The 128,947-nt window shown below is 38.1% G+C and overlaps 9 protein-coding genes across 9 annotated transcripts; 2 read left to right on the top strand and 7 right to left on the bottom strand.

Moving 5' to 3' along the window:
- Positions 1-3,859: 3,859 nt before the first annotated feature.
- On the bottom strand, positions 3,860-46,578 carry stx1b (syntaxin 1B). The gene is made up of 10 exons (XM_084422736.1): positions 46,292-46,578; positions 26,372-26,446; positions 22,825-22,924; positions 14,579-14,653; positions 12,076-12,149; positions 11,238-11,346; positions 10,897-10,970; positions 8,502-8,639; positions 6,120-6,230; positions 3,860-4,565 (listed from the first exon to the last, which is right to left on the bottom strand). Exons 1-10 carry the CDS (start codon positions 46,319-46,321, stop codon positions 4,485-4,487), a joined length of 867 nt encoding a protein of 288 aa, XP_084278862.1. The 5' UTR covers positions 46,322-46,578; the 3' UTR covers positions 3,860-4,484.
- A 3,065-nt stretch (positions 46,579-49,643) lies between these two features.
- On the bottom strand, positions 49,644-54,626 carry prf1.3 (perforin 1.3). Its single transcript, XM_084422668.1, has 4 exons — positions 54,563-54,626; positions 51,758-52,272; positions 50,430-51,299; positions 49,644-50,246 (listed from the first exon to the last, which is right to left on the bottom strand). The coding sequence occupies exons 2-4, from the start codon at positions 52,258-52,260 to the stop codon at positions 49,958-49,960; spliced, it is 1,662 nt and encodes a 553-aa protein (XP_084278794.1). The 5' UTR covers positions 52,261-52,272; positions 54,563-54,626; the 3' UTR covers positions 49,644-49,957.
- Positions 54,627-64,480: 9,854 nt separating this feature from the next.
- On the top strand, positions 64,481-78,506 carry LOC311300099 (uncharacterized protein). The gene is made up of 4 exons (XM_084424216.1): positions 64,481-64,993; positions 68,957-69,268; positions 71,338-71,655; positions 71,740-78,506. Exons 1-4 carry the CDS (start codon positions 64,660-64,662, stop codon positions 72,177-72,179), a joined length of 1,404 nt encoding a protein of 467 aa, XP_084280342.1. The 5' UTR covers positions 64,481-64,659; the 3' UTR covers positions 72,180-78,506.
- Positions 78,507-79,259: 753 nt separating this feature from the next.
- LOC311300098 (uncharacterized protein) lies at positions 79,260-83,761 on the top strand. The gene is made up of 2 exons (XM_084424215.1): positions 79,260-79,560; positions 81,696-83,761. The coding sequence occupies exon 2, from the start codon at positions 81,853-81,855 to the stop codon at positions 83,341-83,343; it is 1,491 nt and encodes a 496-aa protein (XP_084280341.1). The 5' UTR covers positions 79,260-79,560; positions 81,696-81,852; the 3' UTR covers positions 83,344-83,761.
- Positions 83,762-87,540: 3,779 nt separating this feature from the next.
- Positions 87,541-96,824, bottom strand: LOC311299344 (uncharacterized protein). The gene is made up of 16 exons (XM_084422861.1): positions 95,848-96,824; positions 95,629-95,711; positions 95,139-95,295; positions 94,729-94,890; positions 94,285-94,410; positions 92,648-92,722; positions 92,360-92,508; positions 91,951-92,077; positions 89,789-90,205; positions 89,619-89,701; positions 88,983-89,139; positions 88,595-88,756; positions 88,366-88,491; positions 88,205-88,279; positions 87,896-88,038; positions 87,541-87,739 (listed from the first exon to the last, which is right to left on the bottom strand). Exons 1-16 carry the CDS (start codon positions 96,388-96,390, stop codon positions 87,613-87,615), a joined length of 2,712 nt encoding a protein of 903 aa, XP_084278987.1. The 5' UTR covers positions 96,391-96,824; the 3' UTR covers positions 87,541-87,612.
- A 3,684-nt stretch (positions 96,825-100,508) lies between these two features.
- On the bottom strand, positions 100,509-102,732 carry LOC311300102 (keratin, type I cytoskeletal 50 kDa-like). Its single transcript, XM_084424219.1, has 7 exons — positions 102,176-102,732; positions 101,888-101,970; positions 101,653-101,809; positions 101,402-101,563; positions 101,185-101,310; positions 100,883-101,103; positions 100,509-100,717 (listed from the first exon to the last, which is right to left on the bottom strand). Exons 1-7 carry the CDS (start codon positions 102,638-102,640, stop codon positions 100,570-100,572), a joined length of 1,362 nt encoding a protein of 453 aa, XP_084280345.1. The 5' UTR covers positions 102,641-102,732; the 3' UTR covers positions 100,509-100,569.
- A 2,417-nt stretch (positions 102,733-105,149) lies between these two features.
- Positions 105,150-107,367, bottom strand: LOC311300101 (keratin, type I cytoskeletal 50 kDa-like). The gene is made up of 7 exons (XM_084424218.1): positions 106,798-107,367; positions 106,511-106,593; positions 106,277-106,433; positions 106,026-106,187; positions 105,808-105,933; positions 105,504-105,724; positions 105,150-105,332 (listed from the first exon to the last, which is right to left on the bottom strand). The coding sequence occupies exons 1-7, from the start codon at positions 107,278-107,280 to the stop codon at positions 105,185-105,187; spliced, it is 1,380 nt and encodes a 459-aa protein (XP_084280344.1). The 5' UTR covers positions 107,281-107,367; the 3' UTR covers positions 105,150-105,184.
- Positions 107,368-110,336: 2,969 nt separating this feature from the next.
- On the bottom strand, positions 110,337-112,476 carry LOC311300104 (keratin, type I cytoskeletal 50 kDa-like). Its single transcript, XM_084424221.1, has 7 exons — positions 111,964-112,476; positions 111,678-111,760; positions 111,431-111,587; positions 111,180-111,341; positions 110,955-111,080; positions 110,653-110,873; positions 110,337-110,512 (listed from the first exon to the last, which is right to left on the bottom strand). The coding sequence occupies exons 1-7, from the start codon at positions 112,369-112,371 to the stop codon at positions 110,398-110,400; spliced, it is 1,272 nt and encodes a 423-aa protein (XP_084280347.1). The 5' UTR covers positions 112,372-112,476; the 3' UTR covers positions 110,337-110,397.
- A 7,802-nt stretch (positions 112,477-120,278) lies between these two features.
- Positions 120,279-122,591, bottom strand: LOC311300100 (keratin, type I cytoskeletal 50 kDa-like). Its single transcript, XM_084424217.1, has 7 exons — positions 121,974-122,591; positions 121,636-121,718; positions 121,396-121,552; positions 121,145-121,306; positions 120,920-121,045; positions 120,614-120,834; positions 120,279-120,498 (listed from the first exon to the last, which is right to left on the bottom strand). Exons 1-7 carry the CDS (start codon positions 122,490-122,492, stop codon positions 120,369-120,371), a joined length of 1,398 nt encoding a protein of 465 aa, XP_084280343.1. The 5' UTR covers positions 122,493-122,591; the 3' UTR covers positions 120,279-120,368.
- Positions 122,592-128,947: the final 6,356 nt, after the last annotated feature.

Genomic DNA, 128,947 nt, shown 5'->3' with positions numbered 1-128,947 from the left:
TTGAACCGCTAACGGCTCTCTGAGGTTACACAACAACATATTGTATTGATTCTGATGTTAAAGCGTTGCTCAACGTTTCTCCGTTATAGAGCACCCTTGACATCACGGCTTTAAGACAAGCGAGCAGTCAGTGGCAAAGCACTGCGACCAGGGCAAAGAACAAGAAAATCAATCAACCTCACAACTTTGACAGGAACTATTTTAGTAGTTTTATACATGGACATGCAAATCATTTTTTCTCTCTTTGAAATATTTACAATAATTACAAGACAAAGATTCAGTTCAGATTGACAAAATCGCGAGCATTCAATATTACTACTAATATAACACAACTTCTCGGGATTTTTAAATCATTGTAGTTATATAATTCATCACATTTGATAATGGTATAATTCAATTATGTCATCCTTATCCAGTCATCTTCCCGTTCTAATTAGAATAGTGTTTTCATCACATCATTACAGGCCATCCTCTGTAATTGATGATCATTTTGCTGAAATCACAGTTTAAGCACCATCTCCACAAACTGTTTCCTCATTCTAAATCTAACACTGAAGCAAGAATACTGGTATAAAGTTTAATGGGAATATACATCAAAGGAATGACACAAAAGAGGATGAAATTAAGGAGGATCATGGCTGGGGCTGTTGAGAAAAATCACAATCGCAGGTCTTGGGTGCCGAGAAGTCATATCCGTTAACGTCAAAGTCTTTGAGAGCTGTCAGTCAGGTGCTTTGCATCTCATAGACAGCTAAAGCACATGTGGAAACTAAGCAGCGAGCATTACAATACACAAAGCAGTCTACGTAGCTGAGACGGCTTCGTTGATCATGGCGGGAGCGTTCTAGCTTTGTTGCATCACCGCTCGCTCGCCGTGCAGATTGGGCGTAAGGGTTTTTTCTTCCCCTGCAGTGATGAGGCACTCAACAACCCCAACCAAAAAAGACTATTATGCAGTTAAACTCTAAAAGGTACATCTTTTTTTTTTTTATATATAAGTAGTTTGTAATTTTCACTCATTTACAAAATGCCTTCTCAATGTGCTGTGTTATGCCAGTGCTGTCTGGTCATATCAGTGTCTGTGTGACGAACATCCAAAAACAGTGTTAAAAAATGAAAATAAGACAACTGAGAAAACGTTCATCCAGATCTGTGCCCATGTTAGTATACAGTTTTTTTTTTATTTCATTTTCTTTTAACCAGAGCTGATCTAATGTCTACGTCTAATGTATTGCCAGCACAGAGGAAGCAATGCAAGTGAGCTGAACAAGGGGCAAATGGCAACATAAACAGCATCATTGAGGGGAGAAATAAAAAACAACATACAGTACACACAACATACTTGTTTTGTACGTAGCTGTTTTTGGAGAAAGTGCTTTAAAAGGAACAAGCTTGTGTAGTATACATTATACATATTGTTCAGAATGAATATAAATAAATAAATCAATAAACCTTTATATCGAGAACCTTGTCGCTGAAAGAAGTGGAATTGAAAACGTAGTAAATGTATTTACGCAAGATAGTTCACAAGATTTATGGGTTGGGAGGACTACACAATACAGTTGACTGTAACATTGTGCTCTGTACTCGCATAACGCTTTGGCTTTTTAGTCTTATTACTTTTCTTAACATTTGAATGAAGTCGGCACAAAACTGGAGCGCTAGAGCTGCATACCATAGACCGGCAGACCAGAGAAAGACCCTTGCGCCCGACGCCAGTTAGCGTTGCGGTGCGACCGAGGGCTCCAACAGCAAACGAGCACACACACACACACATCCACACACACAAATGCTCATGCTCACTTATACAGCAACGTGTACGTAAAAAAGGAAAAATGCCGAAGGGACAGGGCACGCATACATGGCCTTTTGAGTTGCACAATTCGACACCGCAGCACACGACTCACAATAAAGAATAGTCTTACGAAAGAATTCACATATCATCACCAGTTAAGCACAACAATCAAGTTTGGGAACACATCAGGGGAAGGGGAAATGAACAAGATGCGCAAAAATGATTCGTACCCAGAGTGTTTCCAGAGGGCGAGGAGGGCAATACGTCGTTTTACACTATGAATGTGGTTTAAGAACATAATACCTGACAACAAACAGATTTTGTACTCATGTGCACATCCACAGGGAACACATTCATGGGGACCACGGTAAAACTCCAGCATCGTCAGGGTCATGATGAAATAGGCAGGAGAAATCTTAAATGAAGTCAATTCCCCCCCCCACCCCACCCCCACCCCCAATCCAACCCTTAGAGATTCATAATAAATAATCATAAATTAAAAAAACAAATAAACATATTAACAAAACGGAAAACGGTACAACCCAAAAATGTGGCGGCATAAGACAGTTTTCTTTGATTGTAAAGTGCACACATGATCGAGAGCCATGCAAACTAACAAAGCGAAAGTTGCATGCGTTAACAAATAAGGGCCTTCCAGCTATATCGTCTACTAAAAAACAACACCGACATACATATTTACCTCATTTTACCATACATGTAAGTGATTCGACACTAAATACACAGAAGTTTGAAAGAAAACATGCTGGACGTTACTGGAATGATTAAAGCAAAATAGTCCCGGCCCTCTGCCTCAGGCTTTCTAAAAGGTGTACAGTGTATATCCCCAAAAACTTTCCTGTTCCCTACTACTTCGCATTAGGTAGGTAAAGGGGTGGCGGGACGGGGTGGGGGGGCTCCTGTTATATATTCTATGATAAGCAGTACATGGAAAATAAAGTCCGTATTGAGAAAATGAGTGAGTGTACTTTGAGAGTTGATGCATGTTCGGTAACGTCATGAACATGAGGGTGAGGGCGTTCTAAGAGTGCGACGAATCTGAATCAAGCCAAGAGGGATTCTGTATCAACAAAAGCAAAAAAACAGAGCTAAAGTTTGGTTTTAAATTTTAGCCCTTGAATTTAAAACGAGCAGTACATAATCAACCAAGCTGGCACTTTCTGTCCGCAAAGAAAAGGATGCAAAGAATTAATGATACAGCCGTTTGATAAAAAATAAATAAATAAATCTTTGGACAAAATCAAAGAGTCTTAGTCTAAGCTAGCATTATCTTGACAAGATGCTGTCTCTCTGGCGTTCAGAGCTGGATTTGAGTTGTTTCATATAAAGTTTAAATATAAATTAGTCGCTGCATAATAAGTGTCCTACAAGTTTCTTCATCCGAACTGCGTCTACATGTAAATATTTAGTCAGATAGCTCATCAAGAGCTCATCTCATTGTTTCAGATATGTAGAATTTTATACGATCCAACTATCATGTCCTAGTAGTTAATTGTATTAGTCTCTCTTCATTAACTAGCACCAGGTGAAGCTCCCAAATCGATCCTTCAAAACCAAAATGGTCCCGTTCAAGCCTATCCTTTATATCATAACATAAAATCTATATGCAATTCATTAAACAAGGCAAATAAAAAATGCAAAACTAACGATTAACCGGAAAATAAGGAATATTAATTTCAGCAGACCTAACCACCCTCCGAAAGATAATATTTAGGTTAGGTTGTTGTTTCAAGTATTGACATTTTCTTTTCTCAAAATGTTCCCTCTAAGAAATCTTTCAGAATCATTCCATAAGGTTGCCATGAATTAATTCAAAAAGTGGGGGGAAATTACTATCAAAACTGCATAGTTCAACAGTTTGCCACCCTATCGATCCCAGCGTTCTATATGTTAAAATGAAACGTCTGTTACTTCACTGCCTACCATCTACAGTACAGCAAATTAAGTCAAAAGAAAATCATCTTTATGTACAAACTTGCCGATATCACTTCCTCTCACAATTCACAATGATGTGTGCTTCTTAGTTCTTTTTTTCTTTGTTTGTTTACAGTTTCCCACAGTAAAACTATTAAGACTGAAATTCAGCTATGAGGTTGACGGTGCTCTTAATCTATAGCACTCCATCAGTAATGAGCTAATATGGTAAAAAATGAGATTTCATCTGAATGCAAGCAACCACTCGGAACGTTAGGCCATTGAAATCGGAGTAGTACTACTGTCTATAACATCTATGCAGTCAGTTGGTTAGTATTCGTAATGCTAGTATGGTTTGCCAAACACTGTGTTCTGCCGGAACGTAAAACAATTTAGCAGTGGCTGGCACTGTCCTGGAGGCCCCCCCAAAAATAAAGGACACTAAAAAAAAAAAAAGTAAAAAAAAAAAAAAAGTTGAGTTTTATTCCTTTACAGGTAGTAACCCATGTGCTGCTTTTATGTTCAATACATTTACATGTACAGTTTGTAAATATTATGTGTATTTGAACCCACTTTTATATATTTTAAATCAGCTAGTACGTAACATCTCCTTTTATTTATTTATTTTTTGATTGTTTGATTTTTGAATATTCAATTTGTAACCCTACCCAACCCCCGTTTTATGACAGTTTCCTTATCTCGTGTTTAAGTGGATAAAACACTCAGCTTTCCAAGTGTTTGTCTTTCTTCATGTCGTTTAGAAGCCCAGGGTTCCTCCGATAGTGGACGCTAAAACCACTCCCAAAATTACACAGCAGATGATGATCATGATCTTCTTCTGCAGAGGGCGAAAAAGGAGAAAGAAAGAAAGAAAGAAAGAAAGAAAGAAAGATGTGTAATTAAACAACCAACAGATCAACAATCATTTGGTTTGTTCATCTAGCTAGTCTATTACTCGATTGTGCAGTAACACGCAGTCAGCTAATCTAAGTAGCATCACCTCATCTTAACCACACTTTAAATCATTAAATGAAACCATGACCAATTAAACCATTACCAAAGTAAATCATTAAATTAATTAAAAGTTAATTCAATTATTGATGAAAGGACCCACTCTGGGACATTGACCCTTTGAATACTGAATGTATTAAGCATTGACTGCATTTGAGAAGGTGGTGATTAGATATCGCGTAACTGTAAAGGCTAAATACAGTCCTAACATCATTCTAAACTTTGGAATCTCCAAAGGAAACGCACTGAATGTGATGATGCCGTGGAGGGAAGCTGTAAATATATTGTGCCAAGGGACTAATGACAAACAGAGTTAACAAAATGGAAATGCTGTTGCTTGGTTGGACATGAAAACCACATGAAAGTTTGAAGCAAATAAACATTCACTTTGCAGCTTTTTCTGGTGATCAACTGACTGACATGTAAAGGGACCAATCAATGCTTTTCTTTTTTGTTTATTTTATAGACCAATTTGGGGTGTATAAATCTATACCAAGACACAAAAGTCCACAAAAGTTCCCTCAAAATATATGATGTGAAAATAATTATTTTCCAAATAAATAAGCAACAACTACTCGCTTGACAAACACAAAACAAGTTTCCATTTTTAAAGCTTAGAACCTGGACTTTACAGTACATACAGACAATTTGACCTACTCTTAACATGCTTTTAGTGTTACTGTATACCATACTGTAATCGGTCAAAACAGTATTTCTAATGAGGTGTGCTACCCTGGCTTGATGAAATTCATTGGCTTTCAAAAACCAAAAATATTTATCAAAATGTATTTATTGCCAATCAAATTGCTGGGGATTTGCGACCCCTTGTCTTAGAAGTTGCACTTATGTTATCATTGAAAGCTGCAATGTGCATGGTTTAATCTGAATGATTTTAGCATTTGTTTATTTAATTAGTATCCTTAATTGATTTGATTATTAGCTGCAAATAACGGTAGATCAATCAATCATTGACAATTCTAATCCAGGCATTTCTGAAGCTCTGGTACGTGAATAAATGTAAAGATTATGTTTCACCAGATCTGCAGAATTTGACTCATCAGAAAGCATAGAAGTAGGTGGCATACCACCAATAGTCTGCGGCCTTTAAACCACTGCAATGGACGTTAGCCAGCAAAACTGCAGCAAAAAAGCTGGGAGAAGACATTATCTGCTGAAGACCCAATGAGTGGCATAGGAGCATTATAGTTTTTCTTTGGATGGTTTAAGTGGTTTAGGAATAATTTCAAAATGCTCTTCTATTACTCATTTTTTGTACATGACATCTTAGGACTGAGCCTATGTTCTCTAGAAAGCATGAATCATTGTACACAAAGGGCATAATATTGAATGACGTCAGGTGTAACTGTTGATAGTGTTTTACCTTGCGTGCCTGACTCTGGTATTTGACAGCCTTCTTGGTGTCAGAAACTGCTCTCTCTACATAGTCCACTGAGTGTTCCACGTTATACTCAATTCTGTCAATCATCTCTCCCTGTGAATGACAAAAATAGGCACTTCAAAAAAAACAACTTCTTCACAATATCCACATACACACACGACAATCACTGTATCCAATGCAAAAATCAGAAGACTTGAAAGTTAAGATTCGCCTGAACGCTTTATTCAGCCTGATTTCGAACCCCACAAGTGGTGATGACTGAGTGCACCTCTTTGCCCTTGAGAAAAGGCCCTTGACCCCAGGGTGATCCACGGGGACTGCTATAGAATGCCATCATGTTAAAGTACAAGGATAATGTTGCATAAACAATTTCCACTGTCCTTGGTTGCGTGGGAATATATAAATTGCTATCTAAGAATTACATTTGAAATTAAGCATCACTTTGGAGCTCAATGAAGTCTAGTTTTCGTCCAGTCCGTGTTTATATCCAGAATTAAAAAATGGTGTATCATTGGCCAAGCCCGACAGTGGCCATTATGAATTGTACTATTAAAAATTGTTTTTGTTAATTGAAATAAAGCTGATAAAATATAAATATTAGATGGAATTTTTTATTGAAAATTTTAAATTATGCCTTGGCAAATAACTAAAATAAATGCAATATAAATAAAATAGCATATAAATAAAACTTAAAGGTGCATTAAGCAAGTCTCTGAGTTTTTGCAGAACTATGCCCCCTTCTGGCGACACGCGAAACTGCAACCAGAGTTGTGCACGCGGTTATGTGGAGTTTGCGTTGGGGTTTGGGATGAACTAGAAGCCGGTCTCTTTGAATCCATCTTCTACTTTTGCAAAAGTCGCTTGAGTTGTCTTCGCTGATGCGGATAATGGCGGCGAATACACAAACCTGCCAGACATAGCCAGGTGAGCGTGAACGCGCATGACGTCACGCCCAGTCGATTCCGTCCCGAATCCCTCTTATTTATTTTACTGTACAGGATTATAGAGGCAATCGCAGTGATCATAGAAGGGCTCATTCAGCCCATCAGGCAATTGTTTAAGCATGTATGGGTTAGAAAAACGAGTATTTTTAACATGAAAAGTTGCTTAATGCACCTTTAAATGACACTGCATACAGGTTTGGAATGATGCAAGGGTTAACAAAGATAGAGTTTTCATTTTGCCAGCACTATAGCTTTAAGTAAATTACTTCAGGACATAAATGGCAAAATTTCTCAAATCGACAATCTGTTATATCAGGGGTATTCAATTAAAGTTCCAAGAGGTCCGGTCTCTATACTTCCTTCCCAGTGGAGGTCTGGACAAAACTTTTTGAAACAGTTATACATTTCCATCGAGGCAGCCATAGTACTTCGTACAAGAAAAAAAAAAAAAACACCTCAAAATAGTCATCAAAGATGAGACTTCTGGGCCCAGAGAGACAAAACAGTGATGTCTAAGACTTTTTACAAAAAAATCACCAAAAAGGTTAGATTAGATATTTTAACAGGCTATTTAAAAAAATAAAAAAATAATAATAATTACATTTAGACACCTTTGTGTATGGCACATAGAAGGCATTGGGACTGAGATAACATACTGGGGCTGAAGGGTTTACCTCTTAAGAAAAGTATGGGACATTTTTATATTTTGCTCAAAGCAATAAACAACTAAAAACAAACAATGTACATAATCTAATAATCAAAACTCTCATCACGAGGACAAAACAAAGTTAACTAGTAATTTTAAAGTTTTTAAAGCCATCTCTAAATAATTTTCCAAATTCTAACATTGTTTATTATGAATGCTCTTAATAATGCTAAATGCATTAAAAAAGTCATAAAAAGAGTCATCTTTATGACAGATGAAAATAATTGTATTAGCTGCATTCTCGTTTTCTGCAGTGTTTTAACGAAAGTATCTATTTTTCTGCTCACCGTGTTTCTGCTACTGTTAGTAAAATAACCTTGTCATCTGCAGCTCTTAATGTGGTGGTTTAGCGAGGGAGAGAGAGAAGCAACACGCACGGAGCGGAAATGGCTTGAATGAAACAGTTTTGGCTCTAGATAAAAATATTATAGATATAGCTCCGAAAGATCATTACCATAAACAACCCTGAGTGCTTGTGGTGTGAACCGCGCTTTTCACTTTAATCTGTAGAAACGGTAAAATGCCGCAATTATGTCCCGCGGTCCGGATGGAACCAAACCGCAGTCCGCCATTTGAATAGCACTGCTTTATATACAGTACTTCACTAACAGCCTTGTGGAAGGGACTTTTGTGACACGATTACATTGGCAGCATTTGATCAAATAGTATTTGGAGCGTTTTTGCTCCGATGAAATGCTGGACTCTTGGTTGTACCTGACTCTCCACCAGCATGGCCATGTCCACAAACATGTCGTGCAGCTCACGGATGCTGTTCTCCAACTTAATGATCTCAGTGTGTCGGGTCTCAATCTCATTTAGTGCCTGCTTGGTCATCTGGGAGTCCATTTTGATCTGTTAAACAGAGAATATTAGAAAAAGTTCATGGGCAGCAGGTTAAGTTACTATTATTCAACATACATTTGCACATAGCTTTTTTGCACATACAGATTGGGTGAAACTAATGATGAAATATGTGAATATGCTTCTATGGAAACCAAATTCATCGTTTCTGTCTCAAATAGCACACTTGATGTTGACTCCCTTGCACGTCTGGGAAGTGTGTGAGTAGGGCAGTGGCGAGGCCAGAAATGTGCTGCCCATAACTGCTGGACTAGGATCAGTTTTCTATGTAATAGGATATTGGCGTGTTGGCAAACGATTCAGTGCATATCTGTGTTTGAGTGTCAAAGGTTTCTATTCACAACGTGTTTGTGCAGCGTTAAGCAATGTTAATGCCAGCCAGTCGTAGACATATCTGTTGATTTCTTGAATGCAACGGCCAATCAGAGGTGTTTAAGTCAGAAAACACTCACTGCTCAAAGCCGGAATTTTTGTCCAGTGCTGAATTCTGCACGTTCGCAAATCCGTCATTATAAAAAAACTAAAGTGTGGTAGTAGACATTATGTAAATAAGATATTTATTATTGTGCAGTATAGATTGCTTCATTGATTATAACGCAACTTTGTGAGATTGCATCTTCGCGATGAACTAAGAGTGACAGCTTTAAGGGACCACTCTTTGCACGCTTACTAGGTGATATATAAAGAATGTGATTTTTGAATTTATTCAGAATGTGAATAAAAATTTTGTTTTTCATGCTTGACCAGCGGCCACGCACACGCTGCAGGGGTTCGGGAGTGACATCCCAGAGTCCTGCACGGGTCCGATTTTGTAAATCCGCATCCGACCCGTTTTCCGACAGCAGCACTAATTAAAATCCGCACCCGACCCGACCCGCTTAAAATAGAACCGACACCCGACCCGCACCCGAAATAAAATCAGTTTAGCCAATCACATTATAGACACAATTACAAAAATGTTTATTGCCAGGTCATACAGAAGTTATTACACGACAATTAACACAAGGACAACTTCAGCCGAAGCTGTCAAAAGGCCAGTACATGAAGAACATGGCTAACGCTACCACAAAACTGAATAGCCTTGTAACATTTTACCAATCGAACAGACGCGGCTACAACACTATATCTGCCACGCAATTTCGTCTAGCCTGCATCTGACAATTTTGGGTTCAAACTCGCCCTGCACACCACACATACTTAACAGTGTTAAATTTGAAAAAAACTGTTCGATAGAAGTAGAACTGCTTGGTTTGTTACCACAGTTATCTGCATGCTTCCTCGGCGATGAAGTTCCACATTTGCGGCTATCCAACACGAAAATGTTTGCAGCAAATAAGGCTTTCACAATATTTTCTTCAGATAACTCCAAATTTCTCCCACACACTGGACTTGATTTTTGATGACGTATTGTCGACAACTTTACAATCTCCACTAGCTATTCTTTTCTTCAACTCCTCAGCATCCATCTCGATGACTGCAAGCAGATCGCGCGCACGCGGTTATGATGAATTTTTAAAAGTGAAAGTAGCCTAGGTAACATTATAGATCCTGGGAGGGCGTGGCGCGTGGGCACAAATAAACTGATGTGGATTTTAAATTATTTTATCAACTTGAAATACAGGCATATTTTTGTAGATGTGTTCCTAAAAATATGCATATATTTTTACGTTTGCATGTGATTGTTTTAAACCCGTGTTTAGACCCGTGTTTCCCCCGTGTCCGACCCGACCCGACCCGCACCCGTATCCGACACAGTTGGATATTTTTCACTCGTTTACCCGAACCCGTGCAGGACTCTATGACATCCACTAAATGCATGTATTTGAGTGATTATTATTGTCATGTATGCATACATTTTTTTCTATTTCCCCACAATTTTTTTTTTTGTGTGTGTCTCACTTGATTGGGTGGACCAAACATCAATCTGAGTGTGTCAGTGCCACCCTGGCCCTTATATAGCCTCGCCACTGCTGTAGGGTGTCTCATTTACCGTTTTAATTTTCAGAAGTTAGTTTTCCTTTAGGGCTGCTTTGCACTTTACAGTGGACCTATTACCCAACAGATAATATGGCAAAAGTGTGCATTCAGAGTAGTATCGTAAGGGCTCAGGCTGCTATTTGTGACTGGACCTTAGTAAAATTACATTTTTAAGCGCAAGTGTTTAAATTTGACCTGAAATTATGACTTTCATGGAATCGAAAGTCATAGGAAAATTCGTTTGTCATTGATTTCCGGCTATTAAACTTACATCATCAGTGAAGATAGCAAGTTTCCCGCTCTCCAACATGTCTTCCAGCTCCTCATTGGTAGTTGTTCTGCCAGCTAATTAAAAATATTAGAAGTACATGGTGTCATTATGGTGCATACTGGGTATTTTGATCAGATTTGTGTTCCTGTATTAGATCAACGGGTAGAATATGGCGCACAGGTCATGCTTTTGATCCAGTAACATGCTGTATAGCTTTTTGTTGCTTAAGTTAGTAAGATTTGTAGTGAAAATGTAACTGTGCGTTCCAGTAATGTGGAGGATGTTTCTCAACTTTTGCATGGTGGTATATGTGTGTCTTTGTGCGTACTAGCAGAACTCACTAATTTCCAGTTGTCTCTGAATGCGGTCCTTGCAGCGGTCCCTGTATTTGGACTGCGTGGTGTTGTACTCCGTCATCACCTCCACAAACTTGCGTGACAGCGTGGAATGCTGTGGGATAAAGGTAGAGATGTTGAGGCTGCACATCAGGATGTGAATGCGCTCGCTGACAGTAAGCTGCTCAGGATAATAATATTGAGGGCCAAGTGTGATCATTGTGAAATCGGCCCCTGCTTTTGCTGCAGTTTGAGAGATTACTGCACACATTCTGTGTCTGAACAGCAGATGGTGCCAAGGAGGGTGTTTGACAGAGCTGCTCAGAGGGAGGGCAGAGTTCACAGGAAGTATGTCAGTCTCTGAGCTCACTGGACACCCTGAAGGTCAGATTCGTTACTGTTTTGCTGAATATTGCTTCCCTTTTAGAAAAACGATTTTACATAACAAAAAAGCTTTGAAAGTCTTGAATATCCCCTGAACACTTCCTATGACATTATTCCCAAGTGAAAGACACAATGCATGTATTTTTAGATACATGCATATGTGGAACTTGATGGACATTATTCACAACGAATGATGATATCAGTGCATTTAACATTTAAAAAATATAGTAATATTCTAATTTATTAATTGAATATAAGAAGAAGTTGTGACGTTGCTTGACAATAGACAACTAAACTAACAATAATAAATTCTTAAGTTCTTCCTTGTCAGTTATTTTACACATTACGTTGATTTGACTGAATAGATTGACAATGATTATCGTTAGGAGAATAAAGATTGTAAATAATGTTTTGACAAGCATTTAGAATATTACAATGGTGTTTGTCATTATTTTTATACCTGTGTCTTGCGGATCCGCAAATCTGCAGATGATCTGTTCAACCCCTCCTCTTGCTCTATACTTTGTTCGATTGCTGTGGAATAGAGAAATAAACTGAATATAATAAATTGTGCTAAAACCAAGTCTATGCACATGCAGTGACCATGATAAATATCGCCCCTTCAACATATTTTAATGATTGACATTTCATTTAGCATCTGTCTCACACTGGTTACCTGGTTACAACAGTTACTGAGGTGGCACAGAAACTACTACACGAAAAAGTAATTGGCGGACTGAACTGTTACAATGAAAGTGCATACACTAGCTGTCAGACAAAGTGGTCCCAGAGTAATAACAAGTCCCTTAATCTCAGAAGAACAATAGATCTCACTGTCCACTTCAGGAGACGATGGGATTCACACTCCATTCATTTCTAATGGAGCTGTGTGCACCGTGTGTCACTGGCTATATCAATGAAAGTGTAGATGAAGTTGCTATCAGAATGACCGTCACTGCTGGCTATACTTGCATGGAGAAGATTTAAAAGTTTCCAAAGTGATTATTCACATGGCATTTAGGGCTGGATTTCCAGATAACGTTGTCTCTTAGTAACTACGAAGACTCTAAAGGTATAACTTAACTAAAGGTATACTATTTCTAGGCGTGTTCGCCGAACTATACCTTAGGAGGTTGCTTAAAATATTCCTTCTTACGTGCGACGTTACCAAGTGCTGTCCGCGGCGGTGGTGCTAAATTGGTTAATATCAATGGCTCGAGAATCAATTATTCACTCATGCAGGGGCTGCTTCACTGCATTATGTGTGAGAAAGCGTTGTTCTTTATAAAAGAAGCACTTCAGAAATAGTTGAAATTGCATTTATCAGTACTCATGGGATCTAATCAATGAAAATAAATAATCCAAATTGCAAACTAAATCCAACCCTGGATATTTTATCTAATTTCGAAACGAGTGCGCAAACCCGCAGCCTCATGCCCAAACGTATCATGCCTCAACCCGCTGAATTTCGGGGCTCCGTCGAGTTTGTGTCGACAAAGTCGGACCAACAAGATCTAAAAGATCTAAATTTGCTGTCGTGATCAGGCGAAATTTCTTTTGAATTGCAATTGCATCTTCTGACATGGTAAAGTTTTCACAGATATAATAGTGCACATTATCCTCAATAAACAAGCTACAGTTAGTCCAAAATGCAGCCACTAGAGTTCTTACTAGATCAAGAAAATATGATCATATAACACCGATTTTAACATCACTACATTGGTTACCTATAAAGTCCCGTATTAATTACAAGGTATTGCTACTGACTTATAAAGCCCTAAACGGCCTAGCTCCAGTCTATTAAACGGATCTTCTATCGCCCTATAATCCATCGCGCTCTTTAAGATCACTAAATTCGAGGCTTTTGGTCATACCTAGGATATCCAGATCCACCAAAGGAGGGAGAGCATTTTCACATTTAGCTCCAAAACTCTGGAATAGCCTTCCTGATACTGTTCGTTGCTCAGACTTGCTCTCCCAGTTTAAAACTAGATTAAAGACGCATCTCTTCAGCCAGGCATTCATATAATATTTTTAATCTTACAGTTAAATCCGGCCTCTAGTTCATAAACGCCAGAGGAGAACTGGCCCCCGACTGAGCCTGGGTTCTCCCAAGGTTTTTTTTTCTCCATTAGGTCACCTGATGGAGTTTTTCGGTTCCTTGCCACTGTTGCCTTTGGCTTGCTCATTTGGGGATATTTTGGGGATATTTAATTTTATCAATCAATAAATTCCACTAGAAACAAACCTTGTTGTATTATTTTAATTTAATACTGTGAAGCTGCTTTGATACAATATGTATTGTGAAAAGCGCTATACAAATATACTTGACTTGACTTGACATACACAAAGCTGGCAGGATGCAGGTCATGTACCTCTGGTTGATCGACTGCCATTGAGAAGAATGAGAATGCTTACTGATACCCCTCTCCATGTATTAGGTAGTGGTGTAATAAAATAATTTTTTTTAATTTTTAATTACACACTCATATTGTCATTGAATAAGTTGCTGAAAAATATTATCTTGTTCTTGGCGTGGAGTGTAACTTTTTGTCTTTTCCTGCACGACTTCAGAAGGAGAACACTTCAAAAGAGATTAGTCCAAACTCCTACTTAAGAATTTTCTATTGCTTTAACTCCCTTTCCCTCAGGTGGCTGCCTTTTGAATCAAAGTTTGACTCCAAATTAGATTTGCCTACGTGAGCATGAAGATTTTAGGAGCTAAACTTTTAGGAGAAACTTCATGTATACTTGCAAATAGCTAAATAGCTGAAAACTCTTCTAATTTTCTCACGCTAAATTCGAAGAAGTCGAAGACCAGTGCAAGAATGTTCACCATCTCAAACTGATCTCAGATCTGTTTAATTGGTTTCAGTATTTTATATAATTGTGTGTTTTTTTCTAAAACAATCATACAGAAATATAAAAGTGCTAATAAAGTAAAAAAGTCTTTTTTTTTATACCTTTTAATTTAGAGCGCACTTTATTGGCTGTCTTCTTAATGTCAGCTGTGAGGTCCTCCAACTCCTGCTTGGTCTCTGCAGAATAAAAACACAAGGAAATACAAAAGAGAAGTTGTTTAAATGCATATAATGTTGAGTTAATAAGTTAATGAGCACTGGTTGCATTATGTGACAACATACTGCATTTAGATAGATAGACAGACAGATAGACTTTTTAATAGAATATATTTTAACAAAAAAGGTTTGTGCTTAATAAATGCACAAATAATTTTAGTTCAAGATGTATTCTATGAAAAGTTTTCTTATCTTACATAATTTATCCATTGGTTTTACTGGAGAACATGACCAAAATACAGATTAACAATCCTGATTTTTGTAGTGCAATGTCTATTAGTTTTTATGACTTTAACCTTTGAAAATATCTCAGGCCATATAAAGTTCTTGTTCTTTAAAGAGAAAAATGAGTGCTCTCTTGTTAAACGGTGGATGTGTGTACAGACTGCAGGCTGCAGTCATATGTTGATTGATAGTTACTGCAGTGCCATTCACTCCCTGGACACCACCTCAGCCTTTTCAACTCCCACCTACACACTCTCCTTTCCTCTGACTAATCCAATCCCTCGCTGCTTTCTCTCTTTTCTCCAGCCATGAGTTTGATGACCATGACATTTCTTCCTCTACGAGTATTAATGCCAATATCAATTTATCATCAGGGATTATTTGTGCATTTTATTAAGAGGGATAAAGCACTTGCAAATTCATACTGAAATATTTATCATAATTAACACATTTATTAGACCACGTCATAATAAAGAGAAAACACAACTATTGTAGGAATCTGTCAAAAACCTGTTTAAAAACGTAACATTTTATTGTCATTTATTATGCAAATAACAACAGGGTTTCCGCGGATCCTTAAAAAGTCTTAAATTAGATTTTTTTTATTTAAGGCCATAAAAAGTCTTATTTTTTACTTATGAAAGGTCTTACATTTTCGATGGCAATTTGACTTAGACATATCTAAATGTTTTATTTAATTAGTGTACTTTTTTATTTATTCTTTCTTTGTGGATTTGCTTGTTCACGTGACATTTCGCGTCACATTCGCGGCAGCATTACGTCTGTCTCCTGCACGCGAAACAGGAGGAGAGGAGAAGCAAGCTGATAAATATCAGTTCAATTGTAAGTTCATTCTTTATGTGCCTAGTGGAGTGCGATGTGTATTGTCTATTATGATATTGTAATCATTGTTTTAACGATGTACGAGGCACTGTGAGCTGACACCGCATTTGTCTCTGCTTTCACTGCGTGATGTGTCATTGCAGTTATAGGTATGTCCCCAAATGAGTTTTGTCTTATATTTATATCATATTATGTTGTTATCATACAATACCACATCAGCAAGAGTGCCATTTTCCCATGCACAATTGCAAATGTGATATTTATGTTGTATAACAGTTAAATGAACAATAAATTAACATTGTGAGTCACATTTCATAAATAATATTGTCAATATTGTTTGTTTTCCCTTTATTTCGCAGACGAGAATTTCAGAATGAAACCGTATCAGAGTCTCAGTGCAACAGACAGCGATGGTTTTTTGACTGAAATCCCCGTTTTGAACGAATCAATATAATGATTCAATGAACAATCACTTGCTTCTTTCCCGAATGAAGTTTGAATAAATCGGCTGAAATGAATGACTCCCTTTTTAGTTAGCGGTTTTATTTTCACATTTAAAGTACCCTTTAATTAAAATGTTAAAATTAGAAATCAGTTCATATTTAAATATTGAATTAAAAAAACAAACAATCTAATAGCTTTATTTATGCAATTGTAAATGCAGTGTAAATATATTGATGCCGCTTCTGTGTCACTTCTGCACTGCAAAGATGGATTTTGATTTAATGAATTAGTTTGACTGGTAACAGTGGTATTGTGTTATTATTCTAATAGAATTTAATTTGAATGTTAGAATTTGACATAAAAGGTGATGCATACATCTACAAATGTCCATATATGCCCCGGAAATCAATTTAATGTGGCAAATATTACCCCTTAATAAAAAATGTTAATTTCTGTCACTGCTGTGAACTGACCACTGCATAGAATATGAAAAATATGAATATCTTCATGAATCAGCTGTCAACAACAGGCCTAAACCAGCCATGGCACCAAGCACAAAAACACAATCAGTAAAATATTATCTAATTATTATCAAAAGTTTGAAAATATCGAGACACATTTTTTTAGATTTCTTCATTTAGATTTCTTCGGGTCTTAAAAGGTTTTTGATTTTATGTCTTGACTTAAACTTGACTTTAAAAAGTCTGCAGAGACCCTGAACAAACTGAAACAACTAAATAGCCTTTATTCACACATAATAACCAAAAAACTTAATATTTTGTATGGCGTCCTTTGGCCTTGGTAACAGCTTGCATTCTTGCTGGCATTGTTTTTATGTACAGTACTTTTCCACAGTCTCTGTTGTTATTAACTTCCAAATAGTTTCTAGTTGTTCCCAAATACTTGATTTTGAAGAAACTTTTGTGCGATCTATCGTTGAATCCACTAAATCCCAAATTTGTTCAATAGGATTCAAGTCCGGACTTTGACTTGGCCAACTGTGACTAAAGAGACAACACATACTGGTGGATTAACCACCAATAAATCTAATTGGTCTAATAAATTTGCTAATGTGCAAGTCTCAAATCTTTGTATTTAAATATGTACTTCTGTGTTTTGCATAACATATATACATAGTTCAGTCGTGACTCTAACCAAGCGCTGATTTGTTCCTATAACACTGTGGCATTAGCCAACCAGACGTACTTCCTAATCCACATGATGCTGTGTGATTATGAAAACTTCTGTTTACCCCTCCTCCTCCCAAGTGCCACCTGTAGAGATCTGCTATGGGGGTTTTAATGTATTCTTGCAGCAGCATGTCCTTACGTACTTACGTTTCTTAGCAGCAGCGTAGCAGATTTCGTCTGCCAAAATTAAGAATATGTACATTTCATGCCCCATGCCAATAAATGCTGGTTAAATAATTCACTCCATGTGTTGTCAAGATTGAAATACACTTACACAACTTATTACTAAATAGGGTTTTAATAAGCTGGGTCGAGAATTTATAGAAGCCTCACACTTCAAATCCCTCAGCGTTTCCTCCTGGCCATCAATATTGTGGCTCCTGCTGATCACTTTCAGGGGATCGACGGTGGGCGGCGGGTGGAAGAAGGGTGATAAATTATACGTCTATACGTTGTGAACAGTAACTCATTGATTGGTGTTTCATAGTAAATACGGGTGATTCTTCAATTAGGGGAACTTTTCTGTTCCCAAGGATGATTGCTTTTTTAGCTTTTAAAGGAGAGATCATAATGTCTTTAAACTTTTTAATTGTGTGTCCTTAATTACTTTTCCCTCATTTTTAGGAGTGTTGAAAGGTTAAATTTGCCAGAACTGATCTATTTGACTCAATTTATTATCTCTTTAGTTAAGTTAATTGATGGTTAGCTTTCAGCAATTGGGTATTATTTTGATTGGCATGTTGGATTGACAAAATTCAGTATGCCGGAACTTATTTGAAAAAAATATATGAAATATATATATGTTCATAAACACTTATAATAAGGTGTACCGTAGTGATTCAGGATAAGACAAAAACACGGTTTGGAAAATGGATTCATGATGTACTCGCTCATTATATAAATTTTGAACACAAAAAAGTTACATAGTGCAGCTAAGCTTAAAAAAAAAAAAAACATGACAAACAAAACAGTGTAAAAAAGCGCTTAAAAAGCAATGCTGTGCTGTAAAACAAATGATCTGTTTAGTCACTCGTGTCCGTTAAAGTGCTGTAGTCAGGGTGTGGCCAGTTCCCCTGTTCATCGATTTAACAAAAGTGTAATGTATCTCCTGTCACTGAGTTCGCATCACAATATTTGCACACCGCTACACCATTGTTGTCCTTACAGACAGCTAAATGCAGTCCTGCTCTTTCCTGTTCTAAACAAGCCATTGTCTCATGTCAGCTTTTTTTTCTTTTTCTTTTTTTTTTTTCTCATGTGGTCAAGAGATCGATTTGACCGACGAGAATGTTTCTTGTCACACCTACTGTTTAACATGACATCTAACCAGCACTTTAATAGATCTTGAATGTGATTTTATTTATATCGGTAAGCAGTCGCCACAAAATTGCTAAATCAGGCCTGATGCAGAAGCATGAGATTTAGGATATCTGCAAAATTTTTATTCATACAGTTCTACAAAATCTACCCCTGCATGTGTGTTTATTAAATATTTTTCACAAATTCTCAGAATTCTGCAGATTTTTTTTCTTCTCAAAATCTCTACAGGTCTATTAATGACTGACTTTAATGATCTTTTATCAGCTAATGTTTATCTAATATGAATTTACTAGTCATTTATGATAGATAGATAAACTACATGAACCTGAATTCTTTGTAGCATATGGTGTTTGTTGATGTCTACTTTAAAGAAAAAAAGATTATGTAATTTCAGCAGGGTTTTTTTATTTTATTATTATTTTTAGCCACATATTACCGCCTACTGCAAAATGCATTTAGCAAAACATTCCAACAAATAAGTGAGCACTTATAGCAATGCTTTTATGTTTGTTTCAGAATACTGATCATCCAACAAAATCCATCCTGAACACAAAAAGTTCTCAACCCACAAGGATTGGCAGTATAGAAAAGCTAACCGTCCAATTTATCATCACCCCTCAGCTAAGTAAACTACGCACAACTCATTTTTACTTGCTAACGTCACTCACCTGCAGGGCAACATGGAGAACTTTTAGGGGCAGGAGTTCATTATGTGCTATTATTCTGATGGCTAACTTAGTCATTTAAGCTGATTGGGTGAATTGATGAGCTAGGGCAAAGAGGTAACCATTAGTCACCCGTAGAGCCAACAGAGGTTAACATTTTTGCTCAAGGTCACAATTGCTGAATTTAAAAGAGAGGGATTCGCTCATCTTTTAGCAAGCTGGCTTTTTTTTTTTTTTGCACATTTAGCTTTGTACAGTAGCACATACACAAAAATGTAATGTAAAAGTAGGTGACCTCAGTAAAAGGATAATAAAAAATCCATGAAATGCTTTGGTTTTGTGGTGGGGGGTGTATTAATGGAGAACTTGGGCTGCTAACATAGAAGTTGTGGATTAGCTTCTGGAAGCACTGACCCAAAAAAAAATTCTGAGATCACAATAACCCTGTATTACTGAGGGTGAGGGGGATGGTATTACAGTCTTGGTTAAAGATCTAAGTACACAAACGTTAGCTTGATCCCAATGAACTTGCCAGTGACTGAGATCATATTCCTGCCATTATATTCTGAGTAGGATATTTAGTTAAATGAAAAATAACAGTGTCTGTTTTTTCATTTTTTGTATGTCTTCTTGTGACTGAATTCAAAGGCTTCTGCTGCCCAAAGAGAAATGGGCATTAGGCCTTGAATTCTTCTATACTGCACATGTTATGCAGTATGTATAACATTACAAGCTCAACAGCTTACAAAAACACACACAACACTACTGAAACTGAAGGAGAATAATGCAAGGAAAACAACTTAAGTTTGACATTTAAAGCCATAAATGGCAATCTTATCATGTCATATACTCATTCTCAAGTCATTTTCCCTGTATAATTTACCGAACAACTCAAAAGTCGTTCTTAAGCAGAATGTCTGAACATCCTTTTCCATAAATAACAGGAGATGGTGATTTACACAGCCAAAAAGGAGAAAAAACAGTATAATACGACTACTTAAATTATTCCTTTTGGTCATTTTTGGAACATGGCAGTATAAATCGCCATCTACTTATGTATGAAAAAGTCTTCCTAACATCTTGGAACGACGTGAGCGTGAGTAAATAATGACAACATTTTCATTTTGGGTGCACTATTCCTTTAAGAATTAGTTTATTAAATATGTTCTCCACCTCTCCTCAGGTTTCCGGTTCACACTGACACAGATATCGAGACAGACACTCAACTTCCACAGGTTCTCTTCATCCTTCATGCAGCATGGTGAAAACAGACAAGGGGGGAAAGCAAAAGAAAAGAGAACAGGAAAAAAAGAAAGAAAATAATATTCTTATACATGCATGCAACAACTTAACAGAAACAAAGAAAACATGCATTGAAATCAAAGCGAATCACATGCAGTTAAATGTAAGAAACTGAACCAAAACGGTCAGACACAGTGAGACGTCATCTATTAAAGATTCATCTATAGCAGCTGAGTCATTCATAGGCTGTGGATTTTCTTGGATCTAAGCCAGGCAGCTTCAGAGGGCACTCTGGGTTTTGGGTTCAGTGCGTTCAATAAGATGTATCAATGGCATTTGTGGCATAAAGTCAGATACAACAAAATAGTTTAGAAAAATGTGTAGTTACAGTAAAGCACTAACAATGGAAGTAAACAGAGGCAGGTAATACATGCTAAAATATAGCCATAAGCATAGTATAGCCACAATACTTCCATATTAAAACAGGTTAACATGAGACTAATATAATAGAATTCTTATAACATGTTTTGTGTGGTTATTTACAATATTAAACAGTTCTGGTCCTTGAATTTGATTGGCTGAGCAGCGTTCCAAGAGTCACTGAATCATTCACTCAAATGATTTGTTTAAAAACACTTAATTCAATCAGAAATGTTTTTGGGTGATTCATTAAATCATTTACTCCAATGATTTGTTTAAAAAACTAAAGCTAAAATTTACTTCCATTTTAAATGGTACATGTCCAAAAAATTTTTAAATGTGGAATGACTATGGCCCTTTTTTGTAAGCGAATAAACTTAAATTTTAATAAATTTAACTTGCCCTGAAACTGATGTTTGATTACTATTTTAAGGTGAAGTATGTATTTTCGGCAGCACTAGCGCCACCAATAGGAATTGCAAAAAATAATGACTTTCACTCGCTTTTCAGAAAAAATAGCCTATGAATAAGGATACTTATGGTTGTCTCTGCTTATTAAATGGGGTAAAAGTACACACAAAAATACATAGTTCACCTTTAAAAACTGTCTATTTGCTATTTAATGTTAATTTAGAAGCAATATTTGAGTACCTGTAAAATAACAGATTCCACAAAAGCATTTCTTCATTAAATAACGTTGTAACCGCACTGACTTTGGAAACAGTTGGCTTACTGCACATTTACTAAAGAGCTGCTCTGTCAGAATGACCTCACACATTAGTCACAGACAGTACTGGAACGACTCAAACACTCATAGACATTTGCCGTAATTGAAGATTGTTGCTGGGGAAAGATGAGGTGAGCAGGATTTTTTAGAAACATTTGTGGACTCGGAGCTGAAGAAACAGCCTCTATAGATGCAGTGTGGGCTGGTGCACTATGAGGTGTGTGGGTTGGGTCTAACAAACACTTGGAGCGATGTGGCGACTCTTTTGTAGAGTGGGTGGCGCAAATGCAAGGTATTGGAGAAAGGCTTGAATAGGCTCACCAATGAGCTCATATATCTTACCACACAACTGCAGTCAAGTCATGGAGCTGGTGCTTTCCAAAAAGTGATAAATACTTTATCGAATTTGCACCCCTCAAACCTTCCTGCATTGTGACCGAATATGCATGTTTGATCATTTTTTAGAGGTTGTACATATGTTAAAGGGACAGTTCCCCAATTTTTTTTTATTATGTCATCATTTACTCACCTTCTGTACATAAAAGTTTAAATGTGACTTTAAATTCCCAGGTAAAATTTTTGAATATAACATATTTTATGCAATGAACATGAGTAAATGATTCATTTTTGGGCGAACGATCCTTTTAAGGGCGAGCAGTATAGTAGACAATGCAAATAATATATACAGTTCATCACTTTTAATGTTGAAAACGTGGGTGGAGTTAAAAGCTAATGTAAAAATGTGTCATGTTGCCCTGAGATGTAGATATGCATTTACAAACATGTGTCAGTGTGTTAGGTTTATGTTTGTATGCGCGAATGGATAGATCCTAGAGGGAGATATGGGGGAGGTAATACAATAAATGTGCACTTTTTTTTTTTTTTGTATGCCTGAACGTCTCACTGATGAAGTGTCACATACATGTTCATGTTAGTGATCTGAAAAACAACCATATTCTAGATCATAAAAAAAAAAAATCATTTTTAAACCACATTGAAATGAATGTGAAAGCGTTTACGCTGCGTCAAAACTGTGCGCTGATGGGTGGAACTCACTTTCATCAGGGTTGGGTGCTGCTAGGATGGCACTGTGCTGCTTCTTGACCTGTTCTACATCCTCTGACAGCTTTTCAATACAGCCACGGATCTCCTCAACCTGTCAAGAGAACATGCGTTAAATAATGCTCATAATCCATATAGTGACATTTGCAAATTATATGAAAGAGGACTAAATCTGAATGACTACTTGCATATTGTGAAACTCTGTGTAAAAAAAAAGATTAAAAAAAAAGAGAAAGTAATTGGCTAATTAGCTTGAATAACATGGAGCAAATTAATATTTGTATTTATTCATAATAAAAATAATAATGTATATTTATAATATAATTATATATTTAGATTATATATTTATAAAAAATGAAACATTTTTACATTTTCATCATATTTCTATATCCCATATTACAGATACCATATTATTTCATGTCACATTAAATGTTAGCTTAGCTGTAGAAATTTATTTGCGATCAATGTTCATAATTTGGAAGAAAGCATGCAGGAACTAAACTGATTTAAGGTGTGAACTGCATAAAAATGAATTACTATGCTTCCTTATGTTCAAGTAGCCTAATAAAGAACAGTATGGGAAAAAATGCCAAGAGACTTTTTTGTTTTGTTTTATTTCTTAGATTTAATCATTTTGAATCTACTAGCAGTATTGGCCAAAAGTGATGTCCGGCCAAGGAAAATTGACATCCTCACCCTTTATTCTTTTTTTTTTCTTCAAATATTATTCATACTGGCATGACGAATCCGATTCTGACTTGTGATGCAGCCTGAATCATAATCACACCGTGTTCGTTCGTTGGCCAGAGGAGAACTGGCCCCTCGACTGAGGCTGGTTTCTCCCAAGGCTTTTTTCTCCATTCTGTCACATGATGGAGTTTGGGTTCCTTGCCACTGTCGCCTCTGGCTTGCTTAGTTGGGGACACTTAATATTCAACAATATAGATAAAATGAACTAATTTAATAATTGATGATCTTTACAACGGAACTGAATCAACACTGAACTGACTTCAACAACAGCGAAATGCATAATTTTCCTGTTATCACTGTAAAGCTGCTTTAAAACAATCTGTATCATATAAAGTGCTATAGAAATGAAAGTGACTTGCCTTGACTTGATCATTAAATAAATAAAAGATTTTGTAAGCGTAGTTGTGCTTGTATTAAACTTTTGTTTGTGATAACGCAATAAAATAAGCCAAATTGTTCGGACATAATTTTTGACCTGGCTGTCATACAAAGAAATGATGAACACATGCAAAAACAAGAGAGAACCAACTCAATATTAGTAACTGAGTCTGTTGTAGTCAATGTATGCTTTATCTGGTGAGCTTTTTGTTTTTCTATGCATTTTCTTCTATGCATAGTAAAATAAAACCTGTAGCTGTAGTGTGCTTCTTCTTTTCTTTTTTTTTGCCAAATAATTTTGTCAGATAAATAACTTAACCAAGTTTAGTGTTTTGTTATTCCAGCATATTTAAAATCTAAAAATATTTTCCTTATATTTAAATAGTTCAATCAAACTTGTAGTGTCAGAAACAAATATCCCCTCCGTACATCACTTTTGGCCACTACTGTAGATTGTTTTCATTACAAATTATATTACCAAAATTACAGTTTAAGAAGTTAAAGGCTGAAATACACTACACAACTTTTTTTTGCCCTGATTTACAGTCTGGACGAGTCAACGCTAGTTGCTGAAAGACAGGGCAAATCTGCAGATTTTGTGCAGTCGGATCACGAAGTGTATGATGGGCATTTGGGCACAGACAACTTTTTTTTTTTTTTTTTGGCTTCAGACTATGATGCCATCCAGTCAGAGGATAGGATATCAAACATTTAATATTTTGAGCCGATTTTAAAACACATTGTTTTCATCTTCTGTCAATGAGATGCGTGTTTCTGTGTGAGTTTGTTGTGTTTGGAATGACTTGAAAGTCCGGTAGTATTTGACATGTATTTACTTTAATGATGCCCAGGTTTTCTCTGTAACCATTTATAAAGTCAGCAAATGTATGATGCGTAGTGTTTTAAAATCTGCTCAGATTTTTTAAATCAAGTAGTGTGTTCTGGGCCGGATTTACCTCATATCGTGACATAGGCCCAAGGTCTGAAATCTTGTATGCTGCTTTTAAGGAATTGAAAAAAAAACTTACTTTTTAAATAATTAAACACTATTGTCGAAGTTGATATTGTGGATTTATATGATCATATACTTGTGCATGTGCCATTATATTTACATTTTACCAAAATCAAGCTCAAATAAAATTGACTAGTGAATGTGGTGTTTTTGTCCTTTATTAGAACGGCCTTCTGAGACAGTAAGGTCATCGCATTACGTTTTCATCAACTTACAGGTTATAGCGTTTACTGTAGCTATGTGGGCGCTCAGCTTTTTTTCTATTTGGCCAAAATCTCGTTTTAAAAGATGAAGTGCTACGCACAGGCTATTTAAGGCAGTATTGGCTATGACTCGATGACAAAAAAACAAACACTAAGACACTCTTCTCTGCTCCTCAAATACATAAAACTAGCCTTTATATATAGGGCCAGATTTACTAACAGCTCGCACCAGCACAAATCCTCTTTTGGCGTTTAAAAACTACTGTCAGGACAGGGTTATTTTTGCGGCTGACCTTATTGCATATGCATTTGTACGAGTTTCCCTTTCAGACACAAGATTTATGGGAGGAGAGTATTTAAATGAATCACGCAAGGTGATTTACTATGGTTTGCGCTGGTCAATTTACTGGTATTTGGGGCATTATTTACCGCCCAAAAAAGCATGTTAAACCAGACGCTAATTTGCGCTGCTCTTGGTAGATTGCGTTGGTCATTATGGAAATGATCCGGCTGCGTCTTTGTGCTTTCATTTGCACGTCGTCAGTAGATCACGCACAGAACTTTCCTCTCCCATCTGCACTTTTATGGAATTGTGCTCTCATGCTAATTTGCCCTGTTTAGTAAATCTGGCCCATAGTGTTTGTTGAGAAAATGCTGTACTTGTTCAAACAACTTCCACTGCAAACGACCTGAGGCGGGGTGTAGTTACGTGGTTTTACCAACAGTTTGAAGAGCCAATGAAGTTACGACGTTTAGTCACAAGCTCTTTTTAATCCTTTTCATTGGTTAAAAATTTGCAAAACCCACAGACAGATGTAAAGGGTGACCAATAGTAATACATTTATGAAAAAAAGAATAATAAAATGTCGAAATATGGAGACACGAGGTTTCTGGCCAATAGTGACGATAAAGATTTATTCATTTATGAAGTAATTGTATTACAGAATTTTAGCATTAGAGGGAAATGATGATATTAATTATTTAAAAATATACATATTGTTTCTCCTGTAATCAGCTTTAAGTTGAAATCGAATATTTACATGAATCTCAGAATGTTTTAGTAATTGGTTTGTCTCTCTTTTGCATTAATGACAGCAGCACTCAGATTGATATGAACAAAACCTGATGAGCAAATCAAATCAGCTACATCTGCATAAATCATAACTGGATATGATATTTGCCTAAAGATGAAGTTTACCTGTTCAAAAAATTCATCCATAAAGTGGTCTCGGTCGACATGAACGACTTCCTCATCGTCGTCACTGTCCTTAGCCTGCGAGGAAAACAAAAACAGCACTTAGAATATTTTAATAATCTCAATCCAAGAAAAATCATTTCTTTAGTAGTTTTTATAATGTTGGGCAATAACTTGGACAAGCACGGAGTGAAAATAAAATGAAATGTTGGGCAACATACCTCTACAGTAAATGGTATGTAAATAGGAAAAGTGTATTACTATAAAATTATTTAACATTTACTTGGATTAGTTTAGCTGATGCTTTTACCCAAAGCGACTTACAAAGGAGGAATACAACAATAGCGATTCATCTTAAAGAGACAGTTGCTCAAAAAAGAGCGATCACCAGTATTAATCAGCACTTCTTCCATCAATGCAGAATAATCATTTGCTGCTGGTTTTGGTGACTTCACTCAATATCTCATTCTCAACCAAGAACACAGTGATGAGTTAATGGCCCATATACACAAAAGAGCAACCGTATTCAACACATCCAGCGGCTTCTCCGTTTCTCATATAGAATAAAGTAGGGCAGCCTAATAAACCAATGCAAATCACATGTTTCCAGATGAGCACACGGTGTCACATTTAAAAGATTGTTTGATTGTGTTCACATATTGGTTTGAGAATTGGGGATAGCTGGAGGGTGATCTCAGATTAGCTGTACGACCAATCCACACTGAGTGGAATAGGACGTGTTCTCCTGTGTGTGTGTGTGTGTAGCCATAAAGACCATCCCCCGTCCCAACCGCTGCACCTTTACTGGGAACTAATAGCTCTTCATTTCAAGCACGCCGCTTCGCACCCGATGAAACGGCTATGTCCAAAGAGAAAACATAGATTATAATGACAGTCAGGAGGGTGAGCTGGAATATTGTTTACTGGAACACGATTTGGAATTTCATGGGCACTCGTTAATATTTAGCGGTTAATCATTAATATTTACAAAGCAGTTCTTGGACAAATGTGTGACATTGTTGCCAATGAAACTAATACAGCGTTTATGAGGATTTTGAGCAATTGTCATCACCACAGGCAGGCTCTTAATATATTTTTTAACTGTAATAAACTTGAACGGAGAGCAGATATTATATTCATGCAGATGAAAGAGACAGGGCATGTTTATATTAAAATTGAATAATTAATTCTAAATAACTAAGTAATGCAGTTATTGAAAACAACATATTGAAACAGGTTTCCCAAAAACTTGCTATTCTTAGAAGAAATTATTAATTTCCATTGGAGAGTTTTATGAGGGCTGCATGGAGCTCTAACTCTCTGCCGAAGTGACATTTTCTGATCATATTTGTTTTAAGCTTCGGAGACTTTCAAATGTTTCAACTTGTGCGGTTAAAACTGTACGTGACAATCCAACTTGATATGATGTATTCCAATCAAAACTATAAACGCGAAGTAAAAAAACGACTGTCTTTGTCTAATGTCATCTTAAGCACCTATTATGTCTATAAAAGTTACCGCAGTTATAAATAAAGTAGTCAAACATTTTTATTTATTTATTCTGTTTAACACTGTAGCTTTGGGCAGACCATAAAGTGTTCCTTTTAAAAGTAATAGATATGTAGTATATGGATAAATGGCATTATTCCTCCATTACACTATGGGCAAAAAATGGAGGGTGAATGTTTGTGCTCTGGCGCGATATAATAATATATAATATATTATATTTGAATAGAAAAAATAAAATAGCTGCTATAAAAGCCAATGAGGTGGGTGGGCAAAAAGGTTCAATTTGTATTCTGGTGCTGAATTGGTTGACATAAATTTACAAGAATACATTTAGGTGATTGATAACTGGCTATTTCTTGAGCTGAATGTTTTTAATCTTAGATTTGTCTACAGTATATAGAGCTATGCAAGACATAACTGTCTGCCTGTCGGGTGATTGATGCATCAGCCTGTCTATCTCCAGCTAGCATCATTTAATTCATGCAGAGGCTATTTTCGCTCTCCCGTCATCAGATAATGGCAATAAAGTCCCTTCCCCCATGAGCAAAGGTGAAATGTCTGATGCTTTTAGCTTACTGACAATTGCATAGTCAACATTTTAGCTAGCCGTTTCTGGTTTAGCTACCAGATTCTATGCATTTCCCTGTGACGAGGATTGCATGTCAAAGCACAATGAAATAGTAACAGAAAGCGACCTGTGTGTTGTCTCATCAGCCGTGCTAATGTTTACTCGCCTGCTTCTCCCCTTATCTGGCCGCTCCCTTCCCGAGCCCTGCCCTCCCTGCCCCCTCAGCATCTGCTTTCACGGGGAGTGGCTTTGTGGTCCCCTGCGCTGTATGTCTACGGTACCGCAATATCAGTCGCTAATGACCTTCACAAAAAAATTCTATAGCAACAGATTTCAGGAGGAGAAGGAGGAGAGGTGGATTTCTGAATTTAAGTGCTGAGTTGTGCCACCGAAGCCTCCTACCAGTGTGGTTAGTGTGTGGGTGATGATGGAAGATTCTGCACATGTTGTTGCCTTTTTTTGGGGAAGACACATTCTGTGTCTACAAAGCTGGAGAGCACAGATAAGGTCAGGGGGAAGAGTTTGGAGACAATAAATCTCCTACGATGTTAGACAAGGGTCACAGTTGGACAGCAATAAACAATTCATATCTGCTTTCATCCCTTTTGTTGTTGAGGGACAAGAAGGGATTCTCTGCTAAAACAAGGTTAGACATTTTAGAGAATTGTTTTAGAGATTTATTTGGTACTACCTCAAAATATATTAGCCTGGAAATGGAGATTTATACTGGCTTGAAATTAAGTAGCACAAGATGTCATTATTAGTCATCAAACAACAGAATACAAAATTTTTTGAGGTTTATCTAGATTTTATAAGAAATATATATTTATCTTACTTATCTATATATTTAAAATGTATTTTATTCTCGGGATGGCAAAGCGGAATCAGCTGCCATTACTCTGATCTTCAGTGTCACATGATCCTCCAGAAATCATCCTAATATGCTGATTGGCTGCTCAAGAAACATTTCTGATTATTGTCAATGTTAATAAACAGTTGTGCTGCTTAATATTTTTGTGGAAAACTTTTCAGGATTCTTTGGCTGAAATGAAATGTTTTCTCTGCACTTTTGACAAATTTAATGCATTCTTGCTTAATAAAAGTACAGATTTCTTTCAAAAAAAGCATACTGACCCTTTTGAACGATAGTGTATATATTAATGTAAATTTATATTTTGATATTTTTAGCGGTGAGCTACAGTGCAATGCATAAGTTAATACACCCATGCTAAAGTTGACTAAAAAGAGGAATAGAAAATCATATTTTGAGAGCAATGCAAATCAAACTAGCTTTTAGGCTAACTGAAATAAAACCATGCCAATCTCTAGGTATGGTGAAGGCTATATGATGATGTGGGGCTATTTTAATTCCAAAGGCCAAGGGAACTTTATCAGGATGCATAGTATCCTGGATCCATGAAGTAACTGGCCTTTAAAAATAAAAATCTGCCTGCCTCTATGGGAATTTAACATAGGGGTGTACTAACTTATGCACCATGTATTTTAAGGAAGAACATTTATTTATTTACGATACATTATTCATTCACAAAGAAAATTGGTGTCCTTAAAGGTTGGATTTTTCCTAATTTTTTTAATTAAGGCATTAAGTTCAATTTCCAAAATATGATTTTTTATTCCTCTTTTTAGTCAACTTTAGCATGGGTGTATTAACTTATGCATTGCACTGTATATAGTTAGCGTGCTGACAGCAGGCTGTTGCATTTGGCCATTTTATTGCATCTCATGCTGTTTGTGGGGCGTTTCACAACTTAAAATAGTCCAGCTTTTAAAAACACATCTGTAGATGAAATGCATTCTGCTAGTTGTCTAGCTGTTTTTGCACAGAAGACAGAGAGTCATATCGGGGTCATGTGAACACAAAACCTACCTTCCTTAAGGCAGATTATCTGTACATTTCTGAATTTTATCCAAAGCGACTTGCAATGCATTCAGGGTATTCATTTGACCATTTCTTACAAAAAAATAAATAAAAATCCTTTATGGTTCAATGTAGGTATAGGAAATTTTTACATTTCCTTCTCTGCAATCCAAATATATATTAAATATAGATATATATAACCCTGATAGTGTTTTTTTTTTCACATATATTGGCTTTTCTTTTTAAAAAGAGCACCACTGTATGCTTGGGGATATGTCACATCTACTCATTGCCAGCCTTATGACAGATCCTCTGCAAAACTACAGCATAAGCAACCCAAGGTCATTATAGTCTATTTGGGTACACAGCAAATGTCTGAGATTTGTTTTAAGCAAGGGATATTATACAATCAGAGGGCCATTATCGCAAAATAAACCCAGACAGGGTGTTCAGGATCTGGTCTTGTACCACCCTGAGAGCGTCTGTTTTGCCAATGACCGTCCATGACTGTACATTACCCTGCTTGTTACACGGCTACTTAAAAAAATAAATACATGGACATTATTAAATTATTTTAATCTTATACTTGTACAGGCCACAGGGAGACAAAACCTAAGCACAGCTGTGAGGGGAAACTGTATTTTATGACCATTTTATTTGGATTATCTTGATATTTTCAATGAAAGACGTCATAACTTTAACAAACACAATAAATTAAGACTATGTCTGACCTGAAGTTTATTATTTATAAACCAATCAGAACAGATCTGCAGCCCACCAGTTAAGAACCACCTTAATACAGTGTACACGCTAAATAAGGGCAAAAGATACGTATGAAAATGCCGAACATAAGTACCTGCTATGGCTTAAGAAGAAAACATTTATGAAAAGTAAGGAGGATTATGTTGCATGATGAGCATGCTCTAACATCATCTGTCTATCATTGGAGAGATGTGGCTAATAAAATGCTGATGATTCAGCACATGGAGACAAAGTATGCAGACACACTTCTGTACATGACTCATTTGGAATATCATGTCTAATATATCAATGTCTAAAGCCCAAAGTATACTTCAGCCCTCCGCATTCTGTAATGGTCTGAGCACGGTCCCTGTGACGTAATTTTCGTAATTAATTTTCGTCATCACGAGGGTTCGTGGAGGTCCAAATAAAGTATACTTTGAAAGACTTGTGCACTCAACTGAGTTGAACACGGAAAATGAAGTATACCTTTAGCGCTTTATTTTACAGTCCTGTTCCACATGTACATACTATGTACTTATTATAGCAATTACAACAACAAATATCCCTAAACCTAACCTTAACCCATGTAGTTGCATTATATTACCAGTACTTTCTTGGGTAACTACACTGTAAGTACACGTACTGTAAAATAAAGTGTAACCGCAGTCCAATTTAGAATAACTAATGTGAGTTAGTTGACATGTAGTTGCAAAGTTATAGTTAGTAGAATGTCTAAAGTGGACCACTGAAATAAAGTGTTACCAGAAATTGTTCTTCAATTAATTATACTGGTCTATAATTATACTTCTTAATTTTAGCCATCAAGAGTCCCATTGTCAACCAGCTTCAAACAAGACAAGCTTGCATTGGGACAAGAAGTAAAAAAGCATTCAAAACTCAACATATGCTGCTCGTTCCAGATACATTTAACATTTGTAAAAATCGACATTTTCACTTATTTTGTAGGGCTTATACTATTATGATTTCTGAATCAGATCGTGAGAAATCCCAGTGGCACCCTGTTGCCCTATTTCACCATGAACCTCAGGAGGTAGTTAGCTCAGGTAATTGACTCACCTACATAGAAAGTCTGAGATGGATAACGTACATTTATGCATTTGGCAGATGCTTTTATCAAAAGTGGCTTACAATACATTTAGGGTTCACGCCTTCCTCGGGAATCGAGCCCGTGATCTTGATATTGCCAGAGTCATGCACTACTACCAGAGCAACAGGAACTTAGTCCGAGTATATGAATCCAGCTCCTACCCTGATATTTACCTTTAAATTATGCAGGGCCTCCCTTTCAAGCTGTCAAGATAAAATGAAATATGTTGACTTTGTTGTCACTAATATTTACCATCTTGCTGAACTGATTTTGCTAGACTGCATCTAGAACGTTACTTTAGTGGGCCAGAATTTATATCCCACCTAGTGTACAATTACCAAAAATGAAACAAATATAGTGAAATATTCACATTTTCGGACTTGCTGGTTTTAATGGTATATTTTGCAAACCAGCTGTACCATAACTAGACAGGAAGCCATTTTGTTTTAGTTGTTTTATTGGCGGTGTTAAAGACTGGTGGGTGGTGTGCAGCAGGGAGGACATGACATTGTCCCTGCAATAAAACTGTCCTCACAATATACTGCAGGCATAGTCGTACCCACGCAGTGATTGGAATACAAACACGCATACAAACACGATTTGGCCATTTATGCCCTATTGGTACATGTGTGCATTGTTTTTATATGTCACCAAGTATCTTATTTTTGCTCTTAATAATTGACTTGCTCAATATACTGCATGAAAATAATATAAAAGCTTCAACAATGATATAAAAGTTTCACACTCCCAAAAGCTTAAATATGAGGTATGAAATGCTGCTTTAGTTAATTTGAAAATATTAACAATACTACTAAAAATTGTGCCTCTTATGAAATACTTCATTGTTATTTTTAAATACTTATTTTATTCTTTATTTAAAAAAAAAATAAAAATCTGACATATAAATTGCCCACATTCATAAGTTTCAGAACACGCTGAATTGCTCAAGTGGTGCTTTCCACGGAAATGAATGTGTGTCACTTTCAGCTTTTTCATACTTTGATTTATTTACCCACATTGCGATTAGGAAAAAAAAGCCCTTGGCAGGAATCGAGCAATAGTGAGTATGCTTAGGATGCGAAAGCAAGAGTGTATGAGTGTGTGGCAGGGAGAATCAAGAGGAATAAGTGTGCAGCTGTAGGGGGAGGGTGAGGAAAGTGCAATGAGAGGGGGATGGGGAGAGAGACAGACCTCCACAGGGAAAGAGAGAGTGATGGGGGGAGGGGGGGACAGAATAAGTTGTCACCGGAAAAGGACGTTTAAAAAAAGTATCCCCTTCCAAGCAGGTGACGAGGACCTTCGCTAGCAGTGTACGGCAGGCTCTCGGAAATTTTCACTTGAATCTGTGCCGGGTTCTCGCGGAATAATGCGGTAAAAAATCAGGTGTGGGGGTAATGCAGAAGTGTCATAATCCTGCATCCCTGCCGTTGGCCCATCTGCGCTGAGGATGGCCATTGGCCACAGGCATCAGAAGTCCTTACAGCGTTAGACAGTAACCTCCTTTAGCCTCATAATACTGCATTAGTTTCTGTTGACAAACATGAGGAACCGCGAGAAGTGGTGGAAAATGTGATTATATTTCCAAAGTGGAAGTAAATCACATTCCTGCTCTAACCCGTGGATTCTTTCAATATAATGGTGCATTATGGGATAGAAAACATTTGAGGAATGGCATTAAATTTTGCATCGCATCTAGCAACACCAAATGATGTGTGTTCCGGCATGAGACTGAGAGAGAACTGTAGAAAATACAAGGAAAAAAAAACAGCTTGGAAAAATATTATCAAGAGATGACAATATAAAGATTAGCATGATTGTTGTTATTGAACCACATCGCATGTGCCATGCAACCAATATTATTGCTAAAAGTGATAGTTCTTGCAAAACATGGTTTCCTTTATCCTCAGTCACATTAAATTAATAATTGTATTAGATTCTTTGCTTAATTATGGCAATGCAATATATACAATTTTGCATCATGTCTAGCAATATCCAAGTTCCTTCAAGGGAACCTTCCATTTAAGGGAAAAATTGTGGCTATAAAAACAAAATACAGGCAATAACTGTGTATAAAAGATGAGGAAGATGCATTATATTGTGTCTTTTGTGTTGTCTGGTGCATGATGTCCTTCTCTCCACCCAAGGGACGGGGTTATTCCCAGTTCAATTGTGCTATAAACCTAGGCTAATAACAAGAAGAAACTAAATAGACAGTTGATGAGTCATTTGTCAAAGAACTAAAAGCATAGGCTATATATGGTCATTTGAGTAACCTCGTGCCATTAGAAATCAATTGAGGCAGATGTGAACAAGCCTAAATAAAAGACCGTAAATCACAATCCAAAAATGAATCGGGGGCTATTTATAAGTATAGGGCGGCACAACTTCTTCATTAAAAAAAGACAAATGATCAAAACTGTAAAAAAATCTTTTTACGGTTTTAAAATGAAGAAAATGAATAATATAATAACCTTTACAGCAGCAGAATTTGATATCCGCAAAAATGATGTATGATGTTAGAATGAAGATATTAGATGTTTAATGTACAGCTAAAAGAAATGTAATGTTGGACCAATGAGATTTGACAGTGCGCGGGGTTAGTGCAGCACAAAACTGCAAAAATAGAAACCAGCAAACAACAAAATGTCCTGCTGCTTATTACAGTGTTGCTTAAAACACGTTGTTAGTGTTTTAAACAACACTGCTTCTGAAACATTGCTCTATACTCTTACAAATTACAAAAGAAAAACAGATAAGGTTTTGATTAGCATGATTCTTGCTACTGAATCATATCGCATGTGCCACGCAACCAGTATTATTCTTAACAAAAGTGATAGTTCTTGCAAACCATGGCCTGGTTTATGATTAATTACAATAAATTGATAGTTTTATCAAATGTTATGAAATGTATGAATAACAACAGCTTGCATGTCACAGAAGCTGTGTCCAGGAAAGTCTATAACACAACATGTCAGCTCGGGTAAACTATTAATCATGTCCTTGCACATTTGGTGTTTTAATAAAAAAATATTTTGATGATATTCACAATAAAATCAGAAATGTTAATAAGATCATGAAATGTGGCAGCAGCTCCAAAGAAACAGACACTTCTTAGAAACACAAAAAGGTGCGATTGGGACTGACATCTCGACCACATACCAGTACTGATAAAACCGTTTTCTGTTTCCCACTGGAATAGCCACTGCCTTTTCACATTAGTCAATAATGACTCGGGTATGAAAAATAACTATCTGGTTCAAATGACAGCAAGCCTCTGGAGAATGAACAAGAAACTTGCTGACTCATTCTCTGCCCGCAGTCAATTTAAAGCATAAATCCACCCAGTAACTTTTAAATCGTGGCAAATCTTGCCGATCTATTGAAATTACCCATCAGGGCGGTATTTTGTGGGCATGACTAAAAGGAATTAAATCAGAGCTGGTCAGAAAGGGAAAACTGTGATTCAGTCTTAATGAAATCGAAAGCCCATGCAGCCTGACCTCGGTCTAACTTGCTTGATGTTGATGCTTGACGTCGCTTACAAAAGATTATCCTGGTCTATTATGAATTTTCCATTACATGGTGTGAAAAATGTGCCACAGACGCAATATCATGGATGATGCTCTGCAGATGTTCATTCACAGTGTTTTATGAGGCAATCAGTGCTTTACTTTGACTATGACTAAGCAAAATGTGAGTGATATATAGTTTAGTAGAAGGTCATATGAACATTTGTTCATCTGCAACTTCAATTTATATTCATCATGCACTTTTCCAATAATAATAATAATAATAATAATACATTTTATTTGAAAGGCGCCTTTCTGACACTCAAGGTCACCGTACAGGCATACATAAAAGTTAATACATAAAACAAATGATAAAATAATACAAGAAATAAATTAAAAACCAGTTAAAATCAATTAGAATTACAGATGAATGGATGTTACAATGAATAGGCTTGTTTAAACAGATAGGTTTTGAGTCCAGATTTGAAATGAGGGAATGAGTCCATATTTCTGAGTTGAGGTGGAAGGGAGTTCCAAAGGCGGGGAGCAGAGCGGCTGAATGCTCTGCTCCCCATTGTGGTGAGACGGGCAGGTGGGACGGACAGGTATAGTGAGGAAGAGGATCTGAGAGAGCGAGATGGAGTGGGAACATGGAGGAGGTCAGATAGATAAGGGGGTGAGAGGTTGTGGATGGCTTTGAATGTCAGCAAGAGAACTTTGAACTGGATACGGGACTGGATAGGGAGCCAGTGGAGCTGCTGGAGGACAGGAGTGATGTGATGGATGGAGGGGGTTCGGGTAATGATTCGGGCAGCTGAATTCTGGACTAATTGAAGTTTACGGAGGGATTTGTAAGGGAGGCCCAAGAGAAGTGAATTACAATAGTCTAGACGTGAGGTGACAAGGCTGTGGACAAGAATGGCAGCAGAGTGGGGGGTAAGGGAGGGGCGAAGACGATTAATGTTACGTAAATGGAAGTAGGCTGACCGGGTGATGTTATTGATGTGTGATTGAAATGATAGTGTGCTATCCAGGATGACACCCAGACTCTTAACCTGAGGGGAAGGTGAGACGGAGGAGTTATCAGTTGTGATGGAAAAACTGTTGGTTTTGGATAATGTGGATTTGGTGCCAATGAGGAGAACCTCAGTTTTATCACTGTTAAGTTTAAGGAAGTTGAGGGTAAACCAGGATTTTATTTCAGCAATGCAATCGGTGAGGGTAGTGGGTGGGAGAGTGACTGAGGGCTTTGTGGTGAGGTAGAGCTGGATGTCATCCGCGTAGCAGTGGAAAGTAACATTGAATTTACGGAGAATATTGCCAAGGGGAAGAAGGTAGATGATAAAGAGAAGGGGCCCCAGGACAGAGCCCTGGGGCACACCTGTAGTGACGGGGGAGGAAATGGATTTGAATGACTTTAGCTGAACGAACTGAGTGCGGCCAGTGAGGTAGGATGTGAGCCAGTTTAGTGGAGTGTGGGTAATACCAATGGATGACAGTCTATTGAGGAGGGTGGCGTGACAGATGGTGTCAAAGGCCGCACTCAGATCAAGGAGGATTAGGATAGTGAGTAGTCCAGAGTCAGCTGCCATGAGGAGGTCGTTGGTGAGTTTTATAAGTGCTGTTTCAGTGCTGTGGAGTGGGCGGAAACCGGACTGGAACTGTTCATAGAGATTGTTATGAGAGAGGTGAGAATGGATTTGAGTAGCAACTGTTTTTTCAAGGATTTTTGAAATGTAAGGTAGATTAGAAATAGGACGGAAGTTGTTGAAATCGGAGGGGTCAGCGCCAGGCTTTTTCAAGATAGGTGTAATGACAGCAGTTTTGAAGGATGTAGGGACAGTTCCAGTAGTGAGAGAGGAGTGAATGATGGCCGAAATGATGGGGAGCAGAGAAGGGAGGCAGGATTTGACAAGATGTGTAGGTAGAGGGTCGAGTTGACATGTGGACAGTTTGGATTTCTGGATGAGTTCGGTGAGTTCTGATAGGGAGGGCAGGTGAAAAGAAGAGAGTGTGTGTATGGGTGGATGAAGGTCATCAAAGGTGTGAAGATGGTGTGAAATGGAGTCAAGGTGTTGATGGATATTGTATATTTTAGCAGTGAAGAATGACATGATGGAGTTACAGAAGAAAGTTGTATACAAATGGGGAGGCAAAGCGTCCTGTGGTTGAGTGATATTGTTTAAAATAGTGAAAAGTGACTTTGAGTTTCCATAATTAGCAGTGATTAAACTAGAGTAGTACTGTGTTTTGGTGGTGGCAATGGAATCCCTATAATGCAGAATATGGATATTGTACAGTTCTTTGTGTATGGTGAGACCAGTTTTCCTATACAGTCGTTCCAGTTGTCGTCCTTTTGCTTTCCTGAGTCGAAGATCAGCGGTGAACCAGGGGGCGGAGACAGTGAATGAAACAGGTCGAGTTTTTAACGGAGCGAGGAAGTTGAGAATGTTTAGAAGTCCAGTATTGTAATGAGAAACCAGATCATCAGCGGTGGAGAGATTGTGGATGTTGAAGGTGGCAAAAGAGTCAATAGTTGTAGTTAGAGTGGCTGTGTTAATGTTTTTTATATTGCGAAAGGTGATATGACGTGGTGTCTTGGTGATTGTGATGGTAAGTTCAGCTGTAAATGAGATGAGAAAATGATCCGTTATGGGGAGTTCATCAGCTGTAATATTGATGGGGGTGACACCAGAACAGCAGATCAAATCTAGAGTGTGGCCTTTGGAGTGTGTGGGACATGTTGTATGCTGGAGGAAACCAAAACTGTCCAGGCAAGAGGTGAAATCTTTGGTGAGAGGCAGATCGGGATTGTCCATATGGATATTGAAATCGCCCAGCAGTATTATATTTGATGATAAAGTAGATAAGTAAGTGAGAAAAACAGCAAAGTCATCTAAAAAGTTACAATTAGGTTTGGGTGGGCGGTAAACAGTGGCGATGATGGTTGGAATTGAACCAGAAAGTAAACAGACCATATGCTCAAACGAGCTGGAGACAGGTGTAGATACTGGCGAGACTTTCCACTTCTCGCGGAAAAACATCGCGAGACCACCTCCCCGGCCGGTGCCACGGGGTTGCGATTTGTAAACAAATCCAGGTGGAGCAGTTTCGTTAAGCAGTGAAAAGTCATTAGGTTGTTGCCAGGTCTCGGTTAAACAGATAAAATCTAACTCACGGTCAGTGATGAGATCCCGGATGATATGTCCCTTGTTTGACAGAGAACGAACGTTGAGAAGAGCGCACTTGAGTGGAGTATTGTCAGAGCTGGAAGTGTTAGCCGATCGTGTTAGGCGGGCTAACACGTTGTGGTTGACGGCACGGCTGACAGAGCGTGGACGTCGAGAGCTGGACCAGATGGACTTTATGGCTGTAGAGCTGTGGGATTTGAAAATCCGACGGGAGCTTCGGTGGTTGTATCTCCGCCGGGGATGGTAGATGATGTCCGGGTGGAGATGGAGTACAGCTGGCGGGGGGCCAAGCAAGTGACGTCGAAGCCGGATCAGGTCAGTAATTGTGTACTGGTATAAACCCGTCACTGGCAGGTGAACAGGTAGCAGGAGAAACCAGACACAAACGAACCATAAAAACAGTTGTAGCGGCATCTTCGGTTCAAAATCAATACAACATTGGATTAAAATTCAAAGTTTTCCGAACGAGCAGCGGCAATAGGTCATGCCAGCGTTCACTCGTCAGCGTCGAAATCAGAGTCAGGTCTTTGTTGACCGTAATCATATTGGAGTCAATATTTCAAAAAATTGCATTGCAATTCAATCCCTTTTTACATTTGTCTGTAAAGTCCAAAAAATGAAGGAAAATGGATCAATAAAAGAATGGATCAATACTAATGCTGTTATTGACAAGGACCTCCCTCTTCAAATTCTTCAGTAATTGCCAAGACTGCTAATGGTGGTGCAACCATACGAGAAAAAAAATCCAATTACTTCAGTGGGCGCCCACCCATATGTTTAGACAGATTAAAGGAACTGGCCATTCAGAAATTAAAATTCAAAATCATTTACTCACCCTTATGTTGTTTCAAACCTCTATGACTGACTCTCTAATGTGCTGGTCTCTGAATCCTTACTGCAGCTTTGTTTGAGGAACAGACTGAAATTGAAGACTATTATGACACCTTTACGGTGCTTTTGCATCCTTTTTTTAAGTTTGAAAGCATCGGTCCAGATAAATTGTAACAGCATGGAAAAGAGCAACCAGCACATCAGTCCAAAAAACGACAATCAGAGCGATTAGGACAAAAAAACAACAAAGAGATATTGGTTTGGAACGATATAAGGGTGAGTATATGACAGATTAAACTAGTCCTTGGATGCTATTATGTGTCCACTGTCCAGGTCTTCATTTGAGAAACTATAGGGGGGCACACCCTATACACATCAAACTTTATCACTAAAGTACCATTACAATGTTTCCTGCACTGCTATTCTGAATCCGCTGCACCACGGCAAAAAGAAACAGTTTTAGCTGAATTGTGTGATTTGCAGTCTGAAATAATTGTGATTAGGGCGAGAGAGAGATGTGAGTGCAAAAGATAGACAACCAGCTTTCTATTGCATTGTCCTCACAAACATACCAGTGTTGCCTGATTTGCAAAGAAATGACTCTTTTGAGTCATTAAGCTGGTTCTGAATTGGTCCAAAAAAAATAAAACATCTGAAACTCACGAGTTATCAGTCTGAATCAGCCCAATGACCACTGAATCAGAGGAATTAGAAACTTGTAGTTAAAAATACCCATCCAAAAGAGAATGCTTCAAATTAAAAGAAAATAATATTCAAATATTACTGTTTTTAATATGTTTAAGCTCATAGGTAGGTAAAATTACTATTCAAGTACTAATACAACTATTCATAAAATCATTAATGAATAAGAAACGCTATAAGAAATCCGATTCGGAATGGATCTTACAATTCCCATCCCAACAAAGTTAGCATCCAACGAACCAGTAGAGTAAAAGGCCTACTATAGCTATGTTCAGTGGTCAGTGTATAGCTCATACATCCTCTAAGCATGCTTGATACCAAATATATATACTCTGTATTTTGTTTTTAAATAACATTTTTAAAGTTAATGTGAGGTATCAGCCAGACGTATATAATACTGCAAGCTAACATGCTAGCAGATATCTTCACATCTTGTAGAACTGAATCCAGATCTTTCATTCAGGATTAAAGTGCCACTTAAGTGTACTTGTGTAAAATGTATTTATAGCAGATCAAAAACTTTGATTTATTTCAATATAAAAAGGTTTTACAGACCTCCACTATAGATTCTTGACACAGTCATTAGCATGTATAGGGTGCATCCATTGCCACATTTCTTCTAAATCTGGTTTTAGACTGTAACGAATCCCCTGACAGTCCTTCAACTACTTGAACATTTAACCCTTTTAACTACTTGCCTGTATCATTCAGCCCCAGTTTCCAGTTACAAATCACTAACAATTTCATCAAATCTGTACTATTTTAAGAGAACATTTCAGTTTAATCATCCTCACTTCACTACCTACCGCTGAGCTATTTATATGCAAAAAAAAAAAAGCCAACCAAATCGGTTTAGATTCAGAATTCATTTTTACAGTATTACAAAGCAGCTTTACCCAATTCCTGCACATCAGCAAATCTACCCAGTGTACATTTAGTGCAATAACCCCACAACCGAATCATTAAACCTTTATTTGTCTCCTAACCATGTCTTTATGATGCATCTCATTTATTCTCCATCTGTTACAGTACCTGTGGCCTCCACTGCTTATCCCTTTTTCTTTTCTCCACTCTCTACCTCTTCCCATTCCGCCTTTTTCTGAGATTTGGGGAAATTCCACTTCCCTCTCTAACCTTACTGCAGTTTGATACCTGCAGTGCTTCATTCTTCCCTTTTCCCACTGACACAGCCACATCCGTGACCTATCTTGACCTATCTGTTGCATCTGTTGTTGGGCAGCGGCCAGCTTCACATATGTAGCCGTATATTCCCGTCTCCCTCTCTCTGCCAATTATTATCTACCTGTTCCAGCCCCGTCGGCTGACAAGACACATACTGAGTTCACTTTCCCCATGAGCTCAGCTCTTGCTGCCGTCAGCTGTAGCGCTGCTCGCTGCTTATCATTTCGCTGCTTACTTTCTCTGTGTGTCGCGTCGGCTACCGGGGTTCCCTGCTTCTGTTCCATCTGTCCGGAGAATTAATACCACACACGTTAAAAAAAACAACCCTTTTTGAGCATCTAACAGGTTAGCAACCAATCAAAGTCACAAATGAGAGCTTGTTTTGGGGTTAAATAAGGTAGCAGTGATCCAGAACATTATTTTTGTTGATTCCGAAATAAAAACATTATTGGCAATCCAATCCGTTTCTGTGTCCGAACAAGTGTGCCCACTCAAAAAAACCTTTTTAAGTTCATTGCATTAAGCATTATGTTTCCATATTCCCTGCGTTTGTTCCAATGCAACCAATTAGAGCCCATTTTTATTTAAACCTACTGATTTGCAGAAGCAATTTTTGCTTGGTCATTCATAAATTCTAATGTCAAAAACAAGTGATATTTGTGTGTGTGTGTGTGTTTTTGCAAATAGGCCTATATCACATCTGCACCCAGAATTGTGAAATTAAGTTACAAATATGTTATTGAGTTTATAGTTTACAACCTGTTTATGGTCATAATTGGTGCTGCTGAATTGTATCTGTGGGTTCTATTAGCACTCATTTAGTATCAATTAGCACAATGTGTCTGACCTCTCCTTTTCTGGACAAAACTGGGCAAGATACAGTATGTGATGTCACATAGTCTTTGCCTTCCTGGCGCTTCTGAGTAAATTAATATTAGGTTGCCAACTTTCCAGTCAGTCCACACCTGCGGTTTTTCAGCTAACAATAATCTGGATATCATGTTCATTGCAAAACATATCACGATTACGATGAAGAAATTCTTTATACCATGCTCTCTACAAATACTGTATTCATCACTCAACAAGAGTCAGTGGCTTCCAACACAAATATTAATTGGGGTCTTAATTTATTGGTACTTATTCATTTTCATGCATTTTTCATGTTGTTTTGCTTGCTTGTTCGTTTATTTTGATGCACAATAAATTACATTCCCCCCACATTTTGCATTTTCTCACCCATTCATTATTAGCCAACTACCTGAAATATACATATCATGTGGGAAACCACGTCCTACATTCAACTGACCTGAGAAAGCTCTTCAGTACAGTCATATAACTAAATATGAATTTTAATATTCAATCCAATATTCAGTGTTCTCAGTACATTTCAATATTTAAACACTGAGCCTATACTAACAAGCTATAACATCCAGACATATCTTGTAACTTATTAGCTTGGGTCTGGCAAAACATGTCTACATTACAGGCTGACTTCTTCATAGTTCTTTACTTCATAAAAAAAAAATGAAAATTGTCATCTTTTACTCACCCTTGTAACTTTTTGTCTGTGGAAAATAAAAGAAGCTATTCTGTGTAATGTCTCAATATTTTGTCCATGCAATGACAGCCAATGGTCACCAAAACTGTTTGGTTACCAACATTCTTCAAAATATCTTCTGTTGTGTTCAGCAGACGAAAGAAAACAATTTTCATTTTGGATTGAACTATCTGTTTAATATACCATATTCTGAAGGCACGACAAAAACTTGTTTCGCATTCAATAATGCACATTTAATTCACTGCCTATATAATTTAAATTAGGAGACTTAAATATGACTTTACCTCTCAAGCCTGTTAACTGAGAGGCAGAGAAAAAAAAGAGAAAGGCTGAGAGACACAGACATTCAACCTTGCCTCTCTCAAGGACATTACAGGGCACAGTAAAGCACAACAATACATTGTGCATGTTTAGTATCAGGATTTGAAACAATTTTTCTTCAAATGTTATGCTTTTTAATCATATTTATTGCCTGCTTGCTCTGTCACATTAACGCTCCAATGCTGACATAAACTCTATCCGCTTTTCAAAAGACACAGCCAACACATGGCATTACTCATGAAAAGACTTCTCTGTTGTAGACCGTATGTGATGCTTAGGATATGGAATTATCATATATTAGGAGAGTCACACATTTTACTCTGGTGAATGTTTCTTAGGGTAGATTTATTTGTGAAAGTCTGTTTCAGTACGGGCTGATGCCTTATAAAAAGTCTTGGTTCCAAAAAAGCTTTTTAACATTTCCACTGCCGAGGAAAAAGGTTCAATCAAGACACACGGACCTTTTGTGACATCGCAGGCATGTTGTCACACTATATGTTAAGTTATCAAAGTGGAAACTGCCATTTAACAGCCTATTCATTTTTCTGGCTATATTTAAACAGTAAGACAGTTATGAAAAACAAAACAATATGAGACATCAAAAGTGAAAGGTTAATGTGTGTGTGTATATATATATATATACACATTAACCTTTCACTTTGGATATTTTGATGTCTACTTAAAAAAAAATATATATATATATATTTTTTTTAACTATAGGTGTTTGAAACCAATGTACACATTTGTCTAATTTAACTTTTGACTCAAAACCTTATGTTACAGAGATATAGCCTGAGTGACAACTTCTCCTGTGTGCGACAACTAGCCCCAGATCCATAGGTCTATTGTCTGGATCAAACGATCTGCCATTGATATTCTGTTCAATTCTCTGTAGGCTCCTTCTGCCTGTTGTCAGTGCAATCATAATAAAATAAGTGTGCTAATTATCTGAACGAGGCTGTTATGGTGACGTCTTCATTGGAGTACCGATGAAAGTCATAAATCAACAGTCCTTATGTGTCATTTTATTTTACCTTTTTATTTATTTATTTCGCTTTTTTTTTTTCTTTTTTTTTCTGGAGCCAAAGGTTTGCTTTGGTCACTGTGGACATAATGCTTTCCCAGCCCAATTTCATTAGAAATACTTCAGGCTGTAATTATCCCATTCAATCTTACTCATTCATTTAATGTCAGATCTCTCCCCTATTCAAATGAAACCTAATATTGAAAGGGGCAAGGTCAATGAATTCTGTCTGATTTATCCTTGCTTGTCTCCACTATGCATAGACACGCTCGCCCTGCGCACGCCCACAGTCCAAGTAACCCATACACTTCCCTCACCGCGCGACCAATACGTCACAGTGATGTTGACGATTACATAAAATTCGATTATTGCCCAATCATGTCGCATCAGATTCGCGCTGAACTATTAACACCTTTTGAAGCTAGACTAATGATATATTATATATATATATATATATATGTTTAAAGCACAGTGGCAGCGCCAGCATCCAGCACTCAGCTTTAGGGAGTCTGCACGCGCATCACGTATAATTGCGAATTCTGTAAATCCAATTATCTGTAGATTACATTTCTACGTTTCGTCTGATAAGCAAATGCTGATATCAGATGCTCCGGGTCTCCAGGGGAATAAGAGAAGTCTTGGACTGATTCCGGTCGGGGTTTTGTACAAATTACTTTTTTATGATGAAGCAAGTGGCTCACCGAGAAAGATGCATTTCTTTTGGGCTTGGTTGTTCAGTTGCCGATATATTTTGTTTTACAAACATGTTAATGTACATATCTCTCTTTCACCCCCACCCCTTTCGCTCCCTTGCAAAAGCGCACTACACACTGATGAGTGCAGTGCACTGGGTTCAGGCGTTTCCTTTTACGATATCCCATTGATCTCTGGCGACGGAAAATTCGTGGAGGTTGGGCGACGCATTAAAGCTTTAAGGCCCACCTTCGATATTTCTGAAAAATGAAATAAATAAATGATTAAGTCGCTATACCGTCGCGACTACAAATAGAAATACTTTGGCGGCCATGTTGTATTCGTTTAGCTCAATTGGGCGATATGTGAAACAATATTACACCCTTTCATATTTAATATAGGGGCTTAGAACGGAACAATGTGTGCTGCAATAATCGCACATCCCATCCAATGATCCAAACGCGTCCGATGTAGATGTAGCCTGCATGTAACCAGAATGGAGCTTTAGTGAAGATACTCAAAATCCTCTGGTGCAGAAGGGAAAATCTAATAGAGTTCATAGGGTACGGAACAAGGGGGAACCTGTTCGGATGAATGTCATTTTCGTTTAACAAAAAAATAGGTATTAATAATTAATCATGGTGGTGATCATAGAATTAGATATTGGGATGGTGCGTATCAGTGTAAGGATACTGCTTAACTATCCGCAGCAGTCTATACTCTAGATCACACTCCTGGGCGACATGTATCAAAGGTAGTCTGTGTGCATGCTAATGTGGGGGGCTCATTTCGCGAATTACGCCATATAACCGTATTTGATCGATAAATCGATCCATCGCACATGGAACAGCTAGTGCTCGCGTGAGAGCCGCTATTAAAAGCATAACGTGTAATGTGGTAGACGGTTAAATTTGCAATTGCATAAAGAAAAAAAGATAAATGGGAGAACAAATATCGGAAAATGTATGAAATCCGTAACATGCCCATAAATGTTCAGATATGAGCGAGCAGAAGTGAGATGTCAGCTGCTGACGCCCGGTTGCAGTGAGGAGACGGAGAATATGGGAGGAGATGAACGATAAAGCATCAGAAATAAAGACTTACACTTCGTAGTTCCTGCGTGCGATCCTTCATTTTTCCCCGCCGTGCTGGCCAAAAATATCGCTTGAGATGTCCGCTGCGTTCGTGTATTTATTATTAGCAAATGTCTGGCTCCTGTTTAATTTCCCACAGATTTCGGTGATTTCAAAAAAAAAGAGCGCCCTGTTCTTTCCCCTCTGCACTATTTCACGCCTTTTTTCCTTTTCCCTGTTCCCGGTTCTGTGATGGTGTGTCCTCCGTGGCGGTGCAGTGATGCCCCGCAGCGCGCTCTGACTCCAGCACACGAATGCGATTCCGAACGCGGTACTGATGCTGCAAAAAAAAAAAAAAAAAAAAAAAAAAAAAAAAAGAGGTGGGGGGAGGGGAGCGATGCAGAGGGCTGGAGTGCTTCTGCGCATGCGCCGCCGTCTCACTTTACCTGCTGCCCCTCCCCCATCCCGCTCGCTTGCTGTACTGCGTGTCTCCGCAGCGCGTAACTGACCTACGTTCCCCATTATAAGTAGGGAACTGTAGTTTGTATTAGGCGGAATACAAAACCAGGAGCCTCTTGTTGGCTTCACGAAATAATCGATGCGGTTCTGTTTTATTCTAATAGAGGGAAAAGGGGGTAGGACGCATCGAAAAAGATACTATCTCCAATGCATTTTAAACCTTATTCCCGATTAGCTATAGGTGTGAGTGAGGTAACAATTTACCTCAGATCTCAAATGCCACTGTTATGTGTACAAAGAGAAATGCATGCTTATACAGTCAACACATTAATCTGCAATGTAGGAAATATAACAGATAAAGTGATCCAGGTGTTTTTAAAGTCAACCTGAATTGCAGCCTGTTTTACTATAATGACATATTTTCAAAAGAACTACAATGTTCAGTGGGTAAACAAAATGTAAAATGAGACTTAATTTTATCTATCAAAAATTAGTGATGAGCAATACCACTTTTTTTTTTCTTTTTTTTTTAACAAATGCAAGTACCAAGTCAAATATTGTCGATATTCATACCAATACATTTATTAAGATGACTTTAATGGGAATAAAGCCTATAAATTAAGCCTATAAATGGGATATTAATAGCCATTTAATGCTTAAATGCCATTTTTTAACATTTAATTAGGCCTGAGCTGTAAATGATCAGATCTCTGATAAAATTACATAACATTATTTACATTAACTTTGAACAACTTCTGTCTGGGACTGCTTGTGCCTTTCAGCATTTTTACACATGAACAGAAGAAAAAAGGACTAATCCTACATAGCTGTTTGTTAACAAAGTTACTTTTTCTGTTTTCTTTGAAGAGTGTGATATGCACATCTTCATGCAAAATAAATAAACTTAAAAATATATATTTTTTTGAAATGTCTTGGGATTTGTTATGAAAGTTTATAATGTGAGGATGAATTCTCTTAATAGAGCATCAGTATTATTAATAATAATTTAAATAATATTTAATTAAAACATTTTTTTTTTTTATGGCCATTATTGGTAACCATTACCCAATAATCCTATGAAAGTCATAGGAAGAACGAAGTACTACATTTTGATGAAATATTACAAAGACCATAAGAGCAGGGCAAGGAACATGCATTATAAAAGTAAATATATTCATTTTGGTTGTTGAACGTTCAAATTGTACAGAGACACTGCATAAACTGTTGAGTTGAGCAGGGATACAGCGTTGGCACTGCGGTCGTCTGTTGGTCTTGGATTGGATTGCTTTAAACATCTGCCAAAGGCAAGCTTCTGGAACAAATGATCAGGGTGGGAGGGATCTTCAGTGCATCTCTGTGCCCCAGTTCACTGTCCTGGACCGGCAGAGCTCAGATATGTGAACCACGGGAACTGGTTTTAAAGTATATGGTCAAGAATATTTAACACCTTTTTGCTAATCCCAGTGCCATAAGAGTGTCAAGTGGCTCCATATTAGACAAAAGACATCCCAATCTAAGGGGAAGAGATATACAAAGCAGTTTTGTCCATGTAAAATGAAATTACTTTTTGCATGTTCAAATGTTTCTGTAAGAAGAAATATGCAGTAGGCTATACACAAAATACTATTTTAATGTCATTGCAGTTTTAATGACATTGAAGATGTTCGTGAGTCATCTCTGCACCACCAGCGCTTGCAATTCATTTGGTGGTTCATATACATTACTTGCATTTGACCACAAGGCTTTTAATTTATAACCCCCATCAAACACCAATATGCATGTGTGTAAAGTTAAATTCAGATTAATGTTTATAAGGCCTTTAACAATAGTAATTATGACGAACCAGCTTTAGGGAGGATTGGGCCTAAATTATTGAACTGAACACAGCAGAAGTCCTTTAGGAGATACTTGTTGTGTAAAGCTTAATCTTTTCTACAGGGGGCACTGTTTGGTTCAGACAGACTGCAGTCACAGGAAAAAGATTTGTCATTTTTAATTGACCCTTATATATTTTTATTTTATTATTATTATTATTATTTTTTATTTTTTATTTTTTTTATTTGCTCAAATAGCAAAAGAAAAAACTCCACAACAGTGTTTTCATAACTTTAAAAAAGAGATAGAGAGAAAGACGTAAGAGAGAAAGACGTACATTTTTCCGTCACTCTCACAGTTGTTGTATTAGAAACACACTCACAGAAACCAGCGTTAACTTTTTCTTTTTTTCTTTTTTTTTTGATGCGAAGATAAAATAGAAAGTGTTATAAATGTACTACAGGGCTGTTGAAAGCTTGAATCTGATTGGTTTAGGAATGTTCTTCGTGTGCAAGTAGATCCAGCAGGTCTTGACCGCATTACAGTTCCATATAACTTCGTCAAATGTTTCCAGATATTTCAAAGGTCTTTACAGCCCACAGAACTAAAACCCACAACGATACTGACTAAGCAAAAATTATTTAATAATTAATTAATTAAAGTAACATTACCACCTCGGGTGTGCATTATTTTTCTAACAATTCAACGGCCCGTCATCAATTAAAATAAAATGTAAATATAAAAAACATTGCTGGATTTACGATGCTGATGACAGTCTGCGTGATCACATCTGTATCATCTTATTTAGAAAGGTGACAGGTACCACTTTCTTCATGCCATATTCATCTTCCGACATATTGAATGTGACTCGTTTTCATTAGAACCATCAATGCATAATTGTACTTCATAATCATGTGTTTTTAATATTTACAACAAATGTTTACTTTCCTTATTTATCAGAACCGTTGTTTTACCTTTTCTCTGTTATTTCTTTTATTTTCTGTAATTAAATGTAATTGTTATAATAGTTCACAAATCTAGTACCTCATTTCACCCACTATAATGATTGAAATAAGCAACCTAAAGTGAAAACTAGAGACAAAATAGACTTTTTTTTTTCAATAAAGTTTTTTTTATTGCATCAGTCTTAAAGTTTAGAAAAATTCACGTTTTAAATGTAATACTGCGGTCTGCTGGTTGTATACACATAAAATTATAAAATTAAATCATGTATTGAGAAAAAATCTTAAGAATCAGATAAAATACATTTATCGAAAATAAAAATACTTCAGATACAAGTTTTTAAAGTGACTATTAAAAAATAGCTTTTGTACTTTTGTACTTTTGTATTTTTATACATGCGTTATCCCAGAAGGCCCTTCATTCATATTTTACGGTATCCTTACATTCTACAGCTGTTGTATTACAGGAAAGACACATTTCTCGTAAAGCCATTGGATTTTTTAAGCTCTCTGCCAAATGGCTGGTAATGATTTAGAATACCATCACCACCCGGCGTAGGAGCGTATGTCTGACATTGTAACCCTTTAAGACTTGGGCCACACTTTGCAGTGTAGGAGATCAAAAGAGAGCCGTGCTTGAGTCCAAACCTCTTCTGCACATTGTCGCCTTGCACTGGGATTAAACTTCCCTTTCCCAAACGATCATCATCAAACCGGTTGTCACGGTCCCACACCTCAAATACCAATTCCCTGTAAGAAGAGGATGTTCATGACATGATGTGCAATTATTTAAAGTTTCACATTTTTACAACATTGAAAATGTACAGATTTCTTAGAGCATTATCACATTTTGAATGCATCTACAGTATTGCTGACAGAAACTGAAACTTTGATTATGAAAACGGACTTTGAGAATATACAGTCATTACTCACGTTTTTTTAGTCAGATCAACAGTTCCAATATCGAACACGTAGTTCCACCGAGGAAAGTTGTTGTTCCAAATCACTTGGGTTGTAGCCTTTGAAGTTCCGTAAAACACTTTAACATAACCATCAGTTTTAGAGAACCAGTCGCCCCATAATCCCTCAGCGCTAATCACGGTCACTTTCAGCGTGGCCACTCCTGGCTGACTCGGACAGCAGTCACTATCAACTCTTTGATGACCGCTGCATTTGCATACGCAATTTTTCTCACGCCGGCCCACTTTGCAACTGGAGGGGCAAGCGGTTGATATTGCGTTTTTTTTTATGTATTTGCTGATGGCAGCTTGCAGACTGGCTTTTCTAGCTGAGTCATTTTGCACGAGCATATGCAATGAGCTCAAGGTGTAGGACACCACTCCAGGGATTTTCTTCAGTGACTTGAGCCACACGTCATAACCATTATTGGCGTCTGGATTGAAGAGGATGTCATGCTGCTCGCCGTTGCCGCCCAATATTTCAGTGACGCGGTCGGTAAAGATGCCACTGAAGTTGCTCTTCGTCTCCAGTTTCTTTTGCCTGGCTGCGCAGAAGCCTGCTTGCACGCTTACATTCACAGCCTTAATGACGGCGGACGCTTCTTTCATTAAGCAGATGTTCACGTCGTGTGCTGACAGACCTGACAAGGAAATCTGGCAGGTCTTCACAGCAGTGGTTGACTTTACGCGGCCGCCCAGTTCGACACTCCGTAAGAAGTGTGTTCCATAGATAGAAATAAAATGGTTGTATGCATCTTCTGACTTGCTGTCATATACAGCAGGAAGTGACCTGATGGAACGGGCAAATTCTTTGGTCATTGGAGGATTATCTTGAAGACGAAATCTGATGAAAGGAAAGAAAAAAAGATTTTCATGCTTCATGTTAGTAATCTAATGTAACATAACACATATCACACTGTTCAATATGAAAGCCTGTTTCTGCCATTCAAAAATTGCAGCTTTTTATCTCACAATGTGACTATTTCTCATTAGAAACTTTCTCACAATGACCTCTTTTATGTTTTTACAGTGCAATAAAAAAAGCACACTTCCACAGAGTTTATAATTGATCTTTTATAGTTAATCCCGGGTAGTCAAGTTTTGAAATTTCACACTGTACGTTTATAAACCCTGGTCTTATGTCATGATTTGCATATTTATGAGGTCAATCACATTGATTGGACGAGTGATGCAGGTATTACATAAACTCTTAATAATTGCTCCCCCCCCCCCCCCCCCTACTTATTCCCAATAATATGATGCCAATAAAGATCCTTTATTTTTGAGAGTGCACACACTTACACGTAATAGCGACAGGAGAAGCTGTGGCCTGTGAAGGAGTACTTGTCTTGAGCTGAAAGTGTCTTTGCAAACTTGGCTGACTTGGAAAGAGTGCCAGCGACAGACGCACTGGCCACGTTTGGCACACTCAGCCCAATCTTCCAGCCAACCTTGAGGGAATTGCTGGTTTCCTTAAGAACTGAGTAGGCCGATTCATACACCTTGGTACTGAGGCTGCGACGACACTGCGTCTTGATGCGCCAGTCCAACACAGAAGCTGGCACCTTCTGTTTCTCCTGGAGTAGTGAGTTCTCACACACAGTGCAGTTTCCACTCCCTCCTCCGTTCATGTAGGTAAGCACATCCACCACAAACGCTCCGGTGGTCTTCAGCTGCACAACGTCAAAGCCTTCTCCCACCAAATTATGCCCAGGCACGAAATTAAGCTTCTTGCACTCTTCGTTGGGGACCGTTTCACAACAGAGGGCGAAAGGAAGAAAGAGGAGCAACAGAAGAGGAGCCATTTGTACTGCAGGCTGAAAGTGAGGAAAATGAGAGGAGATACTCTTTCACATTGTTCAAAAATGTAATAACTGATCAAGAAGTATTTGGACACTTAACATAAAAATGTCTTTACATTTTATAACAAAATATCAAACCAAGTATTTCCACATAAATATTATACATAGTTTACTAATGTTTTAATTTGTCAGTTGATTGATCATTGCATAAATGAGTGCAACAAATATATTACTCCTACATCTTTCAGTTTCTATCACTAACCAATGCTGAAAAACGGTCTGTTCCTCATAGGGTTAACAGCTAATTAAACAATAAATATGGTGTTCTGCTTACATAGACTGTTACTAAATTTGAAAGCTCTCTGTTTTTATATGATTTTTGAAGGAGCAGTAAAATCATATGAAATCATCTCCAGGAGGATGCAGGCTTTTTAATATTATATTTATCACATAATTTATACTACTTTCAAGCTTATAAGTGGAAGGCTGTAGATTAAAAGGTTCCGAAGATAACAAGAAACATTGGTAACTTTATAATAACTGCATGCTCTAAATCATAGTTAAGCTTTACTAAACAATTAATTCATCATTTATAAAGTATTAATAGACATTAATAAGCAGTTTATAAATATAGCTTTATTCTTGATTTATAAGCATATCTATAATGTGTTTAATAATTGTATTTTCATACTTTATTAATGATCAGTTTATCATTTTTAAATGAAGTATAGCATTATTTACAAACCAGTTACATTATTTACAAACAGTGTTGTCATTGATTAATAAGATCACGTAGAAAGTGTAAGTAAATGTAGTAAATGCGCAGGTAGTTATAAAGCATTTAGTAGTGGTCAGTTAACTATTTTGTGAGATCATCTAAAGTGAGGACTATTCATACCTTGTAAAGCATTTATTTTCGTTTTCACATTTAGCTCCTAAACTCTGGAATGGCCTTCCTGATATTGTTCGAGGCTCAGACTCGCTGTCCCAGTTTAAAACTATATTAAAGACGCATCTCTTTAGCCAAGCATTCACATAATACTTACCTTTTATACTACAGTTGAATCAGATCGAATGCATTAATATTATGAACAGCAGCTATGCTAATTATTCTGAAATGCACTTTCTGTAAAGCTGCTTTGAAACAATATGTATTGTGAAAAGCGCTATACAAATAAATTTGAATTGAATTGAATTTATAAAGGAGATTTAAAGGCTCACTGATCTTCTAAACAGAAAAAGGAAACAAACAAAACACAGTGATACAGAACATACAAATATTTAACAGCCTTTAAATCTCCTTTGTAAATGCTTTACAAGGCATAACTAGTCCTCACTTTAGATGAGCCCACAAAAATAGTTAACTGACCACTACTAAATGCTTTATAACTACCTGAATTAACCATGAATTACAGTAGAAATACATGTTAATAAACCATTTATTAACACACTAAGTAACTATTACTATATGTCTGAACAATAATATGTACTTAAAGCATTTACAAAGGAGATTTAAAGGCTGTTAAATATTTGTATGTTCTGTATCACTGTGTTTTGTTTGTTTCCTTTTTCTGTTTAGAAGATCAGTGAGCCTTTAAATCTCCTTTATAAATTCAATTCAATTCAAATTTATTTGTATAGCGCTTTTCACAATACATATTGTTTCAAAGCAGCTCAATTTGAAACAGTTTATTAATCATTTACTTACACTTTCTAAGTGATCTTATGAACCACTGACAACTCCTAAATAACTGCTTTGTAAATAATGCAATACTTCATTTAGAAATGATAAATTGATCATTAATAAAGTATGAAAATACAATTATTAAACACATTATAGATATGCTTATAAATCAAGAATAAAGCATTTATAGCTGTATTTATAAACTGCTCATTAATGTCTATTAATGCTTTATAAATGACGAATTAACTGTTTACTAATGCTTAACTAATGATTAATAGCGTGCAGTTATTATAAAGTGTTACCGAAACGTTTAGCATTCAAAGAGTGTCCAAACTTTTGATGCAAGTAAAACATGACTTGTTTAACACCTAAATAACTCCTAAATAAATCCACTAATTTGCCCAGCAGAAAACGCACATTCCCATGTTGAAGTGAGACTACTTTTGGAAAATTAAATTTATAGGAACATTTTATTTTCTTTATCAGAATTCTTTAAAGTGTTCTAATTTAACACTTATTTATTCTACGTTGTACCAAATACATCTACATTTAAGCATTTACAGAAAGATGAATAGTTTACATACAAAATATGACAAAACCAAGCAAACAATCAACATTTACCTAGATGAGATGTTTTCTTAACAGCTTTGGCAGAGCAGGGCAGACGATTAGGTTAAATAACCGTAATGTTAGAAAAAAAAAAGGGTGGGAGGGACAAAAAGAGCAGACTCAGAAACAGTAGGTATGTGTTACTTTCACACTTTTTTTCAACAACACCAACACAGAGACCCAAGCACGCTTTTTTAACATCTTTTGCAACATCTTTATGGGTATCTACAAAAACGTATTCGCTCTCTTACAGTTAAAAGAAATCAGAAAATATCTGATTCTGAACAAATTGTAACACTTTTTTTGCAACCAGCTGTGAGGAATAGACTCTTCTCAGGCCATCTATTACTATGCAATCAATAAAATCAATAACACTTCTGTAACTTAATTTGTTAAGTTACTCCATTGCGCTTTTTCTTGATGAATGCTAAAAAAATTGTTAAAGATTTGAAACAATGAAACATAATAGCATCCTAGCTGTAACCATAAGCAGGAGAACACTTTTAAAACTAGGGTTTGTATTGTAGCCTGTATTTCTCTATGGCAGTGAGGTGCACTTACTGCAAATGAATCATGACATATAGTCTTCTACTAGTGAAGCTCACACTGCAGGGTCATACTAATCACGATTTGATATCAGTCTTGATTCAGTCTTCTCTCTGTCTGCTCTATTTAATGCATTCAATTGCAGACCGTTGACCTTCGCACTGGCTGCGATTGGCATCTCTGGATCTGCGCCCGATTGGTTATCTAACTTGGATGAAAATTCCTACCAAGACAAGAGTCAGTCTCTGTACTCTGCACTCTCAGGGGTTTTAGAGGAACGGCCCAACCATGTATACGATTTCAGACATTTTTGGACCTCACAGTAAATGTGCAGGTTTACTAGTAACATCAAATCTATATAATAGGTTCAATGCGATATTTCTTGTGGACACTTGGGCTTTGCTAATTCTCACATGTAAGGACTTTTATCATATCAAGATCTTTGTGTGTTCTAGACCAACTTCATTTGGTGCAAGTGTTCGATGTATCAGCATTCATAAATGTGGGGTGAATATCTGACTAAACGTTTTTAGAGCGAAACAGAAATTCTTCACACCTCTCATCTGCAATGTCTGCAGAAATGGTGTGTAAACCATTGTTCCTCTGTAACAATACTTCAAAGCATTCAAAAACCATTAGGCTTTGACTCTTTAGTTTCAACCATTTCACATTTATTCAATTACACTGTTCATATATCTTATTATAGCAGCTATCATAGTTCTAAATCTACACATTTATTAAGTCCCCAGGGTGCAGTCAGAATTTTATAAAACTGCTTTCTCTTTTTATGCTTTTTGGGCGTGGAATGAGCTGCAAAAAACTATTAATAAAAAAAAACACTCACCTCTTTGAATACCTTTTAAAGGTCTTTTACAAAAACATGTTGCTGTTTAACATGGATTTGCATACTTTTGTGATGTTTTTATGCATTCTATACACAGATGAGCCAAAACATTATGACCAGTCACAGGTGAAGCGAAAATCATTGACCATCTCATAACAAGGCCACATATTAAGGTTTGGGTAGATTAGATGGTAAACAAACCATCAGTTCTCGTAATCAATGTGTTGGATTGTGGAGGAATGGGCAGGAATAAAGATCTGAGTGACTTTGACAAGGGTCAAATTGTTATGGCAAGGCGACTGGGTCAGAGGATCTCTGAAACGGCAAGGCTTGTGTGTCGCTCCCGGTCAGCAGTGGGGAGAATTTGCCAACAGTGATCTGAGAACGTACAAATCACAAACTGGCAACAGAGTGTTAGGCACCCAAAAGACTCATCAATGCACGAGGGCAACAAAGGCTTTTCCGTCTTTTCCGAGGCCAACATAACTACTGTTGCAGTGGTAGTCACACAAAATTTGAATGATGATTATGGGAGGAATGTGTCACAAACACACTCTGCATATGAGGATGAGTAGCCACAGGCCAACCAGAGTGCCTATGATGTCCCCTGCCGAAAACGGCACAATGGGCACGTGAGCGTCGGAATTGGACCTTGGAGCAGTGGATGAAGGTTGCCTGGTTTGATGAGTCCCATTTACATGAATGACATTTACGTGTATATCTTTTACATCGGGAAGTGATGGCACCAGGATGCACTGGGAGATGAAGACAAGCCGGTGGAGGGAGTGTGATGCTCTGGTCAGTGTTCTGCTGAGAAACCCTGGGTCCGGCCATTTATGCGGACGTCAATTTGACACAAGCCACATTGTTGCAGACCAGGTACACCCCTTCATGACAATGGTGTTCCATGGTGAAAGTGGCCTCTTTCAGCGGGATATGTACTCTGCCACACTGCACACATTGTTCAGGAATGGTTTGAGGAACATGATGAAGAACAAGGTGTTGCCCTGGCCTCCAAATTTCCCAGATCTCAATCCAATTGAGCATCTGTGGAATGTGCTTGACCAACAAGTTCGATCCATGGTGGCTCCACCTCGCATCTTACAGGACTTGATTGATCTGCTAGATACCACAGGACAACTTCAGAGGTCTTGTAGGGTCCATCCCTCAACAAGTCAACGCTGTTTTGGCAGCACGTTGAGGACCAACAGCATAATAGGTGGTAATGTTTTGGCTCATCTGTGTGTGTCAAACTGCAACCAGGTCATACGTTTTTATGCATTATATATGTTTTAATGAGTTAAATTGTTGTTGACTCCCTGGAAGATTTTGTATCTTGTATCTAAATGCAGCATTGCTTTTTATGTCAAAGTGTAATAAAAGAGAAATTGCAATCAGATCGCCTGCCAAAGTCAAAATGACCCACCTTTGCCCATTAAGTACCAGCCAGGAGTTCGATTCCAGCATAACAGAGATTTTTCACCTGGTATATTTAAAAAGGTCACTTGAAGTGACAGAAATAATACCTTGACTCTTTGCAGACTGATTATGCAGCTGATGTTTTTTGTGGGATGAGGAACTTGCTGACTCCTCCAGAGAGACGTATATTTCTGCTCTGGTGGCTTATTACTTTATTCCTTCAGAACATCTATTTGAAGATCAATGTATGTCAAAAGACACCAAAACACTCTGAGGGGAATTTCAATGTTTATTCTTTCAGATATCATGACATTTTGATGTATTCAGCCCTTTTCTCCTACACAACAGAGTTTCATGCAAGCTAGAAACTTGAGGTAGCAACTATGTCCAATATTTTTTTAAGGAAGACCCGAGAAGCCACACAATAGCTTGATTTATTCAAAATGAAACTAATTAGGATTAAATAGGATTTAGATTTTAAATAATAATAAAAAACAATGAGTTATGTTAAATGCAAATTAATTTGAATAGTAAGTAAGTAAGCTCTGACAATCTTAGAATAAAATAGTTTTAGAGACAAGATCTTTTTTTCATCCGATCCTCAAGAACAATAAGGTTTCGCTATTGGTTTCATTCTGCCACTGATCATAGCAATGAAAACTCTTTATGTGATTAGATTAATTTATTCCGAAGCTTGCTTTCTGTTTTTTGTTCATCCAAGCAGCTTTCAAAAAGCCACGGTACCTCTGGCACACCAGAAATCCACTCTAAATTAGCACTCAGTCGTATTTGACCAATTTATAATGAACACACTTTGTTAAAGGCACAAATAGCAATTTGCGTTGTGGGACCAATGTGCATTTCCAATATATAACTTGTAACCTCAGTTCCCAGTGCCACGCAGCATCACATTTTGGTTTAGTCCCGATTGTGATCTAGGCCATGAACACTTGCTGTGGAATGTGGGTTAACCCATTTACACCAGCAGCGTAGCCGAGTTCGACCCAGATGTTACATCAGTTGTAAAGTTCTTCGGTCTGACAGGCCTGTGATCTGAATACAAGCTTTACTGAGCAATGCAAGATGTGGTAATAGCTCACACAAAAATAAAAAGTCTGTCATGTACATTTTATCATTCCAAACTTGTATCATCTGCACATCACACAAAGGAAGAAAATGCCAAGTCATATAGACTAATGGAACGTTGGTATGTTGGTTTGTGTTCCTAAATGATGACAGATGTTTCATTTTTGGCTGAACTTTTTCTTTAACACACCACTGAATTGATTGCTAGGCTGTGTCGAGCGCACTGCTGCAGTAGGGCTTGATGTTTTGCATTCTGTACTGCAATTTATGACCCGCGTACAGGTCACTGAGTGCAGCGGCAGTGAAGGGAGAAACTTGCAGTCTATCTTAAATGCCTGCCAAGCTGCAGCAGTCCCTGTGCCAAATTTGAACTCCCTGCCAAATTATTACTCCCCTGCTACCTGGTTGCCTAATCCTAATCCTAACCCCACACCTACACCTACCCATACTGGGGTAATAATCTGGTTGGGATTTGGCACAGCACCGGCAAGTGGCGACACAGGGCCCCAGGGGTTTACAATCGAAGAGCACACTCAAGATTTTTTTTCTCTCCCATATTTGTATTGGTTTTACATTATTTGAATGTTTTTATTTCAAATAAATGAATTTTTCAAACAAAATGAAAACTGTCATCATTTACTCACCTCATACCAATCATCCCAAACCCATGACTTACTTTCTTCTATGGAACACAAAATAAGTAGGCTATTTTGAGGAATTGTCCTGATTACTTTTCCATGCAATTACATTGAATGTGGACTGATGCTTTCAAGCTTTAAATAAGGGCCCCATAATAGTATACACATAGTCTACAATGCATTATTCTTGTTCTTAAGCTGTCATATCCCTACAGTAAAATGTTAAAGGTGTGGTCAAAAAAGTCCATTGTCAGCAGTGTTGCAATGCTTGAAGCACAGTTTGCATAGCCACAGTAGTGTCAGTTTTTAAACCAAGCAGCTTTCTGGTGGTCAACTCGCTAAATGGGGGTTATGCGCAACAAACTTCCTTATTCTGTAACAAGTCCGTTACTTCTGGTTCGGGTCATTTATATGTGCTTTGTTAAATATAGAGCCGTTTTACTCAAGATACATTCAAAGGAACGAGCAAAGATGAGCATAACCGATGTCCATCGTATAGATTGATAGCGTAAAAGTTTTTATTTTTTATTTTACTTCTTCTAGCTTACATTTAGATATTTAAATCGAATAAAACAGCAACAATAAAAAGATCTAGCTATAGGTTAGCGGATTACCTTAAAAGTCCATAGATCGTCGTCAGTTCGTACTGCCAATAACACTTTTCTCTGACAAGCGGATGCAATGGGAGAAGTTTCGCCCTCACACGAAACAATAGAAATTGCTGAGTATATACTGGATATTTTTAATCTTAGAAAATAAATTATGAAGAACATTGGTAGAAAACAGACATATAATATGAATCCATGACCATGACAGGACATTTTTGATCATTTTTGACAAAACTCAAATAGTTGTGTAGGCCCTATGTTCAGTATATGAGTTGGACTGGTCATTATCATGATAATATGATAAGATGTGATGGTTCTCAGCCTCAGTGGTATTCTTCTATCCATGGCTTGGCTCATGAATTTTAATAATAACGTAACGAGACGTTAGATCACTATCCCTAAATGACTGGCTGAGAAGGAGCCGTACTGCTTGTGAATTTACGAATTCTGCTATGGGGAAGGTTTGGGGATATGAATATTAAATGGTGGCATGAATGCCTGCATTGTGTTATGAAGCAAGGTAGCCATATTAATATCCATTCGCTGCATTTTCATCATAGTACAACTGGTCATTTTGCGCACGGATGAAGTGCTGGGCTGCATCTAAAATTGCATACTTGAAAAATAGTATCTAACTGTATGTCCGAATTCACAGGACAAAAAAAAAAAAAAAGAGTACTTCCGGTGAGATTCTGAAGTGTGCATATGGACACTTTACTATCCCATGAGGCCACGGGAGAGGATTTCTGTAGGTCATGTGATAAGGGCAACATGGCGAATGTAGTAGGCCTACGTCCAGATTCAGATTCATACTATATATAATGTACTTTTTTAGCGGTTGTGGAGTAATTACATCACAGAAGACAAATTTTCTAGATTTTCCTTGATTTAGGTGTAAAAAAAAAAGCCTGTGTAAACATACTTTGTTTTGTTCTACAATGTAAATTACACACATCCATGGTGAAAATGCACATCCATTTGCAATAAGTAACTAGATAAGACAGCTGGGTGTGAGTGTGTGCAGTGTACATTGTAGAACAAAACGTGAGAGTATCGTAAAGTTTACCACAGGTTTTATTTTACTCATAAACTGAAACCCCATTATAAAACCCAATTGGGAAATCTTGAAGGAACCAGCGGCAAACTACTTCCGGGTTCTCTGACGTCATACTTGCAGCACTTTATTCCACTTTATTACCCGTCATTAATTCACCACTGCAATAAACCTTATTCAGAGCAGCGCCATGACAGGTGTGAAAGTGAGGCTGTGAGGGATACCGTAGTTTCAATGGCATCTGCAGTAAAAAGCTGTATAAAGCCCCTAGATCACTTATAATTTTCCACTGCTCATATTGTCGGGAGGTTTCAAAATCATCTACATTACATTTAGGGCAACAAAATGCAAGTGCTGCATGTGACTTAATAAGTCTAGCAAGATTTGTATTTTTTATAAATAGGTATACAATAGTGTTAATATTAATGGGTCAAGTGTTGATGAAAAAGATGCATCTTCAGCCGTTTCTTGAAAATGGCTAAAGACTCAGCAGCTCGGGTTGAGTAAGACAGATCACCAGCATGGAACAGTCAAGGTAAAGGTCCGTGAAAATGATTGCGTGCCACTTTTAGATGGCACCACAAGGTGCTGTTCACTTGCAGAACGCAAGCTTCTCCAGGGCACATAAGTCTGAAGTAGTGAGTTTAGATATAGGAGTGCCGAGCCAGTGGTTGTTCAGGCAAACATCTACACATTAAGTTACATAGCTAGATTAAAACTTAAAAAGCAAGATCTACTGAAAAAAAGTTTGACATTCTGCATGTTTAATTCAAGAGAAGTGCTCTGAATTAGTTTTTCTGGGATGTTCTTGTCATTTCAGTGCACGGCTGTAAGAACTGAATACTGTCCTATTTGGTAAAATGGATATATCAACTTGATTCATCCTCAAACTGGTCTCTGCTGGTGTGGTAAGAATAGCAGACCAAACCATCCAACAGGCATAAAACTGCACTACATTGCACTGTAATAATGAAATAATGATTTTTATTTGGTTTTAAACGATTTAAAGGTCTATGAGACCGTGAGGACCTGGCTGACCTATAGCGATTGTCACCTTGTGCTTACCGGAGGTCTTGACCTAAAACTCTAGCAGCTGTTTTTAAGTCTTTTAATTACTTAAATGTAAACATAACTGTTTATATAATCCCTAATCAGGTTACTTTTAATTACTCAAGGCATTGTTTTGTTCTGTTGTTCTCCACTGAAAAAGTTTAATGCAATTTCCGGTACATCATGCCAAAATGGATGATTTTAAGCTAATTAAAACAGTGTTTTATTTTGATACAGTTATCATACTGCACCCCCTGGTGTTTGAAAACTGTGCAGTTTTTAGAGCATATTCATAAGCTGTATAGGCCCTATACTTTACAATAAACATACACTGTAAAAAAATTCTAACCCTCCCAAATCCCAAATTTCAAGTGACCGATAACATAAAAATTTTTCAATTGGCCCAAGTGAAATTCTTGTTGCAATAGTCTGTTAACGTTGGCTCAATGAGAAATAATACGTCAGACTAATTGAAAAATTTAGATGTTATCGGTCACTTGAAATTTTTGACTTGGGGATGTAATTATTTTTTACAGTGTATGCTGCAGACTTTGAAACATAGTTTTGTTTAAATAGAGTGAAATATATATATATATATATATATATATATATATATATATATATATATATATATATATATATATATTAGCATGGTGAAATGTTGCACATGGTATGGTATGATAAAGTACATTTCTGCTTATCTGTCATGCTTATCACTGAACTCATGTTATACACAGTACAATAGTAACAAGCCCTGTTCCTTTACATGGTTTATCTTCAGTATTGCATGAGCTACATGCACTTTAGGCAATGACATCACAAAACTTGCACAACAAGAATATTATTTCATAAATTACTACAAAGGTCCATCCTTCATTTGTCAATTTTAAATGATTTATATAAATATTCTGTTTATTATTATGATTGAATCATTTAATGCCTTTGAGGCTTTGTTAACTGCTTCAAATGCCTCAGAAACTTCCCTAATAGAAAATGACAAAAAAATGATTGGTTGAAATGTATAAAAATTATTGGTTGAAATGTATTTTCAAACGGCATTATTTCTAATGTAATAGCCTACAGCTGTCACGTCGTGTTAAAATGGGCTATGAATATGTTTGTACTCTGTTAATAACTGTTTTGTGCTTTCACTTGTATTACTAAACACATGCTTTAAAGACTTTTCAAGAGCAGTTGTGATAAACACCCGGCTGTAATCCTTACATTAAATTTTAATGGTTGAATACTGCATGAATGGGACTTCACCTGCTAACCAAAACAAATAAACAAAAAAAACAAGAAAAGTGGAAAAAGCAAACTGTTTAAAATTGCAAAACAGTGAATTTAGAAAATTGTGTCAATGGAGGATCGGTTTTCTCAAAAGCTCAGATAAAATCATCTGGAAAACATATGAACAATATGTAGGCCTAGGTTACAAAATGAATTAATAATTGAATAATGATTGTGATCTTGAACAATCAACTATGATCCTGTGTACAGAAGCTGTACATTATATACAGATTAGCTTTATGCCTCGCGCTTTGCCACATTACAAGACCTGCCAGTTTAGTAAGACTGTAGGTGTGAGTCCCGCAGTCATCTTCTTCCTCTGCACTCTGCAGTTTGGAGGAACAGGAACCGGGGCTGTGGTATATTTGTGGCCACAGATCCTATGCACGACAAGGGAGCTCTTTTCCTGTCGTTTACAACTTCAAAAAACGAATTTAAAAGGTTTTACACGAAAGGAAAGGAACAACACTTCTTGAACATGATGAACACTTACAAGAGATGAAGACCGCAGTCATATTAGTAGAATAATAAACGTTTGTTTGTTTTTGTTTAACATGAAGCGGGTCGCCTCAAGAGGGCACACATTTTGCTTGTGGAAGTATAATGAATGAGTGACTTTTACAATGGCTCCAGTATAGCCTAACTGAAAATGTAGCAGATTCAGTCATATATGCTTTTGTCCACTGTAAGTCCAGCATCATACTGCACCTTAAAGAAGACATCATGGACTTTTCTATTATCTCAAATGTTTGTGGCGTGGTCAATATAATAAATCATCACATAATTAATAAAAACATTGGATTTATTTTCTCAAAATCATGTTTCTTATGCAATAAAATAATAATAATAAAAAAAAAAAACATAATTATCTTGGAAAAGTAAACGATAGCAGGCAGCTCAATTTTAACGCACCATACACCACAACATGCGTCTGAATCTGTAATCTGCCATTCTACTCGCCCAGCTTTTCTCTTAGATCATGCAGCGGCTGTCTTTACCGTAATTAAAGTAGAGGAGCGCACGCTAAAACGTTTTGTAGTAAGTATGAGTCAATATGCTGGAAAATCGAAATAGCATGCGCGAAAAAAGTAGTGCATAACTGTATATAACAGGCAATAACTGAGTAGCTATAATCTACTAAATGTTAAAGACGTTTAAAAACGTTTAAATCGATCGGGTCATTTATGCTCGCTCCTTGACCTCAGTCCAAAACAACAAAACGTCGGATGCACGAACCTACTTACGGCTTCATCAAACTACTTTTATTGAATGTTGAAACGGCGTTTTGCCATGGCTTGTTTCTGGGTAATGTGCGCAGGACGTTTTCAAATTTGGGGCAAAATGGCGAAGTGGTCGTCTTATGGACTACTTTGACTCCCTGTGCGACTTCACGGTGTAGATTACGGTACAGCCTACTAAGGGGTGTATACATGTCCACGATGTGTTTCTCGAGAAAAGGGGTAACTGTTGTTTTTTTAGGCAGTTGTTCTGGGAGACTTATGTATATTTAACACTATTTTGGGGGGTGGGAAGAGGAAGAATGACAGAGGTCTTTCAACGGAGCGGTTGTAAACATGAACGGGTCCCTCTACATTTCGTTTTTCCAAGGTCAGCTGGAGTCCGCACTGGAGCAGGTTGTGCAGCTCGCCGTTCAGGAAATCACCAAGACTGTTGGGGCCACTTTGGATTCAATGCTATTGGAAACAGCCACCAAAGAGCAGGAAAATCAGCGTTTAAGGGCAACCCTTCAGTCTCGGGAGCTAGAATACAGAGGGAACGGTAAAAGCGATGCGTCTAAAAGAAAAACAGACACGAACGATGGAACAAAGCAACACACCCCCAGTCAGAGCTCTGAATGTGGCGATCAGTCTGAAACGCTCAGGCGTGAACAGAAAGGGCGAGCAGTTGGTAAGGCTAAAACTGTGTTTTTATTGAGTAGAAAATAACTAAATGCCTTTCTTATATTGTACAATAACCTATGTTATTGAAGCGCTTATGTTTACAATGCAAATCTGACTCGACGGCTTGGTACGCAGTGACGAGGTCTATGAAACAAGGGTAAACACCATTTTGAACGGAAGGAGGAAGTCATAATAAACTTAGTCCCTTTTATTTTTTTGCACCCATGCATTTCAATTCCCTAATTGTGGTTAAACGCCCCTACATTTCAGAAACGTGGCACGAATTACCAAGTTGTTAAATCCAAACCATGCCCTGATGGAAAATCCCGCTTTAGATGGTGTAGTTGGTTTCTTGCTGGTTTACCAGACATTATGTTTCAAAAACGAGCTTAAACTGTTTTCTTGCTGGTCCAAGATGGTCTACCAGCTTGCACCAACTTATGACCACCTTAGACCAGCTAGAAACCAGCTACCCTGATCTAAAAACATGACTAATAGTAAAAGCTGGATTTCAGTCTTATTTGTAAGTCTAACATATTTCTTTTCTTGTTGAAGTTCAGATAGCAATTAAGATAAACTCATCCATAGAAGTCGTTTAAGTTAAAGGGCTGTTTTTAAAACCAAATCCTCTGAGGAAGGAAGTGTGCAAGTCTGCAGAATTGTTCAAAGTGGAGTGTAGGGAACAACTAGCCATTGTTTTAGACAGATGTCTTTGTCTTTGTTGAGTGGAATCGTATCATTTAAGGAAGTTTTTGATGTCTGGTCTTTGAAATGAATTTTTCTTAGCAGTCCTCAGGCCTGTGTGGGCATGTACACATAGACAGTTTGATGTTTGGAGTGTGGCTGACTTGTTATGACTGCTGCCAATGGCTGGTTTGGGTGATGACGCTTCTGTCGTTGAGCTGTTCCTTAGCGCTGCTTTTCATACTGCGGTGACGGTAGCCATGGGGAGGGTGTCCTTGCCTTGCATTTTAGCCAATGGATGTGGTTAGAAGAAGCCACACCTTCCAGACCCTGAGGAGGGTATCCATGGTTGGGGTTTGAGGGAGGGTGGAGTATCATGAGAGTCTTCATTCTACAAAAGCAGGGGCTGCGGCCAAATTACAAAGGAGCCCAATGATACGCTTTGCATGTCAACATGCTATGGTAATGCATAGGCCTACGTTTTTTCAACAATGCCCATTTCATTTCTTTGATATAGATACACCACTAGACTAGAGTCCAATATCAGATATTTCCATTTACCTTGCATACAGTTCAAAATTGCATTTGAATAGGTAAATCTTTATTTTCAATTGCGACTTTCTTAAATTCAACATCAGGGCTCAACAGTAAAGCATGACCCACTAACCCTGTGTCAGTGTGAGATCGTTCCAGGCCATTTGAAACCACTGCTTTGTTGCCACTGAAAAACGTATGCCTTGCAGACACAATCTGATGTATTTTGTGATTGTTGCAAATTCAAAATCTGCAAACAATGCAGCCTGTTTTATAATCTTTTTGTAAAGATATATATTTGTGAAGAGAACTGATAAAAATATATATATAATTAGGCTATAGCAAATATAAAAATGCATTGCAAAAATATATTTATATATATATTTTTATATATTTTTATATTTGCTAGAAATAATATTGTGTTAAATCTTTAATTGTAATACTTTTTTGTTTGGTCATATTTTATGGTTTGGGCCTGAAAAAAATCTTTAATTGTTGAGTCCTGAAAATTAAATTGAAATGGATTTTAATGCCTTCTTTAATGCTTGTGAATAATTCATTAGTTCTCATTATTCCAAAGAAATAAAAGCCTCTGAAACTACTATTTTATTTTTGATTGATGTCACAAAGCGCTCTTACTTTTCACTCTTGGTATGTTTGATTCGATTAAAACGAACCCTGGTGCGATTATAGTGCGCTTTATTTGAATAAGTGTGAACGCTGCCATCTGAGCTCTGGTGCGCATCATCAAACAAGTAGACTGAGATTGCTGAAAAGATGGGTCTCGCTCCGCTTCCAAACGAACTCTGGTCCGGTTTAAATGAAATATGAACGCAACATGGACCAAAGACATGTAAATGAACCAAAAACAAGATTCACCCCTAACCCTAAGCAGGAATGCTCAAGAATTCCTTTTTTTCTCGTCATAGTCACGATGTTGCCCATCACAGTTCGGTACAGGCGTCAGAACTGCGTCTCCTTGCAGCAGATCTGAATTTTTATGTGTAACGGAGGGATTCCTGACACTGTTTTGACTCCTTTACACATTTTATAAGCTCTTCACGGGTTCTGAGCTGGTCAAAATACCATCATATGTAGGCTACGCACACACACAACGAGTGCATTTAGCCCAGCACACAGCATTGTTTTGGATGTTTGATAAGTTCTCTTCGCGAAATGTACATCATAAAAGCCGACCAATCAGGTTGTAAACGTATCCCTATGCCTTTATTTTCAGCATCTTTAGGTTCTGTGTTAAAATACCAATGTGAGGACCATGACTAAATGTTTTTTTTTTTGGTCCGGACCACACGAACCAAGCGAATTGAACTTGGGCGAACACACCCTCAGCTTCTCTCCTGTCATATAAGCCCTGTTTATGCCTGACATTAAGAAGTGTTTTCATCACTCAGATCACAAGTAGACGATGATAAATAGGTCTCAACAGGGTCTAAAACAGTTTGAGCTTGTCCACTTTCGACCACTTCCAAATGTAAATTGATTGAAAGTGGACAAAAGAGACAGATTAAAACACCAAGTGTAAATGGGTGTGTGTATCCCTTGTTTACTTGTGATCCGATTGACCAAAACACATCTTAATATCAAGTATATAAACAGGGCCTATAGACCACTTTGCATGATCCATCCAATTGCCAAAGGATCAAGTCAAGTCATGTACTACATTTCTTTTTCTTGAATATCTGGTTTCATTTTGCAATTCATCACATTGCAGAAGTAAACTGGTATGTGAATGATATTTCATGTTGTCTAGAATATGTTGCAGATTTTCATCATTAGTGTGAGCTGTGGTGTCAAATGTGTACACACATTAAGTAAGTAAATCTTTTTAGTCAACATAGTTTGATATCGACCGCTAATGAGTTAATAGTTTAATGACCAAACATGTATGTATTCTATATTGACTTCAATCACTAGTTTGATTGTAAATGTTTTTTTGTGATTGTCTGTGTTTCTATGTTGCTGAAGTTTCGATTGGACTACCTGATAATTATCTCAAACAATTAACATCTGCCCTGCACTGCAGTACTGAAGGATACTTTTTAGGGTACGGTTACACAAAGTTTTTGCTTTGTGTTCTTCGCGTACAGAAGATAACATTGTCAAAACTATCCCCTTATCACATGGATCCGCGAAAACGATTAAAGGCGCTGTGTTATTCATGCTAGGCCAGTAGTTGGTGATGTCTCTTTGTAAAGAAATGCTACGTGCCTATAGACTGAACACATAATATGCATGCACATGACGTCATCGTTTCCGCAAATTCAATAGCGGTATCATTTAAAAAAACTTGCATTTTGAAACCTGTTTTCAAAGGTTTGTGTTTGCAGGCCCCAAACTGCTGTTGTTATGCCAAATGTTATTATATACCACTCAGTTTTATACAGTATGTAACAGAGATCCCTGCTCCACCTCTCCATCTCCATTGAGAGAAACCCTTTGGTAGTGACATTCTTCTTAGATTGCTTTAAAATCTTGACAGTGTAATTGAGGCTTTAAATCTGAACTTTTGCTTGCTGAGAGTAAGGAGGGAAGCAAATTGGTGTGATTCTCATAAATGTCAGCCAGGCAGCGATCTTATTTGGTGCAGTTCGCCGCGGTGTGTGGATGGTGCAGAAAGAGATTGGAGGGTTTATTTGCAGTAACTACCTGTTTGTGTCATAAGAACCTCACCGTATAGATTTTTTCTAAGTAAATATATCATGATGTCCCCCATTTTGTCTCCATTTTTAAGGTCAGTTAAAATCTGTTATGGAACGAGTGCTGGAATTCGCCGTTAGTGAGCTGACCAAAATTGTGGAAGACAGCTTTGATGACCTGCTCTTGGAGTTCACCAAGAAGGAGCGGGAAAACCAGATACTGAAAGAGCAGCTACAGGAAAAGAACATAGTGGCAACCAGTGACGTGGTTGCTGTGGTACCGGAAGACTTTGAAAATGACTCCGCCTCTCCAAGCAGTTCCAAAGTAGAAAGGCAAGAGTTGAAAGGCCTGCAGGACCAATCACCCAAAAAAGAGTGGGAAAAGGATCAAACTGAGCCCACCAATGGTACAAAGTTCAAAAAGACATCATTTATATGAAATAGACATTATAAATGTCTTTAGTGTTACTTTTAATAAATTTAAAATTAAATTAAAAGTGTTTTTTACCATACCGAAATGTAAAGTTGGATATAATTGCTTCATTTTTGTTTAGAACAATGTGGGAAGAATTTAATCCAAATGAATTGTGCCTGCTGATAACATTGTTTATTTGCATGCAATGTCTGCGTTGTTTTAGCACTTGGTTCACTAAAGGAATTATGAAAACCAGGTAACCGTAAAAATGCAATTTATTTGGTGCAGGTGAACTGTCTTTCAGATCAGTTGTGGAGGATTCAGCAGACTACCCTGACAGTAATACTTTACTGTAACTGAATGTCAATGTAACAGTGTTCCTACATTGTGATTGGATATCAGGCTGTATATGCAGCTGTTTGGCATCATTTTCTTGTGATTTGACGAATTATAGCTCCCACGATCAATAGAAAAATGCACTTAAACGTCTCTTTTAAGTAAAATATGCCCATTGTTCAAAAACAGCAACACACCAAAACTGAATTTCCCCTGTTATTAACACATTATTTTGGCACGCCTCAGTTTATTGTTCAACAGTGGACAGACCAGAAACAAAAATACTTTGTTTTGCCATCTGTTCTTTGGGTTTCATTCAGAATTCTATTTTTAAGCTCTTATGTAAAAACAAAGCAGACCTGGCCAACTATTCGTCCCAAGATTGCTCACTTTAAACATCTTCAGACAGATATCGCCTGTATTGCAGGTAATTAGTGAATAAGGGCATGTTTACACCTGGTCACTTCATGTGTTTTTACTGATCAGATAGCTATCTGATTTATCCAGCCCGTTTTCATCCCAAGACGTCATATACTGACGCTTTTGACATTTCGTCTACATCCAACGCACATGGCACCCTTTAGCGTCAATATGAGACGCAGATAGATATGGGCCAGAAGGCGCCTCCTAGCGGTTTAACCCTAACCCTACCCCAGACCTAAACCTACCCATAACCGAACAAAGCTATCTGCGTCTCATATTGACGCTAAAGGGTGCCATGTGCGTTGGATGTAGACGAAATGTCAAAAGCGTCAGTATATGACGCCCTAGGATGAGAATGCGTTGGATTTATCAAAACGATTCCATTTACACCTGGTCACAAAAAATTTGTGTTTTCGCAAAACGCATATAAATCCGATCTTCAATTCCCGTGCTATATGCAGATTTAATAGAGTTCACATCACCGAAAGCAACAGATACGAGCTGCATTTTATTGATCAGCTCATTTCAAAATCAAAGGCCGCAATAGGAGAGAGTGGCAACAGCACTGGTAAAATCATTTAGTTTCTTTACTTTGAATGAAGATGATTGTGCGTTAAGCGTCTGCGACTTTCTTTCACTTTGATTTGCGATAGTTTGCATGGCTTGATGAATAGATCGCTCAGCTGCTCATCTGCGGTGATGCGTGCTGCAGTAGCGCGGTCAGATCTGGCTCTAACATGTCATATAACCCATAACACGCTCTCACACGTTTATTTTTTTAAGCATTTTTGGGAGGAGTAAAATGTACATATTTGGTTTCAACGACCAGATGCATTTACACTGGTCCCGTTTCGTCTGAAATGCGGCCCAGACCACCTCCTGAAGTGGTTTGAGCGATTGGATTTAAATCGGTCTCGAATGCGTTTCGGAGGGAATTTACACCTGGTCTTTTCACAGAAAACGCATGAAGTGGCCAGGTATAAACAAGTCCCAGACCCAAGTGCTTGTGCTGAAACATTGTTTTTCAGTTACTCTAACAATTTAATTCTAACTTGTAATTCTAAGTTGTTGCTTTCAAATGAAAAATCACTTTGCGAAATGTCCCAGGTATTTAAAAGCGATTTCTACATTATTTACAAATGAAATACAACTAAATTCCTCTGGATCCTTGTTTGCTAAATCAGCAAGCAAAGTTCATTTGGATTTCCAGTTTAGTCCAGTGTATAACCCTGGAGTAAATTAAGCTTAAAAATAAGTAATTGTTCTTAATTTCCTCCTTAATTGATTTTTTTCTCTCAACAGAACCAGACAAGCAGACTGTCATTACAGTGGCTCAAGACTGGGTGCCCATCCTGGACAAAGTCTTTGGGCAGAAGTGGTGCAGTGACTTCTGGCAAATCAAAGAGGTCACCACCAGTATGGAGGAGCGCACCGAGCTGAGCTCGGGCTCGGTAACTAGCATGGACAGCCTAATTAGAGACGCTCTCATGCCGTCTTGCTTGGCCACTCAAAGGAAACTGGAGCTTGAGGTGGGACAGCCGCCCTGGTTGCAGGTAGACGATATGGAGGTCGTTTCTCTATCCTCAAACACACAAGGCGTTCCTGTCGTCAGCTCCACAGGTAGGTGGCGCTGTGCTGATGATCTAGTGCGGTTATTATTTAAAAGCATACCAACGTTTCAAGTCGCTCTCTTTTTATGTACAGGCGACAACTCTCAAATCAGATCCCCGTCTATGTTGCAAAGACTCTTGACGCTTCCATCCCAGCTGCTCGAGGATGACGACGAGTCCATGGATGCCGTTCCCAATCAAGAAGTGTACGTGGACCCAGCTGATTCGCGAGTCGGCAAAGGTTCAAAGAGTAACCAGGCGAATAAGAAAAAGGAAGTGGAGGATGAAGACGAGGTGGACGACGAAGATGACGACGAGACGATGGGCAGGTGTGAGTCCTCGAAGCCCAAAGGTAGGAGGAAATCCCATGCTTGCAAAGAGTGCGGCAGAAAGTTCAGCCGACCGCATCTTCTCAGAGCTCACCGGCAAACGCACGAGGAGACGCTCAACCAATGCCCACAGTGTGGAAAGAGTTTCTCCCAGTCTTCAAGGCTTCAGGCTCACTTACGGACGCACACGGACAAAACAATATGAGAACGTGTTCATATTCAGAGGAAATTTAGCAAATGGAAAGGGATGTTTTCAAGTGTTTGTTGCTTTTCAGAGAAGAGTCAGACTTTCAAATTCATTTCAAGTAGGGATGCTCCGATCAGGATTTTTTGCAGCCGATACCGACTACCGATTTCTTATCGTTATCAGCCGATCCTGATCATTTAAGCTTTATAGAAGTGATATGTACGCTCCCTGTTGACTGTAATTGTTAACTTTTTTTTTTTTTTTTTTCAGATAAAAGTAATACCACAGATTTTGCCTTGGTTATATTATTTACAGTAATTTTGTAATTGTTTTAATTGAGAATCAAATAAAAAAGCACAACAAATATTGATTGTAACATTTTGATAGGCCATTTTAAAAACAGCTTACTCAAAACACCATCCATATTAAGATACTTTGGCTTATTAAAGAGCCAACAAGACTTTATAACTGCAGTCAGCGCAGTTACATTGTTGCTCCACAAGATGTTGAAATTATTTTAACTTTGAGCTCCACTTTACAAAGCTTAATCGATTAGCAGCGAGTCACCTGGGTTACTCTGAAGCTGATGTTTCTCTTCAGTGGCGTTAATTCAATGCATTGAACAGAGCTGATGCCAGTCATGGGAAATCCCCTTAAAAGGTTGAAAGGATACTACGACAAAGATAACGCTTTCACCTTCTGACAACTGATGGCAAACTGATTTTTTCAAGAATATATGATTTGACCGTAAGAATGAAAAATCCTCAGTTTCCCTGTCGCTGTCTGCTCTGTGTGTGTGTGTTTGGAGGAGCTGCCTGAGCCCTGCCTCAGACACCGAGAGCAGACGACAGGCAGCGAATCAGGTTCGTTATAGACCTTATTCACAGCAACATCATCTTTGATTTTTTTTTTTTTATGAATGAATGAAAGCAAGGCTGTGAGGGATAGACATATATCTCTTCAGTGGAATGTTCTACTATTTAATGTGTTTTTGGATTGTTCTGCTGACGAAACACTGCAAAAATATCTTTACGAGAAATTTTAGTAGACGAACAACTCCCGCCAATATGATCTGTGGAAAATTATAAGTGATCTAGGGGCTTTTTACAGCGGAGGCAATTGAAACCACGGTAAGTCTATCCCTCACAGCCTCACTTTCACACCTGTCATGAGGCTGCTCTGAAAACGGTCTGTTAAATCCTTTAGCCAATGTTCCTACACGTGATATTTCTTTAGAACAGGACTGCAGGTGACTGCGGCGCTAAAGTTTGACGTCATCAAATTGGGATCGGTTTGTGAGATCGGATCTGCGGCCGATCTATCGGAGCATCCCTAGTTTCAAGTACTGAAGGAAGTACAAAAAACTCGTAGCCTTTTTTGCTAAATGAAAGGTACTCGGACGTAAAGGATTTGTCATCTGACGTGATTTAAAATGTTTTTTTTTTCCTTTGTTTTGGTTCCCTGATTTTGGGGAAAATTGGAAGAAACAAATACCAGTATCAAGCTGTGTACACAGTGTAAATATCAGAGTAGGGCTATATTGACATCACAATAAGATGGAAGAATTTGAAGAATTTCCTTTGTCCATTTGGTGTAATCTTTTCATAAAACTTTGTAAATATTTCATACGTTTCATGAAACTATCATGTAAAGGAAAGGAGAGCAGTTGCTAGATCCCTTGCAGCATGGTGGTCTTGTCTTTTTTTTTTTACAAACTTTTTAAATGTGTAAAAATGAACAGGAGATAGTGTAATGCGTCTCCTGCGATCAAATCGACCATCTTTTCCTTACTGACTTGTTACTCAACATGAAATACCTCTTATGTTCAGATGTCATACTGGATTTTTTATATGATTAAGGTTCTGACTTGTATGTCCGATTCAAAAAAATGTCTTTAACCTTTCACCATGGATAGAGGATGGCTTACAGTTTTCAACTTGAAGTTGCACAGTTGTCATCATCGCATGACATGCACAACCAAGAAGCTGTCTTCAAGAGGCAAGGAGTCTAAGGATGAAGTTGGTGTTAGGAGGACAAGAAAAGTGCATTGAAATAGTTATTGGAAAGAAACTTGAAGTTCCTAACCCTTCATATTCTTGTTTCAGTGACTATAAGCGGATCTGACTTTCCCAGTATCCTCAACTAGAGTAGTGTCTTCCTGTACTGATTGCGTTGTAGTGTTTGCATGGCTCTACATCTTGAACTTTGAGAAAGGCTCAGTTGCTGGTTGTGATATTTGGTTTTCCCAGCATCGGTGGCATACATCTAAATATGGAGTCTTCCTTATGGAAGCTGTTATCTACAGTTTTCAGAGAGGCAGACGAACCCTGCACTTACAATTTATGCCCTATATCGAAGGGAATGCTAACAGCGAAGTCCTACTTGTTACGCACATTCCCTGAAGATTTACAATATCATCTTTGTCGGTAATAAGCATGATGGGAAAAAAGTACACGGTGTTACTGTTACTTCTTGGATCAATACCTCATCGATGGGACCATATACTTTGGGACTTGTTAAGGTCCTGTTCAAAAGAAAAGTTTACAAATGGAACGGGACTTGCTGTTGGCCTACTTATTATTTGATTGTGCATTTAAAAATGTGGCTTATTTTGTTTAACACTATCTAATGTCTCTCTGTAGGAAGGTACCAAGAACTTGCGACCCAAAGAGTACAATGAAGGGAACCTTATTTGAACATACATGCTCTTAAAAGATTGGATTTTTTTTTTTTTTTTTTTTACATGTTATATAGTATTTTTTTTGTGTTTTTTTTTCTTCTTTTCATTATGGGCCATTACATGTTATATAATGAGCCCTAAGGCCCTGTCCCAAATGGCACACTTCATATGCACTTGTGGTCTTGTGAACTTACAATGGCTGCTGCGTGCCATGTCAGTTTAGTCCACATTACGTCACAAAAGTGCGGACTCGGAGGAAGATTGCAAGGGCTTAGGGTTCCATTTGGGACAGGGTCTAAGCTTATTTTCAGGTTTATAAAGTATCTTAACGTGTGTTACACTTGGCATGTTTGGTTCGAAAAAACCGAACGCTGGTGCGATTGCTCTGTTAGTGCGGTTCATTTGAATAAGCGTGAACGCTACCATCTGAACTCTGGTGTGCCTCAAAGAAGCGAATCGAGTCAAATGAAATATGAACCAAAGAGACCAGGGGCCTCGTTTATAACCGTTGTGTACGCACAAAACAGACCCTGAAAGAGGCGTACGCCACTTCCGACGCACAAGTTGTGATTTATAAAAACAAACTTGACGGGAAAATGTGCGCACCTGCACGCAAACTTTGACCCATGCGTACGAACGTTTTGGAGATGGAGCAGTTTGGCGACACCGATGGTGAGCTGGAGGTAGATGTCTTTTTGGTCACTTTTAGACAGAAAATCTAAAGACATATACAGAAAGATAATACAAAATAAAATTTCACTCACCAAGCCTATCACTTGAAGCAAATATCCATCCCTTTTTAAATGTCCGCGCCAACGGCGCGTTGGGCCGTTTAGTGAAACTGACGCAAATAACAGTTTAAATAAATAAAATAATTATTTAAACTGTTTTACTTCTGATATAAACATTTAGATTAAATATGCCATTCAAATTAATGGAGTTAAACACTTAAACATGAAATCATTACTGAGAAGTTACAACATTTTTTTATAGCCTATTCAGTCAATAGAAATATTTGTTGTGGATGCGATGTTTTTTAACACTTTTCCTGTGTCGTGCTGTGTTTTAATGTTTTAACCACAGAGATAATTGCTTATCATGATAATACCAGATTGTCTGAGAACATTGTTTCGTGCAAATAATGCCCAAGGCCTATCTGTTTCCATTAAAAATATAAATCAATTAAAAATACAATTCGGCCAGTGGAAAAGATTGAGAAAAACTTTCTCTGAAATGTATTTTATACACTATTTGATTTATGTATTGAAAAACAAGGCAAGGATAGGCAACTACATGATTTTTATTAATGTAATGTGTCTTGTACCGTTGAACGTTATCACGTGGATAAATAATCATATGCAAATGATATGCAGATGAGGATCTGCATAGTAAAACTAGGCGTTGTAAACTCCATATATGGTTATTTCGGGGTGGAGACTCACGTGCGCACAATCTTCCGCTGACTGGGATTTATAAAGTGAATTCTGCGCAGGTTCTGGCGTACGAACGGTTGTATAAGTCTGAATATTTTTTTGCGTACGCCACTTTTAGTAAGGTTCCTACGCACAGTTTTATAAATGAGACCCCAGGTGAACGCTTATCAGACCAGGACTAAATGTGTTTTTTTTTTTGGGCCGAACCAAGCTACAAGTGTGAACACACCCTTAACTTCGTTAGTAGACTATAATGAAGTACATCATCTGTTGCTAGTGCCTAGATTTAAGCTGATTAATTCATTGTTTAGCACCATGCCTTTGCTAAGAACTTACCAGAACTCCTCCTTTCTCATGGTTAGTGCTTTCATCTGAACAGTCAGCTATAGATATTGTAGTAGTTCTCTTTATCCATGTTACTGCTAGTCAGATCTGACTTCTGTGTAATTAAGATTGTTAAAAAAAACTTTGTTTGTTCCATCGATGCAGGAGAACGATACTGGAAAGGGATAGTTCACCCAAAAATGAAATTACTCAGACATTTCTCAAAACATCATCTTTAATGTTCCACACAAGAAAGTAATTCATACAGGCTTGGAACAACATGAGGGTGAGTAAATTATTACAGATTTTTACGTTTTTGGGTGAATTATAGTTGATTGATCCAAATGACTGAACAGGGTCTGGTGATATTGGTATATTTACAGTTGTTCTGGGTTACAATAAGCAATTTAAATTAATATTGAAGGACTAGAATTTTGCATTTAGTTGAATGCAGTGAAATGGCCCCATGTACACTCATCTATTTATCACCATGAATTAAAGAAACTGCGCATGTATAATCTCTTTGGGGTGCAGCTGTTTATTCGGTTAGTAATAGCGAATGTGTGATGCAGTCTCTTGTGTAAAAAAAAAAAAAAAAAAAGACATTGCAACTTTGTGCAGTATGTGGTGCCTAAAATAGTTTATGTGTGCGTGTCTGCAGTCACTGACTTTCCATGAAGTTGATCGTGATAACTCAATTGACCAGCATTGATATCCTGTAAGAATGCTTTTGCCTGTTATTTTTGTATCCTTTTTTATGAAGCAAAATCAACAGTAACCTTATGCCAAACAGTCAGAAAAATAAGTTCTAAGAGCTTTGCAGTCATTCATTCTCCCAGAGAACTGCATTATTCTTACAAACTACTTGAGCATTTTGATGTTTTGTTTTGCATGATGACTCCTTTTATCTGTTTTATTAAGAATCTGTATTGCATTGTATTGAAAAGAACTCTTCTTCAGACCAATTGGATCAACTCTTTTCCATGGATCATGTTTAGTAGTTTTCTGTTGTGTTAAGAGTAGCTCTGAATGGATTATAGAGGATCAGCATTTGACCAATAAATGCCAAGTATTACGTTTGTATCATTTACTTTTCCTTTATTTTATTTCTTTACTCCGGTATATATTTTGTACTGTTATTCCACACATCCATACCTCAGTTTTGTTGGTAGTCTGAAAGCTTTACATGGAAATCAGATGGTTTGTTTGCTCAGTTCATTACCTCAGGACCTTTTCACATATAGTTGCATGGTGAAAATAGACAATTACATGTGCTCCGTTCAATTTTAATTAATGCCTTTGCGTTTACATTCAGTAATAATTTTGTAGAAATAAACATCTCTAAATTGGGGGAAAAAGTGTTTGGGTGATTAATGAAAACTCTACTTAATTCATATTTGTTACACTGTAAAAAATGATATGATCAATAAGTTATGACAACGTATGTTTTTTGACAACTCATTTTTCAAGTCAGTTTAATGTAATTTAAGTTGAAATTACTTAAACATCCAAGTTGGTTGTACTTAAATTTACCGCAACTTTTTTTTTGTTTACAGTGTAATTTACAGACAAATCTTTGTTTTGATCCAGGTAATTATGAACCACATACACAGAAAATCAGTGCTAAATCAAATTATTTTCAATGTTGCAGAAAATTTGGTCAATGATCAGAAATTGTTACTATAGGGAAGTTATATATTTGTTTTTGTTTGAATGATTTTGATTTCTTTTACATCTTAAGAATGCCTGTTGTAACCAGCATTTACTTTTTCCACAAAAAAAAAAAAAAAAAAAAGGGGGGGGGGGGGGGGGGGGTTTCTATCACTGAAATGTCTTTTAATGTGACTTGAAGTAGTTGTACATCTGAATTATGGCAATACATTAAAAGGTGGAAAATTGCATCCATTACACCCTTTGTCATTTTTCATTCTGAGTCTTGAATTGTATCTTGTATCATCCATAAAATCTGCTTCCTTCATTCATACCAGTGCATTTTTGAGTTGGGTGCGTTTCTAAACTCTATGGACTACAGCTGGGATCATGAGAGATGAATGTTTTTCCGAAGCCTGGATCCACAGATGGGCAAAAGACAACCAAATAAATATTCTAAGACTCTCTAATAAATTCTACAGTAAAGTCCTCCAGCTAGATGCAATTCGAAAAAGACTTCCTGTTTGATGCTATTGTGATGTACTAAGCAGTAACAGATGTTAGTAACCACATCCACAGCACAACACATAGCCTACCTCTTATGCATTTTATTTGATTCATTTTTACCATTTACTCTCAATATTTTGTGCATTTAAAGCATTTATATTATTGCCATTTTAAAAGACAAAAGAATAGAATCACATAATATTTTCATTTATTACTAATGGCCCACTTGTCATTTAAAATGGAATGCAGGTCTCATAATATGATAACCATGCAATATCTATCCACTTCATAACAACTCTGGAGTGTCCGGGCATGTGATGCTCCTCTCTAGCACTCAGCTTTTGTCATGAGGGGTAACTGCTGATGTGTGTTCCTTCAGATGATGCATGATAGCACCAAATGAGCAAGAGTATCAAAAACACACATCTGGTTGCACAAAACACTATTAGCTTGGTACGTGCAGATGTTCATTTCATTTCCCTCGACCGTGCGTCCTTTGATAATACGCACGAAAACGAGCATTTGTCGGAAGTAAACAAAGTAGCTGCTCAGAAAACGGTACTGCTGCGCGCGCATTTACATTTTTACGACGGAAGTACAACGGCTGAAACGGAGGAAAGCGACAACTGGAGTGAAAACGAAGCGGAATTAGTCAATGAGAGGGAGGAGAGAGGGGGAAAGAAGGAGTGTGTGCGACAGGGAGGCTGCTGGACGCTGGGGCCGAGGTGGACGTGGCGGGTCCGGCAGGGGTTTGGTGTGGGTTCCGCTTCGGCGCGTTGACGGCCGAAAAAAAAGCAATGAACAGGTAAAAAATCGCCGAGGCGTCCTCACGAGCGTTTTTATTCGCGTTCTCCTGTCTTCATCTTTTTTTTCCTCCTCCTGTCTCTCCTGATAGGTAGTGATGAGAGTGTGCATGTACCGCGCAAGTCATGCAACTCACCACATACGCTCTTCAATCGCAGCGAGCGTTTTTGCATTGTTATGCAAAGGTGAACGAATCGACGTTTACGTTCGAAAGTTGCAGCTGGCTCAACTTTCCCTCAGCGGATCGTTCAGTTGGCTGATGCAGCGACGTTCAGCTACAAACAAGATGGCCACTGGCTCGCGCATGCTGAAGCTGTGGCATTTTCACCCTCCTGTCTTTGTATGTTCTTCATCACCACCGCTGGAAACACCGAAACGCGCCCTGCATGCCGATATACCCGCTATTCGCTACCCGTTCTGTGCTCGTATAACACGGTCGCCGTTACCAGGCGTCGTGGATTAAACGGTTCTCTTGGTGGAAAAAGAAAATGCAAAAGATTTATTGTGTGCAAAAACGCCGCCAGATTCAAGAAAGGCAGCAGAAAAGTGCATGATGCGTGGCGAACTAGCGAAGCTACCTTGACTAGTTGCTTAGTGATTCTTGGTAAAAAAAAAAAAAATCAACGAGCCTTTTTGCGCTTTTTTACAAAGTACATCTAACGTTACGTAAAGTTTTCTTATATTTTTTATTTTTTTTTGGTTCTGTCTTCCTATTTTTCGCCGGCCCAAATTTGTACTTCTAGACAGTCAGCACACACAATTACACAAATGACTCGACGACGTTGTAATTATACACTTATAAGCTTGAGTCTCCCTCTTTTGTTTTGTTCCCGCACAAATTTGCTTGGTATTTATATTTTGTGTTACTATTTCATAAAAAATTCTGATGTAAACATCTGGTTGTAATGATTCTCCAATGTGTCAGATTGACTTTGACATCTTGATGTGAAAATGCGTGTCATTTAACAGGTTAATGTTTTCATTCATAGCTGATGCTATAAGCAGTTATTAGTGTACTGCAGAGCAAAAATATAACAAAGGTGTCAACTAATTTTGAGTTTTGCATAAACAGGTTTGTCATGCATTCAAGAAACAGCCATTTTGAAATGACTTTTGAAGTGTGCAAAATATCAAATCATGTGAATCGGTGTTTGATCTAGCATTACTTTTTAAACTTTTGCCCTTAGTGTAGATAAAATTTTGACAGCTAAAGTCCTGCACATGGTGCTTTCAAGTCGTGTCAGAATAATTGCATTCATGTGTTCAGTCCAAATGAATGCCACCAAATAAAAATGAACCTACCAGTGGAAAACTGAACATCATAACCGAATCAAATCAATAATGAGAGAAGCAAATGGCTTGAAGTCAAAAGATGTAATTGTGAATTGTACAATATAGTTGTTATACATTTTGTTCATTGTTTATGAATTGCAATAAAGTTAGTCAGTTACCAGGTCTGTGATGAAACTTCATTATGAAGAAACAATCATTCTCCATTGCATATAATTAGATAGATAGATAAAGCATCAAGTACACAACTAATGTGCATCCTTTGCTCTTCATTATGTTTTATTAGTGCTATAAAAGCTTCATGTGTTTGTTGGGAAATAAAAAAGATCACAATATGAAATTGTCCACCAAGTCTCAACTTAACTCAATCTTTATTTATAAAGCATATTCAAAACTACCAAGGTAGGCCAAAGTGCTTTACAGAAAAGAAAAAAAATACATAAAACATTACACTTTTCTAAATCATGATGTTATTCAAATGCCAATAAAAATAAGTCAGACGTCTGATTTTAAAGACATCAGTGCAGTCATGGATTGAAATCTTTAATGGAAAACTATTCCACAGAAAGAACACCAACTGTTGCTAGGCGTGTGTTGGTTCTCCTCCGTCTTTGGCAATGCGTTTTGCACTGGTACATCATTTTCCTGTGGAACACAGCACCAAAAAATGATTTGATGTTGACATGGGCTCAAATGTGCTTTAACAACAGGATATGAAATTTCGGTACCATTGTGCAAAATCTTTTGTGAAGTTATTACGATTTTTATACTAATAAAGGGACATTCAATTGCTGTTCAAATGCTGTACATTGAATGTTTTTCTTTGTTTGTTTCCTCTCCATCCAGGAGCCAGGGGACTCACGGTTGTTCCTAACCCAGTTCAGAGGTTGCCTTGGCAGCAGTGACAATCCCCGCTCAGGAATCCCGCTTTTATCTCTGTGAAAGTAAGGTATATTACTCATAACGGAAGCTTCGGTCAGGTGGTGGACTAGCTTCCACCAGGATGGCTGAGTTGGAGACAGAATGCATCAGTTTAGGACTAAATAATTTGGTGTCGGAATGCGACTCTCCGCCTCTTGACTCTTTGCGAGCGGAGTGCGCCACGCCGACCTTAACCATGCTCTCGTCAGAATGTAGCACGCCTACGCTCAGCTCGCTTGCGTCCGAGATCGTGGAGCCCATGGCTATGCTGCCGTGCATCAAAAGCGAGCCCGACCTCGACCCCATCAGCACGGTGGACCTCTCGGTGATTCAGCCCCTGTGCACGGCCGAGCTGGGCTCCGAGCAGATCAAGATGGAGATCAGCGGCCTCGACTACATCAAATCGGAGCACCACAGCGACCTCCATTCCTTCCACAGCACGGAGCTGGACTCCTACAAGTCACACTATGAACCCAGCCTGGTGTTCGACTACATCACCCACGTCTCGGACAGCCTGGAGTACATCAAGTCGGAGCAGCATTCGGACCTGCACAGCTACTACGCCAGCGAGCTCGGCGCCATCAAGACCGAGTACGAACCCAACCTCATGTCCAGCCACATCAAGACCGAGATGAACACCCTGGAGTCCATCCACATGGCGGAGCTGCGCACCGAGCTCAACAAGCTCCGGCCCGAGACCGTCATCGACGGCATGGGGAAAATGGACTCGGATTTCCCCTCTGGAAACCTTTACGAACTGACGTCCGTCCAGGCCAACAAAGCGCCTGCTGCGCACAACCAAACCAGCACAAAAGGCCACGGGCCACGCAAACCTCGCAACCTCACTGGTGAGAAGCCGTTCTCTTGCACTCAGTGCGGGAAGAGCTTCAGCACCCTGGGTAACCTGAAGACTCACCAACGCATCCACACCGGCGAGAGGCCTTACACTTGCTCCCAGTGTGGGAAGAGCTTCGGGCAGGCCGGTAACTTGAAAAGGCACCAGCTCATCCACACGGGGCAAAAACCTTACACCTGCGCACACTGCCCGAAGGGTTTCACCAAAGCGGACGACCTCCGCTCGCACCAGCGGCTGCACACGGGCGAGAAGCCGTTCAGTTGCGCCGAGTGCGGAAAGTGCTTCAGTCAAACGAAGGAACTCAAAGCCCACCAGTTGAGCCACACGGGAGAGCGGCCCTTCTGCTGTTCGATGTGCGGCAAGAGCTTCACTAAAGAGACGAGTTACCGCAATCACCAGCAAATCCACACGGGCGAGAAGCCGTACAGCTGCGCCCAGTGTGGCAAATCTTTCAGCAATTCAGGGGTCCTCAAAACACACGAGAAGATTCACTCCGGGGAAAAACCGTTCGGCTGCACCCAGTGCGGCAAAAGTTTTGGCCGCTTGGGACATCTTAAAGCACACCAGCAAATTCACTCGGGCGAACGGCCGTACACCTGCCAGCAGTGCGGGAAGAATTTCAGCCAATCAGGTCATCTCAAAGCACACGAGCAGATTCACAAAAGAGAACGGCCAGATCTTAGCAGTGGCAGCAGTCTCAGTAACGATAGTAGCTGAAATAAAACCTCATTACATCTCAAAAAGTATTACTCTTTTTTTTTTTCTTTTTTTTTTTTTGCTTTTCACTTCTTTTTTAGTTTCTTTTTTTTAAATAAAAGCTACAATATATATAAATATATTATAAAATATATATGTTTCATTATGTTTTCATACCTTTACGTCTCTTCTTTTCTTAATATCTTCTTTTGGTTACAGTCGTGACTGATTTTCTCTTATGAAAGTGTCTATGTTTGGGATCGGTGAGCTTACAGAGAGTCTTTGTATCTTGTCTGATCTGTGTCGTAGTGAGTGCCATTCTAGTTTCTTTCCTCCAGTAAAATACTCCGTGTACACGTTTATTGATAATATGTAATTCCTAAACCATGTACTGGAATGAATTATTAAAGAAACTAATGTTAAAAAAAACCCGAAAACATCTGCTGTTATTTTTTTAACCGAGTTTCAATAGGTTTCTCACGTCTCCCTTTATTTACAGCAATGGTTGATAAATGCAAATGCAAAATGGTTGGTACAATTTTTGTTTACCTGTGCATCTAATGACAAAATAGATGTCGGACATTTCGAAATTTAAGGCTGGTGTGTGTCGCCCACTTGATTGTTTGAGTTTGGCTATTTTGGGATTTATTGAAAATATCATCTGTAACTCTTGCACCCAACTGTTAAAATGTAGGTTTCACCCACCTGTAGGTTTCTGGTCTACTTCCAGTCAAGTAAAAGCTTGATTTAATATCAAAGATGAATGTAAGTGGTAGAATTACAAATTCTTACAAGAAGCTGAAACTAGACTCTCTTAAACTCTTCTTTTTCGTTTCTTATTAGTTCCAAGTTGCTGTTTAAATGTTTTGCCGTTCTTATGAGTCATAAAGTGTTTAGGACGATTTGTTGACTGTAGTTCAATCTCTGTTGCAAAATCACATATGTTTTCAGTCAAATTTATTTTTCAAAATAGTTAATCAGCAAAGTAAAGTTTAGCCATGAAAAAGTCCAGTTTTGAACTGTGGAGTTTACATCAGATGTATTTCAGACCAAGAAACAGGTGATTTGGATTTTGGGGTAAATAAAAGCAGACATTATGCAAGAGCATTCATCCCGGAAGTTACAAATGTAATTCTCTCTCTCTCTCTCTCTCCCTCTCCCCCCACACACATATTAATTTAGGCCTATGTGTGTGTAATTTTAATGTGATTCTACGGGCCAGTCTCCACATGTTTTTATCTCTGGCGCTAATGATATTCGCAAGTCCTGTGAGAATCACTGAACTTGGTTTGTTTGACTCCAAATAGTTATTATGGATGTTTATCACCTAATTGGTATCCCAATAGTCTCATCATTCACAAGGAAGCCAGTCTAAAGTAGGCTAAAGTAAACTTAGCATGAACTGAAAAGATTTGGATAGCTGTGTGTGGGTTAAAATGAAACATTATGGCAACAAGGATAAAAATCAACATAAGGTTATTTTTATTTTTATTTTACAGGCAGTTTTATTGTCTGCGCATGGCTAGAGCTGCATTAAGTAATGTTTAATGATTTACAGTAGTTGCCAGTAGGTTATTTTTAAGGATGTGGACTGATGGCACACACAAACATAAAGGCTTAATTCCCTGCTGTTCCAGGGCAATTATCCATGCAGTTAGTGAACTATATCTTTGAGGAGTTGTTGTACTAACCACAATGACTTGAAGCTGTGTTTTGCCTGTAATGGTCTTCTGAGTCAGATCTGTATTCTCGCTGCTGTCTGATATTTTTTATTGATGTATTTTGCAACATTGGATACCACGAAGGATACAAAGATGTAATTTGTATTACGTAATCAGATTCCAAAAAATTAAGTAGGCCTACTTGTGAGATTACATAACATTTTAAAATACTCGTGAAACTCCCACTACAGTTACTTTTATATTGATTGCATGATGTTATTCTCACAATGAATTAATCATAATTCATTGATTCTCCCTACTAAGCTCTCCCTAAAAGCTTATATTCGTTCAGAAGGTCTTCCAGCCACTAGTCGTGAGCCTGAAATCACTGAAAATTGAGACAGCATTTGATCACTGGATTTACACAAATCATTTCACTTTTAGGAAGTGTTTTCTCAACATTGCATTTCTAATCAGCTCCTGACGACCACATTAGTTATTATTTGAATTATCACTCAGTGAGTTTTTTTAACGTATTACTGTCTCTGGAAGGCTTTTGTCTTTCAAACACATTAAAATGTACAAATTCATGTCATGAATATTTACATGCAATGCAGGGATTCCCCAAATATTTTGGTCAGCTGAACCTGAACTAATATATTAACTTGAAGTACCCCCTGAGATTTTAAAGGTATAGTGGAGGATTTTTTACTTCCGGGTGGATCACCTATACTATTGGTCCTCCTAATTGTCAGTCATTCTGGTAAATCAATCAAACTTATTCAAAAAGTGGAGAGGGCGGGTCTTATCTAAAATTCGGAAAGATCCTCCACTATACCTTTAAGTAAACAAATAAAATGTTTTTAAAAAATCTTTTTTTAGTAAGTTTTTAGATTTATTTTTATTTTTTTTATGATTTGTATTCTTTATTTTTATGATTAAATTACTTAATAGCTTTTCATTAAACTCACAAACCCCTGCAGTTCCTTCACAAACCACCGTGACAAGAATGGAATATATTTTCTTTCTCTTTGCATTTTTATATCCATATGGTACAAGATTATCCTATTGAAATGAATGTGATAAACGAGTTATGGCAAAAATAATCAAAACGTAGTCTTAGATTATATTACCTTAAATGTGTAATGTAACGGATTACGTTACTAACTACTAACTGACTATTTGTAAATAGACCTACCCAGCACTGAAGTTGGTTTACATAGTGTGAGGTTTTTAATACAAAAGCTGCCATTAAAATGTTTAATACGGAATTAAAGTGATGTTTGATTTCTAAAATAGGTCAAATATTTCTAAGTTAATTTCTTTTGAAGGATGCCGAAATCTTGACATATTTTTTACACCCAGGATTCTCAGGTCAGCCACCAGAGGTCTCTATCACCTCATCATCAACACATCTGCTCAGATTCCGAGAATCCTCCGAACCTCCTTGTAAGTAATAAAACCAGCATTTGTGTAGTTTATGTAGTCTATAGATGTTTTTCCAATCTTTAATTTTCACAATTTCTTACCTGTATATTCAACTCATTTTAATTGGGTTCTCCACTCGTGGGTTATGTCTCAAAACAGGCCTGTTCTGCTTCATTATTTTAACAATAAACTAGTGTATTACTGTGTTCGGATGCCACTTGATGTCAGCTTTATGTAAAACGTGGGTCGTAAAGCAAAACCTGTTATTTTGGTCTTCTTCTTTTTTTCCTCTGTTTTTTTTTTTTTTTGGGCTTTACAGATTTAACTCTGGACATGGATTTTAGTCCAATTACACGTTAAATGTTAATGACTGTTAATGTCTCCTTGACAGGTTTGCTGGTGAAGATCAAGGATAAAAGTAAAAAGTAACCTAAAAACTGAAAGAGCCTGAACCTTATTAGACATTGGGGAGCGCCACCTGCTGTTTGTGCACTGTAGGTCTTTTTTTTTTTTTTTTTTTTTTGCATAAAAAAAAAAAAAAATCAAACTGAATATGAGCTATCTAGTGGATTGTTAGAAGCCTGATGCCATTTCAGAATGAAATGAAGGCATGACAAGTGTAAGAGTTATGTAGAACCAGGAAATGCTGTTGCTGTTTGCAGATATATTACAATAACACACTAAATATATTTTATAATTAATTAGACCCTTTTATCACACTCTTAAAGATAAAGGCTCCTAATGTTTTTTTTTGTTTTTTTTTTTCATATAAGAACCATTTTGGTTCCTCAAAGAATCTTTCAGTGAACAGTTTGTTGAACCATTGTTTTTTTACACAGTAAAGAATCCCTTTTCCACTATAAAGAACCTCTTGTACACTGGAAAGTTGTATGTTAAAGGTTCTTCATGATGCCAATGAAGAACCTTTATTTTTAAAAGTGCACTTGTTTAAATGCCTTTATTTATTATACCCTCCATCTAATATTATTCATAAATAAATGTATACCACTTTAAAGAGGTGCATTCTACAGCAGAATACACATCTTTAGATATAGATAGGAATGCATATCTTCTGCAAATACGTAATTTCATAATTAAATAAGGTAATTGAATGAAATCATTTTCATCATTTTATTTAAAATTGCCCAAAACGCTGTTTTATTTGGTTTCCAGTTTTGTGCATACAGCAAACAAACGTGCATTACAGAACTCTGCGACTGTCAGACATGGTTGAAGACGTGGAGCTGGAAACCACTTTTCCATCTACAACCTCTTCCACAACTGTGATGACTTTAGTCCTCGAGGTGGAACTGGAGGCTGTTTTGACACTGTAGAAAAAAAGACAAAACAGTTACAGGGCCTTCATTTTTTAGCTCAGAATATAATAATAGTCTGTTCCTGGGAATTTTTAAGATACTTCATTTTTAATGTTTTGGAGCTGAACGACAGAAAACGATGTAAAAGAAATCAACAGATAAACTCACGTGGCTTCTCCGTCCAGCAGTCTCCTGTACTCTGCGATCTCCATCTCCAGTCTGGTCTTGATGTCCAGAAGCATCTGGTACTCGTAACGCTGGCGCTCCAGATCGGCCCGGAGCTGCACGATATTCTCTTCCAGGATGGTGACCTAGAAGCACAAAAAACGAGTGGTTTTGTTCCTTTTCAGATCTTACATTCTTAAGATGTGCTGAATAATGGTTTTTTTTGTGTGTGTGTGTGTTCAACAGAGAACAGAAAGTCAGGTTTGCAGTGACATGAGGGTGAGTAAATTGTGATTTTTTTGTACTACTCACCTGATGTTGGTAGCTTGACAACTTCATGGAATAACGATTCTTTGTTTCAGACAATGTGGCCTCCAAAGATGCTTTCTAAATTGATGATAACATGTACATTCAGAATAAAGAAAAACTAAAATACTAATATAAAGAGTCTTTAGTGATTGTGCATCACTAACCATGGCTGATACGGACTGGAATTCGATTTCCAATGACTGCAATCTGGATTTGACCACATTGACTTCAGAGCGAGTTGTTTTCAAGTCTGTGGTGCTGGTGACAACTTCTTGTTTCAGAGTTTCCGTCTAAAATAAAAATAGAGGGACGTTATGTGTGTTGAATTGCTGTCTCACACCATTCTGTCATGAAAAGCACATGTCCCTCCCTGTATATTTTGATAAATCTCACCTTTGTCTTGAACCAGTGCTCAAGATCTCTTTGGTTCTTCGCTGTGACTGATTCATAGTGCTCACGGATTTCTGCCAGGACCTTGGTGAGATCTTCCTGTGGAGCCGCATCAACCTCGACGTGAACCTGTCCGCTCATTTGTGTGCGTGCGGCCAAGAGATCCTAAGAATATGCATGAATCCATATTCATGTCAGTTCAAGTAACCTCACTGATAAATATTGACTTATTTAACAACACTTACACGCATTTTTCACAAATCTGTTCTCACATATACCTGGCATATAGTATTAGAGTATAGATTCAGAGTTGAACTGTAATTGACAAATTGCTAGTGTAACTTATTCTAACACTACTTTCTCTAAACTACCACACAGAAGCATTATATACCTCCTCATGATTCTTCTTCAAAAAGACCAGCTCCTCCTTCAGCCCTTCGATCTGCATGGCGAGGTCTTTTCTGCTGATGTTGAAGTCATCAAGCACCCTCTTCAGCCCGACAATGTCTGCTTCCACAGACTGACGCATGACATGCTCGGTTTCATATCTGTCATCCAGCAACATCTTCTTTAGAAACACTCACACTGGACATCAGACAATTTACTGCAAGAAGCCCACCTCCAAACTCAGGTAAAACTCATTTAATGCAACTTTTATACATTCTCAGTGTAAAAAATGATATCATCAGTAAGGTATGACAACATTTGTTTTTACATTGCTTTAACTCATCAAAATAAGTTAAGCAATTTTCAACATCCGACAACTTAAACATCCAAGTTGATTGTACTCTAAAATTTAAGGCAGCAACTGCTTTTCTTTTCTTTTTCTTTTTTTACAGTTTCAAAACCTTGTTGTAATTCCTATAAATTATTTCTGTGAAAAAACATTTAACAATTTAAACAATATTTTGTAATTGATATGGTCACAGAGGCAAATGGTTAGATCTAATGAGTAGAAATAATGAGATTTTCTGCTGTGATATGACTTGAGATGCAAACTTGAGTTGAATCTGGTTAAAAGACTCACTTCATTCTGAAATCATTCATGGCCAGGCTGGAGTTGTCGATGCTGAGATGGACTCCACCCTTCAATTGAATGGCTGCCTTGATCTGGACATATAAATATATATCATAATATAAACATATGATTTACTTTAGAATATTTCATACCATGTAACCCTGAAAACCCTAACATACCTTAGCCTGAAGATCCTGTATGGTGACATAGTAGGCGCTGTATTCACGAGCAATAGGAGAGGCTTTACCATCAAGGAACTGACGGATCTTCAGCTCCAGATCAGCGTTGGCCTTCTCCAGTGAGCGAACCTTGATCAGGTAAGCGGCCAGACGGTCATTGAGGCTCTGCATGGTGTGTTTCTCATTGCCAATGAAGCTGCTGTCTGCAGATGCCGACGCGCTGAAACCTCCTACAGAAAAAGAGGATTTGGAGATCCGGACCCCTGATCCTCCTGCGCCGCCGTACACGCTGCCAGACCTCACGGTGCTCATCCGGCTGCTTCCTCCACTCGAAGTGGATACACGCATGGATGAGCCACTGGAGGACTTGTAGCTGCTGCGGGTAGAGTAGGAGGAAGCCATGTTGACCGAGAGTTTCTATCTGCGTCTGTCTGACAGGTCAGTAGATGAAGGAAGGAGAACTCCGGCTTCTTTTATAGAGTGAATTTGAATACAAGCACAATACCTGGAATTCCATGCATGTCATCTCAGGAGATTTTTTGGAACATCTCCAGCAAGCTTAAAGGTCACACCTAAGGTTAATTGTAGGATAAAGAACACTGATATTTGTGTAGATCATTTTAAGACTTGTTTTTAGACTTTATCCTTTAAATGTTTATATTTCTTGTGGTCTTTTTTTATGTTTTCTTTCTGTAAGCATGCATAAAAACCTTTAAAAACGAAATTCTTTGTTTTACGCTTTAAAAACACCGGGATCAGATATAAAGTTAGCACTTTTATTCAGCAAGGTTGCATTTATTTGATCAAAAGTGAGAATAAAGTCATTTATAATGATACTATAAAATTCTATTTCAATTAAACGCTGTTCTTTCTATTCATAAAAAATTATCATGATTTGACGAAGCAGCACAACTGTTTTAAACATTGATAATAATTAGAAATGTTTCTTGAGCTGCAAATCAGCATATTAAAATGATTTCTGAAGGGTCATGTGACTCTGAAGACTGGAGTAATGATGCTGAAAATTCAGCTTAAACAATAACACAAGATGGTACAAGATCAACTTTTACTTGAAAAATTGTTGTAGTTTACCATAGACACTTTCTCCCCTTTTTTCTTTGATAGTGTCATTTTGCAGTTTTCTTTTCTATACATCATTTTCTTGGTTATTTAGCTGTTGTTTCAAAGGCTGCCAAAATACAAACAACATTTTAGAAATACAAATCCTGTGTAGAGAATCCAGTAGCACAGCAATCATCATGAAAAGAGATGCTTTAAACGTGTGAGTTTAAAGACCTCAACAGTTGTACCATGAAAATGAATTCAGCTTACTGACCGAACCACGTTTTTTTTTAGGGCTGGGCTGGGCTGGGCTGGGCTGGGCTGACATTTCTGCGGATGATGTGTTTGACATTTGTGGCTTCTTGTATGTAAAACAGCATTATCTTGGAAAGGTGAGGTTTATGAGAAGAAAGTTCATCAGAATTATAACCAGATATGTTTCCACTTGTCATTTTAGCAGCAATTGAATGAAAATCTTTAATTCCAGTTTGACCTTTTAGTTTCTTTACAACATAGCAGGAGAGATTAGTGAAGATTGTGCAATGCTAACTGCTTTATCGTGCACTGACCCAGCACTACCCCTATACTAACTTATCTTATCATCTTTTCTTATGAATGTTTACTCTCACTTCCATTATTTGTTCACATTTGTATGTATTCATTCAGCAGATGCAATCATCTGAAGTCTGTTGCTAAACCAGCCCATCAAGTGTTGAATAGTTTTCATCAACTTTTTTACATAGTTGCATTTCTGAGGTTTTGCATACCGAGTTAAATATTTTAAAGGTTTCTAAGATTTTGAGTAATGATATGAGAAATAATTATCACCTGTATTTATTTGAGGATGTGTTTTAATTGTATTGGATATTTTTAATTATGGGCATTTGTAATACCCTCTTTGCATTTGTTTTGTTCACTTTAACTTAAGATGAACATTTCAAAATTGCACCCATATACATTAGATGACAGAAGAACCACACACATTTTGTCCATGATATGTTTTTATTGTTGTAAATGCTCACAGACTACCACCACATGACAGTTTGATATGTAGGAGCTACAGGTGTATTCTCCAACTGACATGACTCTGGTGTGCTTTACTTAACAAGGGATGTTGAAGAGGAAGAAATCACCGTCCCACCATCAACCACCTCTTCCACAAGAGTGATCACTGCTGCTTTAGTGGTAGAGATGGAGCTGGAGGAGGAGTTGGCTAAGATTGCGAAACTGTTGGGAGACAAAAATACGCAACCAGTTAAACCTGAAATGCCCAATTTGTACCACCTATCTATCTATCTATCTATCTATCTATCTATCTATCTATCTATCTATCTATCTATCTATCTATCTATCTATCTATCAATGTAGAGTATATATCTGTCTATGTATGTAGAGTATCTATCTATCTATTGCAGGAAAGAATGTGTGTTTTTCAGTCTGCATGTATGCAAGAATAGCAGCTAGAGCATGTTCTTGTAGATGTCTATATAAACATGGTCTGTGATTTACCTGCCGCTGGCCTCTGCATCCAGCAGTCTCCTGTACTCTGCAATCTCCATCTCCAGTCTGGTCTTGATGTCCAGAAGCATCTGGTACTCCTGACGCTGGCGCTCCAGATCGGCTCGGAGCTGCACCAGTTGGCCCTCCATTCCACCCACCTACAAGCCCGATGGGAGAAGACAGAACTTTTAACCCCAACACAGGTCATTTTTAAAGCCTTATTAATGAGCTGGCTACAGTAAGAGCAATGTCTGTAAGATTTATGAGATTCTTAGTCTTACTCTTAGGAGCTCTTACCTGTGCCTGGTAGCCGTGTAGCTGCAGGGAAAAGCGATTCTCAGTCTCACTCAGAGTGCTTTCCAAAGATGATTTCTGGGAGGTAGGGATAATGAGAAAAACATATGTTAGCAATGACCAAATTGTAAATTTCTTTAAACTTTGATAACTAGAAAGTGTACAAATACTTTTTGTCTTACTTTTGAATTGTTTTATATACATTTTTATTATGTTGAAATAATTTGCTTAGTGCTTAGTTAAATACCATGAAGCTATCAAGCCACACCATAGCAACCATTTAGAGCACCTTAGCAATAAGTTCCATAGACTTCCACTGAAAGAGGTCAAAGGGATATCTTTGGATATAAGTGTCATATGAGTGCAGGCTCATTTGACTCGGGGCAGTAAACAGTCAATCACGTATCACCTCCATACTTCCTAGCCATGCCCTAGCAACCATTGTCGAGCACCCTAGTAACCCAAACTGGCATATCTTCAAATCCGAATGTCATAGAGGGATTGCAGTTGGTTTATATCATTCATACTGACAAGCAGCCTTTGGAGTATCATCATTGGCAGCTATCAAGCCACTCCATAGCAATCAAATAGTACCCTAGCAACCGTTTAGCAGGACCTATATCTCTGCATCAGAACCTCGTAGAGACATGGTGGTTGGCTCCTTTGACTAATGCTAGCAAACAGGACTTTTGAGGAGTACAGGACATTAGGATAGTCTGAGGAGGCTACAGCTAAGGTCGCTCAGAAGTACACCATAAACACCTTAGATATGGGCATGTGCATGAAGGCTCTGTCATTTGTCTGGAAGTTCAGGGAAAAGTACAAGCACCACCTAGTCCTCCCAGGGCATTTACATACTGCCGTGAACTACCTCTGCATGATCACTAACCATAAGTGGCATGGTTAAGTCTATGTTGAAACCGTTCTTGAGGCTCAGCTGGACACAAGTGGCTGCCTGAAGATTGTGCTCCAATACCCTCTTGTGCCTCAAGACCGTCTGTGAAGCACTGGAGTGGCTGCTGCTGGAGTGTTTCATTGAGGAGGAGGGTGTCCAGCTCACTCCTGAGGCTCTGCTCAACCTCGCCAAGTCGTGTGACCGACAGAACCTTGACCCTGTTCTTCAAGATGACTCCACCCTCAACATCATCAGGTATTATATGTAGTATCAAGACAAGGTCCGCAACAGTGTTCTGGCTGTCTGTCACGGACCACGAGCGGCTCATTTTCCTGCTACTCTTTTCTGTGAAGACCAACAACCTTCCATAAGTGCAGTGGGAACGTGGCGGACTTGTTCTTCGCAGTTTGCTGGCTACCTTCGCAGTGTTTTCTGCCAAATGGCAACAATGGTGTTGAAATACCATTGGTTAAATTGGCAGTGGGTGGGATCACACAGACCAAAACAAAAACAGATATTCCGACACAGAATGCACATTTCAAAATAAAATGACTGGCTGTAACATTGTTTTTCAGAGAAACAAGTATTTGAAGCAGGTGTCCTACATCTCTGCAAACATATTATGGTATTTTTATCCTTCAGTACAGGCAAAAAAAAAAAAAAAAAACATAGAGCAAATTTAAATATGATTTATGTGTCTAAATAGTTTTTGGGTCCACTGTTAATTTCTTGAACACATACTCACCATGGAAAAGAGGGACTGAAGCTCAATCTCCAGTGACTGTACTGTGCTCTTCACTGAGTTGACCTCGGTTTTCGACGTTTGCAAGGTCTCTGTGCTTGCTACAACCTCTTGTTTCATGGTCTCAGACTGCAAAATAAGTATTTTTTTTATTTTAATTTTTAATGCATGTATAAACCCAATATTGAGGTAGTTGTGCTAATGTTTATGGCACATACATACTACTCACCATAATAATATATACATATATTTTTTCAAGATCTGATCAGTTATCAAAATTTAGTTTTAACCTCACTATTGATATTTTGCTTTCCTTTCATCAACTATTATTTGGACCAGCTTTGTTATTTTATTTCCAACATTTTTGAGCTGGGCCCATGGAATGCATATGACTTTATGGGTGTTGTGTTTCTCATATACAGAGTCAAGAACTGGACTTAACCAAACCTTCTGCTGGAACCAGCCTTCAAGCTCTCTCTGGCTCTTGGCTACGACGGTCTCGTAGTGCTCACGCATCTCAGCTAGAATTTTGGTGAGGTCTTCCTGTGGTGCGGCATCAACTTCCACGTTGATCTGTCCACTCATCTGGTCACGTGAGGTCAAGAGGTCCTGAAGATACATTATATATCATTTTCAGATGTCTCCCATTTCAAAATATCTTCCCATCATCACCTGTTTATTCTTGTCTTTAAAAGTCATGGTATGGAAATATGTTACAAAACAGTGACATCTTGAGCTTAAGGCTATAAAGCACCTGTGTGACCTGACCCCCTGTCTAAAACGTTTAACTGGAACAGTCTTGTGTTTTGCTCTGCTCCATTATGAACAGCCTAAAGTGTTTTGAAATGATTTACTACCTCCTCGTGATTCTTCTTCATGTAGACCAGCTCCTCTTTGAGCCCATCGATCTGCAGATTGAGGTCTTTATTGTTCATGTTGAGCTCGCTAAGAACACTCTTTAACCCCGCGATGTCGGCCTCCACAGACTGACGCATTGCCAGCTCGTTCTCATATCTGTCAAATAAAAGGAAACATTATTAAAAGAACATTATTTTATCAACATCGAAATTTTACGTAAAAATCCATAGTTTACTGGTTCATACTATACTAGTTCAAAATAGTTTACTTGTTCATTTTAAATGGTATTTTAATGTGACAAATAGATTATTAAACTATTTTAAAATGTGTGTAGCTTTTGTCACAGAGATGAACATACAAATTACCCAAAAGTAGATTTACAAATGACTTGCACTGCAGTTATTTGTTGTTGTTTTTCTAGATTGTGTGCATTTACACAGCATATATTCTATATGATTTATTTATTTAATAAAAAATGAATATAATTACTTAATTCTGAAATCATCTGCAGCCAAGCTTGCATTGTCAATGGCGATGTGGACTGTGTTCTTTACCTGCATGGCACCCAAGATCTGAGAACAAAACCCAAGAAAAGTTTTTAAAAAATTGATTTTGTTTTGTTTGCATGTTGTATAGGGAATTAAGATGATTAGGTTATGCCATTTTCTTATAGCAGTAGCCACAAAGAATCTACCTAGCTGGACTTACTTTAGCCTGGAGGTCACTGGTAGTACCCTCAAAGGCTGAGTAGTTACGAGCACTGCCAGAAGGAGAGATTCTGCTCTCAAGGAATTGGCGTATCTTCAACTCAAAGTCAGCATTGGCCTTTTCAAGGGAGCGGACCTTCTCTAGGTAAGTAGCCAGACGATCGTTAAGATTCTGCAACGTGAACTTCTCATTGCCAATGATGCTGTCATCTGCTCCTCCAGAGACACTGAATCCTCCCCCTGCTGCAGCACCAAATCCCCCACCGAATCCTCCACCAGCACCAAATCCCCCACCGAATCCTCCACCAGCACCTCCTGCAGCACCAAACCCGCCTCCAAATCCACTTCCTGACCCTGCTGCGGACATGGAACGAGAGACACTGGAGATCCGGACCCCTGAACCCCCTGCACCCCCGTACACGCTGCCAGCCCTCATGGCGCTGATGCGGCCACCTCCACCTCCTCCACCTGAACCGGAGAATCGTGAGGAGCCCATTGAGGACCTGCTGGAAACAAAGCTGCCGCTGGAGAAGGTGGTAGCCATGTGGACGATGGTTTGTGGTCTTACTCTGCTCTGCCTGGAGAGTGAGTACAGTGTAGAAACTCTGGGTCCTTTTATGTGCTGGTGAAGCTCGCAGGGAATGACTTGGTAACCTTATTTCCATCAAAAACTTGCTGACACAGGCATTCTGTCAACTTAAATCAGTTTAAATCACTCAGTAAAGTGAAAAGTGACGCTAAAACAAAATTGGTTGATTGATAATCCCCTGAAGTAAGTAAGATAGACGCTTGCATTCCCCCTCTAAACTTTCTCAGATGAGAGCTCTGTACATGTTCAGACATTTATGGACATTTTTCACTGCTGATTTGACCCTGAACCACAAAACCAGTCACAAGGGGCAATTTTTTTTAAAATTGAGATTTATACATCATCTGAACGCTGGATAGGACAATATTTGGCCAAGATTAGAACTATTTGAAAATCTGGAATCTGAGGTTGCAAAAAAATCGAAACATTGAGAAAATTGCCTGTAAAGTTGTCCATTTATGTTCGCGATTGTGCTGCATCCACTCACAAAAATATTTTTTATATATATTTACGGTAGGAAATTTACAAAATATCTTCATGGAACGTGATCTTTACTTACAATATCCTAATGATTTTTGGCATAAAAGAAAAATCGATAATTTTGACCAATATAATGTATTGTTGGCTATTGCCACAAATATACCTGTGCTACTTGTGACTGGTTTTGCGGTCCAGGGTCACATTTTACTGTAAAGCCCCTCACACTCTAAACCCTGGAATATTCTAGACCACCCTTAAGGCCTCATTATACTTCTGCGTCGGACCTACGCCGGAGCCTATACGCCGTAGGCAACGTGTTGGTTTTAATTTATACTTCTGTGTCGTTGTCCGCGTTGACGCGCACCTAGGGAGCATGTGAAACCCCGAGGGAGGGGTTCTGGCAGACCAATCATCGCGCTTGTGTCCGCGTAGAATTGACGCGTTGTTACATTTTTGGAGAGGTGCACGTCAGGGTACGCCGTAGGGTAGCGCGCTACACACAGCCTACGACGTAGCTACGGCGGCAGTTCGACGCAGAAGTATAAAACAGGCTTTAAAGGGACAGTTCACCTAAAAATGAAAATTCTGTCATCATTTACTCACCCTCAAGTTCTTCAAAACCGGTATGAGTTTCTTTATTCTGCTGAACACAAAATAAGACATTTTGAAGAATGTCTGTAACTAAACAGTTGGTGGGCCCCATTGACTTCCAGAGTATAGAAAAAAATACTATGAAAGTCAATGGGGCCCATCAACTCTTTGGTTACCGACATTCTTCAAAATGTCTTATTTTGTGTTCAGCAGAAGAAAGAAACTCAAACAGGTTTGGAACAACTTGAGGGTGAGTAAATGATGACAGAATCCCAACCAATCCCAACTCAATAAAATTATACTCTCATTTAAAATTGTACTGCTTGTGAAGTTGTTACTCTAAAATCTGAGCCACAAAAAGCTCTCACTGCAGAATTTGAACACCAGCTGCATCATACAAGTGATGTAACCATGTTAGAAGAAGCAAGTGTGATTTCAGAGCAATGCTAATCTCATTGACAATTATGTAACAGTTTTACTATATATGGACACTAAGAGGTAAAAGTGAACTGATTGAACCTTCTCATGTTTGAACATGTAGCAGGATGTTTCCCACCATGTTTTTAACATTTCAAATTCCTCCCTTAGGCTGTTGAGCTCAGGGCAGACCTCTGCATAAAAAGAGATTCATGATACATTTTATTATTTATTCATTGTTTGCCTTTAGTTCTCTTATCGTTATGTTGAGTATTTGATATAAGCTTTGTACAAATCTTATTTTAAAATAAGATTGGGCTATTAGTTATATTTAATGATTATAACTATGTTTAATATAAATTTGTGTGTGTACCCTGTGATCAACTGACAAACAATATGTCCAATGTTTCACCACCTTCGGCCCACCAGCATCTCCTCGTCCCTACAGAGGACAAGCAGTTTGGAGAATTAATAGATTATTTAATATAATAAAAATATCTGAATGAACATTTGATTGATGAGTTTTAAGTTTTAAAACTCCAAATCAGATTGTCAGTAATTATAATACTATAAATTATTATCCTGTTCTTATTTACACAATTTTGCTGTTCATTAATCAACACAGAAAATGTTACTTAGATGTTAGAATTCAGCGTGCTTGAGCTGCAGAAATTTACAGTAGTATTTGACAGCTCCCTATTTTGCTTATATTCAAAAAGTCACACACACACACACAAAAAAAAACCCTGAAAGAAAACAAATTAATTCTCCATTGTATAGGCTACCCAACAATGTTCATTGTCAAATTGCTATAGTAAAAAGTTTACAATTGTTTGTATGATGAGTGTATGTATGATGATTAAAATTAATGTAATTCAACGTTAAACAATGGTAGCCTACTAGTCTTATTTTTTCATAAGTCACCAATGGAAAATGTATTAAAATGAATAATTGTTCATCAATTTTGTCATTAATTCACCTTAAAGCAACATGTTTTCGATGCCACCTTTCTTAAAAAGGAAAATGCAAGGTTCTATACATTTTAGAAGATGAATCTCAGTCGTACAAAAACTTAAATCTAACGGTGTTAAAAGAAAAGGTAGCCTTATAGGCTATGTCCTCTGATGCAAACGAGTCAAGAAATTCGGTTATTTGAATCCCAGGAATTTTTAATTAAATATGAAGTAAAATATGAAGTAAAATATTAATAATATTTAGTACAATTTCTTGGAAATGTAAACTTAATGTACAAACAATGTTTGTTTGTCAGCGTCGATTGCGTGCTCAACCACAAGAGCGCGCGCGCGTAACAAGAATGGCGCGGTTTTCTGAAGGAGAGTCAGAGAATCAGAGGTGAGACACTTTACTTCACTCACAACAACCACAAATTATATATCGTTTATGACCAGATTTGGAATATCATAATATTAATAATAACGTTATAATAATAAAAAAGTTAAAATGACTTGGTAACAACAACAGTTCAATAATAACAGATTAAAAAAAATCCGTCAAAAGACAGTGGTTTCAGATCAAGTGTGTAGAGATTTTCTACATTTGGCTGAGTTTGACGACTGCTGCGGATAAAACAAGATTCAGAATCCAAATGCTAAAGGTAGCTACAACAATAATCATTATCAATAATAATAATAAATACTTATTGGTATTTATTTTTATTACTCACCCTTTGGGAAGATGACTTCAACTGTAGTTGAAGTCATCTTCCCAGAACATTTACCTTACAGTTGGATTTACAATTTTACAAGGATGTGTAGAAATGTGTCTGCATTGTTACATTCACAGTACTTAAATGTTTACTTTAAGTAGGCCTACTGACAGGGGCTTATTTATTTAGAGTGGTGGTCCTAGCTCTCTTGGTGCCATAAACAAGATAACATTTGCATCCATCTGTCAACTTTGTGTTGTAACCTCACCCTTTACCCATGGCATAATAAATTGTGAATGACCCAATAGCATAAGACTGGTCAAAACTGGTAAAAACTGGTTGATTGATAATCCCCTCAAGTAAGTAAGATAGATGCTTGCATTCCCTTTCTGAACTTTTCTCAGATTAGAGCTCTGTACATGTTCAGACATGTGTGGACTTTTTTCCACTGCTGGTTTTACTATCATTTGTCATGTTTTTGACTTCACATACTCAGTGATGCATAAATGCGTTCAAATAGTTGAGGGCGTGCCAGAGAGAGATTTATTTAGTTATTTTAGGACTGGTCATATATGTAAAACAGTTTGCTTATATTTGTAAATGGATATATTTATTAAAAGATAATGTCCTTGTCCTTTGCAGCAAAGGGAACTTTAGCCTGATTTAATGTATGCAATTTAATGCATCAGCAGCTTATGGATGTTTAAATATGTGTATTGGTAATTGAGAACAGCCATGCAATCAGGTCTTCGAGTTAGTTGTTATTTCTTTTTTCTAATTCTAACGTTTTATACCACACCTAGGCTAATACTAGCTGATCTGTTTTTGTTTTTTATTTAAATGCATTTTGCCTACATTTTCACATTGACTCAATATGGCATCAAAACAAAACTAAAGAAAATAAGACAAACACAAGAAATTCTCAGTTAGACCACTTTATTGATATTTCTTTAAATCGCTCTGTGGTAGATTGTTGCTGCTCAAGAGCTCTTTAGAGACTTGGTCTCGCTGGTAGCCTGGGAAGATGAGCTGACCACTTTGCCGTCCACCACCTCTTCCACAATGGTTACCACTTTGCGTGTAGTTGTGCTTGAGCTTGAGCTTTTGCTTGAGCTTGTGCTTGAGAGGCTGCAGAGATAGAAACACATAAAATTACATTACTGAAATGCTAGGCAGATATTTCCATCCCACTTTAATTTTGTTTGTTGAAATAAGTCACCACTGCTAAAATGTTGACACTACTGTTTATTCTAAATGCAGTTCTTTAGAGATTTTGTGTTGTAGATGTCTCACCTAACAGACTCTCCATCCAGCAATCTTCTGTACTCTGCAATCTCCATCTCCAGTCTGGTCTTGATGTCCAGAAGAATCCTATACTCTTGACCTTGGCGCTCCAGATCGGCACGAAGTTGCACCAGTTGCTCTTCCATGCTGGTCACCTGGAACTGGTAGCCGGACAACATGGAGCCGTAGCGGGCCTGTGTTTCTGCCAAAGTGCCTTCCAATGACGATTTCTGTTGGGGGAAAAATGAATAATTCAGTATTCTGCACAATGTGATGACGGAACTTTAAAGGATTCATTTCTCCTTGCTTACCATACTGAGTTGAGATTGCAACTCAATTTCAAGACTCTGGAGTGTGCGTTTAACCTCTGTGATTTCAGATCGGGATGTTGTAAGGGTTTCTGTGCTAACAGCAACTTCCTTGTTAAGGGTTTCGCTCTATGAAAGACAATCCATAGCAAAGCAGTCAGGTAAGTCTGTTGGTTTTGGATATAATGCTGCCCTTTCATTAAAAACATCAGATTTTTACCTTGGCCTGGAACCAAGCCTCAAGATCCTTGCGATTCTTGTTAGCAACAGCCTCATAATGCTCACGGATTTCAGCCATGATCTTTGTCAGGTCTTCCTGTGGTGCTGCGTCAACCTCTACATTGACCTGTCCGCTCATCTGGGCACGTGCTGCCAAGAGTTCCTAAAGATGTAAGAAGAAACCACTGAGTATTTGCTTCGTTTAGAGGAATCACTTATTTATCAAAGAGTGTGAACCAATCACCAACTTACCTCCTCATGGTTCTTCTTGAGGAAGATCAGCTCTTCTCTCAGCCCCTCAATCTGCATCTCCAGATCAGATCTGGCCATTGTCAGATCATCCAGCACCCTTCTCAGCCCAGCAATATCTGCCTCTACAGACTGCCTCATGCTCAGCTCATTCTCATATCTGCACAAAAAAACGAACTGATATAAATGCTTTTGATGTTTTATAGATGTTGGAAGTGCTGTTTGTTTATTCACCTACTTGACTCTGAAGTCATCTGCTGCCAGCTTGGCATTGTCAATGCTCAAGTAGATGCCTCCGTTTAGACCAGTAGCATGCTGAATCTTCAAGTGGAAAAAATAAATAAAAATAATGTCAAATTTAGATATCTCTTGAAGTTACCTACTTGAGAAATATGGTGTTTTTTCCCATGCATTTTGAATATATGCTTTGCAAATGAGGAAACATGGGATATTGAAATTGGAAAGTTTTTATCTGGGTAGGTTAATGATTGACTTGAATTAGATGTTCTGTAGTTATGTCACGTACCTTGGCCTGAAGGTCACTGATAGTAGCGAAGTAGGCACTGTAGTCCCGAGAAGAGGGGGACGTCTTGCTCTCCAGGAACTGGCGGATCTTCAGCTCAAACTCAGCATTAGCCTTCTCAAGGGTGCGCACCTTCTCCAGGTAGGTGGCCAGACGGTCATTGAGGTTTTGCATGGTGGCTTTCTCATTTGCAGACACATCAACAGCATCAGCCAGGTTGAAACCAGCACCACCTCCAAAACCAGCACCACCTCCAAAGCCAGCACCTCCTCCAAAGCCAGCACCTCCAGCAGAGAAGGAACGAGAAGCAGAGGCACTGGAGATACGGACACCGGTTCCTCCTGCTCCCCCATACACACTACCGGCACGCATTGCTGAGACACGACCAGCTCCGCCACCAAAGCCAGAGAAGTGAGAAGATCCTCCTGAGGACGTGTAGCTGCGGGTGGATGAAGAAGAAGACATCATTTTGAAGGAGGCTTGCTGTTGTTCTCTACTCTGGAGAATGAGCGAGCGGATGAGTGAGGAGAAGACGACCCTTGCTCCCTTTATGCGGACAGATGAGGGAGGGACTAGATGGATGGATTTGCCTATAAGGTGGGGGAGCGTGAAACTATTTGCCCATTCCCCGAGGCAGCAGGCGTGGCTGAAGACAGGTTTGCATGGTATGATAATATATAACAGTGTCACTTAAATTCCTTAAAGTTTGACTCAAGCATGAAATCATGGATTTACTGAAATGGGTGGGTGGGGGGGGGGGGGGGTTCTTCTTTTTTGTGTTTTGTTAAATGAACTAATTTCTTTCTACTTTAATGAAACTTTTGATGTTTGCACAGTATATTGGCCCTATCAGTCCGATAAGTAAAATAGGAAAATATATTTAGATATATTCAAGAAACAAGCCAAATGATCATAAGACCCCACATTATATGTAGTTGGCCTGTTGTTAAACAAAAATTAATTAAAATGTTTACTCAAAGATATTTTTTGTTGTGTGGGTCACAGGCATTTTATTTCTTGATTCTTTTTTATATTATTCTTGGCTGTACATAGGTATCTATCATTTATTTATTCCAGTAGTTTATAATAGGCCAAATTGAAAATGATTGTGGGGTAAAAGTTTGCTTTTTTTTTATTTATTCCAGCGGTTTATTTATTTGTTTTCCACTGCAGTAATTGTTTGGTGTCATTTGACACATGTACAGATGTTCCAAGGTGAAATTATATATACTGTATATATATAATTTCACAAAAGGCAGATTAAAAAAAATATTATTATATATTTTTTTTTTTACAGATATACATTACATTTAAATATACATTTAGATCAACATTTAAACAACAAATTTGTTTAATGTCCTTACTATTGCATCAAAATGAGCAAGATTAAAAACCAAATGATTAAAAGCAGGTTTAGCTTGTCTGAAATGGGTTTTGGGTGACTTGATATTTACCAGATTTGTGAAGGGTTGGAATGTTTTCATTTCAAATGGCAAATTGAAAGTTTTAATGTTGTATGTAACAAAGTTGTGTAGGGCAACTTTTAAATGTTTGGAATGAGGAGTGAATGTATTACCATAAAGCTAAACACAGCTCGTTTCTAATATTCAGTAGGCCTAGTTTCATTTAAAATAAATAAATAATAATCATATAAATTCCTAATATAGTAGAACTAATTCTGAAGTGGTGATTATTAGATTTTGAGTTCCGAGTGACACTGTACAGAGTTAACCCTACTTTACACCTTTTGACCAACAGGAGGCAATGTCCAGAAACCATGCGGAGTCCCTCCCATCATTCAGTATGTAATCATGCAACAGAAGGAACTTTATTGCACTGCAATTGCTGCAGGAAAAGTCACCTAGAGCAGTGTTTCCCAACCTCATTTCTGGAGGCACATTGTTGAATCAGGTATGTTTACCTGGGGTTTGCTCCTTTGCTCAAGGCCACAGGGGATGACCCTTTGGGGTTTGACTGCAACCTTAACCAGCTTATGTCAATTCAGTGGTATTGCTGACAGGGCCGTTCTTAAAGGCGGTGCAACCGGTGCGACCGCACCATGCCCCGCGCTTGAGGGGGCCCTGCAGTGAACGGACCGAGTGGAATGGACCATGCTTAGGATGGCCCTGATTTCTGAAATACTTTTGGTGCTTTTATTAGCCAACCATTTTGAAAATGCTTAATTTGAATCCATCCAGACTTTGGACAGGAATGGTCTGTTGATTACCTGATTTAATATGGTGAGGATCAGAGAAACTTTGAAAGGGGCTGACAGGGGCTTATTTATTTAGAGTGGTGGTCCTAGCTCTCTTGATGTCATAAACGAGATAACATTTTTGGATCCATCTGTCAACTTTGTGTTATAACCTCACCCTTTACCCCATGGCATAATAAATTGTGAATGACCCAATAGCATAAGACTGGTCAACTGGTTGATTGATAATCTCCTCAAGTAAGTAAGATAGACGCTTGCATTCCCTTTCTTAACTTTTCTCAGATTAGAGCTCTGTACATGTTCAGACATGTGTGGACTTTTTTGAATTCAAATTGGTGATGGGGTGCAAGAGAGAGATTTATTTAGTTATTTTGAGGGCCAGTCATATATGAGAAACATTTTGCTTATATTTGTAAATGGATATATTTATTAAAAGATAATGTCCTTGTCCTTTGCAGCAAAGGGAATTTTAGCCTGATTTAATGTATGCAATTTAATGCATCAGCAGCTTATGGATGTTTAAATATTTGTATTGGTAATTGAGAACAGCCATGCAATCAGGTCTTTGAGTTAGTTGTTATTTCTTTTTTCTAATTCTAATGTTTAATACCACACCTAGGCTAATACTAGCTGATCTGTTTTTGTTTTTTTATTTAAATGCATTTTGCCTACATTTTCACATTGACTCAATATGGCATCAAAACAAAACTAAAGAAAATCAGACAAACACAAGAAATTCTCAGTTAGACCACTTTATTGGTATTTTTTTAAATCACTCTGTGGTAGATTGTTGCTGCTCAAGAGCTCTTTTGAGACGTGGTCTCGCTGGCAGCCTGGGAAGATGAGCTGACCACTTTGCCGTCCACCACCTCTTCCACAATGGTTACCACTTTGCGTGTAGTTGTGCTTGTGCTTGAGCTTGTGCTTGAGCTTGTGCTTGAGAGGCTGCAGAGATAGAAACACATAAAATTACATTACTGAAATGCTAGGCAGATATTTCCATCCCACTTTAATTTTGTTTGTTGAAATAAGTCACCACTGCTCACTGAAAAATGTTGACACTACTGTTTATTCTAAACGCAGTTCTTTAGAGATTTTGTGTTGTAGATGTCTCACCTAACAGACTCTCCATCCAGCAGTCTTCTGTACTCTGCAATCTCCATCTCCAGTCTGGTCTTGATATCCAGAAGAATCCTATACTCTTGACCTTGGCGCTCCAGATCGGCACGAAGTTGCACCAGATGCTGTTCCATGCTGGTCACCTGGAACTGGTAGCCGGACAACATGGAGCCGTAGCGGGCCTGTTTTTCTGCCAAAGTGCCTTCCAATGACGATTTCTGTTTCGGGGGAAAAATGAATAATTCAGTATTCTGCACAATGTGATGACGGAACTTTAAAGGATTCATTTCTCCTTGCTTACCATACTGAGTTGAGACTGCAACTCGATTTCAAGACTCTGGAGTGTGCGTTTAACCTCTGTGATTTCAGATCGGGATGTTGTAAGGGTTTCTGTGCTAACAGAAACTTCCTTGTTAAGGGCTTCGCTCTATGAAAGACAATCCATAGCAAAGCAGTCAGGTAAGTCTGTTGGTTTTGAATATAATGCTGCCCTTTCTTTAAAAAACATCCGATTTTTACCTTGGTCTGGAACCAAGCCTCAAGATCCTTGCGATTCTTGTTAGCAACAGCCTCATAATGCTCACGGATTTCAGCCATGATCTTTGTCAGGTCTTCCTGTGGTGCTGCGTCAACCTCTACATTGACCTGTCCGCTCATCTGGGCACGTGCTGCCAAGAGTTCCTAAAGATGTAAGAAGAAACCACTGAGTATTTGCTTCGTTTAGAGGAATCACTTATTTATCAAAGAGTGTGAACCAATCACCAACTTACCTCCTCATGGTTCTTCTTGAGGAAGATCAGCTCTTCTCTCAGCCCCTCAATCTGCATCTCCAGATCAGATCTGGCCATTGTCAGATCATCCAGCACCCTTCTCAGCCCAGCAATATCTGCCTCTACAGACTGCCTCATGCTCAGCTCATTCTCATATCTGCACAAAAAAGTAACTAATATAAATGCTTTTGATGTTTTATAGATGTTGGAAGTGCTGTTTATTTATTCACTTACTTGACTCTGAAGTCATCTGCTGCCAGCTTGGCATTGTCAATGCTCAAGTAGATGCCTCCGTTTAGACCAGTAGCATGCTGAATCTTCAAGTGGAAAAATGAATAAATAAAGTCAAATTTAGATATCTCTTGAAGTTACCTACTTAAGAAATATGGTATTTTTTCCCATGCATTCTGAATATATGCTTTGCAAATGAGGAAACATGGGATATTGCAATTGGATCATTTTTATCTAAAGGTAGGTTAATGATTAACTTGAATTAGTTGTTCTGTAGTTATGTCAAGTACCTTGGCCTGAAGGTCACTGATAGTAGCGTAATAGGCACTGTAGTCCCGAGAAGAGGGGGACGTCTTGCTCTCCAGGAACTGGCGGATCTTCAGCTCAAGATCACCATTAGCCTTCTCAAGGATGCGCACCTTCTCCAGGTAGGTGGCCAGACGGTCATTGAGGTTTTGCATGGTGGCTTTCTCATTTGCAGACACATCAACAGCATCAGCCAGGTTGAAACCAGCACCACCTCCAAAACCAGCACCACCTCCAAAGCCAGCACCTCCTCCAAAGCCAGCACCTCCTCCAAAGCCAGCACCTCCAGCAGAGAAGGAACGAGAAGCAGAGGCACTGGAGATACGGACACCGGTTCCTCCTGCTCCCCCATACACACTACCGGCACGCATTGCTGAGACACGACCAGCTCCGCCACCAAAGCCAGAGAAGTGAGAAGATCCTCCTGAGGACGTGTAGCTGCGGGTGGATGAAGAAGAAGACATCATTTTGAAGGAGGCTTGCTGTTGTTCTCTACTCTGGAGAATGAGCGAGCGGATGAGTGAGGAGAAGACGACCCTTGCTCCCTTTATGCGGACAGATGAGGGAGGGACTAGATGGATGGATTGCCGAAGGTGGGGGAGTGTGAAACTATTTGCCCATTCCCCGAGGCAGCAGGCGTGGCTGAAGACAGGTTTGCATGGTATGTTAACATATGTGACCCTGGTTCACAAAACCAGTCACATGTCGCATGGGTATATTTGTGGCAATAGCCAACAATACATTGTATGGTTCAAAATGATCGATTGTTCTTTTCTACCAAAAATCATTAGGATATTAAGTAAAGATCATGTTCCATGAAGATATTTTGTAAATTTCCTACCGTAAATATATAAAACATTTATTTTTGTGAGTGAATGCAGCACATTCGCGAACATAATTTTGCAATATTTTTGCACCCTCAGATTCCAGATTTTCAAATAGTTGTATCTCAGCCAAATAGTATCCTATCCTAACAAACCATACATCAATGGAAAGCTTATTTATTCTGCTTTCAGATGATGTATACATCTCAATAAAAAACAAAAAAAAAACCATGTGACTGGTTATGTGGTCCAGGGTCACACATAACAGTTTCACTTAAATCCCCTCAAAAATCCCTTACATTTTGACTCAAGCATGAAATCATTGATTGACTGAAACGTTTTTTTTCTTTTTTCTTTTTTCTTTTTTGTCTTTTGTTACATTAACTAATTTATTTAGTTTTTTTAAATTGAAAGTTTTAATGTTGTATATAACAAAGGTGTGTAGGGCAACTTTTAAATGTTTGAAATGTGGAGTGAATGTAATACCATAAAGCTAAACACAGCTCGTTTCTAATATACAGTAGGCCTTGTTTCATTCAAAAAAAAAAAAATTTATATAAATTCCTAATATAGAACATATGTGATTATTAGTTTTTGAGTTCCGAGTGACACTGTACAGAGTTAACCCTACGTCACACCTTTTGACCAACAGGAAGTAATGTCCAGAAACTAGGCGGGGTCCCTTCCGTCATTCATTAACAAACAAAAGGGACTTTATTGCACTGCAATTGCTGCAGGACAAGTCACCTAGAGCAGTGTTTCCCAACCTCATTTCTGGAGGCACATTGTTGAATCAGGTATGTTTACCTGGGGTTTGCTCCTTTGCTCAAGGCCACAGGGGATGACCCTTTGGGGTTTGACTGCAACCTTAACCAGCTTATGTCAATTCAGTGGTATTGCTGACATGGCCGTTCTTAAGGCGGTGCAACCGGTGCGACTGCATCATGCCCCGCGCTTGAGGGGGCCCTGCAGTGAATGGACCGAGTGGAATGGACCATGCTTAGGACGCCCCTGATTTCTGAGATATTTTGGTGCTTTTAGCAAACCGTTTTGAAAACGCTTAATTTGAATCCATCCTGACTTTGGTCAGGAATGGTTTGTTGATTACCTGATTTAATGTGGTGAGGATCAGAGAAATTTTGTAGTAGGACTTAACAAGGAAAATTAGTTTTTGATAAATTTCAACATAAACGATGGACAATACAGTAAACAACAGCGGAACAATTGTAATAATTGAACTCTGCATGCCTCAGGGAATCGAGAGCAGAAGCATGCTTTAGATTAGACGCTCAGAGCATGGTACCAAAGACATATACAAGTTTATTTTTTTAACACTCAAAAGCATTGCTTTGATGCAGCCTTACACCCTGTGAGACTTTTTTCATCAAATTCATTACTTGATATAGCCTATACTTAAGGGTTCGTACGGTCATGAAAAACATTGAAAAGTCATGTAATTTTAAAATAACAATTTCCAGGTCTGGAACAGTGTTGGAAAAATAAATAAGAGAAAGTTTTGGAAAAGTCATGGAAATAAGTTTCACAAATATCCAGAATATATATTTAATCAGTGCCTAAATCTCAGCATGGGAATGCAGGTATTGCGCATAGTTTTACTCATTCCAGCAGGTTTTGTGCTTATAAAGCGGAAAATTCACGAAAACATTTATTCATTATAGCATGCCTATACTGGATCCATGCACTCGATCTTAAAGTGACAGCAGCCTAATAAACCAGCTGCTGTCTGTGTCATTAATGTTAATTAAACAACACAAGACAAAGAGAAATTCACTCACAGCTTTTGACTGAATACCTTTTGTATCTTTTATTTTAAGGATTAATGTTTGCAGTTAAGACAAATAGACAGTGTTACTTATTTCTGAATACTGATCTACCTGAAAAGAAAAACTTTGATTTGTATCTTTATTCCATTGTATTTATTTGTGCTACTGCTTGTAATTTATTTGTTCTTATTTTACTGACTGTTTAATGAACTCAATTCAAAATTTGACTTTATACAGAAGCATAGGAGTGTCCCACCGGAGTATTGATATTTGCAGTATTGCAATGCTACATGTCAAGAGTAAGGTAATCATTAGTAAAGTCAATCTTGCATATATTTAGCTTACTAATTTCACCTGTCCATTTCACCTATTAACAACTATTATTCATGAATCATGTCATTATAAGATAAACATTAGAGAAAAGAAAAGTGATGTTCATTAGAATGGATACTTAGTCTGAACTGGGTAGAGTAATGTATTGATGTGGCTTCTTTAAAATACTTAATAAAACATCTTCATGAACAGTAACCCAATAAATCAGTGGCAGAACTACTAAAAACATTTATTAATTTTGAAAAATGCTATGAAATGCAATGAAAAGTCTCTGAGTAACTAAGCAGCCTCCTTATTTAGTCTAATTCTAATATTTTTATAACTAGCAGTTTTTACTATGGCTGGTAATTGTTGATTTTAATTTAAAGACTTCGGCCTTATTATGTTTGACTATGGGATTTGATTATGAAAGGTGTAGATCAATTTTAAAACAGCCATGTGATTCCTGAGCAGTCTTTAATTGTCACCGGATTTTTTTTTTCATGCTAGATAATTATTGTTTTTAATTGACAACTTTCCATATTTGTTAAATTTAAGAGTTGATTTCATGCAAGGTGCAAATGACAGAAAAAAAAACAAAACAATTATGCAAAGTTAGACCAGTTTATTGGCTTTTTATCACTCTGATGTTGATAGCTTTAGCTCAATAGCTCTTTTGTTGAGACACGATCTGGCTGGCAGCCTGGGAAGATGTGCTGATCACTTTGCCGTCCACCACCTGTTCCACAATGACCACTTTGCGTGTAGTTGAGGTTTTGCTTGTGCAGAGATAGAAAATGAAGAATATTAAATTAATAATTACCTATTACTCATTAAAGTTGTTATACTTATTAAAATTAGAACATTAATGTTTAGTATAAATGCTTTATTAATATTTTGTGTTGAAGTTGTGTCTCACCTAACAGCCTCTCCATCCAGCAGTCTTCTGTACTCTGCGATCTCCATTTCCAGTCTGGTTTTGATATCCAGAAGAATCTTATACTCATGACCTTGGCGCTCCAGATCGGCACGAAGTTGCACCAGATGCTGTTCCATGCTGGTCACCTGGAACTGGTAGCCGGACAACATGGAGCCGTAGCGGGCCTGTATTTCTGCCAAAGTGCCTTCCAATGACGATTTCTGTTGGAAGAAAGTCATTATTGTATTGTGATGATAACAAAACATTTTACAAGATTCCTCTGTTTGTTTGTGCTTGCTTACCATACTGAGTTGTGATTGTAGCTCTATTTGAAGACTCTGGAGTCTGCGTTTAAGCTCAGTGAATTCTGATCTGGACGTTTGGAGAATTTCTGTGCTTTCAACAACTTCTTTGTTGATCACTTCACTCTATAAGAGGCAGTCCATAGGAAAGCAGTCAGATACATCTTTTGTTGGTTTTAATTACAAACCTTCTTTGCAAATTTTACAGATTAAATCTAATTTTACCTTAGCCCGGAACCAAGCCTCAAGTTCTTTGCGGTTCTTGGTAACAACGCTCTCGTAGTGCTCACGGATTTCAGCCATGACCTTTGCCAGGTCTTCCTGTGGTGCTGCGTCAACCTCAACATTGACCTGTCCAGTCATCTGGGCACGTGCTGCCAAGAGTTCCTAAAGATGTGATATCAAACCACTGAGCATTTGCTTCGTTTAGAGGAATCACTTATTTATCAAAGAGTGTGAACCAATCACCAGCTTACCTCCTCGTGGTTTTTCTTGAGGAAGATCAGCTCTTCTCTCAGCCCCTCAATCTGCATCTCCAGATCAGATCTGGCCATTGTCAGATCATCCAGCACCCTTCTCAGCCCAGCAATATCTGCCTCTACAGACTGCCTCATGCTCAGCTCATTCTCATATCTGCACAATTATATCAATATAAATGTTTTGGGTTTGCTATAGATGTTGGAAGTGCTTTTTATTTTTTAAGTCTTTAAGTAATGGACTTACTTGACTCTGAAGTCATCTGCAGCCAGCTTGGCATTGTCAGTGCTGAGGTAGATGCTTCCGTTTACACCAGTAGCATGCTGAATCTTCAGGGGCACAGAACGAAGATGCATAAAAAGTCAAATTTGAATCACTTCTACGTAAGTAGTGAAGAAATGCAATGCAATCACATGCTTTGAATATATTCTTTGCAGACAAAGAATGGTGGAATATTGGCAATTGGTTAATTTTTGTCTAAGGTGGTTTAATGATTTTCTTGAGTAATATGTTATATAGTTATGTCACGTACCTTGGCCTGAAGGTCACTGATGGTAGCATAATAGGCACTGTAGTCATGAGCAGCAGGAGTGGCCTTGCTGTCCAGGAACCGGCGGATCTTCAGCTCAAACTCAGCATTAGCCTTCTCAAGGGTACGCACCTTCTCCAGGTAGGTGGCCAGACGGTCATTGAGGTTTTGCATGGTGGCTTTCTCATTTGCAGACACATCAACGGCATCAGCCAGGTTGAAACCAGCACCTCCAGCAGAGAAGAAACCAGAAGCAGAGCCACTGGAGATACGGACACCGGTTCCTCCTGCTCCCCCATACACACTACCGGCACGCATTGATGAGACACGACCAGCTCCGCCACCAGAGACAGATAAGCGAGAATATCTTTCTGAGGAAGTGTAGCTGCGGGTGGATGAAGAAGACATCATTTTGAAGGAGACTTGCTGTCGTTGTCTGCTCTGACTGGAGAAAGCACAAGCTAATGAGTGCGGAGAAGACGACCCTTGTTCCTTTTATGTGTCAAAAAAATTGGGAAGGGAGGGACTTGCCTTAGGTGATGGCAAATGAAACCATTTCCCAGTTCCCCAAGGCAGTAGGTGTGGCTGATAACAGGTTTGAATGGTATGTTATCATTTAGTTTCAGATTTACTTAGAGAAAAAATATTTTGGAGGTTATGAAAGTTTCAGCTGTCACTCCTTGTCCTTGGTTATTTGAGCTTGTACAGCACTTTGGTCAGTCCTGTGGCTGTTTTAAATTTGTTTTATAAATAAAAGAACTGACCTGAACTTGTCAATCTTCACACTATGTGCTTGCATGTTCTGTTTCTTTTCGTCTCTGCAAAATATATTTTAACTTGTTGCTTAAAGGGATAGTTCTTATTTCTTATAAAAATATCTTCGGAACACAAATGAAGATCTTTTTGATGAAATTTGGGCCATTTCAGTCCCTCCATAGACAGCTATGCAACTACCACTTTGACGCTTCAAAAAGTTCATAAAGAGATCGTAAATCTAATCCATATGAATTGAGTAGTTCAGTACAAATCTTCAATCTGTTCATCATATAAAGCGATCGTCTCTTCAGAAAATTTTGACCATAACCGCTCAGTCCATATGGATTAGTTACGATCTCTTTATGGGTTTTTTTGAAGCATCAAAATGTTAGTTAAGAATACATTTTCAGAAAGGTATTTGGTTCCAAGATCAAAAAATATGTTGATCCAGGAACATGTATTACTTGGAAAAATCACGATGACCCTGTCTATGGACAGACAGAAAGCTCTGAGATTTCATTTGTGTTCCGAAGATGAACGAAAGACTTACGGGTTTGGAACGACATGAGGGGAGTAATTAATGACAGAATTTTCATTTTTGGGTGAACTATCCATTTAATAGGCAGTGGTGTTAGTACTCAAATACATTATATGACATTTGTTTTTTACAATTCTGAAATCAAGAGATATTAAAATGAATGGCTGTTAGATTTTAGATGCACCTTTTTTTAATTAAAAATTACATTCAATTTAAAACCGCAGGAAAGTTCTCAGCATTTGTCACACGTAACACTGAAACCTTCCTTATCTCTACAACATTTCAAACCTTTATCCAGGTCCCGCCTCAGACTAGATAAACCTGTTTTATCCACTGAATGTGTCATGTCTCAACATTAAATCGGCAGGTTTTCAAAGTTCAACAAGTACATGAAGCCCTTTCTGAAATGATCAGCACTCATATGTCCACTCTAGAGCAGATCATTTATTTAGGTAGTATAAGGTACGATGACAGTACAACAAACCCTTTTCATGTGAAGTTCATTGGATTCATTACAAAATGGGCCTCTGTAGCTTTTATGTCTGTTCTTGCAAAATGCATTGATTAGATTAAATTAGATTTAGGTTCTTGCTGAAGCTCAAACGTGCTGCGTAACACGAGGATGAACCTCATTGGTTCTTGCAGAAGCTCAAAAGTGCTGCGTAACACTAGAATGAACCTCATTGGTTCTTGCAGAAGCTCAAACGTGCTGCGTAACACTAGAATGAACCTCATTGGTTCTTGCAGAAGCTCAAACGTGCTGCGTAACACGAGGATGAACCTCATTGGTTCTTGCAGAAGCTCAAACGTGCTACGTAACACGAGGATGAACCTCATTGGTTCTTGCAGAAGCTCAAACGTGCTACGTAACACGAGGATGAACCTCATTGGTTCTTGCAGAAGCTCAAACGTGCTGCGTAACACTAGAATGAACCTCATTGGTTCTTGCAGAAGCTCAAACGTGCTACGTAACACGAGGATGAACCTCATTGGTTCTTGCAGAAGCTCAAACGTGCTGCGTAACACTAGAATGAACCTCATTGGTTCTTGCAGAAGCTCAAACGTGCTGCGTAACACGAGAATGAACCTCATTGGTTCTTGCTGAAGCTCAAACGTGCTGCGTAACACGAGAATGAACCTCATTGGTTCTTGCAGAATCTCAAACGTGCTGCGTAACACGAGAATGAACCTCATTGGTTCTTGCTGAAGCTCAAACGTGCTGTGTAACACGAGAATGAACCTCATTGGTTCTTGCTGAAGCTCAAACGTGCTGCGTAACGAGGATGAACCTCACTGGTTCTTGCAGAAGCTCAAACGTGCTGTGTAACGAGGATGAACCTCATTGGTTCTTGCAGAAGCTCAAACGTGCTGCGTAACACGAGAATGAACCTCATTGGTTCTTGCAGAAGCTCAAACGTGCTGCGTAACACTAGAATGAACCTCATTGGTTCTTGCAGAAGCTCAAACGTGCTGCGTAACACTAGAATGAACCTCATTGGTTCTTGCAGAAGCTCAAACGTGCTGCGTAACAGGAGAATGAACCTCACTGGTTCTTGCAGAATCTCAAACGTGCTGCGTAACACGAGGATGAACCTCATTGGTTCTTGCAGAAGCTCAAACGTGCTGCGTAACACGAGGATGAACCTCATTGGTTCTTGCAGAAGCTCAAACGTGCTGCGTAACACGAGGATGAACCTCATTGGTTCTTGCAGAAGCTCAAACGTGCTGCGTAACACTAGAATGAACCTCATTGGTTCTTGCAGAAGCTCAAACGTGCTGCGTAACACGAGAATGAACCTCATTGGTTCTTGCAGAAGCTCAAACGTGCTGCGTAACACGAGGATGAACCTCATTGGTTCTTGCAGAAGCTCAAACGTGCTGCGTAACACGAGAATGAACCTCACTGGTTCTTGCAGAAGCTCAAACGTGCTGCGTAACACGAGAATGAACCTCATTGGTTCTTGCAGAAGCTCAAACGTGCTGCGTAACATGAGGATGAACCTCATTGGTTCTTGCAGAAGCTCAAACGTGCTGCGTAACACGAGAATGAACCTCACTGGTTCTTGCAGAAGCTCAAACGTGCTGCGTAACATGAGGATGAACCTCATTGGTTCTTGCAGAAGCTCAAACGTGCTGCGTAACATGAGGATGAACCTCATTGGTTCTTGCAGAAGCTCAAACGTGCTGCGTAACATGAGAATGAACCTCATTGGTTCTTGCAGAAGCTCAAACGTGCTGCGTAACATGAGGATGAACCTCATTGGTTCTTGCAGAAGCTCAAACGTGCTGCGTAACACGAGAATGAACCTCACTGGTTCTTGCAGAAGCTCAAACGTGCTGCGTAACACGAGAATGAACCTCATTGGTTCTTGCAGAAGCTCAAACGTGCTGCGTAACATGAGGATGAACCTCATTGGTTCTTGCAGAAGCTCAAACGTGCTGCGTAACACGAGAATGAACCTCATTGGTTCTTGCAGAAGCTCAAACGTGCTGCGTAACATGAGGATGAACCTCATTGGTTCTTGCAGAAGCTCAAACGTGCTGCGTAACACGAGGATGAACCTCATTGGTTCTTGCAGAAGCTCAAACGTGCTGCGTAACACGAGGATTAACCTCATTGGTTCTTGCAGAAGCTCAAACGTGCTGCGTAACACGAGGATGAACCTCATTGGTTCTCACATGTCAAGTGAACATGCTTGATTTTCCTTTTACCACTATTGAACGACATGAGGGGAGTAATTAATGACAGAATTTTCATTTTTGGGTGAACTAACCATTTAATAGCCAGTGGTGTTAGTACTCAAATACATTATAGCATAGATAGATATTTGTTTTGTTTTTTATTCTGAAATCAAGAGATATTAAAATGAATGGATTTTTAGATTTATTAGATGCACCTTTTTTAAATAAAAAATTACATTCAACTTAAAACCTTACACATAACACTGAAACCTTCCTTATCTTTACAACATTTCAACCCTTCATCCAGATCCCGCCTCAGACTAGATAAACCTGTTTTATCCACTGAATGTGTCACGTCTCAACATTAAACCGGCAGGTTTTCAAAGTTCAACAAGTACATGAAGCCCTTTCTGAGATTCTGAAATGATCAGCACTCATATTTGTCCACTCATTTGTTTAGTATAAGGTACGATGACAGTACAAAAAACCCTTTTCATGTGAAGTTCATTAGATTAATTGCGAAGGGTGCCTCTGTAGCTTTTATCTCTGTTCTTGCAAAATGCATTGATTAGATTAGATTAGATTAGATTAGATGTAAAGGTTTTTTTGGGGTTTTTTTTATCCAGTAAGAAGACTGAAGTAAAAATAAATATCACCCTTCAGTCTATAAACCCACTAGGCAAATTACTCAAATGACCAACTTAATGACAGAAGCAGACAAGGAAGTGTTCATGTTGGTTGTCAGGTTGAAAGTGCCAGGTAATGGAACAGCATTTAAATTATGCAGAAATTTCACTTGATTGTGCAAGAAAACATCCAATGTGATCAGTGTTTTAGATATTTAGTTAGACACAACAGCTATAGTACTTTGATTAACTGTTTTATTAGAGTTTAATTTAAACAAAGTATGGTTGCTTTTTCCTGCAGCTGAATTAAATGTTTAACTTCTAAGTCAGATTTATCAGTGCTGTGGTTTTTAACAATCAGAGGATAGCTAAAAGATGTATTCTAAAATATAGGAATTGTTATGTCAGCTTAGAGTAGCAGAGGGTTAGGGTTAGAGTTAGTTAAAACAGCTGCATGTGTCATTAACTAAAGGATCAAATGCTGGTGGTATCAGGTTACAGCTGTCAAACTTGAAGAACACCAGACAGTTGTGTAGATTTACAAAAGCGAACTAGATGTGAAGTTGGTAACCAATGAAAGACAAGTATAAGTCACTACAATGCAGCAAATGCTTGCAAGTCTGTACAATATTGTTTCTCACAAGTATTGTTGTATCTCTAACATGTGTTATATTACTGGCAGGATCAGCCAGTTTGCTGGAATTGACAGTGTGCAGCATTCTGTTCAAGGAACTAGTTTGCCATTGTTGTAGTAAGTACATTAAGAAAGCGAGCCTGCAATATAATCGTTCTGCCGCCAGGAGTCACTCATTGCTGAACTTGTTAATGAAAACGAAACCAATTGTCATGTCATTATTTCCACTGTGTGCTTAAAATGTTGGACTGAACTAAGGAGGTCTAAAACACTTGAAGAAAGCTGTCCGTTAGCGTCTCATTCACTGAAATGGCAGTGCATGCAGCCACTGAAGTACAACCTGGATGCTGCCGTCATTTTATGGAGACATATTTGGACCATTTTATGTTTGTTTGGTCATTTTAAATGTTGCTTGCAAAAGCACTTCTTTCACCAGAACACAGTAAATGTCCTACAATAGAGAAACATACCTACAGTACATAGTGGTGTAATTACAGCATCTACCAGCAGGGGCTAATTAACCTCTCCTCTACTGGACAGAATTTAAAGGAGCTATATTTAGAACTCAGAAACCCTTGTTATTAGGGACAAGTGGAGAAGTTAAGTGAACTGCAGCCAGCAGCTTATTGCTCGTGCTCGCACTGGTACACAGATAACGTACAAGAGACTGAGCCTGATTCAATGACCCTTTTCGTTCTTTGCTTAGAAGTTGAAAAAGAAGTTGAAAATACCTTTGCAGCAATATACTGTTAACGAACATCGAGACTGCTGAGAGCGATGTTTAGATGAATATGTAAATGTGCGCATGCTTTCTTCTCAATAACAAAATAAACTCAACAAAAATGACAGCGGTGAGAAAGCAGCAGTTAAGAAAGCATCTGATCATATATGTGTTGAGAAGCTGCATTGCTTTGTGTTAACTAAACTCATATGTAATGTGAAACTGTACCACTAGAGGTCCCTAGAGGGCCTGTAAAAGTGCATAAAAAAAATAAAAATGAAGATTAAAAGTTCAAGTTGAGATATAGGCCTTTGCCATCTCTTCTGTTCTTTATTGCGCCTAATACCCCAAATAGCGATGTGGATATGTTTGCTCCAGCTCCGCAATTTACCGCATCATGTCGACAGATGAGGAAATTAAAATGACACTTATGATAGTTTATGGAGTACATTTGAGACTGTAGACTATATATATATATATGACTGTGAAACTATAGCGAGAATTTTTCCCTTCTTTGCATGACACATTGACATTACAGTAGGCCGACAGAATAGCTCTTTCGGCATAATCCTGAACATTGTATAAGCATTCATTTCATGTGTCATTGAACAGAAGAGAGGCTGTCGGGGGAGTGCGTAAACATCACATCTTTTGATTTTCCTGGCAAGGGCATCCCGAGTCCTTCACTTGAAAATCAGTCTACAGGCTTTCATAGACAACCTAGAAAGTCGGGGAAGGCCTCGTTTTTTAAGTTTTGTTACAAGCTATTCACACATTGGCAATAAAAAGCGACTAATACATGAGAATTCTTACGTACAGCCCCTTTAAGTATAAAATTGTTGCTTATTTGCAATTACCTATTTTTTCTCCTTTTGTAGCCATCGCATATCATGTGTAATATTCCCAAATAAACAAAACTGAAGGAAAGCAACTTCAAAACCCACTGTGGCAGAAGAAGAGACATACGTATTATGGATTGGATCCAGGATTCTGTTCCCACACAGAGGTCAGTGTCCAGCAGACAGTGAACTGTAGATGATAATCTGATATTGATGTTAAAACGTTCAATGTGTTGCGTAATGAGTGCACATTAATGCATATAAAGCTATAAAGCTTCAGTCTTTATAGCAGGCATCTGAATGTGACTGCCACATCCACCCATATATCTATTCTTTTATAGCATCAATCTGAACCCTGATTCAATCCCTGCACAAACTTGACAAAAGCATTCCCAAAATAAAGAATCCTACACCTCTCCCAAGATGTTAAAAAAATCAGTGGGGTTACAAAAAAGGTATCCCTTATCTTTACAATGCCAAAGGTTGTTTTTGTCCTGACCCAATGGTCAAGCTATCTGGCTTGCACTGATGGTCATATAGATTATCTACAGATTACTTCTCGGTCAGTATCTCATTGGATTGAAATGAAAATGTCTCAATGTTAGATTGTTAAAACCCAATGATCTTTTAGAATAAGACTTGCACTGGAATTTATTTTGCAACGGTTGTATTTTTACCCTTTTTTTGTCTACCTCTAAAGGATGCATATTAATTATATACACCCTTTATGAGTGAGTATACATGAGTGTATAAGTGCACAGCCCTGGTGACAAGCCGCTTTAGCCCTAAAGGCATAGCTTTTGCAAATCGTTTTCTATAAAATATTATTGGTAGGCAGAGTATTAAAAACAAAAACCATAAAACTAATTTGTGGGTATAACAGTTTGGATTTGCAGACTTTTGCACACATTTGTTTTAGTTGTTTTGTTTTTTATGTATGTACACTATTGTTCAAACATTTTGGGTCAGTAAGATTTTTATGCTCTTATGCTCACCAAGGCTGCATTTATTTGATCAAATACTCTGAAAACATTAATATTATGAAATATTACAATTTAAATTAACTCATTTTTTCCATTTTAGTCATTACTCCAGTCTTCAGTGTCACATGATCCTTCAAAAAAACCATACTAATATACTGATTTGCTGCTTATGAAACATTTCTTATTATTATCAATGTTTAAAACAATGTACTGTTTAATATTTTTGTGGAAACCATGATATGTTTTTATCAGGATTCTGTGATGAATAGAAAGCTATAGAGAAAAGCTATGATCAATTTTGATCATTTCCTGAGTTTGCTTATTTTAATAAATACGCTACCATTTCATCCTTTCATCATAGAGAGTGACAAAAAGTATTAATATCTTCCAAAATATTTTTTTTGAATAACCCCAAACTTTTTCATGTATGCATGTATATTACATGTGTGTATTATTATTATTGAAGTTTTTGTAAAAGGCAAAAAAAAAAATTCTGGGAAAAAAAAATCTGAGCATAAAATAAGACTCAAACACAGAAGCACATTTAGACCAATTTATTGTGTTTCATCACTCTGAGTTTGGTTGTTTTATCTCAAGAGTTCTTGTGCTGGTTGTTCTTGTTTGAGATCTCACTTGGTCTCGGTAACTGCCTGGGTGGAGGAGATCACTTTGCCGTCCTTAACCTCCTCTACAATAGTTACCACTTTGCGAGTAGTTGAAGTTGAGGTTTTGGATGAGGACACTGCAGTTTGAGTGCTTCTGAGGTTGGGGGAAAAAAAATGGGGAAAAAAGTACTCAGAATCATCTCAATCTCATTCTGCTTCCTATAATTTACTGGGAAATCAGGGTGTGAATGTATATTTTAGCATCTCACCCAGTAGCCTCTCCATCCAACAGTCTTCTGTACTCTGCAATCTCCATCTCCAGTCTGGCCTTGATGTCCAGAAGCATCTTATACTCTTGACCTTGGCGCTCCAGATCGGCACGAAGTGACATCAGCTGCTGTTCCATGCTGCTCACTTGCGATTGGTACCCGGACAACATGGAGCCGTAGCGGGCCTGTGTCTCTTGCAAAGTCCCTTCCAATGACGATTTCTGTTGAGGGAAAAGTCATTATTCTATAGGGCTATGTGATGTATCAAACCCGCAAATTTCAAAACTGACCTGGTCATCTACTTACCATGCTGAGTTGTGATTGTAATTCGATTTGAAGACTCTGGAGTGTGCGTTTAAGCTCGTTGATTTCTGTTTTGGATGATTGAAGGTTTTCTGTACTTTCAACGACGACTTTGTTGATGGATTCGCTCTGTGAGAGACAATCCATAGAAGAGCAGTCAGATAAGATCTTTGGTTTTGAATTGGTTTTGGTTTCTTTTGACAAATATAAACTAATCTATAATTTTACCTGGGCCTGGAACCAGGCATCGAGTTCTCTTCGGTTTTTAGCAGCAACGCCCTCGTAGTGCTCACGGATTTCAGCCATGACCTTTGCCAGGTCTTCCTGTGGTGCTGCGTCAACCTCAACATTGACCTGTCCAGTCATCTGGCCACGTGCTGCCAAGAGTTCCTAAAGATGTAAGAAGAAACCACTGAGTATTTGCTTCGTTTAGAGGAATCAATTATTTATCAAAGAGTGTGAACTAATCACCAGCTTACCTCCTCGTGGTTCTTCTTGAGGAAGATCAGCTCTTCTCTCAGCCCCTCAATCTGCATCTCCAGATCAGATCTGGCCATTGTCAGCTCATCCAGCACCCTTCTCAGCCCAGCAATATCTGCCTCTACAGACTGCCTCATGCTCAGCTCATTCTCATATCTGCAGAGAAATGTAACCATTGTAAATCACTTGGACCCATTTGAGATGTTGATAGCTTTTTTCTTAGTCATATGTGGACTTACTTGACTCTGAAGTCATCTGCAGCCAGCTTGGCATTGTCGATGCTGAGGTAGATGCCTCCATTAATACGAGTGGCATCCTGGATCTTCAGGGGACAAGAATATAGCCACATTTAGATCTCTCTTGAGAATTATTTGATTTTAGTGTTAAAATATCTCTTATATCAAATACAAAGACAAAGTTCTCAAAGATTTAAATGGTTATTTATGTCATTCTCATAAACTGCATATGATGTTCTTTATTTAGCACATTATTAGTATACAGGTAAGTTAAAAGATAAGTAGTTATTTATTTACTAATAACTGTTTCCAAAAAAAAAAATTCTGACAATACCACATACTTTGTTCTGGAGATCATTGATAGTAGCGTAATAGGCACTGTAGTCCCGAGAAGAGGGGGACGTCTTGCTCTCCAGGAACTGGCGGATCTTCAGCTCAAGATCAGCATTGGCCTTCTCAAGGGTGCGCACCTTCTCCAGGTAGGTGGCCAGACGGTCATTGAGGTTTTGCATGGTGGCTTTCTCATTTGCAGACGCATCAATTCCATCAGCCTGATTGAAGCTAGCGCCACCTCCAAAACCAGCACCACCTCCGAAACCAGCACCACCACCGAAACCAGAACCACCTCCAAAACCAGCACCACCTCCATAGCCACCACCTCCAGAAGAGAAAGAACGAGAAGCAGAGGCACTGGAGATACGGGTCCCAGATCCTCCAGCTCCCCCGTACATGCTGCCAGCACGCATGCTAGACACACGACCACCGCCGCCTCCACCGGACATGGAGAACTGAGATCCTCCTCCTCCCATGGAGAACTGAGATCCTCCTCCCATGGAACTACGTGCGTATGAGACAGACATGATTGCAGAGGAGGTTTGCTGTTCTGCTCTTTGACTGAAGAAAGTGTGAGAAGTGAGGAAATTATGACCCCATGATCTTCTTTTATTTGGAAATTGAGGGAGGCAACGACCAGGATGGGCGTTTAGGTTTAGTCAAGGAGGTGGAGTGAGAATCCATTGCCTCCCTCTCCAAAACAAACACAGGGTCACATGCACTCACACAGCATTCAGCCAACTGCAGGGTTTGAATGTGTTTAAGATCAAGTCCAGATTTGCTGGATTTTATATTTTACCATAGTGAAGACAGAAGATAGTATGCTTAAGCATTTTAAAGGAACATAACTGTACGTATGGTCTATGGGACATAATATATATGGACGATATAGAGTGTGTGTGATACTATACTTGCACATCTGGACTGTTATATCAACTTGGACTAAAATACATATATCCAACCTTAACAATACATTCTAAATGTTTAATACAGTATATCATAAGTATATATTGTTTAGAAAATTCAACTAACATTTTAGTTACCCTAATTTCTTTTGAACCTGAGGGGAAAACGGTGCAGCAAATACAAGAACTAGGAAAGTGAGAGTTTCTGTCCTCAGGGTGCCAATACTGAGCCACACCCAGAGAGCAAGCTGCAGCAAAGCCATACAAGATTATAGAAATAACTGAACGGTTCATATCTTTTCATTAGAAAATACATTTTACTTATAACTCTTAAAGTTTAGCCATCAAAATCTCAAGTGATGCATTCTGTTTGGATTAAATCATTATTTACACTATCCTTGTTAAATCTAAAAAAAATATGAAGATAAGCCTTGAAGTTGTTGCCATGGTGACAAGAATAAAGTACAAAAACAAATAAGCAGCAACCAGAACAAAAGGGAAGAATATTTAGCAAGCGTTACGGCCGTAAATTTGATGGCCTGATAGGAGAAGAAGAAAGCCCTTTAATAATTAAGCTTCGTCTGATGGCAGGGAGTGTTTTATACTGAAGAAATAAAGGTCGGATATGAAACACCCTGCACCATAAAAGAGACTGCGAGTGATTCTGTATGATGTTTGCTTGACGCATTAATGTTAATGACTTTTTTTCTTTATCAAAACGCTAAACTGCTTTATTTAAATATTTTATTTCAATTGGATCTTGTACAGTTCAGCTGTTTTACAAATAGGTTTTGAAATGTGGCTGAGAAGTGTTGGAGTGTCTTAGTGCTCCTGGCTCACAATATTTCAGTCCAGTTTCATGCTTTGCTGCTGGAGTATTTATATTTTACATAAGACTTGTTTAATGTAAACAAGCGATGCGTATAAGCCCAAGGTTGTGTCCCGACCCTATCCATATGTAGGTGTAACTTCACAGATAGAATGAACTTATACTGAACTCAACAGTAACATGACCAACGTTTTAAAGGGTGGTTCTCCTTCTGAAGTGTTTCTAGGTGCTTAGTGTCAATAAAGTACAGGGAAGTGTCAAAGAAAAGTCAAACATTTGATGATATATGGTTTTATGGTATAGTCAAGCACAATTTACACAGCTCTAGTGTGACAAATAGAGGAGCGTGACAAAGTGTAGTGCCTGAAGTAAATTAGGTCTGATGCTCCTGCTCTTTATTAAGTGCAAAATAGTAATTAGGTGCAAAATAACACTTTTGTAATTTGTCGTTCCTGTCTGAATTATTCAAAGCTGGTATTGTGCAGCTGGTAAATATAGGGCTTGTGTATAGTTGATCTTTACAATTAAATATTTATAGAAGTATAATTTACTACTAATAATCGTAATGCACAGGAGAAACATCTGTGAAATTCTATTCAAGTTGTAATACACTGCACTTTGTGAGTCATATTTGCAAATAGCTAATGCAATAAAACCAATAAGAATTTTCTTTTATTAAATAATTCAAATACGACACACATTGTCAAATGACAAACAATTCTTTTTTTAAGGAAATTGCTTTTGTATCTCTCTGTGCAGCATTTGTTTTTCTTTTTTCCTCAACAAAAGCGACCATTTTGAATGCATTTTAATCCATGTGTTTTTCTTTGCCTTGTTTAGATTTTCATTGCAGAGCTTTTGTGCTGTTCCCTTTATGAGCCTGACCTAGGAAAGCATTTGAGGACAAAGGGTGTGTCAGATCAATACAAAGCGCTGTGCAGGTTAGGTAACATCTAGAGACTGACAAGGGGACAAATTCTTTCATTTTTCTCCCTCATGGTTTGACAAGTATACGCAAGTACAGTATGAGCCTATAGTGTTAGCAGTGCCCTCCGCCCTCAGAAGTGATCTTGAGCAATTCTTTTGTTCTTCTGATAATTGCAAATAAATTATAACTTTGGGAAAGTTTTGTAAGTGCAGATGTGTTCCAACTGTTTGGTCCAAAAGTACTTGCTTCAAGCTGAATCCATTATGCCTATAATATAAGGGTTATTTAAGTTTTTGTAAATGTTATATAGTATATTATTATATGAGCAGACATGCTGGCATGAGTGGCATGCTAAACTTAATCAAATGCCTGGCACACATTGTGTGATTTTGGGCTGTCCCAGACGATTTCTGTGGTCGTGGCTCCTGAACGGTGGTCCTACGTCGTACAGTGAGAGAGGTTCAACGGCTGTTGTCACGGTCTTGCGACCAAAGATAGCCTGCGAGGTGTCATAAATTTAGTCTGATCATCTCACAGTGCATGTGTTTGTGCTACGACCTACGTGACTACGTCTACTGACTAGCCAATAAAAATGCAACATGAAACGGCGTATTGATCACGACATGGCACTTTAACTCAAAACTACTTACCTCAAGCGGCTTTTGCAAAATTGGCATGCCAAGGTGCCCTCTTTTCCCTAGCCATGACCGCTTCGATATTCTCTTCTTTTGCTTTCTCCTCTTTTTTTCAGTGTACATAAAAACCACAATTGCCAAAGTGCTATTCATTTGTTTACCACTAGTGCATGCTGATGATGTTCTATACCAGAGGTGTCCAATCATGCTCCTAGAAGGACACTGTCCTGCTAAGTTTAGCTCCTAGCCCAATTAAACACATCTGAACCAGCTAATCAAGGACTCACTAGCCATTCTAGAACAGTGGTTCCCAATTCCAGTCCTCGTGACCCACTGCTCTGCACATTTTGTATGTCTCCCTTATTTAACACACCTGAACCAGATCATCAGCTCATTAGGAGAGAGTCCATGACAGGGCCGTGCAGAGACCTCTGGAGGGGCAGGTGCTCAAAGGATAAAAGGGGGGCACATGGAACAAGGCTTTAAATGGGGCTGTGTTTTTCCTGGCTTAAAATGAGGCGGAGGTGGTAAAATCCTAATAATGTATTTTAATAATAAGATAATAAAATGTGTATTTTTTTGTAGATCATCATATAGCCTAATGTGTTTCCCACATCATTTTTGTGGGTGGAGCTTGGTACCTCTAGGGGGGTCCGGGGGCATGCCCCCCCGTAAGAAAATTTTGTACATTTTAAAGATAAATTCATTAATCTGGTGCACTTTGAGTCACCCGAATCTGCCCGAATCCACTGTTAAAAATAAATAATCCACCCGCAAACCGCCCATATTCTTTGATTTAGATATCTGCATCTGATCATCACATTACAATTATTCAAATTCTTAGTGTTAAGCATGATAATATGGTAACATATCACACTGAAGTAGGCTGATTTAAAATGAACATTTATATACAATAAAAGTTCTTCTTTCGGCAAAATTACATTTCCTTAATTGCCTAAACAGAGGCTTTTCTCCCTTCAAACTTAAATTGTCAATGTTTCATTACATCACTGTTTGAAATCTCTAATTTTTTGTATCTTTTATAAAGGGCATCTTTCCCCTAATTTTATTAAATGTATGCTCCGACTTTCATTTCAAATTCTTAAATTTGATCAATATATTATAGTTGTTATATTATAGTTACCAATCACATTAAATAATTTACATTGAAAAATTATAACTGTATTAAATTATATTATTTTGAATATTTTTGAATATAAAAAAATAAGGAATGTTGAAAAGATGATACTTTATGAAACTAAACCGCCAGTAGGAGGCGGCAGGCGACCGTTTTAATGAGCGAGTCATTGAGTCATTCATTCAAACGATTCGTTCAATCGGCTGATTTATTCAGAATGAGGCAGTTTGTGAATGGGTAATTGAATCTTTGACTCAACCGATTCGTTCAAAATGCTGAATCATTCAGTAATGCAACAAGTGTTGCTGTGAGATGCGCGATGATTCTGCGGTGATATTTGTTTGGAACTATTTTCGCTGCTGAAACAGAACAAAAACAGTCATTGCGTCTAAAATGTAAGTGACTTAATTTTAACTATTTGTTTATTGACCTGTTATGAAATCAGTCTCGGTTTTAATCTTGATGGCATTCAGGAAAACAGTTACTTCTACAGCCTACACACTGCAATATAAACAACATCTCTGCATGCTCTCTTCGTCGTCCTTGTAAAATAATAATAATAAGTAAACAAACATCAAAATCACTTCGCTGAAAATGAAACGCCACTTACCAGCAGCCGCAGATTTTAAGATATCTTCTGGTAGTGCGCGTAGCCGCGCGAAATTAAAGAATGTGCGTGCAGCGTGAGGAATCGTTCCGGATGAGTTCGTCAGGTGAAAGGTCATCATGTGGATCATTTCATTTACGGCTAAATTATTATTTATTAATTTTACTAATAGTTAGGTTGGGCAGGCATCCACAAAAGGGCCTTTAATTACAAAAAAGGAGAGGAAATTTTGCCTTGACAAAAGGGCACTTTGGGCACCAAGGGGCAAAGGGGCAGGTGCTCGAGCAGGTGCTGTTTTTTTTAAGATTTAGCCCTGTCTTACAATAAAGGCTTTTTACCTTTCTAAGTATGTGAGTGCCATGGACGTAGATTTTCTTGTTCTACAACAGGATCCACCTACAATTTTTGATAATTTGTTCCCCTTCTGGAGCACCCATAGTTTTGTTTGCGAGTACCAGATGCACCCCTGGTTGATATATTTTATTTTATTAGATCCATGTGTGATTTATAATGATCTTATGGGATTGCTGAAATCGCTTAAAGACTTAAGACTCGTTCACACCAAGGATGATAACTAGTTGACAAATGGAAGATATAGTTCTAAAAATGTATCTAAATATAAAAGAGTCCACACTATAATGATAACGGCACAGAGAAACGATTTCTTTGGAATCGCTTTCAGAATGATTATTTTTTTTCAGCCGATTAACATTAAAAAACATTGACAGCCAATCAGAACCCACCAGACTTTAAAGAGCTTTCACAGCTTTTAAAGCAGCAGACAACAAAGCTGCAGCGCGCATGTAATAAATCGAACATTATCGTCCGCTAGTTATCATTATAGTTACCTATCATTTCTGGTGTGAACGGGCCTTAAATGGAATGTACTTTATGGCTATCAAAAGCATTGAAAAAAAAGTCACCTTAACTGAAAATAAACATTTAAGCCTAAAAGCTTTGTTGAAACATTTGTGTCAGTGTGTCTTAACAATGAGGTACTGAAAATAAATGTCAGGAATGTGCAAACAAAGGCTTGTACAAACCTGTAAATCGTCAGCTAGCCCTCAGCCAATGAAGGTCTAGCCTGTTCACCTGATCCTTCTGACCACAATGGGAGATGTTGTTTTATGTGGTTTTTGAAGATTTATGGCACCGTTGAGGGGAAAATGTATATACTTGTCTAGAGGTTCATTAAGATTTGTGAATGCAAAAAAACACCATATCATTATCCAAAAAGGTGTGGGTGTGTTGCTGTAAAAAAAAAAGAAAAAAAAAAAGGTGGTCCTTCAGTAATCTTAAACAAGTCCTGCTCATGAAAAGCTAGTAAGAATGTGGCCGGGCCAACAAGGATTTAGCTTTATGTTTTACGATGGAAAACTTTTCATTTTATCTTCTGTCTTTCCCCCATGACGTCTGACTTTAAGGGAAAAAACACTGAATTGCTTGATTTTAAATCTGAAGAATAAAGATCTGTTCATCTGCAACCCATTACGTAAGTCTTTAAGCATGAGGGCAGGACAGAGGCGCTTTAAACAGAGGTTTGAGTTTGCTTTAGTTTTATTGGACAACCCAAACCCCACCCCACTCCACCCATCGAAGCTCACATTGCTGCTGCGTACAAGCCCAAGTCTGCAGTTTAACACTCGCTGTGAGTTTAACACTCAAGAGTATTGCTATTTTGACTTGATAAGCAAGCAAACTAATAATAATGACCAAGTCTGTGTCCTGAGTGAGTGGTTAAATTGCCATTCAGAGCCAAATTACCTTGTTTGTGACAAGATTAGCCTTCTACCTTGTGAAGATTAGCCTAACCACAGCTATTAGGTTTGGACAAAAATTCAAATAGTTATTTCTTCTGGAAATAACGTTCCTTGCTCCAAGACCGATTTTGTTCTTTTTGTTCTTTTGAGGATACCGAACAAAAACAAAACAAAATTGGT

This window comes from Rutilus rutilus, assembly GCF_951802725.1.
Source record: "Rutilus rutilus genome assembly, chromosome: 11".
In the NCBI taxonomy this organism is placed as follows: Eukaryota; Metazoa; Chordata; class Actinopteri; order Cypriniformes; family Leuciscidae; genus Rutilus; species Rutilus rutilus.
Note: the sequence above shows the minus strand (reverse complement) of the source record. Positions and strands in the feature narration are given on the sequence as shown.

What these genes read in the sequence shown, in the direction of transcription:
- stx1b (XM_084422736.1), bottom strand. Translation starts at nt 46,321, where the DNA reads ATGAAGGATCGCACGCAGGAACTACGAAGT. An exon ending in AGTGCGCTCTAAATTAAAAG is followed by an intron (nt 12,150 to 14,578) that starts GTATAAAAAAAA and finishes TCTATTCCACAG; the next exon opens with CAATCGAACAAAGTATAGAG. An exon ending in TCAGAGACAACTGGAAATTA is followed by an intron (nt 10,971 to 11,237) that starts GTGAGTTCTGCT and finishes ATTTTTAATTAG; the next exon opens with CTGGCAGAACAACTACCAAT.
- prf1.3 (XM_084422668.1), bottom strand. Translation starts at nt 52,260, where the DNA reads ATGGCTCCTCTTCTGTTGCTCCTCTTTCTTCCTTTCGCCCTCTGTTGT. An exon ending in TTCTCCTGTCGCTATTACGT is followed by an intron (nt 51,300 to 51,757) that starts GTAAGTGTGTGC and finishes TCCTTTCATCAG; the next exon opens with ATTTCGTCTTCAAGATAATC. An exon ending in GTTGATCTGACTAAAAAAAC is followed by an intron (nt 50,247 to 50,429) that starts GTGAGTAATGAC and finishes CTCTTCTTACAG; the next exon opens with GGAATTGGTATTTGAGGTGT.
- LOC311300099 (XM_084424216.1), top strand. Translation starts at nt 64,660, where the DNA reads ATGAACGGGTCCCTCTACATTTCGTTTTTCCAAGGTCAGCTGGAGTCC. An exon ending in TCAAACTGAGCCCACCAATG is followed by an intron (nt 69,269 to 71,337) that starts GTACAAAGTTCA and finishes TTCTCTCAACAG; the next exon opens with AACCAGACAAGCAGACTGTC. An exon ending in TCCTGTCGTCAGCTCCACAG is followed by an intron (nt 71,656 to 71,739) that starts GTAGGTGGCGCT and finishes TTTTATGTACAG; the next exon opens with GCGACAACTCTCAAATCAGA.
- LOC311300098 (XM_084424215.1), top strand. Translation starts at nt 81,853, where the DNA reads ATGGCTGAGTTGGAGACAGAATGCATCAGTTTAGGACTAAATAATTTG.
- LOC311299344 (XM_084422861.1), bottom strand. Translation starts at nt 96,390, where the DNA reads ATGGCTACCACCTTCTCCAGCGGCAGCTTTGTTTCCAGCAGGTCCTCA. An exon ending in TTCAGTCCCTCTTTTCCATG is followed by an intron (nt 92,723 to 94,284) that starts GTGAGTATGTGT and finishes CCTACCTCCCAG; the next exon opens with AAATCATCTTTGGAAAGCAC. An exon ending in GATGCAGAGGCCAGCGGCAG is followed by an intron (nt 92,078 to 92,359) that starts GTAAATCACAGA and finishes GTCTCCCAACAG; the next exon opens with TTTCGCAATCTTAGCCAACT.
- LOC311300102 (XM_084424219.1), bottom strand. Translation starts at nt 102,640, where the DNA reads ATGATGTCTTCTTCTTCATCCACCCGCAGCTACACGTCCTCAGGAGGA. An exon ending in TCAGTGACCTTCAGGCCAAG is followed by an intron (nt 101,971 to 102,175) that starts GTACGTGACATA and finishes TTCCACTTGAAG; the next exon opens with ATTCAGCATGCTACTGGTCT. An exon ending in AGGCTTGGTTCCAGGCCAAG is followed by an intron (nt 101,311 to 101,401) that starts GTAAAAATCTGA and finishes TGTCTTTCATAG; the next exon opens with AGCGAAACCCTTAACAAGGA.
- LOC311300101 (XM_084424218.1), bottom strand. Translation starts at nt 107,280, where the DNA reads ATGATGTCTTCTTCTTCATCCACCCGCAGCTACACGTCCTCAGGAGGA. An exon ending in TCAGTGACCTTCAGGCCAAG is followed by an intron (nt 106,594 to 106,797) that starts GTACTTGACATA and finishes TTCCACTTGAAG; the next exon opens with ATTCAGCATGCTACTGGTCT. An exon ending in CTGGATGGAGAGTCTGTTAG is followed by an intron (nt 105,333 to 105,503) that starts GTGAGACATCTA and finishes CTATCTCTGCAG; the next exon opens with CCTCTCAAGCACAAGCTCAA.
- LOC311300104 (XM_084424221.1), bottom strand. Translation starts at nt 112,371, where the DNA reads ATGATGTCTTCTTCATCCACCCGCAGCTACACTTCCTCAGAAAGATAT. An exon ending in TACAATCACAACTCAGTATG is followed by an intron (nt 110,874 to 110,954) that starts GTAAGCAAGCAC and finishes TTCTTCCAACAG; the next exon opens with AAATCGTCATTGGAAGGCAC. An exon ending in CTGGATGGAGAGGCTGTTAG is followed by an intron (nt 110,513 to 110,652) that starts GTGAGACACAAC and finishes TCTCTGCACAAG; the next exon opens with CAAAACCTCAACTACACGCA.
- LOC311300100 (XM_084424217.1), bottom strand. Translation starts at nt 122,492, where the DNA reads ATGTCTGTCTCATACGCACGTAGTTCCATGGGAGGAGGATCTCAGTTC. An exon ending in TCAAGAAGAACCACGAGGAG is followed by an intron (nt 121,307 to 121,395) that starts GTAAGCTGGTGA and finishes TTACATCTTTAG; the next exon opens with GAACTCTTGGCAGCACGTGG. An exon ending in ATGCCTGGTTCCAGGCCCAG is followed by an intron (nt 121,046 to 121,144) that starts GTAAAATTATAG and finishes TGTCTCTCACAG; the next exon opens with AGCGAATCCATCAACAAAGT.